This window comes from Schistocerca nitens, chromosome 9 (assembly GCF_023898315.1).
Source record: "Schistocerca nitens isolate TAMUIC-IGC-003100 chromosome 9, iqSchNite1.1, whole genome shotgun sequence".
In the NCBI taxonomy this organism is placed as follows: Eukaryota; Metazoa; Arthropoda; class Insecta; order Orthoptera; family Acrididae; genus Schistocerca; species Schistocerca nitens.
This window is the reverse complement of record NC_064622.1, coordinates 345,370,342-345,514,520: the sequence shown is the minus strand read 5'-3', so window position 1 is coordinate 345,514,520 and position 144,179 is coordinate 345,370,342.

Sequence of the window (144,179 nt, the reverse complement as noted above, 5' to 3'; positions counted from 1 at the left end):
CGTCAATTTTCTGCTGCCATACCTAACAATTGTCCCTGAAGTTTACAGTAGAAGAGATCTGGTGGTACTGGGCAGCACCCAGCTCAGGATACCCTGTGTCGTCACACCTGTATACAATCACTGCTGGCAGAGCAACCTAGGAAAACACAGTCCAAAACACACAATCCTTCCTTCCCTAATTCATCAGTTGAGCAACAAGTGCTTGCCAGTAGTAAGAGATAAATACATCCACTGTGCACCAGCAAGCTCCTCAAAGATTAATGTTCACAGGAAACCATTGTGAAATACATGGTCATACTTCAGAGCTGCACAGAAACTAAAAAATGACTTCAAGTTTCAGGATATTTTAGTTGAAGTCCAGTGCATGAGTGTACTCAGGATTTTACTACAAGTGATTTTCAAACTTCTGTAATCATTATTTTGAGCTTTAAAAGCCATCTTTTTATGTATCTATACATAATGTCATTTATTATAGGATGTTTTTCATTAACAAAAAAAATATTTTTTGGAACATAGTTTCAAAAAACAAAAAGATCTTAATGATATTAAGTGGTTATAAATAAACAAAAGACATTTCCTCGAAAGTATTCAGGCTTAAACATCAATGTGCTCATATTCTGGTGAAGAAGCAGACAGTGTCTACGAAGAGCTACAGGAGATAATAACCCACAAAATTCCAAACTGTGACAATGGGGGATTTTAATGCGAAAGGCAGAGGAAAACTCAAGGAATCTTGGAATATGATTCCAGACATGGCAGAGCTCATACATTATTAGAATTTGCCAAGGAGAATAGAATAGCATGTTTGTCCTCAACATATTCTTCCAGAAGAAAAATAGAATGTGCCTGGCAAAGATCAAATGGAACAAATAATAAAACTGAGTATATTTTATGAGATAATACAGATATTGTGCAGGATGTGAATAGCCAAAACCACTTTATGATTTGAAGTGATCATAGAACAAAAAAACAGGAAACTACAATAGACAGGAAACTGCAAAGAAACAGGCTTGCTAGGCAGGTAATCAAAGTTAGCTTATGATAACATTGGTAAGAATACAGAAATATAGCAAATTAAATTAGGCACAACGTTCAGGATCTCAGAAAATGCCACACATAGATGGCAGGGCTGATTACACTGATGGAAATGGAAACTGTTATACTGTGAACACGTGCTGAACACTACCAAACTGGTGTTCCAATGTTTTCTTGATGGTAGGACACGCTGATTAAAATTTCAATCTTATGCCAGCTTATTTATAATATGGAAGAAAGCCATTCCTACAAATGATGTGAGTACACTGTGGCTGTTGGGTGTGTCTAACGTTGCCACATGTTGTTTGAAGATGACACCATACCGCTGACAAGAGACTTGCATGAGGTAGAGGCAGAGGAAACTGGGTCACCGAGTGACATTCACGACGTTCAGTGCGAGTATCACTTCTGTTTGCAGCAGTGTCTCTAAACAATTTGGTGGAATGTCTCAGAAAGCAGATATTTTTGAGACCTGTACCTTTCCACTTCTGGGATCTTTGTACAGGGAGCAATTGGATATGAGAAAATTACTGATTTGGTAATTTTTGAACGGAGGGCAATATATGGTAAGAATGGTATACTCGAAGGTACCAAATGCGATGAAATGCAAGATCCTGCACTGCAGTTCGCAGCGTAAAAGCCTCAATGAATGTATGGATCCTTAAATGCTCTGCCCAGTTTCCCAATTTCTCACCCATAGAGCATGCCTGAGATGAGGTAGGAAAGTGTGTACTTTCACACTAGCCTCCAGCCAACAATCTACATGAACTGACACAGCACATATTTCAAACTAGTGAGAAATGCAAGATGAAATTCGGAAACTATTTGCTTTTGTAACATAACTAATACCAGAGAGTATTCATGCCTGAGGGTAACACCTCAACTGATGTTAATGATATACATCAGTTTAACTCAAGTGAAAGTTTTGTCAGTTGCTATATGGTGAACACCCCCACAGAATTTTATAAATATAGGTCTAATGCTTCAATCTGCATCAGCATACTTAACAAAGGTACTGGGACAACCAGCAAAATAGGTAGTAGGATAGGTAAAAAATCTACTCACCAAGCAGCAGCAGAACACACATATAAAAGGAGGTTATAATTCGGCAAGTTTTCGGAGCCAGTGGCTCCTCCTTCAGGAAGAGAGGTTGAAGGGGAAGGAAGAGCAGTGAAGGAAAAGTGCTGGAGACATATAGGCAAATGGGTAGCTTTAGAAAAGATCACCCAGAACTGTGGGTCAGGGGAGACTTAGCAGAAGGGATGAGAAGGGGAGCACTGTACTGGTCGTGATTTGAGCATGTGAGAGCTTAAGGTGAAAGACAGGGTAATATCCAAGAGAGAAATTACTGATAAAACATCTTGCATGAGTTATTAAGAGGTCCAGGCCTGCCTCATTTCCTACCTACCAAACTCCACCAGTTCTCAGGGCACGATTTGTGAATTTTTGACTTTTCATAGACAATTTTCTTCAAAGTTGTTCTACCAAGATTCAGAAATTCCAATACTGAAGCTGAAATTATGAATCACTGGTCTTCATGAATATTTTCATCCGTGGCTTCAACCAAATCATCTGAGTTCACTAACAGTCAGCATGATTACTGTTCATCGTGTACATTTTCCCATTCCTCCTTGAAAGGTCTCATCCACTTATGCACTTTGCTGTCACTCATTGAGTTGGGGGCCATAATCTAACTTATCTGTTGATGAATCTCCACTGGTGCAACATTCCTTACTGTCAGAAACTGAACATGTTTCACAGTCAATGAGCTGATCCAATCTGAAACTGGCACTGTGGCAATACCAATGCAAATGGCATCATTTTATGGGCATGGCATGCTGGGAGTCAGTGCGTATGCACATTTTAGCAGTCATGCATAGTTGATTAGCTACAGCAATTTAGACTTTACTTTCCAAAAATTCCTTATATAAGCTGCTTACTATCTCGAAGCAGGTTAGTATGTAACATCATGTCAAAACACAACATGGGGTTGTAGAGGCATCAGAAACTACATTTACTAAAATGGAAGAAGAAGAGGTGGGGGATGAAGAATAAGAAGCAAGCGTTTTTTCCAATTGAGATCTATACCTCAGTTGATACATTAAAAGACAGATTTTTCTGCATACCAAGCAGCTAAGGTAGGTGCTGTATACCAAATTGCAAGGGGAAGATATTATTTCCTGAGAAGCATAGATGACTTATCACCTACACTTAATCAGCAGCATAGGCATCATATGTGGTTAAATTAAATAGCTGTCTTTAATAACTGTCCACTACTTGTTTTAGTTTTAAAAAAAACCTCAGTATGCAACTAGCCTATGAGTAAAAACTGTGAAAGTACATAAACAAAAATGTGTAAGGAGCACTGCACTACAGGTGTACATTATTTGATAATGATACCTTATCACCTATAATACAATGACTTGAAATAAACATAAGTGAATTCGAAAGTTTATGTGACTGTAATAGTAGTACTGATGGACCAGAGAGATACATGTACCCCCCTTCCCCCCTCCCACTTGTAATGTGAAAATGACCTGCATCCCTAGTAAGCGATATTCATTGCGGCAAGATGTGGTTTAGTACAGGAATGTTTGCATTCACTCAGTCAGAATGTTGTTGTGTATGACTGAGACACATACTAATAATAAAAATGTTTAATGGATATGTAACATGACAAAGTTTGTGTAGGATTTTGAACTGAATGTAGCTGTGTGTCTTAAATTTGCTACAAAAGATATTTATAGCATTATATTTTCCATGGTTAACAGAAACAAATGTAATATTGACATATACATATCAGATTGTAAACTTAGATTGTATATTTTGGAGCTTATGTGCTGCAAATACAAAACAAATTGTTTCCCAACATTATCTCAATTACATCAAAAAAATACTCATTGTGGTTGCTATAACCTTCCAACACATAACACATGAAGAAATTTAGAGTGCACATTTAATATAAGTTGAGATGTTTCCACATGGATGGAGTATCACATCCACTTTATACTGGAAGAAGACTTGAGACAGACAAGATCTCTCAACCACGTGCTGTCCAGGTCTTTACATGGATGAGGAAAATGCACTTTGAGAACCACAGAGCATGTGCTTTCCTTGGATCATACATTTCATGCCAATGTTTCAAACCTACACTGCAATCAAAACACACTTTTTCATCACTATCGCCAGTATTAACATATCCTACTTCACTTAGCCTAACCAGTTGCTGTTTAACAGTAACAGCCACTCATCAAAGAATGCTAACCTTGACCCCTGCATGCTGTATTTAGATCACGCTGGTCTCAGCATGATTTCAGCTTAACTGTATGGAAGTGTTGGTTATGGAAAGTACTTCCATTCTGCATAGGTGTGGGGAGGTGGAGGGAAGAGAGAGAGAGAGAGAGAGAGAGAGAGAGAGAGAGAGAGAGAATACATACTGTTGTCATCTTTGTAGATATCCAGGATAGTCTTCTGCATGCCACCCCTCTGAACCCACGAAAAGTGATCCTGGATCATAAGGAATGGATTCTGAAAGAGCAAGAAAAGACATTGGCTAAGTAAGACAGATGCACACTCTCACACATGTATAGGGTGATATTTTTAATGCATCCCTGCACATAAGCAATCTCTTTTGAAGCAAAATTTTTTGTACACAACTTTGTAAAATTAAGTTTATTGTTAGTGATAAAATGCATATCTGCTTATACAAGCAATATTTTACTTGCATGATAAATAACTTTGAAAAACATATTGTTAATGATAATGAACTATAAGGTAATTTGTTACATATCAGTGTTGTTATTCATAAAAGACCCTGATCCTTTCTTCATTATGAAAGTTACTGTTGAATTGTTGAGAGGGTAGTATAGAAAAGTAAGTAATTTTTTTTAACATGTATAATCAGTCACAGTCATTCAGTTTATTTTTTTTTCTCCCCCCCTTCCTCCTCCTGTACTGCCCAAATAATAGCTGTCTATATGCCTTGAATTCAGCCTGAATTGCATTCAGACCTATAGGTGCAATTAAAAACATAGCCATTCCTACAGCACATTCAGCTTCCCCTGAGTTTATGCTTATAACATTTTCAGATGCAGATTTGGTGTTGGATGAACATAGGCATTTATACACTATTTTAATTGTTTTGTATTCACATTCTGGGGCCCTAATATAAGAATGCCAGCAGCTTAGTTTGTTGGCATGATCATTAAAGCATTGTCCAGTTTGTTTAAATTCTCCATACTGGAATGTTTAATGTATGTGAATGTGCCCACAGATTTTAACTTGAGCACTGCCTCTCCATAAAAATCAACAATTTATGCCCCACTCTGTAACATACTGATGTTAACAGGAGTATGCAATGGGTTGTATCCAGTCTTCACCTTTCTCTGTATTAACTCTATCATACTACACAAATTGTCCCATTTGTACCATACATACTGCAGTCTAGTACCAAGACGTGAATATTCTCTATTTCAATGGCAACACCAAAGTCACTGTGGCATGCTAGGTCGAAATTCTCACGTTTAGACACAGTTGCAGTCAGATTGTATGTATTAGCGAATAACAGTGTTCTGCTAGCTTAGGTAAGACTCAAGTTCCAGCTGTGGCTGTGCTACAGCAAGGCTGAACAACAACAGGTGCAACAGGTGGAAAAGATGTCCAGTGGACAGTACTGCTGTTCCTGCTGCTTTGGTGGTGCAGGTAAAAGCACATCAAGGAACACCTTACTGACAGTTGTATTCTGTGGGAAGAGGAGGAGGAGTTGGGCACCAATAAAACCTTTACACTGTCTTAAACTGAACTTCGTAAGTATTTAAACTTTCTATGGTTGGTGGCAAGTTACTGAAAATGTGCATTTCTATGGACACATTTTTGGACCAAAGTAAATGACTTTAAATTTTCATGAAGATTATTTTTATTTCTAGTACTGATTTGAGGAACTGAGATGATGATCTGGGAAACAGATACATTATTTACGACAAATTTGTTAAGGAATAGATACACTGGGAAACAGTAAACAGTATTCTCAGTTTACTAATCAAGTGTCTGCAGAACGTCCTTGAGTTCACACAACAAATAATTCACGAAATGCTTTCTGAAACCTTAGACCCAAAAAATAAAAAAAGATCTGATATGGTATGGTATGACTTTATGAATGTACACAAAGTAAGCCAGCTTTTTATATCACCCTTGTCTGACAACATTTGCATTATAAATAATGGTTTGTTTAGGCTCTTAAGTGACTCGGTGGTATGCTACTCCCAACTGAATTTATTATCTAACTGTAATGCCAAGAATTTAACTATGTCAACCTCTTCCATCTTCTTATCATATTTTACATATATAGGCTACCATGAGCAAACATCTCTAAGTTCTGTACCACATATACTGTGTCATTTAGAAGTTTAGTGGCAAATAACTGGTACAGAATTGTTTATTAATGTCAACAAAAATTTAATTAAGGAACCTTCCAAAAATTATACTTTATTTCCTGTTCACTGCAGTGTTTCTACAGTGTTTTGAATATGGATCACAAGGAGAAGATACGGGAATCTCCCACTGTAAGGCATGAAACATGATGGCACTGACACAGGAAAATTCCTACTCATCATCACTGGTTTTGTTCAAATTTGTGGTATGTGCACATCTTGGCCAGAAATTAAAGTGATAGAAGTGGACCAAGAACTTAGAAAAAAATACTGTTTTTGGTGATTATCCGGTCAAGCATGAGCCATTTATGTTAATGTAGTTTCCAAGAGGCAGTTGGCACAGCGGAAAGAGTGCAGAATGGTAAACCGAGGGTCATGGGTTCAAGTTCCTGTGTTGAAACTTATTTTTATTTTAAATTTTTATGTCACTTACAGTGCAAATAAACCCAAATCGTTCCTAATATACTATGTCTATTAACATTTTTCTTATTTCCAGGGACATATTGCAAGGTGTACACAAGAACTTCGAATATAAAATTAGATACTTTTATTAGGTTATAGATGATTATGTATACATGCTGGGCTGATATTCACCAGAAAAACAGGGGAAGCAGTAAGTTTTTTGTGGCATCTTGCACACATTATAAATGCCACATTTTTACAATTATATGGTCACTTTAAAGTTTATCTAGAAAAACAAACTTGGTTTACATTCATAAAAAGTTTCTCTCTCATCACATAGTTTAGCAGTAAACTATGTGTAATGAACCATTTTGCAGCGTTTATCTCAGTAGGCTGTTGTCTGTCGTGTCTGCTTACATAGCACAGCAGTGGCGTGAGAGGCAGCAGATGGCAGGCATAAGCTCATACAGTGGCACTGACCGTCAGGTAGTGGACACCAAAGTTGTGTGCCCGAGTAAACTCCAGCTGCTCTGCATAGGATGTAGACAGTAGTGCAGAGTTACGGCACGGTCTCACCGTCAGAGGTAGGCTGTAGATGCCAGTGTCCACTCACAGATTCATGTTGGGGGGAGCATCCTTTAGCGTGTGTCCCGGGTACAGCAAAGGTTGACAGTGTGCCGAACAGCTCAGCTCTCGGCAAGCTGGAGGTAGAAGTCCCCGAGACTTCACATCAGGGAGAGAACCACTGGCAGCTCACAGCAACCGGGTTCGGCAGACCAGGAGGGCAGCAATCTCAAAGTTAAAAGTCATCTGGCAAATAATAGGCAGCACATCACAGTATCTGCATCATAGCTGCCTCATGGTAACTGGGTTGTGTATGGGCTCGGAAACACGAGTATTTATAGCTGTCTGTCTTATACAGTAATGTCATGTTTTGCTGAGGATGAGGCCACATGTCCTCATTTTCTGGGCTCATCGGCATCCTTCGCTGAACCTCTGTGTCACAACAGTGGTTTTCAGTGCACGTTATTGCAGCATCATGGTACGCTTTTAGAATGATGATGTGATCCATCCTCAGTGAGGTCATGTTGCTCAATTAACAATTCAGACTCGAGCTTGAGCAAAGTGAAGCAATAGCTTCCAGGGTGTGCCATATTATTTGTTGTACCAGCTTTTTGCCTGTTTTTCATTGTCATTGCTACACAGTGCACTGGCCTTGTTTGACTTTATGTAAGCTGGAGAGAACTTAAAGAAAATTTTGCATTTGTCCATTATATCTTTTGTTGTTCAGACACTAGTTTAGTATACAATAGTATGTTGACAAAATGTAAAGTTATTGAGACACAGAAGGCTATAAGTTATGGCTACTAAAATTAGGCCAGTTGCAACAATATCATTCTCTCTCAGAAATACTTAAACGTTGACAAAGTCTATAAAGACTCTCACGCTGTATGGATGGGGGTAGAAGAGGTGCAGAAGATGAAGAAGAGAGAAGGGTACACTATTACCAGTTTCATCACCGATCGTAGTGATAGTGGGTCATACAGAACATACAGTATCAGCCAGGACAAAAAATACCCTAGATAAGCACCCTGTAAGTTTAACCATGCATGCAATCTGAAAGAAGACCAGTTTTCTTGGATCTAATATGCTCAATAATTTTTAACCCAGGCAAGTGGCATCTGAAAGGGACACAAACATACGCTGAAATATTACATATGACCAACATACACTGCCAAAACACCACCCCAAATGGATGGATAAAAAGCCTGGAAAGTTCGAAACAGAAGAATACTATTCAATTGGCTTTAGCTATTAAAGGTAGCGTGGGAAAGGTATTGATATTCAGCATTAAAAAAAAATTATCTCTGGAGTATATATACTGCCAGAACCTCTACAAAATAAAAGAACTGCTATGATCATGGCCTCAGCCACAGCAGGGAATACAGCTCACACAAATGAAATGACACTAATCATTTCAAAGCTTCAAAAAAGACGTATCATTGGGTAAGTATTGAGACATGTGATCCTGAGCTCCAAAAAACCCACACACAAAACATTCCCACATGGGGGTGTTATAACACAAAGTTTGGACAATTTATGGTAGGCTGATCTCTCAGATTGAAACATTATTCATGATTTATAAAGGTTTCAAATTATTTTATGATCATGTATATTTTTATACCAAATTCGCCTAAGCCCTAAATTAAAAGGTAAAGAAGGGAAGGAAGTTGTGCAGGTGTTTGAGCAATTATTGCAGGTGGAGATGAATCGTTGTCCTGACAACCATGGAGGTAGGTTTTACAATAGGCATTAGAAATCAGTAATGGAATGATATGGAATAAATTACTGCTTGAAATTTTTCCACATGAAAGCAAGTACTGCTGTAGTATTAGAACAGCATAATAAAAAAACCAAATGAAGATGAGATTTAGTCTTCGAGGGTGTAAAACTGCTGTACATTCTCCCATAAATTATTGGGGAATATAATCGAACTAAATGTCACAGGATTAAAATGAGACCAACTGATGTTCATGATGATGAGTTTCTAAATACAATATACAATCGTATTAAGATGGTGGAGCCACTTAAGCAGAAATTCAATGTACGTGGTTGGGTGCCTATTTCATAATACAAAACTGCGGCTTTGCCACAGTGTTAACACCAGTTCCCATCAGGTCACTGAAGTTGGACACTGTTGGGCTGGGCTGGGCTAGCAACTGGCTGGGTTACCGCCTGGGTCTGCCAACTGCTGTTGGCAAACGGGGTGCACTCAGCCCTTGTGAGGCCAATTGAGGAGCTGCTCGATTGAGAAGTATCAGCACTGGTCACAAAAACTGACAACAGCCGTAATTTAGTTTCGAGCTTACAGCGCCTTATGGTCACAGTTTTATTTTGCAATATGTCAAACACTATACGTGTATGCTGGGAAATCGATCTGTACCGCTGCAGTAGAAAACGAAAAGTCTGATGATCCAGTATACTATTAAGCCCAATTTCTTTATGTAAAGAGTTATCATCTCACACTTCATCATTTATCACATCATTAAATGCTGTCTCAGGTCTATACAGTGAAAAATAATAGTTTTATGAGAGCTTGGTAGTTTAAATTCCATTTCCCTCAGAACATTTGTGTACTGGAACGGCTAAAAATGCGTGAAATGTTTAAGAATTTTTATTACTTGCGTAATTTTTATTACAGGCACAGAGCAGGGTTAGGTTTAACAGATGTGCGTAGCAGTGGATGAAGAGAGCATGAGGATATACTTGCTTCAAAATAGAATGGTCACTGTAATTTTTCCCTGCCATTGCATTGCATTGCATTGCATTGCATTGCATCGCATTGCATTGCAGCCGTTCGCAATGCTAATTTGTTTTTACCAGCATTCCAACTGCTTAGCACTTGCAATAAAACAGTGGCTACGGCTTGCGCACTCCGGTCTTTGGGCACGTCATAAAACCTTTCGAATCTCTCTTGTATTTCTCCCGGTTCGTTATTTACAAAACGAAAAATTACAATCATTTGACTTCCAGTTGAGACATCCGTCGTTCCATCGCCTTGTACTGATATGAGAGGACTGTTTTTAACTTCACTTGAAATTCGTCCTTCAACAACATCCGTAATACAAGATATTATTTCATTCTGTGTGTCGGAGGAAGTGCCCTTAAATATTCAATCGGATGTTAAACGATCTTTCGCGGATCGTGTTTCTTCTGCCAAGAGACCCAATAGTTCTAAATAATTTCCTTTATTTATCGATAGCTCAGATTCGTCATGATTTCGAGAGCTAACGCTTGCCGTGATAAAAAAAACAGATAATCGAAATAACTCTCATTAGATTTCTGTTTCGATTAATCCTTTTAATGTTTCAGATCTTCCGGCCTGTTGCTTCTGAAAGAGTATAGGTAGTTCTTAATGTTTCTTGAAATTACTGCAACAGTCGCAATGTTCCTCATCCACTTACTAATTTCCCGTTAAGACTTAATAGACAGACTTGGCGTCGGCTTTCCTTCTTTCATCCAGATTTTACCTTCCAAAAACAAACATGAGAAGAATGCAGGGTTTATAACTAAAAAGTTCATTGGATCTTGTGATGAAATAAATGAGTCCATGGCAGCATGAGCTAGTAAGCAATATCGTGCGTTACGAGATAATGATTTAAAATTTACAAAACTTAGTTTTCCTTTCGACAATACAATGACAAAAAAAAAAAAAAAAAAAAAAAAAAAAAAAAATAGACGATGAGACCTGACTACACTGACTACAATATTCTAGTTCCAGGTTTCACAACGAGCACGCCCGGTACTGTTCACATGAAACCGTATAGACATGCTATGGAACTCTCAACATTTGAAATAAATAAGGCTATTATTTTTTTAATCCGAGGCACAATAAAAGTACATAGGCTGTTTCCTGTCATCTTGCAGCAACATCCAATGATACACTTACATTTATTTTCTATGACTTATGAATGTCTTTTCGTTCTTTGTGTTTATTTTACAGACTTAAATTAAGAGTTATTGGTTTCACAGTCTGTCTTGCTTGCTGCTAGCATGCTAGACGATGCGATGTAGCGCTATGTGTAAGGGAAACCAGTTCCAGAATGAGATTTTCACTCTGCAGCGGAGTGTGCGTTGATATGAAACTTCCTGGCAGATTAAAACTGTGTGCCCGACCGAGACTCGAACTCGGGACCTTTGCCTTTCGCGGGCAAGTGCTCTACCAACTGAGCAACCGAAGCACGACTCACGCCCGGTACTCACAGCTTTACTTCTGCCAGTACCTCGTCTCCTACCTTCCAAACTTTACAGAAGCTCTCCTGCGAACCATGCAGAACTAGCACTCCTGAAAGAAAGGATATTGCGGAGACATGGCTTAGCCACAGCCTGGGGGATGTTTCCAGAATGAGATTTTCACTCTGCAGCGGAGTGTGCGCTGATATGAAACTTCCTGGCAGATTAAAACTGTGTGCCCGACCGAGACTCGAACTCGGGACCTTTGCCTTTCGCGGGCAAGTGCTCTACCAACTGAGCTACCGAAGTAAAGCTGTGAATACCGGGCGTGAGTCGTGCTTCGGTAGCTCAGTTGGTGGAGCACTTGCCCGCGAAAGGCAAAGGTCCCGAGTTCGAGTCTCGGTCGGGCAAACAGTTTTAATCTGCCAGGAAGTTTCGAAACACCAGTTTACTGCTGCGCATGCCCTTCACAAACACGGAATTCCGATCTGCTATTGGTAACAAAGCTGGAGGAGTGAGGCATTATGCTGGCGGGTGCACACAATACACGAAGTTCAGAGGTAAAATATTTGTAAACATTTACGAGGGACGCGATCAGATGGGATTAAATTCAGTTTGGACGAATTATTTTGGAATTTTTTGGGTAGGTTCAGCCTTTTTAGCCTTAATGGACGCTTCGCCACCCATTTTACCGTACCGTACTGAAACCACTGAAGGTACTGTATTAATCACAGTCAGTTGTCTGGTAATCTCTTAGTTCCTTCCATATCCGAATTCGAGAAATACAGTTCAGTCCTGGAACTGTCATATGCTATGTCGATAATGACTTTATCAACAACAGAATCCACGAAGCCACTCAGGCGCCGCATTTTCTCCTCATCCTTTATGATGTGCCGTTCTATATCCCGCCAGTGTTAGGCAGTGACATACGAGAAAGCTAGTTGCAGTACGGCTGGAAGCTCAACAATCTTGTTATTTCTCGGACCAAATCCCTTAACTTGGCTCCAGGTTAGTTCTGTTGGGTTCATATTGCAATGGTAAAGCGGAAAATGTAAAAATGCAGCATTTGTATGCTGTGCTCGATGCTGTGTAAATTATTCTTTTTCATGTTCTTACGACACTTATCAGTCTGGTTCGTATGAAACTGCAAACTGTGGTATAAAACAATGGACATAGTCCAAATAAGGAGTATTTCATTTTTGTCTTAAGAATTAAATTGTTGCGTTTTCTTAATGTAAGCGACCCTTGTTAACAATCTTTCATAAAATATCGATAATAACGAATTTATATTTGAAATGAAAACAGGAATTTCGCGTGCAGTATGTACTTATAAACAAGAAGATGTGCATTATTCACGAAAATGATGGATTTCACAATTACGAAATATAGATATTTCAAATTGAACGAAAAAAGGGTGATCAAGGCGAGACTCAAACCAGTATCCCAAGAACTGCAGATGATTTTCAGTCTACTACGCTCGACATCTTTGTCAATACTTGGCTCAACTGTATCAAATTCAGTACTACATTGCGTCAGTCAGAGCACAACAGTACAGAGACTGACTGTACACGATTTTTGAAATAAAAGTTTCATAGCTGAAGCGTGATTAAGTAAAACATTGATGGCTGTTAATACATTATAATATATTAAAGTTCATTTAACGTAACTTAGAAATATTATATCTAATACACAAGTAGGACCTACTTCCAAGGGCGTACCAACACCAGTGTACTTGTGTTACGGTTTCTGACCGACCATAACGTCTGTGTTTGTTTACATCAGGTTTATTCTTATTACGAACAGCATAGCTTTACCACATGTGTGAAATCAGCCGCCACCTGTATCAGAGCTGGCCGGCCACCTGTAGGAAGTGTGCTGTGCACACGGCACGGTTTCCGCCACACTTACCGGCCATTCTCGCCCACACACGCGCGCAGCAGCGCTGACTCACAGTATGTTCTTTTAGTTCGTACCGCTCACATCATTTGTTCTGTGTACTGCTCATACTGTATCTTCTGTATGATTCTTTTGTCTTGTTATACGAGGATTCGCGAGAGGCTTATTTCTGTTATTGTTCAGAGGTTTATGAATAACGCCATATTTGTGTTAGTTAGACCGGTTTTGTGTATTACTTTGTTACTTCACGATTGGTAGCGAGTTTGGAACGGTTTCCAAGTATGCTGTCTATAACTGCTGTTTCATCAGGTTTAGTCATTATGGATACCACGCAAACAACCCTGATTTTACAGCTTACTTCGGCAGTGACCACTTTGTTGGCTTCCAGTAACAGATAGGGTACCGTTCCACCACCGACTTTTCCTCCGTATGAAGATTTAGCCGAGGATTGGGAAGCTTACGAAAAACAGACAGCATTTTTTGGCTTTCGGTGTGACAGCCTCTAATTTGTACGAGGCCTTATTTCTCTCGTGGATTCCATCTAACGAGGGGACTTTCTGGGAGGTGCATCGAGTTATGAGCTCCCACTTCGCCTGCTTATAGTGTGGGTAGGCACCTATCACACCCTAAAATTGTATGTGCCAATGAGGCTTCGTTTTTGAAATTGCAGCGCCGTTTCCTGCGGACTTGAGAAAATACAAATGCGATTGCGACGAAAATGAATGTGCATTCGTACAATGTGCGTGGAGTCGAAAAAACATATGTTTTGATTGTTTTTATACCAAGTATCATCTGTCGGAATGTACTCGTCAAAATATAGGAAATATTAAATGAAACATTTGTAATCCCTCAGTCGTTGGTATTTTTTTAATATTCCCTACCTCAATGCAACAAAATTAAAAGTACAACGAAAAAACTGAACAATAAAATATTTCAAGAAACTACATTATGGTTAATTTCCTGTCAAAATAAAGAAAACGCAAAAGATTGAAACAAAATTTGACATTCAATGTGTAATTTTGATTTATAGAGGCTTGTAATTCTTTTTAATCAATGCCTTGCGGAATTTTCATGATTAACTATAAATTAAAACAGACATTTAAAAAAAAAAGGAAACAAAAGTAGCGTAGACGGGTCTCGAACCAGGATCGCCTGGACGGGAGTCTCGCTCGCTTGCCACTTCTTTTTCTTTTTTATTTCATTTTGTACGTTTCTGTTCGTTGCGTTTGCTTGGGGCGGACGTCGCGAGACATCCGTTGAAGTTCGTCGTTGACCATTTAACTCAGTTTTTTAACCCTCTGACCGAACACGCCGAGCTACTGTGCCAGCAACCACCCGTCTACTCGCTCACTTGCCAGAACTGTGAAACTTTTCTGTATATTAAGAGCTGCCCAAACTTTAACAGGCAATATATCAAAAACGAGGCCGCATTGGCACCTACAATTTTATGGTGTGATAGACACCTACCTATCCACACTACAAGCAGGGGAAGTGGGAGCTCATAACTCTATGTACCTCCCAGAAGGTCCCCTCGTACGGTGTATCAACTACTGTTGGCTCGCCCCTGTACAAGAACCGGCAGCCCTTACTTTGATAACGCGTGCAGTTTATTGTCCAGTTACCGACGCGAAAGAATACAGGTCGTAGCAGCGTATGTTTAATTCTACTACTGCCGAACGAAACCAAACCAGTCATATCACGGCCTGCCCAGCCTAACTTCACGGCCCTAGCCGTAAGTGTCAACTGAAATAAAATAAAATTAATATTAAATAAACTGGTGCCCGTAATCTCTTACGCACACATTATGGTGTGCGACGCAATTATCTGTTTAGCTCCACACAAGGAAATGCGCCAGAAAGCCTTACACTGTGAAACCTTGAAACCTCTGTCCCCGCTCCCGCCAGAATGCAAGTAGCTCACAATCTTTCAAAATTTCTCGGCAGCGGGTGACCAAATTAAAGTGAAGGGCGATGTGGCAGTAGTGTCACAAAATGTGTCCACAAGGATGACAGATAGCTTGCAAGAGGAAGCGGCAGTTGCGGCGGTAAACATGCAGGCCCAGCAACTGTCACCGCCACAACGCCAGAGTGAGCGTTCTCTGTTTCGTCTTGTCCTTTCTGTTCTGCCCAGCGCTGAACGTTCGGCGCTCTAAGTCTAAGCACTTGGCTACTTTTAATGCTTGCGAAAAGAAAGGCCAGATCACCGCCGTGTGTCATTTGCTGAATATTGCTGTGGTTACGGACGTGGACATAAACTGTGCGGCTCCAAAGTTTGAGACTTCTCCCAAGTCGTTTACCAAGTTAAGTTTTTTTCGTCAACTGCTCTGCTACAGGACGACACAGGTGCTGCAGTGACGTTATTGAATTCTAAAACCTATGTGAGTTTCCATCACCGACGCAGTTCACATTGTGTCCATTCCGGTACTGTATTCTTAACTGGAAACACTGTTTAAGGAACTTCCTGGCAGATTAAAACTGTGTGCCCGACCGAGACTCGAACTCGGGACCTTTACCTTTCGCGGGCAAGTGCTCTACCAACTGAGCTACCGAAGCACTACTCACGCCCGGTACTCACAGCTTTACTTCTGCCAGTACCTCGTCTCCTACCTTCCAAACTGTACAGAAGCTCTCCTGCGAACCTTGCAGAACTAGCACTCCTGAAAGAAAGGATATAGCGGAGACATGGCTTAGCCACAGCCTGGGGGATGTTTCCAGAATGAGATTTTCACTCTGCAGCGGAGTGTGCTTCGGTAGCTCAGTTGGTAGAGCACTTGCCCGCGAAAGGCAAAGGTCCCGTGTTCGAATCTCGGTCAGGCACACAGTTTTAATCTGCCAGGAAGTTTCATATCAGCGCACACTCCGCTGCAGAGTGAAAATCTCATTCTGGAAACTGTTTAAGGAGTTTTCAGATTTTTTTCTGAAAGTATAGGCCGTGCTACGAATTTTTCTGCTCTTATTTCTTTGAAATTCATGTCTTTGCCTTGTTTTTGTTGTCTGCATCCGATTCCTGACACCCTGCAAAATGACGTGAAAGCAGAATTTGACAGACTTAAATCTCTAGAGGAGGTGAAACCTGTCATGGCTAGTGGATGGTCTCCTATGCTAGTTGCAATTCGGAAGCCGTGGGGGAAACTTCACCTCTGTGGCGACTTCAGTGCTGCAGTAAACGAGCAGTCGCTGGTGAACACACATCCTCTGCCACGCCAGGAGGAACTGTTGGCGAAAATATTGTATGGCCAGTGCTTTTCTAAAATTAATTTGTCTGAAGCATATCTGTAGGTTCCTGTGGACAAAGTGTCTCGGCGAATTCTGAATACTACTTTTGGTCTCCCAATATTGGCGCATTCCTTTTGGTGTAGCTAGCCACCTGCTATTTTCCAACGATTTTTACAGAAACTGACTATGCCTGTCCCTAGCTACATTAATTATTTGGATAGTATTGTTGCCAAGTGCTCCTCCACGGCCGATCACTTGAAGAATTTGCGCACTTTGTTTTCTGTGCTACAGTCTGCAGGCTTATGGTGCAACCTTGTGAAATCTCAGATTTTTCAACCTTCTATTGGTTGAGGTTCGAGGTCTCTCTCTTCGCCCTCTGCCAGACGACATCTCCGCTGTTACATGTATGCCTCGCCCCTTGTCCGCAAAGGAGCTTCAGGCCTTCCTAGCGAAGATAGCCTACTACCACAGATTCCTGCCGAGGGGCGGCCTCATTGGCCCACCCGCTGCACACCTTGTTACGCAAGAACGTACCTTTCTGCTGGAGCCCGGATTGCGAACATGCCACTCTCGGCACCTTGTTCTCTCTGGATCAGCACATAGTTTTCGCAGCTGATGCCTCACAGTACGATCTCGGCATGCTCCTAGTGCACCGATATGCCGAAGCCTCTGAACAATCTGTTGCTTTCGCCTCTAAATCTCTTACTCCAACCCAGCAGCGATACTTTCAGACGGAAAGAGAGGCCATAGTTTAGGCCCTCCAGAAATTTCACGTTTCTTTTATGGGTCCGAGTTTCCCCTTATTACTGACCATAAGCTCTCGGTTTCCTTGTTTAGCCCTCACACTTCCTTGCCTGACAAGGCAGCATACCGCCTACAACGCTGGATGCTGGTCTCGTCTTGCTACAATTATGAAATCCATATTCGACCTATGTCTAAACATGCCAATGCTGATGCCCTGTCGTGACTTCCTGTGGGTCCTATCCCCGACTTTGATCATGAAGATCTGCTTTGCTTCCATTTTGATATTGGAATGTAGGCCACAGTTGAAGGTTTCCCAAGCAGCTGCCGTTGCTGGCGTCCTGATCCCCCGCCAGGTGGTTCGATTTGTTCGACAGGGCTGGCCAGAAAACCACCAGGTCGAACTTCGGACACACTGTGCAGAATTTTTTCTTGTGGTACCACCTCTTTGTTTTTGACGGTGTTTTCGTGCTGTCCACAGAAGACTTCTCCTCCAGAGTAGACTTTCCCATTGTGTTATGGCGCTAAGTTCTACACTTTCTTTACCAGGGGCATGGGGAGTTTTGCAAACTAAACTATTAGCTAGGAGACATGCTTTTTGGCCAGGTCCTTCTCACTTTTTTGGGTGCCTATCACTTCATGCTTATGGGGGAACGGAGCCTGGCCGCGTTGCTTTCTGACCGGCAGCCACGCATGGTCTTCCACATACTGCTGCCTGTGCCACACCTGCTGCAATTGACTTCGTCTGGCCGCTCTGCGCCGGGATTATCAGTGTGGGTGTGAAAGTCACAAACACAAGTGGATAGTGGTCACTGTTGTCCATTGCTGGGGATGCCGCCTTTGTGATGTCCGTACCTATGGTACAGCTTATAATGTATCAAAGTCTGCTGTCTTTCCCCACCAAATTAACGCTGCATAGGCCCACCACCCTCAGGTATGCCCATGTGTCTGCACGTTTCTACCACATCCTCCGGTGCCCGCTAAGCACACCGTCCCGCCCTCGCCACTGGCACTGGCCGCCACTCCACATCCGATGTCAGGCCGCTGGTGTCTCTCCATCGTGGGGGAAGTTTCAATTTTGGTGGGAAGGTAGGTCAGTTGAGCTACCGCCACTAACCCAATCCCTTACCCCAGAAAATGACAGGAAGTTCAAATTCCATCAGAATAAAGCAGCCTCTACTAACATATGCAAAATGGCTGGAAGGAAAGGCCAGTTTGGCTACCTCCACTAACACAAGTCATCTGACTACCACCTCTTCCTGGGGATTGGCAAAAAGCTTGAATTTTGGCGGTAAAGAAAGGTCACTTGGGCTATCTCTACTAACCTAAGTCACTCGACTGCCACCTCATCCTAGGCATTGGTGGGGGAGGACTCAAACTGTGCTGCACTAGTCTTTATTTAAACAATAGGTCCGGACTCCAGCTCACCTAGTACACAGTACTGCCACCAGGGTGCTTTCATCCATGACGTAATCAGAGATAATGTCACGATGTCAGCTGATGACCCAAGTACTGTTATCCAATATTGCAGGAAACAGTGCGCTCGCCATGAAGTCAGGGTCTAGTACACAGTACCACCACCAGAGAATGCCAGCGTCCATTCTGTGACGTAATCGAAGATGGTGGGGGGAAATGACAGGAACCAATAAGAGTCCTTAATCCAGTCATGGATTTCCGCCAGTAAGATGGCAGCATCTAGTGACATCATTGGAAGGGGTATAGGGGAGGCTCAGCAGCTCTGGGAACTCAGTCTTGCTTAGTCTGTCAACAGCAGCAGCAGCAGCAGCAGCAGCAGCACCATGAAGTGTCAGCAGCAGTCACAATACAACATGGCCACGCGTAACATGAGGAAACTGAAAAATATGTATCCCATATCACATCATTCTCTGTGGTTAGCGTTATTATTATTATTATTATTATTATTATTATTATTTCTTTCTTTTCTCAGATGTTATGTCTGGTCAAAAATGGAAAGTGACACGGATCTTGACAAGCATGACTTCCTTTTAACTGTATGGTATATGTTATATTGCATTTAGGAACTCTCGGGCAATTGAACATGTATCAATAATTACGGATTTCTGTAGTTGTATATATAAGTTTGGATGTAGCTGTATTGCATTGATGTACTGGTGGATACTGTGTGGTAGGACTCCTGTAGTTGATAGTATAATTGGTATAATGTCAACTTTATCCTGATGCCACATGTCCTTGACTTCCTCAGCCAGTTGGATGTATTTTTCAATTTTTTCTCCTGTTTTCTTCTGTATATTTGTTGTATTGGGTATGGATATTTCGATTAGTTGTGTTAATTTCTTCTTTTTATTGGTGAGTATGATGTCAGGTTTGTTATGTGGCGTTGTTTTATCTGTTATAATGGTTCTGTTCCAGTATAATTTGAATTCATCATTCTCCAGTACATTTTGTGGTGCATACTTGTATGTGGGAACGTGTTGTTTTATAAGTTTATGTTGTAAGGCAAGCTGTTGATGTATTATTTTTGCTACATTGTCATGTCTTCTGGGGTATTCTGTATTTGCTAGTATTGTACATCCGCTTGTGATGTGATCTACTGTTTCTATTTGTTGTTTACAAAGTCTGCATTTATCTGTTGTGGTATTGGGATCTTTAATAATATGCTTTCTGTAATATCTGGTGTTTATTGTTTGATCCTGTATTGCAATCATGAATCCTGTCTCACTGTATGTATTACCTTTTCTTAGCCATGTGTTGGATGCGTCTTGCTCGATGTGTGGCTGTGTTAGATGATACGGGTGCTTGCCATGTAGTGTTTTCTTTTTCCAATTAACTTTCTTCGTATCTGTTGATGTTATGTGACCTAAAGGGTTGTAGAAGTGGTTATGAAATTGCAGTGGTGTAGCCGATGTATTTATATGAGTGATTGCCTTGTGTATTTTGCTAGTTTCTGCTCGTTCTATAAAGAATTTTCTTAAATTGTCTACCTGTCCATAATGTAGGTTTTTTATGTCGATAAATCCCCTTCCTCCTTCCTTTCTGCTTAATGTGAATCTTCCTGTTGCTGAATGTATGTGATGTATTCTATATTTGTGGCATTGTGATCGTGTAAGTGTATTGAGTCCTTCTAGGTCTGTGTTACTCCATTTTACTACTCCAAATGAGTAGGTCAATATTGGTATAGCATAAGTATTTATAGCTTTTGTCTTGTTTCTTGCTGTCAATTCTGTTTTCATTATTTTTGTTAGTCTTTGTCTATATTTTTCTTTTAGTAGTTCTTTAATATTTGTATTATCTATTCCTATTTTTTGTCTGTATCCTAGATATTTATAGGTATCTGTTTTTTCCATCGCTTCTATGCAGTCGCTGTGGTTATCCAATATGTAATCTTCTTGTTTAGTGTGTTTTCCCTTGACTATGCTATGTTTCTTACATTTGTCTGTTCCAAAAGTCATACTTATATCATTGCTGAATACTTCTGTTATCTTTAGTAATTGGTTGAGTTGTTGATTTGTTGCTGCCAGTAGTTTTTAGATCATCCATGTATAGCAAATGTGTGATTTTGTGTGGGTATGTTCCAGTAATATTGTATCCATAATTTGTATTATTTAGCATGTTGGATAGTGGGTTCAGAGCAAGGCAGAACCAGAAAGGACTTAATGAGTCTCCTTGGTATATTCCACGCTTAATCTGTATTGGCTGTGATGTGATATTATTTGAATTTGTTTGGATATTAAGTGTGGTTTTCCAATTTTTCATTACTATGTTTAGGAACTGTATCAATTTAGGATCTACTTTGTATATTTCCAATATTTGTAGTAACCATGAGTGGGGTACACTATCAAAAACTTTTTGGTAATCAATGTATGCGTAGTGTAGGGACCTTTGTTTAGTTTTAGCTTGATATGTCACCTCTGCATCTATTATCAGTTGCTCTTTACATCCTCGTGCTCCTTTGCAACAGCCTTTTTTGTTCTTCATTTATAATTTTGTTCTGTGTCGTATGTGTCATTAATTTCTGTGTAATGACTGAAGTTAATATTTTGTATATTGTTGGTAGGCATGTTATGGGGCGATATTTAGCTGGGTTCACTGTTTCTGCTTGATCTTTAGGTTTCAGATAAGTTATTCCTTGTGTAAGTGTATCAGGGAATGTGTATGGGTCTGCAATGTAACTGTTAAATAATTTAGTTAGATGTGAATGTGTTGAGGTGAACTACTTCAGCCAGAAATTTGCTATTTTATCATTTCCAGGGGCTTTCCAATTGAGTAGAATTAATTGCTTGGGTGACTTCATGTTGCAAAATTATCACTTCAGGCATTTGTGGTATCATTTTGTATGTGTGTTTCTGCTTGTATCCACCGTGCATGCCTGTTATGTTGTACCGGGTTGGATCATATGTTGCTCCAGAAGTGTTCCATGTCTATTATGTTTGGTGGATTGTTTATTTTAATGTGTGTGTTATTTATTGTCTGGTAAAATTTCTTTTGGTTTGTGTTGAATGTTTGGTTCTGTTTCCTTTTATTTTCACTTTTTTTGGATCTTCTAAGTCGTTTGGTGCATGCTTGTAATTTCTGCTTCTTTTCATCTAATTGCTCTATCGCTTCTTGTGAGATTTTACCTAACCTTTTTCGTTTTTTTCTGGCATTTCATTTCTTAAAAATTGTGTTAGCTGTCCGATGTCTTTTCTCAGTCTTTTTATTCTGATCTATAGCCTGTGTTGCCATGCTGGTTTTGTGGGTTTCTTCTGTGTGTTGGTTGGTTCTGATCTCTGCCTGGTGTGTATATTTAGTGTAGTGAGTGCTCCTATATAAACGAGTAGTTGTAACTCTTCCATAATTTTCATTTATTTTGTTGTGTATGACTGTGTTGATAGTTTTTATTGTTGTTTCGACTTGTGGGTTATTTGGCGGTCTATGCAAGAATGGTCTAATGTCTGTATTTGTGTCTTTGTATTCTATATATGTCAGCTGAAATTTTTCTTCTATATCTAACATGTGTGTCACTTCGTGTTCTATTTGTGCTTCTTCTGGTGGCTGTCTTAAGATTTAGTTTTCCTCTGATTGTTTAATTGATGCGTGTTGTTCTTTGTTTGCTCTGGATGTTTGAGTCCATTACTATATTTTTTTTTCTTCTTCTTCTTCTTCTTATTGCACATTATTTTGTTCCAGTATTTGTTATACTTGTTGTTTGATGTTTTCTAATTCTGACTGGGGTATCCTGTTATTTTTGATTATTACACGGATCTGATCAGCTAGTCGTTGTTCTGTTAAAAATTTTAATGCTGGGTATCTGGTAATGAATGTTGTGTATACTTGTAATCTGTATCCAGTTGTGTTGGTTCCTAGGTTTGTTGCTTGGTAATAACAGAACATGAGGTGTCGATTAACTTCATCTGACCATCTCATCCTCTGTCTTTGTTTTCCTTCTAGGGTGGTTGCAGGAAGCATATCCTGCAAAACACCTCTATTTGGATTTGAATCATTTTCCAGCTGGCTAGCAGTGTCGTTACCATTGTGGGCGGGCATAGGGTTCAAGTGTCGTCCCCAACCATGACTGCGCTTGTCTGAGGCTTCTTTAGTTCTGTCCCGAACCAACTAATCACACTAGAAGGGGGGGTTAGCCCTATTAGTGGTTTGTTCTTTTCGTCGCCTTTTACGACTGGCAGAACATACCGGAGGCCTATTCTTTTCCCGGGCCTCCACGGGGATTATTATTATTATTATTTATTATTATTATTAATTGTTTCCACATGTTGGTCCATGTCTAATGCTTCCTTGTCTTTGTTCAGCAGCAGCCTTCGACACGTCCAAGCCAGCAGGGTCGAGTGCCAATGTGCCAATGTGCCAATGTGCCAATTCTGCCAAGTCTGGACCTGTAGCAACCTCGGCAGCCATCCTGTCGAGACTTGTAGCTGCCTCTAGACCTGTGGCGGCAACAACCTCCAGCACATCTGAACCAGTAGTGGCCATGTGGGATCCTGTAGTGCACATAGCCCACTTGCTGGAGCAGGACACGGAGCTGCTGTTGTCTGTGTCATAGTGCAACCAGAGAGTGCAGATAATGTGGATAAGAAGGCATCGAGGGTGCCCATGCTTTTCACTTCCACGTCCAATTTAACTCACAGAGGAATGAAATGTGTAAATGTTGGTATAGAAGCAGATCATGTGTGGGGCTTGCATGCGAGAATGGAAATGGAAAATGAATCGAGGGGTGTTAAAGTGTCAATTCCAGACTTCGACTGGGATGAAATATGTCGTGCAGAGCACTACATCAATCAGCAGATGACTACAGAGTATTAGCCAACTCGTTCTCCCGCAGTCATTTGCCTTACTGGTGTGACAATTTATATTACAACAGTGTACGATGACTGTGCATTATGCGTGAAATTGGATGACAACTGTGTTTATCTAAACATGCCTCAGTTATGAAGTTATACGATCTGGATAGTGTGGTATGTCTTGCATTGGAGAGACTGAATCACTGGTTGCCAAGCATAGACTCCGCAAACAAAGATGTTGTAAACTCCCTAAATGTGCATAGTGTACATGTTGGTGATTTGAAGCAGCATCTTTGTTTGAACATGAATGCTGAACCTAAAGAGAAACAGATTAAATGTGTGTGTGAAAAAACCTGAGTACTGTGAGGCATCTATTGGCTTGAGGTAGATACGCGTGGAATTTATTGCATGTAGCAAAGCTTTATTTGGCAAGTACTGCACAGGTGCAAGGAAGAAGATACATAAAGATTGTAATGATATTCCTGAAATACTACACCCTGTGTATGATATTTAAATAAATGAATAGATAATGTTTATATATATGATCTCGAACCGTGTTTGTGTTTTATTTCGCACCTCTCTCATTATAGTCAAAGTATTACAATTATTTTTTTTTTCAATGTTGTACCAGTTATTGCGATAATGATGATCAAGTTACTCTTCATGGGTAAAATATATATAGCTCAGTCGGTTAAGTGATTGAGCTATAGTGGCTACACATACTATTACTGTTCCTTCCAGTGTGTGTATTTATATATGTCAACTACTTGTCAGTACCTGGCATGATTAGTATCATGGCAGGGTGAGTGAAACATCATCACAAGGACTTTGTTGTCGGTGACTGGTCCTGTGAAGATGCAAAAGAAGACCTTGAGAAGGAAAAGAAGAGCAGAAGAAGAAAAATAACGGAATTCTCCTTCCTGATAATATACGAGCAATTATTATAGGTCCATCCAATTGTCGGAAGACTAATGTCCTCATGACGGTGCCAACAAATGTAGGTGGAGTCTGATTTGAATATGTTTGTGTATGCTCAAAAACACACCCAAGTGTAGCTATTACAGGAGATATTGCACGGTGTAGATGGTGTTACACACACGACATTCTGTGAACGCAGTGATATCCCTCCACCTGAAAAAGCAAAGCCAAACACTGTCTTCATATCTGGCGATGTTGCTGTGGAAAACGAAGACCAAATTCGAAAGTATTTTTGTTTCGGTCGTCATATGAGTGCTGATATATTTTACCTAAGCCAAACATATTCCAGAATCCCAAAACAGTTGGTTAGGGATAATGCAAACCTCATTATAGACTTCAAACAAGACAATCTGAATTTAACACACATTTACCGGGCACATGTCGGAACAGATATGTCGTTCAATGATTTTGTAAAGGTATGTGCCGATTGCTGGAATCATTCACAATACGGGTTTCTCGTTATTGATAAAACAAGAAAACAGTGATGGTAGGCACAGGCGAAACTTTCAAGAGGTTGTGTATATATAGCACGGTAAGAGAGGTTGTAGATCAGTCTACGCTACACCATGGACAAATTCGCGCACATGTCTAGCTCTCAACCCGAGTAAATGGGTGTACACAGAACATTCGCGAAAATTCAGGCTATTGTGCATCAAGTTGGAGGTATGCGCAGGGAACTAGAGACTTATTACCAGACTCTTCTGAGAACGGTGAATGCGTTAAGTGAGTTAATGGAGTCTGTAAGAAAGTAGCCGTATTAACTGAAAAGATCCAGGCTATTGAGGGGAAAATAGATGTAGAGTTCTTTGTTGTTGAGAAGGGGGAGCAGGTACATAGTAGGAGGAAGAGGAAAATGAGCGGATTTATAAAGCCTGACGTTGCGGAGAGTCTCACTTGGATACACCGAGATGTCGACGAAGCAGAAAGTGACTCAAGCGCGGAAAGCAGTTCGTGAGAAATTATGGTTGCTGAGGTTAGGGCATACGGATCGACAGCAAACACTAAGGAAGACCTTTACGCTGGTTACTGAATCTCTCCTACAGCTCTCAGAAAAAAAAAAGAAAAACACACGATAACCATGGTGTTGCCATTAACGAATTCATCATCCGTCACGCCCCTGGTCAAACAGAACATTCGGCGTTAGCAGGGGGAAGATCGTACATGATGACGCAATACAGACTGGTGATAGGCGGTTTGTGAGAACACCCAGATTAACGAATCTTATTTTCCTAAGACCTACCAAAAATCTATAAATTATTTAATTAATTGTAGTGAAACGTAACGTAAAATACGGCACATGACTGGTGTACAAAAGATCACGAAAAGCCTGAGCAACAAGAAGTATAAAACCATTATAAATCCAGTACTTGAAGGCGAAAACAACAGCAGCAGTAGTATTAGTAGCAGTAATGGTATTGACATTGAGCATAAAGCAGTGAACAATCAAATCCGACAACATAATATATATATTATGACGACCTCAAAGAGCTAATAGATCGACTACGGCTGCTCATGGCATCAGTTGCTGCAGGTAATACAGCTCATTCGAATGAGGCTGCTTCAATAATCTCTGAGCTTAGAGAGAGAGAGAGAGAGAGAGAGAGAGGTATCATCGATCAAGTATGGAGACAGTAGTTCGGGAATTACACAGACGAGCATGCAAAACATACCCTCGAAGGCATGTTATGATTAAAAGTTTGGATTACTTGTGGCAAGCTGATCTTTTAGATATGAGGGAATGTTCACGTGAGAATAATGGATTGCCGGCCGAAGTGGCCGTGCGGTTAAAGGCGCTGCAGTCTGGAACCGCAAGACCGCTACGGTCGCAGGTTCGAATCCTGCCTCGGGCATGGATGTTTGTGATGTCCTTAGGTTAGTTAGGTTTAACTAGTTCTAAGTTCTAGGGGACTAATGACCTCAGCAGTTGAGACCCATAGTGCTCAGAGCCATTTGAATAATGGATTCAATACATACTCCAAATTTGCCTGGGCATTACCTGTCAAAACAAAAACGGGGAGAAATGTCGCGGATGTTTCTGAGCGTTTGCTAAAGATAGGGACGAATAGATTCACATACAACCTCCAAACCGACCACGGCGGAGATTTTTTTGTTTGGGGTTTAAGGGCGCTCAGCTACTGAGGTCATCAGCGCCCAGTCACAACGGTTAGAGCACATAGAATCTAGTAAAACTCAAGGGGGGGGGGGGGGGGGGGAGGGAGACACCAGAAAGTTCTTACAAAGAGGCAGATAAAATAAGTGAAAGAGTTAGATGTCTGTTGACAAGCCAGTCAAAGTAATAAAACGAAGAACACGAGCAGCTGCTCGAGCGTCATCAGCTAAAATATCCTGTAAAGTAGATGGTAGGGACAGGACAACACGAGATTGACTAAAACGGGGACACGACAATAAAACATGGCGCACGGTCAATGCATGACCACAATGGCACTGCGGGGCTACGGCGGAGAGTTTTACAATAGGTATTTGAAGACCGTGATGCAGCGGTACGGAATACATCACTACTCAACATCCACTCACCTGAAGGCGAGTATCGCGGAGCGTCTGAACAGAACAATAAAAGGCCGAATGTGGATGCGTTTTAACCTTCGCGGCTCATACAAATGGACAGTTATCCTCCCAGAAATAATTGCTCAGTATAATCGAACCAAACATACCACAATAAAAATGAGACCAATCGATGTTCGTGATAATGGATTCATGTATACGGTGTATCATCGCATTAAGATGCTGGATTCACGCAGACAGAAATTTAATGTGGGTGGTTTGGTACGCGTCTCAAAACACAAGACCACATTTGAGAAATCATACTTCCGAACTGGTAAACAGAGATATTTATAGTTTCAAAGGTGCAAAGAACGAATCCTAGAACTTATATATTGAAGGATGGTAAAGCTGAAGAAATTGCAGGCTCCTTCTACACCGAGGAGTTGCAGAAAAGCTCAGAACCGGATTATTTTCTCGTGGAGATAGTCATAAGGCATCGTGGAAATAAAGCACTAGTCAAATGGCTTGGTTTTCCTGCTACACAAAACAGTCGGATTGACGCCGACGATTGGCTACATAATGCGGGTGCGTAGTCCACAACCACTGCAGTAGCACAACATGCGTGCTATGAGACGCATTAGAGGAGGTGGTGGTTGTGGTATTCTAGACAAGCTGCCAGTGGAATTACATATCCGTGGGTATAACTACTGTGGAGCTAGGACAAAGCTTCAGAAACGCTAGGCACGAGGTAACAAGGGGCTTAATTTGCTCGACGATGCGTGTATGGAACATGACACTGCATACGCTGCAAATAAACATCTATCAAGTCGTCACATTGCAGATAGTATTTTAGCTGATAAGGCTAAGGCGATACGGAGAAGAAGTAATATTGGTGTAGCATTTGGAGTTGATAAAACCACGTGAGGAAAAATTAAGTTGGGTTTAGGGGTGATGAATTTCAAGCGAGTTATGAATGCTGCACTTTGTGCACTAAACAAGGAGCACAAGGACGGGAAGCAGAGCTGTTTAAAGAACTGTATCCAGACAGCGATGTATGCAGCTAAAACGCACTGAAGCAGAAAGATACGGGAAGAAGAGGAGTTTGGTTAAAGCTCCTCGAGTTCTACCAATACCCAAGAAATCTGGCGGTTTTATTCCATTTCTCATCCCAGCCCTCTCCGCGCTCTCGGCGGTAGATTCCCTCGCTGGTGGTCCTGCAGCTATCGCTCGAACTGTCAAGAACGCACAAAACTCCCAAGCACACTTAGAAGAGGCGAGAAGACATAACCGCATGATGGAAGCCGCATCCATCGGAAAAGGACTATACTTGAAACCTAACAGGAAAGTGCTTGGTCTATTCATAAACAAAAAAAGCCCATTAGCAGTCCTACCAGATCGGCCACTCATAAATACTGATCATCTTAAGTTTGTTAGAAACAAATTAAACATACCAAGATTCCATGATGTGTTTATGCGGGACACATTACCGAAGGCTATGTGGAAAACTGGTGACTGTGGCATTGTGAATTTAGATGTTGCTGGAGGCCCAAGCACCCACTGGGTATAATATGTTATGAAAAAGGCGGATACCGTGTACTATTTCGACTCATTCGGTGACCTGCAACCGCCAGAAGAATTACAACGGTACTTCACTCACAGAAGACCTGTGTTCTACAATTACCAGCGCTCTCAGGACTTTAATACACATCTCTGTGGACATCTATGCATCCTGTTTCTCTTTACGTTTGCAAATAAGAAGATGCATGCTATATAAGGAGGAGCTTTAAGCATTCCTTCATCAGTTGAGGTTCAGATGCAATGCCGTACACTTTGACGTTAAACGAACGATCATTTGTACTGCGTGCAAATTACTTCCCGCCAATTGATTTGAGCGTAGGTGAATGGAGTATTGCATTGATTGGACTGGAGACGTACAACAGCATCCCAAAAATCACTGAGACTAACATCAAACTGCATCTGGATATTAATGGCGCAAAAGATGTTGTGGAAATACAACCGGTTGCATAGGATATCGACGATTTAAATGAAGTCTTAAAACAGTCTGGAAAAGGTATTGAACTACGTGCAAACATCAATACACTTAAATTTGAAATAAGGACTGTAAATGCAACGATTGACTTTAACCAGAAAGGTTCAATAGGGCGCCTGCTGGGTTTCAGAAAAGGGCAGGTTTTGAAGAAGAATCCAAGTAAATTTTACAAGACAGATCAGACTGTGGACATACTTCCCGTCAGCACAATCCGAGTCGAGTGTAACATTGCAACGAACTCCTATCTCAAACGATAGTCTGATTCATACTATTTACGGATTCTTCCCCTCAGTTGCAACGGGTTATAAGATTGTTGAGACCCCTGCAATGCAATATACCTTCCAGTGACAGCTCAGACATTGGACTATTTGCAGCTGCGTATTGTGGAGTGGTGAGGAAATCATTGTACGATTACATCTAAGGCAGGATCGGCGTACGGTATAAAACAAGTGCACGCAATCCACAGCATGCCACTTCACTACCGAACAGCAAAGTGATACCACGTGCGAACTACGAGTTTTTTAAATCAGTTGGCCTCAAACCGCGCAATGACATCCTCACTCAATATAACCAGTCCAGTAGAGTATGATGAGAGAATTATACGTCAGGAATACTTCTCCCATAAACCTTACGCTTCAGCCACATTTAACAAGAACGATGAAATTAGGATTGTCATCCAGCACCAAGACACACTCGTGCCTCCATGCAAGACTTGGATATATCTAGAGGGGTCATTCAAGAAAACAGACGGCAGCGATACAGTTGGATCCAAGATTACACGTAACGCTTTAGCATTCCAAGAGATACGCTATGAACTCAATGGGTCTGAGATCGACCGTACACGCAATGTCAACATAATATCAACCCTTGAAATATATGTGTCTGCATCATCCACAGATTTGAATAGTTTAGAAGATGCGGGATGGTTCATAGACGATCCAGAGGATACAACAGTTGCAGAGTACAAGCGATTTACTGCATGCATACCTCAGAAATGCTTATGGAATACTTTGAGGACATGAGGCAGATTATTATGAACGCTAAACAGGAATTCATTCCGGTGTGGAGTGCAACGGACAGTAACTCATACATTCAAGGAGCTCAAGAGGAGAATATAATCACAATCAGCAAGATAATATCGAAAATGCCTCACATCAATGTATCACACGAGGAGCGTTTGAAGCTCTTAGAAGTCCTGAATTCCGCTACATTTCTGTCACTGACATTTCGCTCGAGGTAGGTTTTCGAGTACCCAGTGTTACTGACTGCTAGCAGACAAACATGGGCTATTAAAACCTCTTCGCAGCTAGACACCTAGATTAATCATACTTGCGTTTGAGACTGATAGAAGAGGTAATATAGCAAATGATTCCGCCGTGTTCTACAAGTGCTAGTTAACTAATGCCAAAGTCTACTTCAGTTCAGAATCCGACCCATATGACAATTTACATCTGCAGAGGAATCAAAATGTGTACAGTCCAGCGTATGACATGTATGTAAGGTTTCGTGCTTCTTACTATGAAATGGCCAAAGTAGAGCGAGTAGGGTGTTCACTCAGTCTGCGCAAGTTCAAGGAGCTTACACCGATCATCGTAATAGACTGCTCGAAGCAGAATGAGATAATTAAGTCTTGACCAATAGATGTGCGAATTGAGCTTTAATCATTAACAAATTTCCCAGAACACACTGCCGCATTTGCTCTAGTTCTACATGACCGTGTGATCAACTACTGCCCGCTCACCGGTGTTGTGCAACGAGCTGTATAAATGAATAGGTGCTGCTTCATACCTAGAACATTTCACAGTGACGTCTCAAGGTGTGAACATCATTGCGGGCGCTCAGGATTTCTATGATGGTGAGCATAGACAGTTTATATTTAAAGATATTGCGTTTGTAGCGTACACACAGGAAGCTGGGATAAGAGAGACATTCTCAGCGAACATTTATCACCAAGCTCTTTCAAGTACACTACTGGCCATTAAAATTGCTACACCAAGAAGAAATGCAGGTGATAAACAGATATTCATTGGACAAATATATTATACTAGAACTGACATGTGATTACATTTTCACGCAATTTGGGGGCATAGATCCTGAGAAATCATTATCCAGAACAACCACCTCTGGCCGTAATAACGGCCTTAACACGCCTGGGCATTGAGTCAAACAGAGCTTGGATGGCGTGTACAGGTACAGGTGCCCATGCAGCTCTAACACGATACCACAGTTCATCAAGACTAGTGACTGGCGTATTGTGACGAGCCAGTTGCTCGGCCACCATTGACCAGACGTTTTCAATTGGTTAGAGATCTGGACAATGTGCTGGCAAGGGCAGCAGTCTAACGTTTCTGTACCCAGAAAGGCCCGCACAGGACCTGCAACATGCGGTCGTGCACTGTCCTGCTGAAATGTAGGGTTTCGCAGGGATCGAATGAAGAGTAGAGCCACGGGTCGTAACAAATCTGAAATGTAACGTCCAGAGTGCCATCAATACGAACAAGAGGTAACCGAGACGTGTAACCAATGGCACCCCATACCATCACGCCGAGTGATACGCCAGTATGGTGATGACGAATACAACACACTTCCAATGTGCGTTCACCGCGATGTCGCCAAACACGGATGCGATCATCACGATGCTGTAAACAGAACCTGGATTCATCCGAAAAAAATGACGTTTTGCCATTCATGCACCCAGGTTCGTCGTTGAGTGCACCATCGCAGGCGTTCCTGTCTGTGATGCAGCGTCAAGGGTAACCGCAGCCATTGTCTCCGAGCTGATAGTCCATGCTGCTGCAAACGACGTCTAACTGTTCGTGCAGATGGTTGGTTCAAATGGTTGAAATGGCTCTGAGCACTATGGGACTCAACTGCTGAGGTCATTAGTCCCCTAGAACTTAGAACTAGTTAAACCTAACTAACCTAAGGACAAACATCCATGCCCGAGGCAGGATTCGAACCTGCGACCGTAGCGGTCTTGCGGTTCCAGACTGCAGCGCCTTTAACCGCACGGCCACTTCGGGCGGCCTGCAGATGGTTGTTGTCTTGCAAACGTCCCCATCTGTTGACTCAGGGATCGAGACGTGGCTGCACGATGCGTTACAGCCATGCGGATAAGATGCCTGTCATCTCGACTGCTAGTGATACGAGGCCGTTGGGATCCAGAACGGCGTTCCTTATTACCCTCTTGAACCCACCGATTCCATATTCTGCTAACAGTCATTGGATCTCGACCAACGGAGCAGCAGTGTTGCGATACGATAAACCGCAATCGCAATAGGCTACAATCCGACCTTGATCAAAGTCGGAAACGTGATGGTACGCATTTCTCCTCCTTACGCGAGGCATCACAACAAAGTTTCACCAGGCAACGCCGGTCAACTGCTGTTTGTGTATGAGAAATCGCTTGGAAACTTTCCTCATGTCAGCACGTTGTAGGTGTCGCCACCGGCGCCAACCTTGCGTGAACGCTCTGAAAAGCTAATCATTTGCATATCACAGCATCTTGTTCCTGTTGGTTAAATTTCGCGTCTGTAGCACGTCATCTTCGTGGTGTAGCAATTTTAATGGCCAGTAGTGTATGTGAAGTGTGCTAAGTCACGGAAGAGTACAAAGTGGTTAACACATTTCTACCGTAGAATTCACTGGGATGGTCCTGGCATACCCTATAAAGATGATGATGACTGCGCTTAAATTATTCGATCACACGGATACTATCATCTATGTGAAGGGGAATGAGAAGATCTCATGGATGTGTCGAATCTAAGTTTGCTGCTATTGAAGACCTGGAATTCTAAAGGTGTCCTCTCCATCGACTCAAGAACATGTATCAAAAACGTTTTGCTGTATCTGCTTATGAAAATGCAAAATTACTTTTAAGTTGGATTAATGTAATCAAATAACGTTTTCCTAACAAACTGTGTATACTTTGACACCTACGTCCTTAGCACGCAAGTTTAACCATGATACTATACCTGCTGTCCACTGGAAGTGTGCAACCTATTTACCACACCGTCGTGTGCAGTCAACAAGGGACTAGCAGCACCTGTGCTATTAATAGGTAGGCTTCCGCATTCCTGTGACGTTGCCAGCAGTGAATTCTCTGACATTGTGTGTTAATGGCGCTACATCTTTTCGATGTGCGCGTACAATGCAGATGCGACTGCAGAATGTTCAGAGATATGTTTTAGCAAAAAATAATGATTAGTTTTTTAAAAAATAACAACAGTGATGTACGGTAACGAATTCTTTTCATTTATTCAATTCAGTTCTTGAGATTACAATTTAGTTAGTGATGTGCAATATATATAGTTCTTGAGATACAGTCCAGGTCTTGATGTGGTTAAATGCTGAGATACTTTTAACTTATTACTAGAATCCAACACATATTGGAGATTCCTCAAAGGAGCTTTTTTTTCCCTTATGGTGCCATACTCAAAACTAAAGCAGAAGTATAGACTAACTTACACGATAAATACTATTACTAATGAAATTCCACCCAAACAGAATATATTGAACGGAGCTGCTCTGTGAATTAACGTTCTCCTATTTAACTAGATAGCTCTAGATATCTTTTTTTAACTAGACATTTTCGGTGAAATCCTTAATAGGCTGGCTCAGACTTAGAGACAAGTTCTATATGTTTGAACTAGACATTTCCCATGAAATATAATTGGATGGTCCCAACTTAACAGAGCAGCTTTAAATATTTTTTGAACTGGGTGGCTCTAGACATTTTCAACCAGACACAGCTGAAATACTTAAATAATAATTAATTGGGTGGCTCTAAAGTGTCCAACCCAAACAGCCGTACTAAAAGAAATGATCTGGATGGAATTCAAACTACTTTGACTGGAAGGCTAGCGCTAGGTGAAGCTTAAACACTACTCTACGAGGGTCAGTCAAAAAGTAATGCCTCCTATGTTTTTTTCTGCGTTTAATTGTCAGGAAATTTAAATGCAATTACATAGGTTGAAAACCACAACATTGAGGATCATTTTGTCATTTTTCAATGTAATCTCCGCCCATCTCTACAGTTTTGGTCCATCTTTGAACAAGGGCATGTATCCCAGCACGGTAAAAATCACAGCTCTGCTTCCTAAGCCATTGTCGCACGGATGTTTTGACGGCCTCCTCATCTTCAAAATGAATCCCACGATGAGCTTCTTTTAGTGGCCCGAACAGATGGAAGTCTGATGGTGCCAGGTCAGGGCTGTATGGGGGATGAGGCAAAACTTCCCATCCAATTTTGACAATCTCGTCAGAGGTGTGACGACTGGTGTGTGGTCTTGCATTGTCATGCAAAAGAAGAACATCTGCCATTGATTTTGTTGGGCGAACTCGCTGAAGACGTGCTTTAAGTTTTTTGAGGGTTGTGACGTATTGAACAGAATTTATTGTGCATCCCTGCTCCAAAAAATCAACCAGAATCACACCCTCTGTATCCCAGAAAACTGTTGCCATAACTTTCCCTGCCGATCGCACAGTTTTGAATTTTTTCTTCCTCGGCGAGCTTGTGTGACGCCACTCCATTGACTGCCTCTTTGATTCGGGTTCAAAAAAATGCACCCATGTTTCGTCCCCGGTCACAATTTTTTTCAGAAACTCATCTCCCTCCAAACGGAAGCGCTGCAAGTGTTGGGAGGCTATTGTTTTCCTTGCCTCTTTATTCTGATCGGTTAACATTCTTGGAACCCACCGTGCACAAACTTTTGAGTACCCCAATTGTTTAATAATCGTGATCACACTGCCTTTACTAAGAGAAATAATGCGACACACTTCATCTGCAGTCACCCGACGGTCACCACGAATGATGTCATCAACTTGCTGAATGTTGTGTGGAGTCACTGCACTCACCGGCCTGCCGCTCCGCTTTTCGTCAGTCAACGGTGTTTGCCCTTCAGCTTCCTTACAACGACGAACCCATCGTCTAACAGTGCTGACATCCACTGTCACAACACCATACACCTTCTTCAGTCTTTCATGAATGCGTATGGGCGTTTCACCTTCTGCATTCAAGAATTCAATCACACAACGCTGTCTCAAACGAACATCGATGTCGGCCATCTTACAAACTTCTGCTGTGCTGCCACCTGTTGACACAGAAAGTTACTACTGCAGTGGATTGCAGAAGAAGGTTTGAGGAATGGCGCCAAATTCAAATTTTTCACTTAACTTAATTTCTTTAAGTAGAAAAAAAATGGGAGGCATTACTTTTTGACCGACCCTCGTATTTTGGCCGGCCGGTGTGTCCGTGCGGTTCTAGGCGCTTCAGTTTGGAACCGCGTGACCCCTACGGTCGCAGGTTCGAATCCTGCCTCGGGCATGGATGTGTGTGATGTCCTTAGGTTAGTTAGGTTTAAGTAATTCTAAGTTCTAGGGGACTGATGACCACAGATGTTAAGTCCCATAGTGCTCAGAGCCATTTGAACTACTCTATTTACGCACACACATGAATCATGAAAGAGAGAAAATAATTTTTTTTGCAGCACATGATGCTTATATATGAGGAAATAATTTCTTGTATTTATTTTTAATTTTTTTTCAGCTCGTGGTGCTTATATAAACTAAATGTATTTACACACACATTCATACCTACCTACCAGAGTCTCCCCCTCCCTCCCCCAATTTTCGCTTCAACCAAATAGTGTTTCATAGTTGCAAGTTCGAAGTTCGCCTTATCAGGAAATGCAGATCGAGTGTTATGCATATCATTCTGAGGTAGAGCTTCAACGAGTTTCTGAAGTCTGCATAAATCGTGAAGAGTCAAGGAAGCAGAGCGTAATTTTTGGCGTCATTCGTTTTGAGAAAGAAATGTACTTCAACACTTTCAGGCAGGACACTGACCTGACTGATCTTTCTTGATACCGAAATTAGCCAAATGCTCTATCAGAAAATGAGCGTCATACCCACTCAAATTATGAAGAGACAGGTATGTGCCGTGGTAACTTAAATTTCAAATTGCATGCGTTATGAGCTGCACCATGGAACATTCCCGTAAGATGCCAATGATCTCTAGAGGGAGTTTCCGATTTTCTATCTAACGGCACCCCACAAATTGACAATTAACCGCCTTCTCATACAATTCATCATCTTTCTTTGATTTGGCCATGGGAGTGTTGGTGCTGTAGAGCTTGTCAACTTCCCCTGAAAGTTTCTCAATCTCAGTGAGAAGCCAAACCGCAGGATCATCCTCGACATAAGACTCGTAGCGGTTCAGTTTAGAATCATATCCAGATACAACTTGGAATGCTGCCACATAAGGTACGTGTTTGTGTGAATGTTGTATGTGAGGCTAAGGGGGCTCCCTTCACAGTGAGTAATAGGAGCCAGCAGGCATTCAAAGTCGGTGTACACAACAAATGGACTTCGCTGCTGGTGGTGAGCATTTTCAAATTTAATAAAGTTATTTTCCTCTGAGGGCATAATAAAACGCACCGGATCCTTGGAAGCACAATCTAATAGACGTATCACTAATAACTAAACCACGGATTTTTAGGTGGTAAAAAAGTGTGTTTGAGGCATCTAAAATAGGCTCCTTCAGTAGTTCATTTAGGCTGTATAAAACTTAAAATAGGCTCTAGTAAGAAAGATGCAGAGAAAATAAAAATAAATTAAAATACACAGTGTTAATAGTATGAACATTTTATTAGTCATTAAAACAAGGAGAATGAATATTTACACAGTTACAGAGCACAGCAATCTACAACAATAATGTTGAACATAACTCCAAATGTTTGAGTTCTTGCAAGATAAAGATCTCCGTAAAAAAGATGTGGCAATGGTTTAATTAATACATTCGTAGTTTCACATATTCTGACCATAGTTGAGTTCACAATAAATAACGAAAATCTTTTCTAAGTTTTCTAGCGAAAAACTGTGGCGCTTATCAGTCAGAATCAGTTTATACGCTGAAAAAGAACGTTCTACATCAACAGATGTGACAGGGGCGTACTTCATTTTCGGCACATGTTGGACAGGAATGCTGCAGTCAGGAGTACTGGATTTTCCACTAAGTATGTCGGCAGCTGCACACAACTCCTTCAGGCCAGTGTTCTTCTGCAAAACCGTCTGCATTTTTGCCCGTACTTTTTCCCCTGCTTCACCTGGCGCTTCATTAATTTTCATTTAGACTTCTTCAAGCAAAGAAATATTGTCGTAGGTAGGTCTCCCTGAGCCTTCTAATTGTGAAATTATTCTTGCCATAAATGTGTAGTGGGCCCTAATGTAAGATAAGTCCCGTTTTGAAGAAGAATGTTTGAGTAACTCCATTGCTGCAGTTACGGATGCAGCATGCTCCGGTATATTTTCAACCACCTTCTGAACAGCTGAGAGATGCGTACTATAGTATTCTGCTGCTATCAGCCACGTGCCCCAGAGGGTGACAACAGGCTTTGGCGGCAATGGGACATCTGGAAGCTGTTCTTTGAATGCCTGTATTCTTGATGGTGCCTTAACAAAAATTTTCGTCACCATAGATATTAATTTATTTACTGTAGGAAATTGTAGCCTTACTTGCTCTGCTATACGGTTGATTCCATGCACTACACAAGTTACGTGCGGCGTCAATGGGTAGAATACTTTTAATAGTTGAAACGCTGCTATCATGTATGCAGCAGCATCATTGACGGCCAGAAGCACCTTATTCTCATCCACTCCGTTTGGATATAGCACCTTAAGCCCATTGTTCACAAACTGTGCTATTGTTTGTTGGTTAGTTTTTGCAAGCTGTTTTGAGTAAATCAAATGAGCCCTGTATGGAGCATCTGGATCTAGCTTGCCAATAATCAGGTTTGCAATGTAACGGCCAAGACTGTCAGTAGTTTCATCCATCTCCAACATCTCGGATTCTGTGCAATGCAGCATTGTAAGCTGAATCCACATTATTCTTACGTAAAGTTGACTCTGCAGGAGTAGACTGATGGCAGTACTTCTCAAGAAAACCTCTGAAAATAGGGTTTTCTAGTTTGCGAAAGGGGATGTTTGCTGCCACAAGTGCATGACACGAATCACTGCAAAACTTTTTTTTTTTTTTTTTTTTTTTTCGTAGGATTCACCAGATTTGTTGGTTAAAGAGTTTGCTTTTGACTTTCGTTCAACATTAGCTTTATGTGCGATTCCGTCTGCATACTGAGTTAAGTGGGATTTCTTAACACTCGAAACCTAATACGAGAGAAAAGGGAAATGCAGTTTAAAATCGCATATAAAGAGTATTTCGCATTACTCAAGGATAGCGATAAAAAAGAATCCTAAGTGACAGGAAAATAAGAAGTCTAAGAAAAACATCAACTAACCTCCTTGTTGCATGCTTGGCAGAAAATAATTTTCCCATCTGTTGTATAATGCGGAAAACCTTGCAGCCACTGCCTTATATGAGTCGACTTTGAACTAGCTGTTTTCGGCATGGCGTAGTATTCTCATACAGAAACTAGCATTTATTTTGCACTTAGAACGTCAGTAAGACTTAACACATCGGTCGCTATACAATGTACTGATTTGTTTTCGCTGGGAAAAAGTGAACGATGACCTGGTTTTTTTTCTCTCTCTCCTTTTACTGCGGTGCATAGGAGCGGTAGGGGAAGTACCGTACTCGTTGCTGGACATATGGCACCTGACAGATGGCCGCCCCCTTCTGAACAAGCGAATGGAATCTACCGGTGCTTCAGATGAAAGCATCTCGCTACTGGAAAATTATTTTTCGAACCGGAAAATTCACGTATAATACTTTTCACGAAACAGAGTAGTTTGATAGGACTGCCTGTAGACTGCAGCGAGAAAATGCGCGAAGGGCAGTAATTTAGCTGTAGAGGGCGTCTACGATTAACAGTGTGATTTTTTAATCCGTGCTCAGCTTAAGGCCTATGAAACCGTTTCTTTGCGAAAATACACAGCTGGCTAGAATCCTACGAACGAAATATTTTCAAATATAACATTTAGTACTCCCACGTTCGATTCTAACGTGTAACTCAAATCTTTGACCGGTTCCCATTCACTCACCGAAGTTAAGCACTGTCGCGCTCGGCGCGTACTTGGATGGATGACCTTTCAACCGTGCCGAGTGCTGTTGGTAGTAAGGCAAGCAAAGGAATTGTAAACAGTCTAACGACCTTCGCCTTCGACGAGACGTAAAGCCCTAAGTTTACTTCCTGTTTCTAATCTTTGAAAACACAAGAACTATGTCAGATTAACGAAATAGGTACTTCTTAGGATTTTGATGCCGAAATAGACAAAATTAGGCGTCACCGTCGAAATACGCAATTTTGGGTCCTATAGAACAAACGGTATTCAGTTTAGTTTGTCATTAAACGCATAAGTACCAACTTGTATGCAAATTGGAGCATAGGAAAACAATAGGTTTTAACCTAAAGATCCGTGATCTATTTTTTACATATGAATAATAAAACACCTACAAAGAGTATTTGTTATTAACAGGGATAGCGATACAAAAAAAAAGACCGAAGTGTTAGGCAAATACGAAGCATGAGCGCATATCAACTAGCCACCTTGCTGCACGCTGGGCAGAAAATATTTTTTTCCATCTCTCGTATAGTGTGGAAAAACTTGGAGCCACTGTCTTATATGATTAAATAGGCACTTTTTAGGATATTAAAGCCGAAGTAGGCAAAAATAGGCACTAATGTCGAAATAGGCTTTTTTAGGTCATATAGAATTAACGCTATTAAGTATAAATAGCCATGAAATCCATAATTACACATTTTAATGCAAATAGGAACTTAGGAACAAAATAGGTTTTTACCTAAAATCCGCGGTCTACTAATAACTCGTCTGATGACAAATAACTGAGGCACCTTAAACATATGTTGTTGATGTTCATGTTTATTTATCTGGGATGAAAGGAGTCGGGACATGTCTTTGATCCAAACAGTGGTATTTTTCACCTTCGAAGAAGAGTAGCAAGTTTACATGCTGATTATGTTCACCTGCAAATTTTTTGAAATGGAGGAGTTCAACTACCGTATGCTTGTCTTGGCCATCTGACTTCTTGTTATTCTTCTTCAGGCCATAAACGTGAACCAATATTCCGGTATTCTGCACTTCAAATTTAGGTACGTCCTGAATCTTGACGGGGAACTCGATACCAATGAAGTTATGTCTTAATATCACGGACTTTGTAACTGTTCGGACGCTCAGGATGATCTCTGTAATTGTACTTTCTTTTGCAAGCCAGGATTGACCATGCAAAACAAGCATTATCATATCGATTTTCGATATTAATGCATGCCTTCTTGTTACCTCTATCTTTAGGAAGTTTGATATAACTGGACCCTCCTTTTACTGGACCATAGGCATGGATATGGATGTCACGGTGTGGTATATGGGCGAGTGCCTTAGCTGACCCTGTAACTTCCATCTCAGGAAACCGGACCATAATAGCACTCAAGGTGGATTCATGATACTACTCAACAATGGATGTGTTCTGAGAAATAATGCCATTATCACCCCACATGTAGTGCAGAGTAGTAGCCTCTGCATCACCAGGATGATTAGATGGGTGATTCAGCACCCAGCAGAGTACTGCACTGCATTTAATGGCATTAAATCTCGGATCGTCTAGGACTGGGCAGCTCGGTCTCAAAGACAGGGAGGCACGCTTTCCCAAAAATCCGACAAGGTCGCGATACCTCCCTCCTGAATTCTCAGTCCTTGTGTGGAGGACAAGAGGTTATTTTTAGGAAATATGGTGCGAAATTGTGATTTAGTGTGTTTCACGGCAGACGGCGGACAAAGGCTGGCCGGTGCGTTTTGCAGGTGACAGTTTTGCAACGAGCGTCGGTATGTGTGTACGTGCGCGGCAGCCATCAGAACGCAGCATTAGCAGAATAATGCAGGTGCGGGCCGCGTGTGGTGCGGTTTCATTAGCCAACTCATCGAGAACCTTCTAATAAACACGCCGCCGCGTAACCGGCGGATTCAGCAGCGGTCTGCACTATTTAAGGGCATCGGAGGTGGGCATCAGCATTCGGTTCTAACGATTGGGCGTTCGGTCGCTGTTACGTTTTCGTCATCAGTGATCTGTCCCCGAGGACCGGCCGGCAGAGGGCGTTGTCAGCTGCTGCACCAGCGACTCCCGGCGTCGTCACGAGCCGCCACGTCTGCAGGAGGCAGGCGAGCTAGGCCGGGCCTCGTGCCGCTAACCTCCTACCGCCTGCGCAGCTGCTGACCGAGCACGGCGTCGCGTTCCCCGCACTGCATACATCAGCACGTCTCCACCACGACATGAGCGGTGGGGCTGTGCTGCCGGAAAATGTATTGGCAGAACTAACAATAAAGAGGAAGACTGCTAAAAACAGCCACCTTCTACCCAGCCACGCCCTACAACCCGGACCACGTCAACCACTCCGGTTATCCTGTTACACTTGTGAATGAGATACGCCTCTCAAAAGCCCTAGAAACTGCTGGTATCCTAGAGGGGTCATTATACCATTATCCTGATGCCCTTCACTATCATTAGCGTAAGAGAGAGCACTACCACCAGCCATAGATTAATCACTATTACTACAACTAGGGGTCCACCCCGTCGATGATGGGGCTGGTGAGTGTGCGTCTGCTGCAGGGAGGGGTATGCGCCGAAGTACGTATACCTTTTGCTAACGGCAGGAGGGAACTGTCCGAGGAGGCAGAGGCAGTGATGGCCGGTGGGAGAAACTGGGCAGTGACGATGGTTCCCGGGGTCTGGTGTTCCCATTACTGACCTGATAGATGGTAGACAGATGCCCTTCTTCTGTCGGCTGAGTTGTCCGTGGACGCCAGAGGTTTGCACCGGTGCGCTGGCGGGTGTTGCAGGGGCAGCTGCCACCTCTCACGCAGCCGTGAGCGGTGCTATACAAGGTGCTGCGCATCTTTGCAGAGTGTGACCAATTCCCATCCCCGCAACCATTCCTCTAGGTATCCGCTGTACTTTGTGTGATACCCCTGTAACATACAAAAAAAGAAAAAATAGGTTAAATGATCTAGATTTTCAAAATAATAATAAATGGTGGTAATTTTTTGTTGTAATGATGAAGTTAGAAAATATTCACCTTCTCCACTCTGGCTCCATGGCTTGAACAACTCAACAGCACATTCATTCAGGTCTCCCACCCACTCTGGTATCTCCACCGCCTCATCTAAAAAAGGGTCAGATGGCTGCACTTTTGGATTCTGCCTCCGCAGCGGCCGCTATCACATGAGCCCAATGAGGGATTTCACATCTACATCTATATTCTGAAAGAGACATTCAGGTGCCTGGCAGAGGGTTCATCGAAGCACCTTCACAATTCTCTATTATTCCAATCTCGTATAACGCATGGAAAGTGTAGTGTTGGCAGAAGAGCCAACACCGTGTTGCTAGAGGAGGCCGAAATGCACGTTTTTAAGCTCACGCAGATTGGCGTGAGGTCTGGAACAGTTAATGGGATTAATAGTAGCAAATAAAGTACGTAGTTGATGTAATACTTAACTTTAATCCATAATTGGTGAACATTGGTCTGACGGTACAGGCATCACAATATATATAGCAAAGGATTATGGCGCCTTGCTAGGTCGTAGCAAATGACGTAGCTGAAGGCTATGCTAACTATCGTCTCGGCTAATGAGAGCTTATTTGGCAGTGAAACTTTCCTAGCAAAGTCGGCTGCACAACTGGGGCGAGTGCAAGGACGTCTCTCTAGACCTGCCGTGAGGTGGCGCTCGGTCTGCAATCACTGACAGTGGCGACACGCGGGTCCGACGTAAACTAGCGGACCGCTGCCGATTTAAGGGCTACCACCTAGCAAGTGTGGTGTCTGGCAGTGACACCACAGAAAGAATGAACACCTACATCTTTCTGTATGAGCTCTGATTTCCCTTATTTTATCGTAGTGATCGCTCCTCCCTATGTAGGTCGGTGTCAACAAAATATTTTCGCATTTGAAGGAGAAGGTTGGTGACTGGAATTTCGTGAGAAGATCCGTCGCAACGGAAACGCCTTTCTTTTAATGATGTCCAGACCAAATTCTGTATCATTTCTGTGACAGACTCTCCCATATTTCGCGATAATACAAAACGTGCTGCCTTTCTTTGAACTTTTTCGATGTACTGAGTCAGTCCTATCTGGTAAGGAACCCACATCGTGCACCAGTATTCTAAAAAGAGGACGGACAAGCAATAGAACGCAGTCTTTGGTTAGCCTTCCCCACAACATTTTCTATGTTTTCCTTCCAATTTAAGTGGTTCGTAAGTGTAATACCTAGGTATTTAGTTGAATTTACGGCTTTTAGATTAGACATTTATCGTGTTACCGAAGTTTAACTAATTCCTTTTAGCACTCATGTGGAGGACCTCGCACTTTTCGCACCATTCAGATATCTTTTCTAAAGCGTTTTGAAGTTTGTTTTGATCTTCTGATGACTTTATTAGTCGATAAACGACAGCGTCATCTGCAAACAACCGAAGACGGGTCATCTGCAAACAACCGAAGACGGGTCATCTGCAAACAACCGAAGACGGGTCATCTGCAAACAACCGAAGACGGGTCATCTGCAAACAACCGAAGACGGGTCATCTGCAAACAACCGAAGACGGCTGCTTAGATTGTCTCCAAAAGCGTTTATATAGATAAGGAACATCAAAGGGCCCGTAACACTACGTTGGGGAACGCCAGAAATCACTTCTGTTTTACTCGATGACTTTCCGTCATTTACTACGAACTGTGTCCTCTGACAGGAAATCACAAATCCAGTCACATAACTGAGACGATACTCCATAAGCACGCAATTTCACTACGAGCCACTTGTGTGGTACGATGTCAAAAGCCTTCCGGAAACCAAGAAAAACGGAAACAATCTGAAATCCCTTGTCAGTAGCACTCAACACTTCTTGTGAATAAAGAGCTAGTTGTGTTTCACAGGAACGATGCTTTCTAAATCCATGTTGACTGTGTGACAATAGACCGTTTTCTTCAGCCCCACCTTGGTCAGAATGCTTCACACCCTCGGCGGATCCGCCCCTATCCATAGAATCATCTAGAAATAAAAGAAAAAATGTTTCAGACAACTCAACGTAGGCACTTAGAACAACACTATATATTACACGACATTATTTTATCTAAAACTACATTTTACAAATGTACTTACATTTGCGCCGTGTTTCAGCCTTCTCAACCTCTAGCTGATGAGCCAGTTCCGCCAGCATGCGAGGGATGAATCCTACAAAGACGGAAAAGACTGACTATAACATCCAGTATGGAAAAAAAAAAGATTTCTATAGCGCACACGTACACACACACACACACACACACACACACACACACACACACACACACACACACAGTTAAAGGACGCAACAGTCTGTGGACTGTGACCCCAACACATATATGAACACATTCAACATTTGTCACAAGGAAAAAAAATACATCAGCACCCATATGGCGGCCGAAACAGGAATATTTTCGAATTTGGTCTTGGTTTTCCACAGCAACATCGTCAAATATGAAGACAGTGTTTGGCTTTGCTTTTTCAGGTGGAGGAATATCAAATGGCTCTGAGTACTATGGGACTCAACTGCTGAGGTCATTAGTCCCCTAGAACTTAGAACTAGTTAAACCTAACTAACCTAAGGACATCACAAACATCCATGCCCGAGGCAGGATTCGAACCTGCGACCGTAGCGGTCTTGCGGTTCCAGACTGCAGCGCCTTTAACCGCACGGCCACTTCGGCCGGCGGAGGAATATCACTGCCTTTCACTGAATGTCGTGTATGTAACACCACCTACACCGCGCAATATCTGCTGTAATAGCTACATTTGGGTTGAAACAGAGTTTTTGAGAATACACAAACATATTCAAATCGGACTCCATCTACATGTGTTAGCAGCGTCATGAGGACATTAGTCTTCCGACAATTGGATAGACCTACAGTAATTGCTTGTATATTGTCAGGAGGGGATTTCCGTTCTTTTTCTTCTTGAGGTCTTCTTTTGCAGCTTCACTGGACCAGCCACCCACAACAAAGTCCTTGTGATGAGGATGTTTCACCCACCATGACATGATACTAACTATGCCAGCTACTGACAAGTAGTGACGACACAGAGAAAACAGCTATATATTTTACCCATGAAGAGTAACTATCATTATTATCTCAATAACTGGTATAACATTGAAAAAAATATTAATAATTGTAATACTTTGACTATAATGAGAGAGGTGCGAAATAAAACACAAACACGGTTTGAGATCATATATATAAACATTATCTATTCATTTATTTAAATATCATACACAGGGTGTAGTATTTCAGGAATATCATTACAACCTTTATGTATCTTCTTCCTTGCACCTGTGCAGTACTTGCCAAATAAAGCTTTGCTACATGCAATAAATTCCACGCGTATCTACCTCAAGCCAATAGATGCCTCACAGTACTCAGGTTTTTTCACACACATTTAATCTGTTTCTCTTTAGGTTCAGCATTCATGTTCAAACAAAGGTGCTGCTTCAAATCATCAACATGTACACTATGCACATTTAGGGAGTTTACAACATCTTTGTTTGCGGAGTCTATGCTTGGCAACCAGTGATTCAGTCTCTCCAATGCAAGACGTACCACACTATCCAGATCGTACAACTTCATAACTGAGGCATGTTTAGATAAACACAGTTGTCATCCAATTTCAGGCATAATGCACAGTCATTGTACACTGTTGTAATATAAATTGTCACACCAGTAAGGCAAATGTCTGGGGGAGAACGAGTTGGATAATACTCTGTAGTCATCTGCTGATTGATGTAGTGCTCTGCACGACATATTTCATCCCAGTCGAAGTCGGGAATTGACACTTTAACACCCCTCGATACATTTTCCATTTCCATTCTCGCATGCAATCCCCACACATGATGTGCTTCTATACAAACATTTACACATTTCATTCCTCTGTGAGTTAAATTGGACGTGGAAGTGAAAAGCATGGGCACACTTGATGCCTTCTTATCCACATCATCTGCATTCTCTGGTTTCACGATGACTGGGATGTTCTGGTGGGATGTGTCATATGCTGATGACCAGTATTGTCCTCTATCTTTAAGTTGTTTAGGGCCACCAGTAGCATTCGATGTGTCAGGGGTAGATCGCGTATCCTCATCTCACAAATTGATGAATGGGATGGATGACAGCAGCTCTTTGTCCTGTGGGCTACGTACACTACAGCATCCCACATGGCCACTACTGGTTCATAGCCATATCGGCTAGCGTCATCGCCGCCATCTTGGGTAACGGTACTTTGGGGTGGAAATGGCTTTGTCCCAATACTGCAGTATATCATGGTGTACGGATCTAACCTTGGTCATTTCGAATCATAATCCAGTGTGACGTTGCCTTCTGAGCTCGAAAAACGAACTTGCAATGAGTGTTGATGAGCTTTATCGCACCAACATATGCATGACCAACTCGCAGGAGAACGATACCTTATGCAAGCTGGCAGTTGATTGTCACATTTGTGGACTGCCATTGGATAGAGGAGCTGAAACTCCACATTAAAACGACTGTCTTCTAATGGGTAAGTTCTGCAGCACAGCTCGCAAGGCATGCAACTTGAAACACTAACTGCCATCACACAAAATTTTCTTCTTCCATAATTTGAGTGAGTATCTTGCTCACTTCCTTGTTGAACACCTGGGTGATTTTAGGTTGAAAGGTGATAAGGTCAGAGTCATACCTGAGAATGTAGGAAACTATATTTCATTTTCCAAGCGTATCACACCAAGAATAATGCTCCATTTCCTGGATTCACTATGTTTCAAGTACGCGTTTTTTCAGAATGTGAAGAGAGAAATCGTTAGGAGGGTATACATATCACCAGAGCTGCATGTCCTGATGATGTACAGTTTCAGCTTGTGACAAAGAAGTGAGGTCTTTCCTTAGGAATATCCAGATTTGATGGAGAGACTTGAAGAAAGCACATTTCCCAACATAATCGCATTTACCAATAATCTCTCAGCCACTGCCATAATGGATACAGAGTATGGGAATGTAGTGAACGTTAGGAAGGAGTTCAGTACATCTAACTTAGGGGAACACGCTAGATTGTCAAATGGTTCAAATGGCTCTGAGCACTATGGGACTTAACATCTGAGGTCATCAGTCCCCTAGACTTAGAACTACTTAAACCTAACTAATCTAAGGACATCACAATCATCCATGGCCAAGGCAGGATTCGAACCTGCGACCATGGCAGCAGCGCAGTTCTGGACTGAAGCGCCTAGAACCGCTCGGCCACAGCGGCCGGCGATAGATTGTCCATGGACATTAACGTACAATTGCTCACAGACTTCGAGAAATACCAGAGTTAATGCTTGGATACATACACTGTGGATCCTTCCTCCTTCTGCTCTACTGCACCATGTCTTTCTTGAGATGCACTGTTAAAAAATTTGTATCTACAGTGAACTGTTGGCTAACATTGGGTTATTGCTCTTTTCAAATGCAATATTCACAAGCTATTTTGCCAGTGCTTACACAGATACACCAAGGCAAATAACCCACGGATGAGCAAGGAGTAGCATAGGCCATTTGAAATATTTGTGCTACATGCTTTACTCCAAGGATACATCATGCAACTACTCTACTGTTTGAAGGTTTGTGGCTTCCTGAAGGGAAAATCGTGAGATTTATTTATTTATTGATTGATTGATTAATAAAGTGTGGTCATGGAGCTAAACGGCGAGATCATCAGTCCCGTGATTCTTAAGTTACTCGTGGAAGGGACAGGGTCCATTAAAAGTGGAGGGATCCCGTCTGAGGAGTCAAACTATAAAAGTAGGAAGTTAACGTATACACACAGTAGAACGCATGAATGGGTAGACCAACTTTAAAAACTGGAAAAAACAAATGGGTTAAAGAGCAGTCTTTCCATGGGGGTCCCCAACCAAGAAAACATGGAGAAAGGTCCCAACCACAACCACCCTGCCCCTGCTCCAGGAGTAAAGCAAAACCTTTTATGTCAAAATAAAAACCGCTTTCATGGACGAAACTGAGGAACAGTTCAACCTTCCATGAATCGTCTGCTAATATTGAAATTAAGGACTGTGGAAGACTATACTTATTATGAAGGGCCAAAAGCAGGGGCATTTCACCAATATGAAGGATACTGTCAGTCTGGATCCGCAACCACATTCGTTGGGGTGGAGGTTTGTTACGCAAGAGAAAACAATGGGTGAGCCTGGTATGACAAATGTGTAGGCAATGGAAGACAGTGGACTCCTTCCGAGAGGAGCAGTAGGAAGAGCGCCAAACGACAGCAGTCTCCTTGATTGTGCGCAGTTTGTTACTGGGAGTAGTAGTGCACCAGATGTCATTCCACTTTTGGGCAAAGAGAGATACTACGTAGATCAGCATAATTGCAGTTGTCATCACGAAAAGGAATGGGGGTAAATATCTGCTTCTATAGCCAAATGGTCAGCCAGTTCATTCCTTGGGGTGCCCACATGATTTGGGACTCCGAGAAAGACAAGTGAGCAGACAGCACAGCTAAGGGCAGAGTGGTCATGGATAGCAGAGACCAAATGATGGAGAAAGTAGCATTGCTCGATAGCACACATGCTGCACATTGAATCGTTACATATTAAAACACTGTGGAGGTAACTCTGAGTAACAAACTGAAGAGCCCTGTTAATGACTAGCAGCTCTGCTGTGAACACACTACATGAGCCCAGCAATAAATGGTGTTGTAAGCCAGTAGCAGACGTGAAAGCATATCCCACCTAATCTATCGTCTGAGAAGCATCATTGTAGACGATGGTGGCAATGTGGAACTCTGCAAGGATGGAACGTACAAGACATCAGAAGACGATATGGGCGACAGAGACGTTAGGATCCTGGAATATGTCAGTCCTGATGCATGGGCTAGGCAATATCCAAGGGGGGATGTGCAAGGAAATAAACGGGGTGCATTCCACTGAATGGATATGAAGATCCTGAGAGAGGGAAGTGAGAAGTATTCCCACCCACGATCCTATCTGTGGGTGGTTATCAGGAGGGAGACATCCCTCGTTTGCGAAGAGGACAGGGTTCACAGGATGGTCAAGGAATCGGCGAATGACGATTGCGTCAGAAACCAGGAGTTGGTTCCGTCGTATTTGTAGAGGGGAATCCCCATTTCTGTGAGGAGAGTGGCAATGGCATAGTGTGAAAGGAACTAATACTCAGACATACCCCACAATGGTAAAAAGGGTTATTTTGAGAGTGAGCCATAAACCTGCCTACCGTAGTCTGGTCTGGACAAGACTAGAGCATGGTAAAGATGGTGTAGAGTATCACAGTCTGCACCTCAAGATGTGTGAACCTGGAGGTGGAAAGCATTAAGCTTCCGCATGCATGTAGTCTTTAGGTGGCGAATATGAGGCACACTCATCACATTTTTATCAAAAATTAGGCCCAAGAAACTGAGCTGTGCTACAGCATCTATGAGTTGAAGCCATGCGAGACGATCCGCGCAGGGATCCTTTGGATGGCGGCTTGGAGCTGGCGCTCAGATGTTGCTACTGAGTGGGAACGCAGATCACTGACATAAAACGCCGGGATAACAAGAGGCCCAACACAGGTTACTAGCCCATTGATGGCTGTGGGGAACTGTAACTCTTAACACAGGACCCAGTGGGATAGCGTTCTCCTGAATTCGAGGGGTGCTGAGTGAAGTGCCAACTCGAACCTGGAAGAACCGGGGGGATAAAAACTCGCAGATAAAAATCGGAAATGGGCCACGAAATCCTGAGTCATTGAGGGTAACTAAAATGTGATTATGCCAAGCCATGTCATATGCCTTATGTAGGTCAAAGAAGATCGCAACAAGATGCCGGCAGTTAGTAAAAGCCTGTCAGATTGTTGTTTCCAATCTGAGTAAATGGTCAGTTGGGGATCGTCCTTCCCAGAAGCCAAAAGATACGGGGACAAAAGGCCCAGAGATTCGGGTACCGAACATAATCGGAAGCTAATCATCATCTAAAGCAGTTTACAAAGAACGTTTGTCAGTCTTAATGTTTCTTTTTTTTTTGTTTTAGGGCGCAAAACTGCTGTGGTCATTAGCACCCGGTCTGTGACATAGGAAAAGGTAAAAAACGAAAATGGAAACCAGCAGCAATGGGAACGAAACTCAAAAAATTGGAGAAACTAAAAGCAGAAGGAAAGCTTAAAAAACCACGACAGAAAGGGGTTGGTTGTCCCCAAAAAGAACTTCAAATGACTGTCGTCATCTCACTGGCACTAATAAACTCGAGAACGCGATCGGCTGAGCGCGTGTCATCTGCTAAAATGGACGATATTTCAGGCGACAGCTGTAGACGGGCGCGTAACGGAGTAAAATAGGGGCACTCAAGTAAAAGATGTCTTACCGTCCACAGCTGAGAGCAGTGGGGACAGAGTGGGGGAGGATCGCCGCTTAAAAGATGTCGATGGCTAAAAAGACAGTGCCCTATCCGGAGTCTAGTTAAAATTACCTCCTCCCGACGACGCGTTCGGGAGGAAGAGGTCCAAGCACAGAGAAGAGCTTTCACGTCCCGCAATTTATTATGGGAAAGTGTCGACCAATGTGCATGTCATAAACGAACAACACAACGACATAAAACACTCCGTAGATCGGCGAAGGGAATCGTGCGAATAGCTGGCCGAAGATGAGAGACTGCAGCCTTGGCCGCTATATCGGCCGCCTCATTTCCACAGATACCAACGTGTCCTGGGATCCAGAGGAACGCCACCGAGACGCCCCCCCCCCCCCCCAAGTGGAGCAAGCGTAGGCAGTCCTGAATCCGGTGGACCAGAGGGTGGACAGGGTAGAGAGCTTGGAGACTGAGGAGAGAGCTGAGAGAATATGAACAGATAACATACTGTATCCGCTGATGGCGACGGATGTATTGGACAGCCTGGAGAACAGCGTAAAGCTCCGCAGTATAAACCGAAAACTGGTCGGGAAGCCGAAATCGATTTGGGGTGTCGCCAACAATATAGGCACTCCCTACACCAAACGATATTACTGAGCCATCAGTGTAAATAAATGTGGCTTCCTTCATTAGTGCACATAGACCTGTGGTCTAGGGGTTGCGTCTTTGATTCATAATCAAAACGTCTTCGGTCCCGGGTTCGATCCCCGCCACTGCCTAAATTTTGATAAATAATCAGCATTGGCGGCCGAAGACTTCCGGCGTAAGAAGTCAGCCTCATTCTGCCAACGGCCTTGTCAAAGAGGGTGGAGGAGCGGATAGAGGTTCAGGGCACTCTCTTGTCCTAGGGGTGGGAAATTGCCCCTAAAGGCGGAAGAATCAGCAATGATCAACGACATGAGGATGCAGAAGGCAATGGAAACCACTGCATTAAAGACACGTAACGTGTACCCACAGGGCATGTGGCCTGTAATTGAAGAAGTGTCATGATGATCTCTCCATTGGCAAAAGATTCCGTAATAGTCCCCCATTCGGATCTCCAGGAGGGGACTGCCAAGGGTGAGGTTACCATGAGAAAAAGATTGAATAATCAACGAAAGGATAACGTTCTACGAGTCGGAGCGTGGAATGTCAGAACCTTGAACGTGGTAGGGAAACTAGAAAATCTGAAAAGGGAAATGCAAAGGCTCAATCTAGATATAGTAGGGGTCAGTGAAGTGAAGTGGAAGGAAGACAAGGATTTCTGGGCAGATGAGTATCGGGTAATATCAACAGCAGCAGAAAATGGTATAACAGGTGTAGGATTCGTTATGAATAGGAAGGTAGGGCAGAGGGTGTGTTACTGTGAACAGTTCAGTGACCGGGTTCTTCTAATCAGAATCGACAGCAGACCAACACCGACAACGATAGTTCAGGTATACATGCCGACGTCGCAAGCTGAAGATGAACAGATAGAGAAAATGTATGAGGATATTGAAAGGGTAATGCAGTATGTAAAGGGGAACGAAAATCTAATAGTCATGGGCGACTGGAATGCAGCTGTAGGGGAAGGAGTAGAAGAAAAGGTTACAGGAGAATATGGGCTTGGGACGAGGAATGAAAGAGGAGAAAGACTAATTGAGTTCTGTAACAAGTTTCAGCTAGTAATAGCGAATACCCTGTTCAAGAATCACAAGAGGAGCAAAAGGCCGGGAGATACGGGGAGATTTCAATTAGATTACATCATGGTCAGACAGAGATTCCGAAATCAGATACTGGATTGTAAGGCGTACCCAGGAGCAGATATAGACTCAGATCACAATATAGTAGTGATGAAGAGTAGGCTGAAGTTCAAGACATTAGTCAGGAAGAATCTATACGCAAAGAAGTGGGATACGGAAGTACTAAGGAATGACAAGATACTTTTGAAGTTCTCTAACGCTATAGATACAACAATAAGGAATAGCGCAGTAGGCAGTGCAGTTGAAGAGGAATGGACATCTCTAAAAAGGGCCATCACAGAAGTTGGGAAGGAAAACATAGGTACAAAGAAGGTAGCTGCGAAGAAACCATGGGTAACAGAAGAAATACTTCAGTTGATTGATGAAAGGAGGAAGTACAAACATGTTCCGGGAAAATCAGGAATACAGAAATACAAGTCGCTGAGGAATGAAATAAATAGGAAGTGCAGGGAAGCTGCAGGAAAAATGTGAAGACATCGAAAAAGATATGATTGTCGGAAGGACAGACTCAGCATACAGGAAAGTCAAAACAACCTTTGGTGACATTAAAAGCAACGGTGGTAACATTAAGAGTGCACCGGGAATTCCACTGTTAAATGCAGAGGAGAGAGCAGACAGGTGGAAAGAATACATTGAAAGCCTCTATGAGGGTGAAGATTTGTCTGATGTGATAGAAGAAGAAACAGGAGTCGATTTAGAAGAGATAGGGGATCCAGTATTAGAATCGGAATTTAAAAGAGCGTTGGAGGACTTACGGTCAAATAAGGCAGAAGGGATACATAACATTCCATCAGAATTTCTAAAATCATTGGGGGAAGTGGCAACAAAACGACTATTCACGTTGGTGTGTAGAATATATGAGTCTGGCGACATACCATCTGACTTTCGGAAAAGCATCATCCACACAATTCCGAAGACGGCAAGAGCTGACAAGTGCGAGAATTATCGCACAATCAGCTTAACAGCGCATGCATCGAAGCTGCTTGCAAGAAATACAGAAGAATGGAAAAGAAAATTGAGAATGCGCTAGGTGACGATCAGTTTGGCTTTAGGAAAAGTAAAGGGACGAGAGAGGCAATTCTGACGTTACGGCTAATAATGGAAGCAAGGCTAAAGAAAAATCAAGACACTTTCATAGGATTTGTCGACCTGGAAAAAGCGTTCGACAATATAAAATGGTACAAGCTGTTCGAGATTCTGAAAAAAGTAGGGGTAAGCTATAGGGAGAGACGGGTCATATACAATATGTACAACAACCAAGAGGGAATAATAAGAGTGGACGATCAAGAACGAAGTGCTCGTATTAAGAAGGGTGTAAGACAAGGCTGTAGCCTTTCGCCCCTATTCTTCAATCTGTACATCGAGGAAGCAATGATGGAAATAAAAGAAAGGTTCAGGAGTGGAATTAAAATACAAGGTGAAAGGATATCAATGATACGATTCGCTGATGACATTGCTATCCTGAGTGAAAGTGAAGAAGAATTAAATGATCTGCTGAACGGAATGAACAGTCTAATGAGTACACAGTATGGTTTGAGAGTAAATCGGAGAAAGACGAAGGTAATGAGAAGTAGTAGAAATGAGAACAGCGGGAAACATAACATCAGGATTGATGGTCACGAAGTCAATGAAGTTAAGGAATTCTGCTACCTAGGCAGTAAAATAACAAATGACGGACGGAGCAAGGAGGACATCAAAAGCAGACTCGCTATGGCAACAAAGGCATTTCTGGCCAAGAGAAGTCTACTAATATCAAATACCGGCCTTAATTTGAGGAAGGAATTTCTGAGGATGTACGTCTGGAGTACAGCATTGTATGGTAGTGAAACATGGACTGTGAAAAAACCGGAACAGAAGAGAATCGAAGCATTTGAGATGTGGTGCTATAGAAGAATGTTGAAAATTAGATGGACTGATATGGTAAGGAATGAGGAGGTTCTACACAGAATCGGAGAGGAAAGGAATATGTGTAAAACACTGATAAGGAGAAGGGACAGGATGATAGGACATCTGCTAAGACACGAGGGAATGACTTCCGTGGTACTAGAGGGAACTGTGAAGGGCAAAAACTGTAGAGGAAGACAGAGATTGGTACTAGAGGGAGCTGTAGAGGGCAAAAACTGTAAAAAACAGGTAGAAGCCGACATCGGGGAGGATCAGTTTGTAGACGGAGCCAAGGCGGTGCTGTACCCCAAGTTGTCAACAACGTTTTAGGAAAGCGGAAGGAAAGAGAATGGAGCAGTTGACGGAAGCGGACTCCCGGTGGTAGTGGGTGGAAGGGCGGCCTGCATACCCTGAATCCAAGGAGGCGTCGAAAAAATGTCATGGGGCGGATTAGCAGGCATGGAAGACAAATGGCTAGCATAACGACTTAGAAGGACAGCTCGCCGATTGGACAGCGGAGGTTCAGCAGTCTCACCATAAAGGCTTTCCACAGGGCTGGTGTAAAAAGCTCCAGACACTAAACGTAATCCACGGTGGTGGATAGAGTCGAGACCACTCGGTCCGCTCCCCAGGAGGTACCATTCAGGACACGGAGGGTGTTGAGGGATCGCAGACAACAAGCCGAAAGATAGGAAACGTGGGAGGACCAGCACAGTTTTCTGTCAAACATAAGACCCAAGAATTTAGCGACGTCCGAAAACGGAAGGTTGACAGGTCCTAGATGTAAGGAAGGTGGAAGAAACTCCGTACGACGCCAAAAATTAACACAAACGGTCTTACTGGGAGAAAAGCGGAAGCCTGTTTCGATGCTCCAAGAGTGGAGGCGATCGAGACAGCCTTGAAGACGTCGTTCAAGAAGGCTGGTCCGTTGAGAGCTGTAGTAGATCGCAAAATCGTCCACAAAGAGGGGGCCCGAGACATCAGGAAGGAGACAATCCATAATTGGATTTATGGCAACGGCAAATAGTACAACACTTAGCACGGAGCCCTGGGGTACGCCGTTTTCTTGGGAGAAAGTACGGGAGAGAGTAATGTTCACCCGCACTTTAAATGTGCGCTCTGCCATAAATTCGCGAAGAAAAAGGGGCAACCGACCGCGAAAGCCCCAAGAGAACAGTGTGCGGAGGATGCCTGTCCTCCAACAGGTATCGTATGCTCTCTCCAGATCAAAAAATATTGCTACTGTTTGACGTTTCCGGAGAAAATTGTTCATGATATAAGTGGAGCGAGCAACATGATGGTCAACTGCAGAACGATGCTTTCGGAAACCGCATTGGGCAGGTGTTAAAAGACTGCGGGACTCCAGCCACCAAGCTAAACGGCCTTTCAACATTCGCTCCAAAACCTTACATACACTACTCGTGAGAGAAATGGGGCGATAGCTAGAGGGGAGATGTTTGTCCTTTCCAGGTTTCGGAACAGGAACGACGATAGCTTCCCGCCATTGTCTGGGAAAAGTACTGTCGGTCCAAATTCGATTATGAAGGCGAAGGAGGTAACGCAGACTATGGTATGATAAATGCAGCAACATTTGGATGTGGATACCATCCGGTCCTTGGCCGGAGGAGCGAGAAGAAGAGAGTGCATGTTGGAGTTCCCGCATGGAGAAAACAGTATTGTAGCTTTCGCGATTTTGAGAGGAGAAAGCAAGAATTCGCACTTCCGTTGCACGTTTCTTCGGGAGAAACGCTGGCGGGTAATTTGAAGAGCTCGAAATCTCAGCAAAGTGTTGACCCAATGAGAAATTGCGACGGGGTCCACTAATGTATCATGCACAACAGTGAGCCCAGAGACCGGGGAGAAACTAGGCGCGCCTGATAACCGTCGAATCCGACTCCAAACTTCCGAGGAGGGAGTGAAGGTGTTAAATGAGCTAGTAAAGAAGTCCCAGCTTCCCTTCTTGCTATCGCGGATGACGCGACGGCACCGCGCACGGAACTGCTTACAGCGGATACAGTTGGCCAAAGTAGGATGGTGTCTGAAAACGCGAAGGGCACGTCGCCGCTCACGTATTGCGTCACGGCATGCCTCGTTCCACCAAGGAATTGGGGGGGGGGGGGGGGGGGGCGCCGGGGCAATTCGGAGGTGCGAGGTATTGAACGTTCCGCAGCTGTAAGAATAACGTCTGTAATATGAGTGACCTCATCGTCGACGCTAGGGAAATGACGGTCATCAAATGTCGCTTGAGACGAAAAAAGTGTCCAATCGGCTTGGGCAAACTTCCAGCGTCTCGGCCGCATATATGGCAGTTGTGGCTGCAATCGAAGGACACATGGAAAGTGGTCACTCGAGTGTGTATCAGCAAGGGCGAACCATTCGAAGCGCCGAGCTAGCACAACAGTACCGACCGAAAGGTCCAAATGAGAGAAATTTGTCATGGAGGCAGACAAAAATGTAGGGTCCCCAGTGTTGAGGCAAACAAGATCCGCTTGGTGGAAGACGTCTAGCAATAGTGAGCCACGCGGACAAGGATGTGGAGATCCTCAAAGTGGGTGGTGGGCATTGAAGTCCCCAACCAGCAAATAGGGGGGGGGGGGGGTGGAAGCTGACCAAGAAGATGAAGGAGATCAGCTCATGCCATTGATGTGGACGATGGAATGTATACAGTACAAAGAGAGAAGGTGTATCCAGAAAAGGAATGACGGACAGCGACTGCTTGGAAGGAAGTATTTAAGGGGATTTGGTGATAATGGAGACTATTATGGAGAAGAATCATGAGTCCTCCATGTGCTGGAGTGACTTCAACAGAGGGGAGATCAAATCGGACTGACTGAAAATGGGGGAAGACAAAGCAGTCGTGGGGACGCAGCTTTGTTTCCTGAAGACAGAAGATGACCGGCGAGTAGGATCGTAAGAGGATCGTCAATTCATCCCGACTGGCTCGAATGACGCGGATATTCCAATGGATAATGGACATAGGGTGGACAGAAAATGGAAGAATGTGACCAAGGTTGCCGTCAACTTAACGACTGCTCAGAGCTTGCGACCGACAGCGTGGAACGGCACTCAGACGAAGGCAGAAAATCCTGATCCATAGGTTGTTCAGGAGCAGCTCCTGCCACCAGCGATCGGCCGGTTGATCGGCCACCAGCAGTGCTCCTCGACGACACAGAAGACGGCCGAGGGCGGTTACCGCCAGGTGGTGCTGTAGATGAGACACGCCGTGGCGGAGGAGGAGAGGAACTGGGTTTCTTATTAGCCTTCTTGGAAACATGATGTTTAGATGAAGGAGGAACCGATGGTTGTGAAGTTGGGGTATGTAAAAAATCTTCACGAGTATGCTCTTTTTTGGAAGTCCGGGTGTCTGACTTTTGGGATAGAGATTTAGCAGAACCCGATGAAGGGTGAGCCATAGAGTGGGCAGGCGAAAGTGGTGAGGTTGAACGGGCGATCTTTGCGCTGGCCGATCTGACGATCGTGGTACTAAAGGTGAGGTCGCAAGTCTGCGTGGCCGCCTCCTTTGTTGGCCGAGGAGAAGCAAGGACAGTGCTGTATTTTCCTGTCTGAGGCACGGTGGGCTGTCGACTCGCGAATAATTTTCGAGCAGCAAAGGTCGACACCTTTTCCTTCACTGATTTCCTGGATGAGCTTTTCGTCCTTAAAAACGGGGCAATCACGAGAGGAAGCTGCATGGTCACCCATACAGTTGATGCAATGAGGGGATGAAGGTGGACAAGCACCCTCATGGGCATCCTTGCCACACGTAACACATTTGGCCGGGTTGGAACAGGACTGGCTGGTATGATTGAACCACTGACACCGATAGCAACGCGTAGGGTTTGGGACGTAGGGGCGAATGGAAATTATCTCATAGCCCGCTTTTATTTTCGATGGGAGTTGAACTCTGTCAAATGTCAAGAAGACAGTACGGGTTGGAACGATGTTCGTGTCAACCCTTTTCATAACTCTATGAACAGCCGTTACGCCCTGGTCAGACAGGTAGTGTTTAATTTCCTCGTCGGACAATCCGTCGACGGAGCATGTATAAACGACTCTACGTGAGGAATTTAAAGTGCGGTGCGCTTCCACCCAGACAGGGAAGGTGTGGAGCAGTGAAGTACGCAGCAATTTTTGTGCCTGGAGGGCACTGTTTATAACAACAAGGTGCCATTCCATAATCTGAAACAAGACTTTACAGGACCTGCAATTGCGTCGACACCTTTCTGAATAATGAAAGGGTCGACCGTGGAGAAGTCGTGACCTTCGTCAGACTAAGAAACAACAAGGAACTCTGGCAACGATGGAAGAACTGTCTGTGGCTGAGACTCAGTGAACGTACGCTTGTGAGCAGACATAGTGGAAGATGAGGAAACCATTGCGGAAGAATCCCCCACGATTACCGGCGTCTCCGATGGCGCGCTCCTCCCTTGTGGGGGCCCTCTCTGAGGGCACTCCCGCCTTAGGTGATTGTTCACACCTCAGGTCACACCTCCCGACAAACGGACGGAAGGACCAATCGGCACTTTCGGAAGGTATCAGCTCGGGTAATCACCCCTCCCTGGGCCTGGCCGTTACCAAGGGGTACGTACGTGTCCTACCTGTCTACCCGGGGCGGGGAATTACGCGTTACCCCGTCACCGGCTACGCACGAAAATGCGTAGGACGGCCTTCAGACACGCACAGGGAGGAAAAAAGAGAAAGGGAAAAACAAAGAAAGGGAAAGGAAAGAAGAGAGGTCTCAAACGCCGCAGCGGAGAAAAGGTTAAAGAGAAGAGGTAAGGAAAAGAGAAGGACAAAGGAAGGATGAAGACGTGCAAGCAGAGAAAGCGAAGAATGTGTTACATTTTCGAGCATCCGTCTCCGGACGTAGGCACAGAACATACTCCCAGAGGGGGAGAAAGGGCAGGAAAGAGCCAGAGGTGAGGGGAGGGGGGGCGAAGATGGGGGATAGGAAAGGATGTGGAAAAGGAAGGTATGCAGCCCGGAAAGGAAGGAGGGCCACATTAGCTCGGGGTCCCGTGCTTGCTAGGCACGTATCCGCAAGAGTTGTGGACCCCCTGGGGGAGTCTAATGAGGTGGTAGCTGTGAAGAAACGTCGAGCTCTTCCTGGGCTTAAGGACGGGGATAACTATGCTAACTCGCCATTGGGAACGGAAGGCACCCGAGGGCCATATGCAGTCGAAGACCCCGAGCAGATGTTGCGTCTCGGTAATGTCCAAGTGTTGAGCCATCTGGTTGTGGATAAAATCTGGTCCTAGGGCTGTGTCATGTGAAGAGATGAGAGCGTGCAACAATCGCCATTCATTGAAGGGTTCATTACAGGGTTCAGCTTAGTGGAGGTTGAAATACAGGGGGTCTGTTCAACTTGCTGTTTCTGCCAGAGAAAGATAGCAGGATAGGAGGAGGACGTCAGTGCAGTCACTAAGTGTGTCGTGAGGTTCTGCAAGGACCAGTGGATGAGGTGGATGAGTACACAGAGCACCTTTGAGAGTAAGACCCTGGACAGCTGACTGTCGCTGGTGGCCCAGAAGGATACAGAGCACGGACCAAATCGTACTTTTGGTGAGTGTCAGCATAAGATAGGCAATCCAGCCACACCGAGGCTGCCTGGCACAGGAGCCAGTGCCGGGAGTTCCGAGGCTCTGGGAAGACGAGCGACCACTCCTCGGCATACCTGGGGAGAGAACAGCTGTTTTGTCAGGTAGCTCAGCCGGATGGTAAGTAACAGTCCCGCCACACGGACTGGCTATGCGTGCTGGGGACTTAGCAGGGAAGGAAGGGGACAGAGGAATCCACGCCGTAGACGCTAGGGAGGGAGTTCTTCCCCAAATGGCTCATACTAAAAACAGCAAATTTAGAAGTGAAGGCCAAACCTCAAGTGGGGACCTAAACACCAAAAGGACGAAAGAACAGGTAGGAGGAAGAAAATTACAAGTCATATAGTGAACTAGGTGGATGGCCAGGCCGACACGAATCAGAACACTGAGGGAGGGGAAGGAGGAGGCAGCAGGGATAGGGACAGAGGGGCACAGTGAAGGAAGTGCAGCCGTGGCAGGAAAAATGGGCTGCAGTAGCTCTGAGTCCCGTGTGCACCACGCACCACGAGCCCACTGAGGGGCTCGTCACGCTGAAGGAGAACATCGGTGATGTGGCTGCTGATGCTGGCGAGAGGTATGTCCAGCAGGTACGACTGACATAAGCTGCCCATTTGGATGACGGACACAGTGACTCGCCTCTGTGTTAAGAGCACCTAGCCCGAGTAGATTGATGTAAATACTGAAAAGAGGGCTCTCGCGACATGCGATTTTAAAAACGGCTTCGATAAATTAATGAATAATTCTGTCTAAGGCAAAACTACGGAAAATGTTAGAAATCACCACGAAATTGATTTAGTTTACTACAGGGATGGGCTTTACAGCACAAGAGATTACACCAGGCCAATTTTAAGCAGGCCACGATCTACAATAGAGGCCTCGTCATTGTCGAGATGAGTAAGATTTTAATGCAGTTCACGAAGCCTGTGTATATCAATGTGTGTTTTCTGGACCTGTCCAAATTGAACCTGAACCAATTCCACTATGAGTTTGTGATGCCTAACTTCGCTGATCCCAAATTACTCTACATGAATATAGAAAGTTCCATCTACTGAGCAGATAGCTGTAGTCCATATGAAATAATTAGGTACAATCCTACCTGGATTTGCGGATGACAATCCTTACGACGTAACACCTCAGAACAAGAAAGTTACTGATCTGATGAAAGACGTGGCGGTGGCTTGCGGATTGTGGAGGTCAGATCTTAAATGTATACATTTCGTATAGGTGCATATGCCACCTAAAGGCGTAAGGGTGTGCATCATACGGCCACACAGGCACTCACAATCAAAGATTAAATTGAGCGCTGGTGCAGATGCTTCCCCACATACGGTGCACGAAGTGGTCCTATTATAGCAAGGTCACCAGGTATGTACTGTACTGCAGCTGCAGCGCGAAGTTTGCCTTCTGTGTCATGATGACAAGCAGTCATCTGTGAGGATGAGATCGGGACCATGCAGTTCTCGCACTATTCACTTTAATGACTGAGTGTATGGATGTGTTTTCATCTGTAAGTAGCGGCGGTGTATGTGGAATAGGTGGATGAACCGTTTGCCATTGTCGTGTGTTCACTGCTTTTACTGTGTAAACTGCCCGTTTACAAAAAAAGTAATGGTTCACTGGGAGACATAGTGTATAGGTTCTGTAACACCTTGTAGTTGCTTCTTGTGACGTTAGTGGGGTGGAGAGAGCGGGTAATTACCCGCTCGCTGTACAGTTTGCAGATCTATGGAGGAGGGAAGTGCATGACCACAATCTGCCGAACTTACTTCCCTCAAGCTGCTTCAAACCCTCCTCCCCAACCATCTCCACCCCCAACCCTCCACACTCTTAACCGAGTTCGTTTAACAAACATTAATTTTATACCATTTAAACACTATTTTTAATAATCTGCGAGTTATCCATCACCTAAAACATGGACACTATTAGTCATGGAGAAAAAAATCGATGGGATCTTTTTTGTAGGAAATGTAATCTTGTTTAATTTTGTATTGCGAAACATTTTCTCTAGAACTAGCCGTTTTCGATTTGTTCAGAACAAAAAAGTGAACTTTAAACCTTTCTCCAACCCCACGCTCACACCCCACGAGGATGGATTTTTAGTACAGGGCGTCCAGAATTGAAGTTCCAGTTTCAAAACGCTCTGCAAAGAGAACCACTGCTCAGAATGCCGTCAAATTTGAACATGTTATTGATTCAAGAGGAAACGTCATGGCACAAGAAATTTAGCGAACAGTTTATCAATAGATGTTTCTGTAACGGTTTTAACGTAAGTGGGGTCGGCTACAAATGACAAATCAATCGCAATTCGACGACTGACTTGAGTTTCCCATTCCACCATCCGTACTGTTCAATTTGCAAGATTGCACTAGTTTCGCAGTGGGCAGTTGTGGCATTATTAGGCAAACCCATCCACCTCGGCAATGGCTTACCACATCGGACTTGAAAAATTGTTTTTAATTGTCTAAAGGCCAAAAATCGCGTTACAAGCAAAATGACATAGGTCTCTACTTATCGTGCGACTGGCGCAAGGCGTGTTCATTAGGTTGTCCACCGTTTTCTTCCCGAGGTTTAAATAGAGGAACAGCACGTTCCTCAACAGGTCGGAGTGTCTCCGGGGTCGCGTTCAGAATGCGTTGCGCAGTGCGTGCCTTCAATTCAGCTACTTCTGTAATCAGAGCACTGAGCACATCAGCTTTCAAATAACTCCACGGCCATAAGATAAGGTGACCTGGACGGCCAGGCTATAGGGAAATGACGGCTGATAATTCTACCATAGCCGAAATGCCCCTGCAACAGCCGAGTCATTGGCTGCGCAATGCGCGGACGAGCGCCAGCTTGCATAAAAATGATCTATCTACGCTGTTGAAGGGTTGGAATGACGTTAGTGCGCAGAAGACACTCATAGCGTTTACCAGTGACGGTACGGCTGACAGGATCCGCCGGACTCCTCTCCGCGAAAAAATACGGCCCTACGATAAAAGATGCCGTCAATCCGCATCACACAGCCACCTTTACAGAATGATGTACCTGAGGATGTGCGTGCGGATTTTCCGCTGCTCATATTCGCCAGTTCTGCATACTGGCATATCCTTGGAGATGTAAATGAACTTCATCTGCCCAGAGAATGTTCCATGACCATTCACTGAGCACTTCCGTGGGTGCAAGAAATGCCAGGGCGAGCGTCTGTCTTGCTGGCGGGTCAGCGCGAAGAAACTCCTAACCAATTTTTTACGGATAGCAATGCCTGATGTTTCGTAGGGTATTATGCAATGCGCTCGCTGGCACGTCCAACGTTCGGGCAATTCCCCGTGCTCTGCAATGCTGTGGCCACGTCTTTCCTCCTCCCTTTGCCACATTGAACTACGAAGTACTTATTTCGAAATTTGTTATTGTCTCCAGACCCTTAGCAGACATCGGACCAACGCCTTTCTTCAGGCCCTTCAGTGTTCGGAACTTCTGCAAGGCTTCTGGCGCAGTCACAGAGCTTTACCGCCGGCTGCAGTGACCGAGAGGTTCTAGGCGCTTCAGTCTGGAACTGCGCGACCGCTACGGTCGAAGGTTCGAATCCTGCCTCGGGCATGGATGTGTGAGATGTCCTTAGATTAGTTAGGTTTAAGTAGTTCTAAGTTCTAGGAGACTGATGACCTCAGATGTTAAGTCCCGTAATGCTGAGAGCCATTTGAACAGAGCTTTACCAGCAGCGCGCGATCCTTCATGGAGGCAGTCGTGTTGGGCGTCTCGGACACACACTAAGAAACAACTGTGTGGCACGCATCTGTTGGTGTGGCTTCTAGCGCCATCTAGTGGTAAAATTTTTCCTACTTTTTTTTTATAGCATGACGTTTCCTCCTGCGTCAGTGGTGCGCTGTGCAAAATCTGACATCATTCTGAGCAGTGACCCTATTTCTACAGCGTTTTGAAGCTGGAACTTTAATTACCGATATCCAGTATATTGTTCACGGCACTCCCTCCTTACACTGTAAAAGAAATTGCGACTAAACGATTATTTTCCGCTACTTGAATGTTTTCAGGCTTCGTTTAATAGTTCCAATATGCAGTAAACTGGTTTATCATTATCGTCATGTTTTAGTCCTCGCAGGATTGTTAGGAGCCAAAAGTCTCTCTCTCTGTGTGTGTCTGTCTGTCTGTCTCTGTCTTACTGGACGGTCAAGACTGTTTCTCGTAATTTCGTGTAGGGCATACAGTTGACATGCTGTCGCCATTTTCCTTGGTACTGATAAAGAAGCACCTCTTACATGTAGTTGCAGGGAGTGAGAACTAGACTCTCACCTTATTTGGTACCATGTGAAATTATAGGGCACGTTGCTTAAGAGCAGCCTCTTAAGCCAGCCATCTACTAATAAATCTATAGATCTCTATTTGGTACAGCGGTGAGAGTTTGGAACGCTATATACGTCAACTGTACATATTTGATTACAAGATACGTACGCTTTTTCGAAGCTGTATAATAGTGATAGTCGTTTTCGCAGGTAATGTGAGTGTTTGTATTAAGAAGAACTAATGTTTAGTTTTTTTTGTCGCTGTTAGGTTGTCTCCGCCCACGAATGTTGTTTTTAACACAACCGAGCTTTACTAGACATGGTCTGTTGGAGATGGTATACCCTTCATTCCTCTAACCTTTGAACCGACTAACTCAGTCAACCACAGGGGGCCATCTGGTTTAAAGTAGACTCGGGACAACAGTGTAAATTCGAATTTCCCACGGCATCAACTCATTGCGACAGGTGCAACAGTTGCTAATATCCTAGTTGTTGGATTTTGTTCACGTGTGACAATATGAACGGGCTCGTTTTAAATTGTGTTCAATTGTTCTGAGCCTGTGCTTACTTTTCCTTCATAGCTTAGTAACTGTGCTTGTAAATCATACAGCCTGTACTGACGGCTGACGAGCATTATGTATGTCATGGCTTGTGGCCGCTTGTTACCGCTGCGTGTAATTATTCCGTCACCTGACGCCAGTAAATATGCTCGCTGTTTCTGGGCGTTACGCCAAAGTATGCGAGTACTGTAATTCTGGAGACAACGTGCAGCCTTACTTATGTGTAAAATTACAATTTCCTTACTTTTTCAAGGTGAAAGACTTTTCTTTCCTCTGAGACCAGTGGCACGTAAACGTTTCCAAAGATATACATCAATAACAGGTGATTCCAATGAAAGTGAAGTAACAGTGAACCAGAAAAAAACGCTCACTGAACCCCAGTTTATGTAGTGATGATTAGTGAGTTACATTTAGATTCTCAGAAAACCAGTAGCGCGTATATTGTTAATTCGTATAATATGAAAATTAGAACCACACTACATCCGACATAATGGCTACTGGACCGACAATTTCGTCATAAACCTTACTGAGCGACCATCTACAGTAAGTGTAACACTGATCTTTATTGGAGACTGCCAAGAAGGAAGCAAGCTTAAAGGCGTTACCGATAGAGCACGAGCGCTTTCTTGTCAAGAGATTGTTCCAGGAATCATGTAGGCACTTGCACAAAGTGTCGCATTAAAACCTCGGTAAACTGAATCAGGGCGTTACGTAACTGTACGTTACTAAGCCGCCGAAGTTGTGGTGAGCTGTAATAGTGTAATAAAGGAGCAGAGTGGCGATAGGTGCATTCAAGTTACACCACCTCCGATTTTTTTCCTCTGGGCTGGTGGCAGATAGAAACATGCCGTTTTAAAACAAATGAGCACTCGTTGCGACTGCGTGACAGATGGCGACACTGTGTGACACATTGAATTCTTGTGACAACGGCGAGAATAAGGCCTTTTGATACTTATAATGGCGACGTTCTCATTGAAAGAACAGCGCGTCATCATTCACTTTATTCATTTACGTAGGCTGACACCAGTTGAAATTCATGGCCAGTTAAGTGAGACGGTCACAGATGTGTTTAATGCACATTCGTAGGTGCGACAGTTCAAAGAAGGCAGAAATTTTGACAAATCAAGATCATCTCAGCACCTGGTTTGGATACATGATCGAGCGAGTGGAGGAAGTTGCTTTAGTAGTAGTAGTAGTAGTAACAGCAACTTCACTCATCCGTATATCTCCTTTTACAGGGATATAGGACATGTCAAAGTATTTACAAATTTAGACCAATTTAAAATAATCTAATTCGTATACACATACATTTACAGACTTCTAGTTAGAGAATCATTAGATTGACTCCTGGTATACAATACTTGTTTTTTACAAATAACTTATTAAATAATGTAATGCCACACTGTTCACTCACATCCCACTATCAGTCACTGCACACGCTATCCACGCATTGTTTCGTAACACTTAACTCACTACACACACACACACACACACACACACACACACACACACACACACACACACACACACACACACACGTGATCTCTGGGCCATTTTCTGTACCACAAATTTCCATTTGATATTCACAAAAACTGAGTCAGCATCCCTCTATAATGAGTGAGATGTGAGCTCAGACAGAGGAAGAAGTGTTAGTATTGTGCAATGACTAGCTTGGGGGTAAGTAATTCTAGAAAAAGAATAATAATAATAATAATAATAATAATAATAAAGCCTTTTGATACTTATCTGCCAGTATGTTCTGCCAGTCGTAAAAGGCGACGAAAAGAACAAACCACTAATAGGCTAACCCCCCTTTTAGTGTGATTAGTTGGTTCAGGACAGAACTAAAGAAGCCTCGGACAAGCGCAGTCATGGTCGGGGACGACGCTTGAACCCTATGCCCGCCCACAATGGTAACGACACTGCTAGCCAACTGGAAAATGATTCAAATCCAAATAGAGGTGTTTTGCAGGATATGCTTCCCGCAACCACTCTAGAAGGAAAACAAAGACAGAGGATGAGATGGTCAGATGATGTTAACCAACACCTCATGTTCTGTTATTACCAAGCAACAAATCTAGGAACCAACACAACTGGATACAGATCACAAGTATACACAACATTTATTACCAGATACCCAGAATTAAAATTTTTAACAGAACAACGACTAGCTGATCAGATCCGTGTAATAATCAAAAATAACAGGATACCCCAGTCTGAATTAGAAAACATCAAACAACAAGTACAACAAATACTGGAACAAAATAATGTGCAATCAGAAGAAGAAGAAAATACAGTAAAGGACTCAAACATCCCAGAGCAAACAAACAAAGAACAACACGCATCAATTAAACAGTCAGAGGAAAACGAAATCTTAAGACAGCCACCAGAACAAGCACAAATAGAACACGAAGTGACACAGATGTTAGATATAGAAGAAAAATTTCAGCTGACATATATAGAATACAAAGACACAAATACAGACATTAGACCATTCTTGCATAGACCGCCAAATAACCCACAAGTCGAAACAACAATAAAAACTATCAACACAATCATACACAACAAAATAATAACACAACAAACATAACAATACATAACAAAATAATAACACAACTATGGAAGAGTTACAACTACTGGTTTATATAGGAGCACTCAACACTAAATATACACACTAGGCAGAGATCAGAACCAACCAACACACAGAAGAAACCCACAAAACCAGCATGGCAACACAGGCTACAGATCAAAATAGAAAAACTGAGAAAAGACATCGGACAGCTAACACAATTTATAAGAAATGAAATCTCGGAAAAAAACGAAAAAGGTTAGGTAAAATCTCACAACAAGAAGCGACAGAGCAATTAGACGAAAAGAAGCAGAAATTACAAGCATTAGCCAAACGACTCAGAAGATACAAAAAAAACAGAAAATAGAAGGAAACAAAACCAAACATTCAACACAAACCAAAAGAAATTTTACCAGACAATAGATAACACACACTTTAAAATAAACAATCCACCAAACATAACAGACATGGAACACTTCTGGAGCAACATATGGTCAAACCCGGTACAACGTAACAGGCATCCACAGTGGATACAAGCAGAAACAGACACATACAAGATGATACCACAAATGCCTGAAGTGATAATTTTGCAACATGAAGTCACCCAAGCAATTAATTCTACTCACAATTGGAAAGCCCCTGGAAATGATAAAATAGCAAATTTCTGGTTAAAGAAGTTCACCTCAACACATTCACATCTAACTAAATTATTTAACACTTACATTGCAGACCCTTACACATTCCCTGATACACTTACACATGGAATAACTTATCTGAAACCTAAAGATCAAGCAGACACAGCGAACGCAGCTAAATATCGCCCCATAACATGCCTACCAACAATATACAAAATATTAACTTCAGTCATTAAACAGAAATTAATGACACATACAACACAGAACAAAATTATAAATGAAGAACAAAAAGGCTGTTGCAAAGGAGCACGAGGATGTAAAGAGCAACTGATAATAGATGCAGAGGTGACATATCAAGCTAAAACTAAACAAAGGTCGCTACACTACGCATACATTGATTACCAAAAAGTTTTTATAGTGTACCCCACTCATGGTTACTACAAATATTGGAAATATACAAAGTAGATCCTAAACTGATACAGTTCCTAAATATAGTAATGAAAAATTGGAAAACCACACTTAATATCCAAACAAATTCAAATAATATCACATCACAGCCAATACAGATTAAGCGTGGAATGTACCAAGGAGACTCATTAAGTCCTTTCTGGTTCTGCCTTGCTCTGAACCCACTATGCAACATGCTAAATAATACAAATTATGGATACAATATTACTGGAACATACCCACACAAAATCACACATCTGCTATACATGGATGATCTAAAACTACTGGCAGCAACAAATCAACAACTCAACCAATTACTAAAGATAACAGAAGTATTCAGCAATGACATAAATATGGCTTTTGGAACAGACAAATGTAAGAAAAATAGCATAGTCAAGGGAAAACACACTAAACAAGAAGATTACATATTGGATAACCACAGCGATTGCATAGAAGCGATGGAAAAAACAGATGCCTATAAATATCTAGGATACAGACAAAAAATAGGAATAGATAATACAAATATTAAAGAAGAACTGAAAGAAAAATATAGACAAAGACTAACAAAAATACTGAAAACAGAATTGACAGCAAGAAACAAGACAAAAGCTATAAATACTTATGCTATGCCAATATTGACCTACTCATTTGGAGTAGTGAAATGGAGTAACACAGACCTAGAAGCACTCAATACACTTACACGATCACAATGCCACAAATATAGAATACATCACATACATTCAGCAACAGAAAGATTCACATTAAGCAGAAAAGGAAGGAGGAAGGGGATTTATCGACATAAAAAACCTACATTATGGACAGGTAGACAATTTAAGAAAATTCTTTATAGAACGAGCAGAAACTAGCAAAATACACAAAGCAATCACTCATATAAATACATCGGTTACACCACTGCAATTTCATAACCACTTCTACAACCCTTTAGATCACATAACATCAACAGATACGAAGAAAGTAAATTGGAAAAAGAAAACACTACATGGCAAGCACCCATATCATCTAACACAGCCACACATCGATCAAGATGCATCCAACACATGGCTAAGAAAAGGCAATATATACAGTGAGATGGGAGGATTCATGATTGCAATACAGGATCAAACAATAAACACCAGATATTACAGCAAGCATATTATTAAAGATCCGAATACCACAACAGATAAATGCAGACTTTGCAAACAACAAATAGAAACAGTAGATCACATCACAAGTGGATGTACAATACTAGCAAATACAGAATACCCCAGAAGACATGACAATGTAGCAAAAATAATACATCAACAGCTTGCCTTACAACATAAACTTATAAAACAACATGTTCCCACATACAAGTATGCACTACAAAATGTACTGGAGAATGATGAATACAAATTATACTGTAACAGAACCATTATAGCAGATAAAACAACACCACATAACAAACCTGACATCATACACACCAATAAAAAGAAGAAATTAACACAACTAATCGAAATATCCATACCCAATACAACAAATATACAAAAGAAAACAGGAGAAAAAATTGAAAAATACATCCAACTGGCTGAGGAAGTCAAGGACATGTGGCATCAGGATAAAGTTGACATTATACCAATTATACTATCAACTACAGGAGTCATACCACACAATATCCACCAGTGCATCAATGCAATACAGTTACATCCAAACTTATATATACAACTACAGAAATCTGTAATTATTGACACTTGTTCAATTACCCGAAAGTTCCTAAATGCAATGTAACATATACCGTACAGTTAAAAGGAAGTCACGCTTGATCAAGGTCCGCGTCACCTTCCATTTTTAACCAGACATAACGTCTGAGACAAGAAAGAAATAATAATAATAATTATTATTATTATTGTAATAATGGTTCAAATGGCTCTGAGCGCTATGGGACTTAACATCTGAGGTCATCAGTCCCCTAGACTTAGAACTACTTAAACCTAACTAACCTAAGGACGTCACACACATCCATGCCCGAGGCAGGATTCCAACCTGCAGTCGCGCGCTTCCGGACTGAAGTGCCTAGAACCTCTCGGCCACAGCGTCCGGCCATCTAAGTAATCCTTCAATATATAAAATATGTTGCATAACAGATACTTTTTAGCTTCCTTTTTGAGTAAGTGTATTTTCGCAATTTCTTTTATATCTTGGCAATTTATTGTACAGTTTTGTTCCCTTGTTAGAAAATGCTGTTTTGAGATTTATGTTTATTTTTTCTTGGCAAATGTAAGTTGAGAATAGCTCTTGTTCCATGGTCATGGACAGAACTGTTTGTGCAGTAATTACCAATGTTATTTTTTTTTTGTGTACAACTGACTGGTAAATGTATTCACACGGAGCAGTTAAAATCCTCAGTGTTTTGAACAGATCTTTACAATCGACTACCATTTTTGGTTATGATTCTTATGGCTCTTTTCTGGAGATTGAAAATTGTGTTCATATTTTGTGCATTTGTTCCCCAAAAAAGAATGCCGTAGCTAAGAATTGAGTGCAGATATGAATAGTATGTAAATGAAAGGATTCATGCTGATGACATTCTGTTTGCAAGTACCTTTGTGTGTTCACACCACTTCAACCAAGAATCAATATTCATTCCTAGATATTTTGCATTTGTTACACGGTCTATTGTTTGTTGTTGTTGTGGTCTTCAGTCCTGAGACTGGTTTGATGCAGCTCTCCATGCTACTCTATCCTGTGCAAGCTTCATCATCTCCCAGTACCTACTGCAACCTACATCCTTCTTAATCTGTTTAGTGTATTCATCTCTTGGTCTCCCCCTACGATTTTTACCCTCCACGCTGCCCTCCAATACTAAATTGGTGATCCCTTGATGCCTCAGAACATGTCCTACCAACCGATCCCTTCTTCTGGTCAAGTTGTGCCACAAACTCCTCTTCTCCCCAATCCTATTCAGTACCTCCTCATTAGTTATGTGATCTACCCATCTAATCTTCAGCATTCTTCTGTAGCACCACATTTCGAAAGCTTCTATTCTCTTCTTGTCCAAACTATTTACCGTCCATGTTTCACTTCCATACATGGCTACACTCCATACAAATACTTTCAGAAACGACTTCCCGACACTTAAATCTATATTCGATGTTAACAAATTTCTCTTCTTCAGAAACGCTTTCCTTGCCATTGCCAGTCTACATTTTACATCCTCTCTACTTCTACCATCATCAGTTATTTTGCTCCCTAAATAGCAAAACTCCTTTACTAATTTAAGTGTCTCATTTCCTAATCTAATACCCTCAACATCACCCGACTTAATTCGACTACATTCCATTATCCTCGTTTTGCTTTTGTTGATGTTCATCTTATATCCTCCCTTCAAAACACCATCCATTCCGTTCAACTGCTCTTCCAAGTCCTTTGCTGTCTCTGACAGAATTACAATGTCATCGGTGAACCTCAAGGTTTTTATTTCTTCTCCCTGGATTTTAATACCTATTCCGAATTTTTCTTTTGTTTCCTTTACTGCTTGCTCAATATACAGATTGAATAACATCGGGGAGAGGCTACAACCCTGTCTTACTCCCTTCCCAACCACTGCTTCCCTTTCATGTCCCTCGACTCTTATAACTGCCATCTGGTTTCTGTACAAATTGTAAATAGCCTTTCGCTCCCTGTATTTTACCCCTGCCACCTTTAGAATTTGAAAGAGAGTGTTCCAGTCAACATTGTCAAAAGCTTTCTCTAAATCTACAAATGCTAGAAACGTAGGTTTGCCTTTCCTTAATCTTTCTTCCAAGATAAGCCGTAGGGTCAGTATTGCGTCACGTGTTCCAATATTTCTACGGAATCCAAACTGATCTTCCCCGAGGTCGGCTTCTACTAGTTTTTCCATTCGTCTGTAAAGAATTCGTGTTAGTATTTTGCAGCTGTGGCTTATTAAACTGATTGTTCGGTAATTCTCACATCTGTCAACACCTGCTTTCTTTGGGATTGGAATTATCATATTCTTTTTGAAGTCTGAGGGTATTTCGCCTGTTTCATGCATCTTGCTCACCAGATAGTAGAGTTTTGTCAGGACTGGCTCTCCCAAGGCCGTCAGTAGTTCCAATGGAATGTTGTCTACTCCGGGGGCCTTGTTTCGACTCAGGTCTTTCAGTGCTATGTCAAACTCTTCACGCATTATCATATCTCTCCTTTCATCTTCATCTACATCCTCTTCCATTTCCATAATATTGTCCTCAAGTACATCGCCCTTGTATAGACCCTCTATATACTCCTTCCACCTTTCTGCTTTCCCTTCTTTGCTTAAAACTGAGTTTCCATCTAGCTCTTGATATTCATGCAAGTGGTTCTCTTATCTCCAAAGGTCTCTTTAATTTGCCTGTAGGCAGTATCTATCTTACCCCTAGTGCGATAAGCCTGTACATCCTTACATTTGTCCTCTAGCCATCCCTGCTTAGCAATTTTGCACTTCCTGTCGATCTCATTTTTGAGACGTTTGTATTCCTTTTTGCCTGCTTCATTTACTGCATTTTTATATTTTCTCCTTTCATCAATTAAATTCAATATTTCTTCTGTTACCCAAGGATTTCTACTAGCCCTCGTCTTTTTACCTACTTGATCCTCTGCTGCCTTCACTACTTCATCCCTCAAAGCTACCCATTCTTCCTCTACTGTATTTCTTTCCCCCAATTCCTGTCAATTGTTCCCTTATACTCTCCCTGAAACTCTGTACAACCTCTGGTTCTTTCAGTTTATCCAGGTCCCATCCCCTTAAATTCCCACCTGTTTGCAGTTTCTTCAGTTTTAATCTACAGTTCATAACCAATAGATTGTGGTCAGAGTCCACATCTGCCCCTGGAAATGTCTTACAATTTAAAACCTGGTTCCTAAATCTCTGTCTTACCATTATATAATCTATCTGATACCTTTTAGTATCTCCAGGGTTCTTCCATGTATACAACCTTCTATCATGATTCTTAAACCAAGTGTTAGCTATGATTAATATTGCTGTCATCAGCGAAGAGAATTTTTTCACCATGAGTAACACTACTAGAAAAGTCATTGATGTATATCAGGAACAGTATTGGTCCTAATATGCTACCTTGTGGAACCCCTGTATTAAAGTATTTTGGTGCTGGTAAGTGTTTAGAGGATCGCCGAATGAATGTGGAACACATCTTCTGCAAAGCTGGCATTTCTGTGGGAACTGTGCACAAAATCCGGTACCAAGATCTGAAAACGCGAGAAATATTCTCCAGGTGGGTGCCACGAATGCTGACGGACGACAAGGTTTTGCGTGTGGCATGGCGCCGAGCAATGACGACGCGTGATGACGGCGAGAATGGGTCTTTCTTTTCATCGATTGTGGCAATAGGTGAGACATGGATATAATTATTTCAGTCTTGAAACTAACCGCCAGTCAGCCCAATGAAAACACACACCTCCCCACCACCAAAAAAATTTCGAATAAGTAACCAAGTGCTGAAAAAAATGTCACGACGATGGCGTAATCCTTACTTATTGCGTGCAAAGGGCAACATTGTGATAGGTGCATCTTACTAAGATACTTTGAAGAAGCTCCTCCTCATATTGCTTGAAAGACGGCCGAGAAGGGCTATGGGAGTAGTCTCAACAAGGCAACGCGCCAGCGCAGCGGTCGAACGCGACGCTGCAGTTTCTTCATGCTAACAACTCTGAAGTGATTCCTCTTGCTCCCTATTCACGTGACCTAGCTCCTAGCGACTCGTGTGGTCTCACGTTCCCCGGTCGTGCTGCAATAGCATCACCGATTTTCCAGTCGTCAAACCAGACACTCACTCAAACAAGCGTTGGCAGCAGCCATTGAGTCATGGCGTCTACGTTGTGGAAAATGTGTACAGGAGGCAAACGACGTCCAGAAGTGATACAAGTTTTACAGTTTTCGTGCGACTAGTTCCTGAGAAGACAAATCGGAGCTGTTATAACCTAAAGTACCTCGTAATACGAGGGTTGAATGAAAAGTAACGCCTCCAACTTCGTTAATTGAGTTTGGATGGGAATTTTTTAATAAATCAAACGCAGAAATAATCCTTAGAATCTGATCTTTAGTCAGCCATATTCACTTTTCCACATAACCACTAGCCAATTGGATACTTTTCTGCCACCGATGAACAAGTTATCTGAAGTCGTCACGGAAGAAGTTGACACTGTTCCCGCAACCACAGTCTCACAGTTCTCTCAACGTCTTCATCAGAAGCATAGTGATGTTCCCGCAGATTATCTTTCACTACCGGGAACAGATGAAAGTCAGACGGTGCTAAATCTAGACCCTATGGAGGATGCCGTACGGTGGTGAGATTGAGTCTCTGAAGTTCTGCTGTGGTGGCACGTGGAGCGTGTGGTCTGGCATTGCCATGCCAAGCAAAGCAATAATGTGAACTACACGTTCTTGTGAAATGCCGATTGTGCTTGCAATTTCTCTGAGTGATACGATTATCGTCGTAAATCAATCTGTCAACATTTTTATTGTGAAACTGTGTGGCTGCTGCCACAGACGTCCAACTTTTTGTTTGTCACGCAGGCCAGATGTTCCCGCCTCAACAAAACTTACTCACCCAACGACGCGCAGTACTCGCACACATCATCAACACAATCACCATGAACTGCTTTCATTCTATGATGAATCTCCTTTGGGGTGACTCCTGTTATGAATTCAATGACTGCACGTTGCTTAAAGCGCATTGACCGACCGACCGTCATACTTTACACTGTAATAACACAACCGTTCAATGCTAAGACTTCCCGCCAACTGGAGCTGTAGAGAAGAGACTACGGAACAAGTCAGTACCTGCTGCATACCAATGCTGCCAACTGTTGAAGAGTTACGAAGGTGGAGGCATTACATTTCAGTCGTACTTAACTGGGACACAGCATTAAGTTTTAGTGAAACGTGGTGTCTGCAGTTCAGTTTGCTAAAATCAGATCGAACAAAATACGAATGCTCTCTTATCGAAGGATACTGTGTGCTTATCTCTTAACTTTTTTTTTACAGTTGCTATTGTCTTTTAAGTACCTTAAATTTCAGTAAGACTATTGTAATCTCTGATGACGCATGGGGTTTTCCTTCACCTTTCGTTTTGAGTAGAAACAGTGAGTAATGAAATCAGTTCCTGACGCTTGATAAGGAAGCTGTAGAAAATTCGTGGAGAGAATATGATGATGTTATCTCGGTTGCAAAACTTAGAAGCCTAGATGTGGTAAGTAAAACCAGTAAATTTTTATTCGCAGAAACTTTTTCGGGCATTCACGTGTTGTCCGTGGTACACATCCAAACTTACGCATAGCGAATTTTGGATGCATATGGAAAGTCAGCGCAGACCAAGATTCCTCTCTTTTTTTTCCCCTGCAGTTTAGATAACAGTGTGAAAGTTTTTGTTTGTTGTACCGGCCTTCAGAAACTGAAGAGCCAGGCGCGCCAGACACTTCCTGGCTCGTGGTGACAACACGTGGCTGGTGCGTGCAAGCAGCAGCGTGCCACAGTCGATAGACAAATGCGTACGGTCAAGCTCAGATCGAGTATGGTGTTGAAAATATCTATAATATGATCATTTTACATACTAATTAGTTCTACGTTCTTCCGACTTGGCACCTGAAAGCTACAGAAAAAGAGCAGTAGTTCTGTGAAAATGGTACACCACTTTTCGATTGCTTCCAGCATTACCTGTACTTTGGTTGATTTTCATTACACAATGAGAAGTCACTGTGTGTCTGAAGGTGGTTCGTAATCTGTCACCGAATGTGGGAGACAACTTTATGCGTCAGACCTAGTATGAGTCTGGCATTCGCCACTTAACGACGGAATAAGTTTCTCGCCATTTCTTAGCAGTGCTGTTTTTCTTTTCTTTAGGGACACTTGACCTTAAGTCTTTTGTTTCTTTTCTTAATTAATCCGCTTGGGATATATCCTTCAGTTATCACTACTCCTTCGTTAGTAGCGAGAACAGCTGCTTTCTTGCGCTACTATTTGGCATCCAGACAAACGGCTTCTGAAATAAACGCGCAAGCTCTTTAAGAGACAATGCTCTTTCGTGAGACGGTGTACTTGTAAGCTGACCGTCCAGCACAATACATCACCATCATTTGCATCTGAGCGTGTACATTGAACTACAGTGATGTGGATTACTGATCATGACACGGGTGATTGTTTAGCGGATTCTGTGTCCAGCGTCCTCGCTCTGTCACCGTGCCATCTTTTAAGTTAATAATGTTTACATAACATAGTTTCTTATGACATCAAGATAAGTGGGACGCAAGAAGAGTACAAAACGCGGAACACGTTCTTTGACGAGACGACGTCACACGAGAGTTTAAAAACATATTACAACAATCTTTAATTTATCCACATTCAACACACTCTTATTTCTCGTTGCCTGTGGGGAGGGATATGAATCAAAGTACCAATCCAAAGGTTCCTGATTCAGTCTTCAGTGGCTTCCAGGATATACATGGTTCTCAGAAACTGTCTGGAACGTTTGGAAATGTGTTGCAGGGTAGGTTGTTCTGGGAAATAACTTAAGAAAATAATCCGATACCTTGCACCGTTTTCGAGATGATCAGCACTCAAGTTAACCAATCAGGCCGTTTCCCGCACAAGTTCAAGTGGCCTGCCAGTTACAATTGGTGTCAAAGCGCAGGCGATAGCGCACGAGACTGCTTAGCTGTTGGCTCCGAGGGAAGGGGAGATTGTATTTAACGTCCCGTCGACATCGAGGACATCAGACACGGAGCAAAAGGTGTCAAGGATGGGAAAGGAAATAGGCCTTGCCCTTTCAAAGGAAACATCCCGGCATTTGCCTGAAGCAATTTATGGAAATCAGGGAAAACCTAAATCTGGATGGCTAGACGTAGGTTTGGACCGCCATCCTCCCGAATGGGAGTTCAGTGTGCTAACCACTGCGCAACATCGATCGGTGCCGTTGGCTCGGGTTCGATCCTTAGGACCGTCCCATGTTCAATTTTTGCAGCGTTCTCTTCTTCGGTTTTAGGAATGCAAACGAAGCACGTGTTTGGTGAGAATGTCTCTGACGGGACGCTTAAATCGCGTGCTGAACGATCTGCTAATTAACTTCAGTGCTGGTGAACTGGGAAACTGCTCTACGTATGTAATTTATTTCTTAGCAGTTGTTTCTCTGTACGGCCCTGCGGCATCCTGAGAAGATTTTCAGACTTTTCTGACCGCCCTGTGTTCTGTCGCTTCTCACCTCCCGCAATGATTTAATATTTAAAAATTCGCAGCTACACTGTGGCTCCGAGTCTACGTTAAACCGTAGGTCTCCCTGTGACTCAAAATAACCATTTAAATGTACAAACGACCCCGACCAGTGTCTTACACAACTGAGTAATTATTTAAGCACTGCGACAATCTCACTCATCAAACCTGACCGCGATCGGCACACCTCAGTTACTTCGCAAGTATCAGGACAAATTTTATCACAGCCCTGATGACTACACTCAATTAGTTCACAGACACTATTTCCTAAAACCTCACGGTGACAGACAATGGCAGTGCGATAAGGCTGTTATGTTTCCCCATGAGAGTAACATTTCCCAACGGAATTTACCAGAGCTCACTACTAAACAAAGAAAGTCTCTGCAACAAGGGGACAAGTCCCGCAGGATGTTCAGGATCCGGGTGAGAAGTGAACGTCCCACAGCCGCATCACAACAGCCACGGTTCCTCCTAAGTAGTCCAGAAGTAGTTTCCGTCCGCTACACCCGAGACCAGCCAACCCTCTCGCTGTGACGCGCTTCAAAACACCAGCCTGCTTCATCCGTTCGCCACTCAGTAGCGAGTGCCTATCTATCACTACGAGCGCACAAGAGGTCAAACCATCTCAAAGAAAGCAATCCTACCTGTTTATCTGGCGGCCAGTGCCCAAGAGGGCTGTATTGAGCGCCCGCCCCCTTGCATCGTACCCTCTGGTTGCAACAAGGAGTTGACCACAATCGATCTACATTGAAGTGTCAAAAGTAGTGCGATAGCGGTGTGCACATACAAAGATGGCGACAGTATCGCGTTCACAAGGCATAAAAAGTCAGTATAATGATGGATCTGTCATTTGCATCCAGGTGGTTCATGTGGTAAAGTTCCCGACGCGATCATGGCCCCATGACGAAGTGACTGACTTTTAACGCGGAATGGCAGTTGGAACTAGATGCATGGGATATTCCATTGTGGAGACCGTTAGGAAATTCACTATTCCGAGATCCACAGTGTCGAGAGTGTGCCGAGAATACCAAATTTCAGGCATTACCGCTAACCGTGGACAACGCAGTGGCCGATGGCCTCACTTAACCAATGTGATCAGCGGCGTTTGCGTGAAATTGTCAATGCTAACAGACAAGCAGCACTGCTTGAACAACCACAGCTATCAATGTGGGAAACATGGCGTTAATGGGCTACGGCAGCAGACGACTGACACGAGTGTCTTTGCTAACAACACGACATCGCCTCCAGCGCTCTTCCTGGGCTCGTTACCGTACCTTCTGGACCCCAGACGACTGGAAAACCTTGACATGGGCATCGTCAGATGAGTTCTTGTTTCAGCTGGTAAGAACTGATGGTAGGGTTGGACAGTGGCGCAGACCCCACGAAGCCATGGATCCAAGTTGTCAACAAGGCACTGTGCAAGATGGTGGTGGCTCCCACAATGGCGTGGGCTGTTTTTCCATGGAATGGGCTGGGACTTCTGATGCCACTGAACCGATCATTGACTGGAAACGGTTACGTGCGGCTTCTTGGAGACCATCTGCAGCCATTCATAGAGCTCATGTTCGCAAACAACAATGGAATTTTTATGGATGACAATGCGCCATGTCACTGGGCCACAGTTGCTCGCGTCTTGTTTGAAGAAACGTTCCGAACAATTCCAGCGAATAATTTGGCCACCCAGATGGTCCGTCATGAACCGAAAATTTGTGGAACATAGCCAAGAGGTCATGTCCGTGCACAAAATCCGGCACCGGCAACACTTTCCCAATTATCAATACAGAGGCATCACGGCTTCATATTTCTGCTGGGGACTTCCAATGAGTTTTTCAGTCCAGTTCACGTCGAGTTGCTGCACTACGCTGGCAAAGGGAGGTCCGGCACGATATTACGAGGTATCACATGACCTTTATCGTCTCAGTATACACGGCCAAGAGGATATTTGCGTCAAGGTAAACCGAACTGGCGCGCAATGACTCAACAGTATTACACACTACCCTTGCAGATTTTTCACAAGATTTTGGTTAGAGCACTGAACAGTGGTCAAGGCGCTGTTGTCACACACCATATCCCGCAATGGAGGGAAGAAGGGAAGATTGAACATCCAGTCGCCGACGAGGTGATTAGCGATGGAGCACAAACTCTGACTAGGGAAGGAAATCGGCCGTGTCCTTTTGAAAGGGACCATCCTGCATTCACCTTATGAAATTTAGGGAATCCATGGGAAACTAAATCTGGCTGGCGGGTTAGGGAAATGAGACCCTGGATTTGTGTGAAGTAGGCAAGACAGGACTGTAAATGGAGACAAATACACACTTTCCAAATGAGCTGAACAAATCATTGCCAGCATTTTTATAAGATTCATTCTTAAAGCATTATACAGGTCATATAATTCTGACTCAGTACTATTCCTATGCTTGTTATCTAAAGTTAGTTAGTGTAAAAGAGGGGGGGAGGGGGAGGGAGGGACCAACCTCTAGGTCATCGGTCCCTTATTCCGATTAAAATAATTCCACAACGGTGGGAGTGAAATAATCGAGACATAAAATACACAGCTGGAGGAAAGGAGAAACGCACAAGAATTACAAAAGGGCAACAAACACTAAAATGGACAAAATCGGACAAGAAAACCACAGAGGGACGCAAGAAACATGTAGAAGAGATCAAAAGAAGAGAGCAGATTACCATGACTGGCTGACCATGAGAATAAAAAAGGAGAAGCCAGCCACTCTGCAACACATTAAAACATCCACCCTAAAAGCCCTACAGTGGAGGACACAGAAGGACAAAGAGCATGCGCTAAAACTTAGATCAAATGATAAAACCCACACTCACGAATCAAACTTAAAACTAAAGCTGCAGTTGAGGCACTGACAGCCAACACCGAAGGTAGGGTGCTGGGAAAGTTAGAAGTCCGCCACACAGCGGCTAAAAGTGGGCAGTCCACCAAGAGGTGGACGACCATCGCTTGTGAGCCACAGCGACACTGAGGTGGGTCCTCGGGACAGGAAGGGGTAACCATGCGTTAGCCACGTATGGCCAATGCGGTGCCGGCAGAGGACAACTGATTCCCTCTGAGAGGACCGCATGGAAGACTTCCACACGTTCGTAGTCTCCTTAATGGCACGCAGTTTGTTGTGCATACTGTTATGCCACTCCATCTCCCAAAGACAGAGAACTTTGTGGCGTAAGACAGAATGCAGGTCAGTTTCGGAGATGCCCATCTCCAGAAGCGGTTTCCACGTAGCCTGTTTTTTTGTTGTTGCCTGGGATTCCGACGTCTCCTGGGGTCCACACAAACTCCACTGAATGACTGGACCATTCCAGGGCATAGAGGGACTCCTGAATGGACGCTACTAATGGGTGGCGAGAGTAGCACTGGTCGATAGCTTGCAGGCTGCTCACGGAGTTAGTCCACAGGAAAAATGACCCACAAGGCCATGAGCGGATGTGCTCAAGAGCACGTCGTATGGCCGACAGCTTTGCAGTGAAAACCCTGCAGCAATCTGGCAAGGAGTGCTGAATAATATTTCCTCCATGAACATACGCAAAGCCTAAGTGACCATCAGCCATCGAGCCGACGGTGTAAACAACCTCATGGGCTTGGTACATGTCGAGAATCTAGAGGAAGTGACAGCAGAGCACTGCAGGCTTAATGGGGTGCTTAGGGCCATGCGGAAGGTCCAGAAGAATCTGCTACCTAGGTGTACACCATAGAGGTCTACATGAATGAACCTCGAGGAGAGGTAGTAACGGGAAGGATTCCAGTTCACATAGAAGGGACCGGACGCGAAACGCAATCATAAGCCGTGACCTGGGCCGCCGATGCCGGAGATGAACCGCCATGGTTGGGAAAAGGAGACGGTAATTCGGGTGTGCAGGAGAACATGAACGTGTGCAACGTAACTGGATAGCAGCTGGGCACACCTAACCTTCAATGGAGGGATTGCAGCCTCCACCAGGACACTGGTCACTGGACTTTTTCTAAAAGATCCCATCGCTAGGCAAACGCCACAGTGGTGCATAGCGTAAACCAGACTCCCATAGTCAGGGCGGGATTGAACAAGCGCTCTGTAGAGCTTCAGCAGCGTAGAGCAGAGGTGATCTGCACCCCGATTGGTGTTGCTCAGGCAGCGGAGGGCATTGAGGTACTGCCATCACTTCCGCTCAAACTGACAGTGAGGTAGCAAAGTCAATCGGGTGTCCAAAACCAGTCCTAAGAATCGATGTGTCTCCACTACATTGAGTGGATCGTCATTAAAGTAAAGTTCCTGTTCTGAATGACATGTGCGCGCCGACAAATGGATGACACAAGACTTCGCGTCTGAAAACTGGGAGCGCCTTGTGAATGGCTCCCTGTAGGCGCCACTCAGCAACACCAGTACTGGAGGAGCAATACGAAATGCAGAAGTCATCTGCATACAGAGAAGGTGATACTAATGGTCCTACAGCTGCTGCTAGACCGTTAATAGCCAATAGAAATAGGGAGCCACTCAATACAGAGCCCTGTGGAACGCCATTCTCCTAAATACGGGGGTAACTATGGGATGTACCGACATGGAAACGGAAAGTACGGGAAGTACGGGAAGTTTTGGATAAAAATCGGGAGTGGTCCCCGGAGAACCCACTCATACAATGTGGCAAGGATATTATGTTGCCAGATCGGGTCGTAAGCTTTTTATAAGTCAAAAAAGACGGCAACCAGATGCCGGCGTCTGGAAAAGGTTGTTCGGATGGCAGACTCGAGAGACACAAGATTATCAGTGGTAGAGCGACCCTGGCGGAGGCCGCTCTGACATGGAAGCAGTAGGCCACGTGACTCCAGGACCCAACCCAATAGCCGACACACCATACGTTCCAGCAGCTTACGAAGAAAGCTGGTGAGGTTGATGGGCCGGTAGTTATGCACATCAAGTGGGTTTTGACCGGGTTTGAGCACTGGAATGATGGTGCTCTCCCGCCACTGCGATGGAAAGACGCCATTGCACCAGATCTGGTTGAAAATGACGAGGAGATGTCGCTTGTAGTCAGACGAGAGATGTTTAATCATCTGACTGTGGGTCCGATACGGCCCAGGAGCTGTTTTGGGGCAATGTGCAAGGGCGCTAAGGAGCTCCCATTCTGTAAATGGGGCGTTAAGGGTTCACTGTGGTGTGTAGTGAACGAGAGGACTCTTTTCCAACCGCCATTTGAGGGTTTGAAAGGCTGGGGGTAGTTCTCTGATGCAGAGGCTGGAGCATAGTGATCAGCAAAGCGCTTGGCAATCGCGTTTGCTTCGGTAGATAACACGCCATTGATGTTAACGCCAGGGACATCTGTTGGGGTCTGGTACCCAAAAAGACGTCTGATCTTCGTCCAGACTTGGGAAGGTGACGTATGGCACCCAATGGTCGACACGTACCTCTCCCAACACTCCTCTTTCTGTCGTTTCATAAACAGGCGAACACCGGCATGGAGTCGCTTAAAGGCTATTACGTGCTCTAGGGAAGGGTGCCGCTTATGTCGCTGTAGAGCTCGCCCACGCTCTTTGCCTCAGCGACTTCCGGTGACCACCAAGGGCCTGTCTTTCGCCAGGGGCGCATTAAAGAATGGGGTATCGCGTTTTCTGCCGCAGAAACTATCGTTTTAGTGACCTGCTCAATGAGAACATCGATGACACCATGGGGGGGGGGGGGGGGGGGGGGAGCGGTGACAGCAGAGGTGGAGGAGGCTTTCTCGTCTGCCTTGTTTAAAGCCCATCTGGGTTGGCGTCCATGGGCATGACGGGGGGAGTAACAGGAAGTGGTCACTACCACACACATCGTCAAGTGCTCTCCAGTGGATAAATGGGAGAAGGCCAGGACTGCATACCGAGATATCAATGGCCGAATATGTGCCACATTCCACACTCCTTGGCATGTGTGGCGCAGGCATCAGCAGAGCGATCCCTGTGGGGTCAGGGGGCTACAGCCAACAGGGTACATGGCCGCCCCACCACAACGGACTGGCTACTGTGCTGGATATCAGGTGCAAACGAGCTAGGAAGTCCATTATCGTTTGTCGTCAACAGCGCAGAAAGCGATGCTGCACAGGGTATGTAGGAAAACGCACCCAGGAGCGTGACCTCCCACAACAGCTGGAGAATGAGCGGAAGTGCAGATCCACGTCAACGAAGAATGCGAGAGGTCTCAGCGCATGTAAGGCGCCCTGCCCAAATTGGCTCGCTCTTCGAGAAAATTTTGAACAATGGAGGTCAAACAGTACAGGGGACCACCACATAAAGGCTGAAACGCGTGAGACTCCTTTTAGTGGCCTATTACGACAGACAGGAATACCTAGGGTCTATTCTAACCCCTGGAGCCGCAGGGGGGAAGGATCTAGGTACAATGTGTGACTGTATAGAGAGTTTCTTGCTAGGAAAGACGCAGTATGGTTTGGATGTGGAGACATCGAAAGATGTAGAAGTAACTTCGAGTGTATTCCAGTGAATTGCGTTGGGATCCTTGGTATTCATGTTCTACATTAATGACTTACATACAATACTAATGGTAACGTCAGAGTTTTCACAGATGATGTAGTTATCTATAATGAAGTACTGTCTGAATAAAAAGCTGCATAAACGTTAAATCGATTCATGAACTCAAAGTGATGCAATGGCCGTCAACCTACTTTAAATGTTCAGGAATCTAAAATTTTGCACTTCACAAAACGAAAAAATTTTGTGTCCTATGACTAACATCAATGAGTCACAGTTGAAATCGGTCAGCTCGTGCCACTAACTGGATGTAATATTTTGTGGGGATGTGAAACGGAGTGGTGACAGACTCAGTCGTGGGTAAAGCAGATGGTGGACTGTTTCGTTCGGAGAATATTAGGAGAAATGCAGCCAGTCTACAAAGGAAATTGTTTACTAAACCCTCGTGCAACCAGTCCTACAACATTGCTGAAGTCTTTGGGGCTCGTACTAAATACGATTAAAAGGAGAAATTCAGTGTATGGAGAGAAGGGAAGCACGAATAGTCACAGGTTTCTTGAACAGGTGAGAGAGCGTCACCTAAATGCTGAAGAAACTGAACTTTTAGTCACTTGAAGGTATAAGCAACTATTCAGATAGAGTCCAATTACAAAGTTTGAAAAGCCAGTTTTAAATGACCAAGCTAAGAACATACAAACCGCGGCGTATCGCTCCCGTAGGGATCGCAAGGACAAGATCAGGTTAATTAAAGGCCGCACGGATGCGTCTGATGGTCACCAACTCCAAATGACAAAAATGACGATATGTAAACTCAAATAGCAACAGTGAGTTACTAATAAAAAATGACAAACGATAAATAAACCCAGAGCAACAGGAATATCAACATGCAAAACAAAAATGCTCTGAAGTTATGCACCAACCTAATATACTCTTAGAACGGTATTCATTCGTGAAAATGGTTTGGCAATTATAAGCCAAAATTGTTTGATTTTTATGAACATAGTCTTCGTTGTTTCTTTCGTTTTACTGATTATTTCTGTTGTTAATGCTATTATCAACAACGTCTTAAATAGTTTACACCGTCCAGTGTTTCTCTGGTACATCATCCTAAATGTAAGTACAAGTAGCTTCACTTATTTCCTTGTAATCGATACCTGTCCTCTAATACTCAGCCATCGTCTGGGGAAATACTGCCAACACAAATCTACAGCGTCTACAAAAAATTCGGAACAATTCGCTAAAAAGGGTGTTATACCTATCCTGGGACTTCGAAACACGACATCGAGGATGTCCCAACAAAGAAACTGCAAGAATATTTTATACAAAAGCCGAGGACTCGCAGAAACCATTAATTTGCGAGCTCGGTGCAAGACCACATTAGCACGTGTCACTACGCTGCTACCACAGAAGGCCGAAGCAAGAATAGTCCTCACATCCCCAACAGGCAAGAATGAGACAACCATACCTATTTCCCTAAAAAGCATCAAACAAAAGATTACTGAAGGAAAAATTAATTTTGGACTTATTAGAACTTCAACGAACACAGAAACCGACAATCAGGCAAAGGTTTCAACATCTGCTTCATTGTTGTCGAGGAACCACCTTTGCAATTGCCAGGAGCGATTTAGGAAAGCCGCAGGAAACCTGTGCTCGGCTATCTGAAGCGCCATCCTCTCGAACGCGAGTCCAGCTGTGATATTCCTGCGCCATCTCGCAAGGTTTGAAATGATAATGGCTCCCGTGTTGTTCATTACTAACAACAGTCTAATCGATAAAGTTTCAAAAATTCGAGAAGCCGTTCTCTCCTTTCCGTCAACACTCATAGCGCGAACGACAGTTTTCCATTTATCACCAGACACCGAAGTCTGGCTGCATCAAACCATAACGGCCAGTTAATGTAGGCGATGAGACTATTAATCGTTGAGAATAATACTTCAAATTAGTGATTTAGATACTAACTCACGGCAGGTGCTCAGACTGAAACAACATAGTCAAACTCGTGTCCAAACAAACCTATTTCGGCAGCAATTACTATTTTGTACCCGTCCGTGTACTTGGGTCCCTGTTAGGCGGCAAGGTAAGGTAAGAAACCAGTTAACTGTCAGACCAGCTTACACCCAGAATTTACCAGTAAGGAACATTAACAATGACTATCTGAACTTTTGCAGTCGTCGTCCGCACATTATTCACCTGCCAAACGGAATACTACCAGCCCATTCCAAACGACTGGAACTTTATTCCAGAGAGAATTGAAGATACTTTTCGGGAAGTTTCTTACATAGATTATCCAACATATACGAACCCCGTATATAGTTACTTTATCTATAGAAGTTGGCAGAACAGAAAAGTCTGTATTTACCATTTTGTTGGGACGCTGCCTCAGTAGTTCGAATGTCATCTTCAATTATCCTGTAAGGAAAAAACGGAAATTAATATGCTGACAACTTAATGATACCAGCAGTCAGAAAAAAGTATTCAAAGGCGTTATGTACAGTTAGTCTGCAGCAAGAGTAACTTTTAGTTTTACACCAAAGAAAGGCAGTGGACAGGTACTAATATCATGTAAGATCAGTTCCATCTTTACGTGCCATAGACTGTGAAGGTGATTTAACAGCTTTACAGAAATACTGACTTAGGCTTATAACGTTTTAAGAATTGCCCAACGCTCCACAATACACTCGACGTTACGTAAATGTATAAAACAATTTCAACCAGGCTCTGCATATTGAGTGTCAGATCCTCTATCAGTCATCCATTACATTGGAAAGTGCCTCGATTACTACATCTGATAGAGAAAGTCATACTCGTCGAAGAAACCCAAATGTCAATGAATGATGAAACCCAAAACCCCTCCTACAAGTATCATATAGTACGGTGATATCCTGGAACATGCGAAAGCACAATTTTAACATCAATTTCGCAGAGGGCATGCTGTGTCAAGCAAACGGTACCTCTTCGAAAATTCGCAAAGCTGTACATGGTGGTCATATTTCCCTAACACCTATAACCCCGAGTGAATTTAGAGCCTCTACAGCGTCAAAAATGGATCGTAACTGCCATGACTGGTATAAATTATACACGGGAGGTTCGTAAATGTATGTGTCTGCGGGAACCGTAATTTTTGATGATCTAATTGGGCGTGGACAATCTTTCCTGTTACCTACTGAAGCATCGATGTCAACAGTGCAATTGTACGCCATTTATGAGGCTGTTCTCTACTTTTCGACTTAAAAGTCGACAAGGTCCTGGTCTGTCCTGACTGAGTGCCCTGGAGTCTCATACGCAGGCAGCCGAAGAAAAAAAACAAAAACAAAAAACTTTGGAACACGTTATAGCCCGAAGTCTCAATCGAGCATAGGAGCTGTGTCAACAGATTCATCTACAATGATTTTTTTAATGAATACATCGCCATTTGACTATTGTTTATTTAATTAGGACCCAGGTTTCGGCCTTTTATGCCATTTTCAAGTCATTGAGTTTATGTCATTAACATATACTGCAGGACATCAAGCTCAAAATTGGCCATAAATTAAGAAAAATATTTGTTCCCCACGAAATGACCAATTTTGAGCTTTATGTCCTGCAATATATGTTAATGACAAACTCAATCACTTGAAAACGGCATAAAAGGCCGAAACCTGCTCGTAATTAAATAAACAATACAGCCAAACGGCGATGTGTTCATTTAAAATTATATGACTATTGCTCACAAACATCAAAAACTATTGATCTACAATGGATACAGGGACATGTTTGAATTAGGGGCAACCATCATTTAGACCAACTGGCCAAAATGACGCATTATCTACTTACCATCGACGCACCCCTACCAGACGGTGATTTTCGTAGTAGACTCTCCAGACAAGCAAAAACAAAATGTACGGAGTTAATGGGCAAAGACCATAACATTATGGTACATGGCGTGGGCGATTCAACGACACATTCCACATCACTGTTGGTTTCTCAAATTGGTGTCCACAAGAAGAGAAATTGTTACTCTTAACAGACCAAGAGCAGGTCATGTGAATACTAATAAAACGAAACGTTTGTTAAAATTCATTTCTTCATCAGACTGTGATTTCTGCCTCACTGATGAACACATTTCACTTATATTCGTAGAATGTAAAATACCATCAATTCAAGAACAATTGCATTGTACAGTATTTTTAAAAATTAAGGACTACTTCTCTGTTAGAGCAGCGCTTAGATCCAGTAATGGGTCCGTTTCCATATGTATTTGCCTCTTCATTCGTCTTTGTAGAAGGCAAGTCTAAATTTTAAGCATATCTCTTACGTTTCAGTATGTATGGAATTGGATTTTATGTTAAAGTTTCGTGGCTTTTATTATAATGGTGCAGCAGACTAATGTACTTTGTTAATTCCTTATCTTTCTCAGTTACGTTTTATATTTTGTACTGAAATCAGACAAATGACCTTTTTGTATTATTATGTGCAGCACTTTATCTGCTAAAATGGACTATCGGGTGAGGGGGGGGGGAGGGGGGGGGGAGAATTAAAACCGTGGCGCTGAGCTGTACATGAGTGTCCGCAGACTTCTGACAGTCCAGTGCTGCTGAAAATTAGAGCAGTCATCAACACAAGTTACACTTTTAACAAGCATGTTTTAGGTCCATGATATCAATTCGGTGGTTTGCTTTAGCGTTCCTCTGACGTGAGAAACACCTCGTAAACGATTCACTCTCGTTTTCATATGAGGTCCTACTTTTCCTTGCACAGGCCTGCTTTCAGCGTCATTTTCTTGGCAACAGACATCAGGAACACCCGATAATCACGCAGAAGGATTAGCAGCTTCTTATACTACTTAACTTGAAATTTTAGACATCTGCCTCCTCACCCCAAGTAGCTCCTGCAAAATATATTTTTTTCTTTTATTTGCTTTTCACTCCCCTTTTCTTCAGCGTGGTATAGATGTCTCTCACAATTTCTATCCTTGGTTTAAGTTAAAATGTTAGTAATCACAGTATTAAATAAAAATCCATTTACTATTTTTTCCTTTGCTTATGTATTGCCTGATTGTATTTCAGTTGTCCAGCACTAATTTACAATCGATTCGGCCACTTCCAAATTCTTGGAATTTATTCTTTTTTCAAGCTGTATCTTTGACTTCGGCGTTATTATCAGCTTCACTTCTTGGTAAACACGAGATTTTAGGCAGAAAATTTAACAAAAACTCTATTGGAGAAAAGCCATTTTAGAAAAACTTAAATCAACCTTGCAAATTGAAAAATATACCTGTATTCACGCATGTCTTCGAGATTCCTTTCCTCAGACATGTTTAAATGATATACGAGGCGGCACTAGCAGGTTTGGAACATTCGCTTCGAATCACTGAGAAATAAAACTAGCCGCTATTCATGCCACAATGACTTTAATTTTTCTTGGACAGAAACATGGTACCGTGTGCGAGTGTTGCTCAGCCAGACAGCCATTACTTAGACAGTTGTATTTGATAGGATCCTCTCCTCTACCTCAGCAACATATCTACAGACAGAATCTGCCGCATTCAGCAGGTTTGAAGAGAGTGTAGCTTCCGCAGTCGATGCTTGTGCAGCACTCTCCACATGGTAAGAGACAATCACCCTTTACTGAACACGAGCTGTTACGCCGAGACTCATCAGCTGAAGCCAGCATTACATCAGCTGAAAATAAGTGTATACATTTGCTGTCAGTACTTTTTACAATGTCGCTGTGTCCCTCCTGGAACGCATCTCGTGGTCGTGCGGTAGCGTTCTCGCTTCCCACGCCCGGGTTCGATTCCCGGCGGGGTCAGGGATTTTCTCTGCCTCGTGATGGCTGGGTGTTGTGTGCTGTCCTTAGGTTAGTTAGGTTTAAGTAGTTCTAAGTTCTAGGGGACTGATGACCATAGATGTTAAGTCCCATAGTGCTCAGAGCCATTTGAACCAACCCTCCTGGTACATGTGACTGCTTGTTGTGAAATTTTCAGAGCGATTGAATCTAAAGGCATCAGTATTCACTTTGTAATTTATTTGTGAAATTATTTCTGTTTTTCCGATGCAGAAAACAGTAACGGTTGAAATTTATCTACTCTCGTATGTTCTTTTAGGATGGGAGTATGTGTTTACTGTCCGAGGAAAGTGACCACATCTGTTGCTTGAAATGAAGTCACTACTGACCAAATCAATAAACTGCTTATCAGAAGGACGTCACATATTTCACTCAAACAGTTCATCTGAAGAGAGTGAAGTGGAGAAAATATTACACCTGCAATTCGAAAGAATCTAGTTTACATACGAAATTCACTTGCAGTTGAGCCGCTCACGTCACGCGATAGGAGAAAAATCTACTACACTGGAGGTATGAATTAAAAAACGCCTTCAGTCAAAACTTCTCGTGTTTTATTAAATGTGTGTGCAAATGTGCCTCTTGATTGAAGTGACTTGTACGAAAACGACGGAGAAAAAGATGTTTGCTGTTGCTAAAATGTTAAAAATGGTTTTCTTGGATTATGTGGAATACGCATTTCACCTCATTCAAGAGAAGAAATAAAACATGTATTAAGACAAATTACACCTGATGATTGACCCACAGGGTCCGAAATGGATGAAAGTTGTGACTGAAGGCGTTTTTTAATTCATACCTCCAGTCACCTTCGAAAATGCGAAATATGGATAAAATTAAAAAGAAAAATCTACTGCTATGCGACCCAACTAGGTGAAAATTCAGAAAGGGCATTACATAGTCGACATATAAAGAGACATCTCTTCCTAATCCAATGCGCAAATTTCAACCAATTTTGTATACACATCACTTATTGTCTGGAAAGAAAAGCTGTGGGGTGTGGGGTAAGAACCACCTGCCTATAAAGGGGGAAGATACAAAGTAAGTGCAGACCACTACGCAAAAAATCCCTATTTCATTAATGCAGTATTTGAAAATGAGAGCAATTAGTGACATACAACGAATTTTACACATTATTTCAAACCTTTACAAAACTTTCTCTCGCTAACAACCCTCACAAAATGATTAACCAGACACAGAGGAGGATGACGAAAACTGACAGACGGGGGGGGGGGGGGGGACAAGTTGAAATGGACATGGTCGGGGTAGGGGGCAGGGTGAAATAGTGGGGGGGGGGAGGGGGGCCAGGTGAAATGGACGTGGTGGGGGTGGGGGGCAGGGTGAAATAGTGGGGGTGAAATGGACATGGTGAGGGTGGGGGGCAAGGTGAAATAGTGGGGGTGAAATGTACATGGTGGGGGTGGGGGGCAGGGGGAAATGGACATGCTGAGGGTGGGACGCAGGGGGAAATGGATATGTTGAGGGAGGGGGGCAGGGAGTTGGTTGATTGTTTTGGGGAAGGAGACCAGACAGCGAGGTCATCAGTCTCATCGGATTAGGGAAGGACGTGGAAGGAAGTCGGCTGTGCCCTTTGAAAGGAACCATCCCGGCATTTGCCTGGAGCGATTTAGGGACATCACGGAAAACCTAAATCAGGATGTCTGGACGCGGGATTGAACCGGGGGCAGGGGGAAATGGACGTGGGGGAGAGCAGGGGGAAATGGACGTGGGGGAGAGCAGGGGGAAATGGACGTGGGGGAGAGCAGGGGGAAATGGACATAGGTGGGGTTAGAAGCAGATGGACTAATAGGAGTATATACATACTGGGAAATGCCTGGTAATCAGCTAATAAAATCTCTAATAAGGACATGAAATGAGCGTAAGAGTTACCCTAGAAATTTCAAAAAAATGAAAGTTTTAACTTCTCTATATTGCGGAGGTCACCTTTTAGAACTGGCATATTTAAATCACCTTCCTCTCGGCTATTCCTGTTCGCCTGTCAGCGAAGATCCTAAGGTAGGTACCAAATTTGGAATTCCTCGATCAGAACTATAGCACATCTTCGACAAACTGCCTTTTATTTTATTTTATTTATTTATTTTTTGAGCAGCTTTGTGATTACTAGGGCCCTAGGGCCTGCCATCCTATCAGTACACAGACCTCTTAGACATCACACCCCAGCAAAATTATGCTGTACAGTTGAGGCCAGACACACACACACACACACACACACACACACACACACACACACACACACACACGTGTGTGTAGCAGCACGTGGAGGTGATGCTGCAGGGAGTACTTTTGTCTGCTCTTTGGTATTATCTTAGTTAATAACAGCAATTACGCTCATCGTTTAAAGATTGAGACCACAATTTGGCAGTAGCAAGTCACAAATTTATGGTATAATTTAAGAAGAGAATAAAAAGAGGCCAGGAAATAGTAGATATAGATGTTCCTTCACCAACACCACTCTCAAAGGGAACTTTGCATTGAACTTCATGGCCAGTGTCCTCTGTGGCGCTATCAGTTTTAGTATTATTCGCACTAACATCTTTCGTTAATGTTTGTTAGGTTACATAACCACCACCACCACCACCACCACCACCACCACCACCACCACCACCACTATGTTAGTTAGCAAACAAATTTTCCATGGCTTTGGAACAATATCCGGCCTTTATGTACTCTGAGTTATATACCGATCTTACGTGGCTGCAGAAAGAATAACATGCCACAACTAACCTGATTATTAATCTTGTAAAAGCATATTTTTAAAATAAAATTAGTATATTCTAGTAGTGTACTTGTTAATCTTTTACATATTGCGTAATATGCATGATGTTTCACTGTTTTAATTATATTAACGATATTTTAAAGAAACACACCACCATTTGAGTGTTTTATTGTTTATTTAAGTACAACGCAGGTTTCGACCTTTTATGCCATTTTCAAGTATTTGATTTTGTGCCTAGCATATATTGCAGGACACTTAATCTAAGCCTGTTTTTACTAAATATGAAGTTCTCCCACGATTATTTACTCATTTGTTACACGATGGTGACTTTACATCAAGCGTTTCGTGAGGGTCAATATTTCTCTTAATTTATGGCCAAGTTTGAGCAAGACATCGTGTTAAGTGTCATGCAATATATGTTACAAAAACAGAACCAAATACTTGAAAATGGCATAAAAGGCCGAAACCTGGGTTGTTCTTGAACAACAGAACAGTTAAATGGCGGTCTGTTCCTTAAAAAAATATTGTATGACTGTTGCTCAGCAACATCAAAAACTGTACATTAACACTGTTGGAATTACAGCTTGCTTACTTTATATTACATTCATATTACATTTACAATGATACGTTCATTTATATTACTAATTCTTCGAGAGACCACATCTGAAGATGTTTCCATGGAACTGACAACAATTCGGAGCCAGGAAGGCAGTTGCACACCGGGCAGCCGATGTCGGGAGGCGAAACCGGCTGCACTTACTCATTAGCTGATCATTTGTACTCACAACGCTAATCACTACTTCATGTTAGTATTTGAACCCCGCAAGAGTTACTGTGAGTGCCACACGATGTTCACCGGCTATCTTCAGCGCGAGACTATTATTTTCACTTGTTACAGAAAACTACTGAAATTAATGCAGATGTGTCATTCGGAGCGACAATATGTAATTAAGGGCGGTAAACAGAAAACTCGGTTTTAACATATAAGATACTTCAGCAGTTTTTAAACTGCATTTAATAATAACGTAATTGGCTAAATAGCTGGGCTCTCAGGCGTCATGTGAAAATGAATAGCCGGCCGAAGTGGGCGTGCGGTTAAAGGCGCTGCAGTCTGGAACCGCAAGACCGCTACGGTCGCAGGTTCGAATCCTGCCTCGGGCATGGATGTTTGTGATGTCCTTAGGTTAGTTAGGTTTAACTAGTTCTAAGTTCTAGGGGACTAATAACCTCAGCAGTTGAGTCCCATAGTGCTCAGAGCCATTTGAACCATTTTTGAAAATGAATAAATAAGAACGTGGCTTTGAATGCCTCAAGGCAAGGTACGTGGCCACTCCCAGAAGTCATAGGAACTTAGCTTAATATTTTATGAGAATCGGGAAAAAAATTCTGCCACGGACTTTTTTCAGCTACCACAACTATAGTCAGTTATCTAAATTGGGAAGTTTCTCCAAGTGTGAATCCAATTCTGCTTTTTGAGTTGCACCGAGCATTAAACAGTTGCATGGCACACAGTATCAACCGTAGCTGTTCGCAGTCTTGGTGAAGATTGATGGTATGCGTTCGTTAGATACCAAATCTCTTAGGCACTGGCCAGAGAAACATCGTGGATGGAACTCATCCAATAGACCCGTGGGCTAGTCTACTTCCTTTTCGTTCTCATGAACCGTGGTTTGTTGCAGAGTCAAACAAACTACGCGTTTACATCTGGAGATGCAAGAAGAAAGCGAAAGGACCTCCCGTCTCCATTTATTCATGAAATTTCTCAGAGTAGCGGCAGTTTCCTTACAGATCACACCAAATAAATTCGTGTACAGGAAGACAGATGTCTTTTCTATTTTGCTTTCTTTATACATACATGTCCTACCAAAGTAACAGTAACTGTGTCCGAAATGTGTTAAGCATCAGCAACTAACAGTTGTGACGAAAATAAGTACTCCATCGTGATCGGCAAAGCTGAATATCGGAAAAGGTTTGCAAACGAGTCGTCGAGTTAACAGGGAACAAATGTCGTCAGAATTCATAAGAAATTCTAACAAGTTTTGTCTGCCCGTAGAAACCGACATGAGCAACAGGAACTGAAAATCTCTGACCAAGTGATGTCTCCAAGTGTCTGAATACGATCGGCCGCAGGTAAGCACGACGCCTGAGGTGCGCTTGCGTATAAGCCTGAACCGACGCTAACTGACCAGTGTAATAGCGCTCAGTGTTGGTGAAGTCGTGGCTGCGTGATGATTATCTGATTTTACTTTCGTTTCTCTCTAACGACGAAGGTGTAGCAGCGTCATGGGGGTCTGACAAGAGCTGCATGTTGCAGTCCAGCAGTGCCGCCGTTCATGACGACGACGCTTCTCAGCCGTGGTCTGATCGACATTGGCATCAACTGCAACGCCTGTGCCACGCTACGTGGAACCAATACATCACAGAATTTTGTAAACACGATGTATAAACTGATGGTTCATCTCATCCGGCGTGGTTTTTCCACGGAAGACTGCGCGATCGGAAAACTGAGTGTAGCAGCCAGAGTAAGATCTGGAGGCGGCTGTGTTGCTCCACCGTCTTGCCTCTACTCCACAGCGGAAGGCCCAGGAGTAAAAAGCGATACATAATCACAGGTTGTAAGTCTTCTCTTTCCCTTACGATTGTAAGAACTTTTCCAGGTAAAAACAACACTTATTAGTCTTATGCATGTTGACCAAACTGTTGCTCAAGAACGCAATAAGGAATTTGGATTATTAACAGTTATCAATCCATCCAATCATGTTCACTTACGCTAAAGAGATTTACAAATCATGTCGCGCATACATTCTTGTTAGGTTAAATTTTTATCATGACTCGTTACGTCAGATCAGCCGATGAAGATAAATTAAGCAGAAAAAACTGGCCAATTGCGAGGAGAGGGTTCCATACGAACTTAGTTACAGAGACAGTTCATCCATGCCGGGAATCTAGAATCTCTACGATTTTTGCCTGTTATTAAAATCTATGCTGGAAAGATATTGGTGCAGCAATTCCAAGACTTTCGAGAATGTTTTAACTTCAAGTCTAAAAATTTGTGTAATTTCGCATTCGCTATTTTATTTTTTCATTTACTGCATTAATTCTACATACTATGCTACTTAGCAAAACCAATTACTTAAACGTTTTTTAAAATTCGTTATTGAATAATTTTCTGAGTTAGCTGAATCAAAGTTCAAAGATCAGTGAGTAATTTTTTTGGCATCAGATCATTTAAGTCTTTTAATTATAATAATTAAGTTAATATAATTATGGTAGAGATTTAGTAATAGATACCGAAGCCCTTCTCTTTAAACCACAGGGAAATTCGAAATTTAGTCCAGACACTTTAATACCGCCGAATCTACAAAAGAATATTTTACCAATAAATATGTCAAATAAATAAGGAAAATAAAAAAGTTTTCGAAATATGCAACTAAAGCATTGGTATTTTTAAGGTGAGAGTGATTACGTACTTACAAGGCCGGAGAGTCTTCGGTGTTTTCTCCACTCATAATGAGGTGAGACTGCCATCAAACGGGGATTTAGTAGTTCGTATGAGAATAAATTATAATTATTTAAGTATTAAATTTGAACCACATTCGTAATTAATCACTGAACAAACAATGAATACATTGCGGTACTAGTCAGAGTTAGAACAAAACGTCGACAATTTTATTAGTTCTTTTAGTGCCTTTTGTTTATTAACAGTGACATGCATTCGGAGGAGAAAAATAGTAAAACTGCATTTTGGGGTTTGGTTTTAAAATTTATGTTGAAATTTCCTGTAACAATCAGATGAGAAATACAACAACAGAATAAAATCGCAACACCACAAAATAAATAATGTGGAGTAATGAAATTTCGGGAATAGGTTTGTCGAGGTAACATGTGTAAGTGATTAACATTATAAGACCACAGATCAATGTAAGCGGAAGACCAACCATTGCAAATGTGAAATGCTGGTACATGACTAACGAGTGCAAACGTCAGAATGTTGAATGCAAGCATGCAAACGTGCATGCATCGTGTCGTTCAGTTGCCGGATCTCAGTTTGTGGGATGGCCAATACAGAGACTGTTGAGGCTGTTTGTGGATGACGCTGGTGTTGTCCAATGATGTGGCTACATTCCTGCAAGTCTCTTTGTAGTATCGCAGGAGGAGCATCTAGCTCGTCGTAGCCCTGTTACACGACCTTGTTCAAACCTAGTGCAAAAGGCGTCTTTATCGTCTTCAGGACATTCTGCACTAACATCAACTTACTATGTTCATTCTCAACGGTAACTAACACTCACGATCGTTACAGCGTGTATTTAAGGCAAACCTGATTTTGTCCTCGTAGTGGGCGCCAAAGTTAAATAGACATCGTCTTTCAGATGTCGAAACGCACCTACAAACTTTCGTTTGTGTCGCGGAACTATTCCTACGCACTCCAATTTTTTTCTATCAGTGTATACTCGTTGCCGCTGTTATTTCGGTGCCTAAGCATTCTATAGCAACACTGGTTAGACATCGTCGTGATCTCTAAACAGCAATCAACCCACCGCCAACATTTCAAAATGCAGACACAATGGCCGTCTACAGCGATGTGAGGTACATACGGAATAGACACTTAACCTGGATTGCATTGGCTACTGACGGACCGTCTCCTCTGGATACCTCATCAAAACGAAGTTTTGAAGTGTCGCTACGACATCCCCTGGCTCCGACAGCGTAGCATGGGAAGAACGCAGGATAGGGTCTGCAATGATATCTGGCAAAGGGACTGTAGACCGTAGTATGCGACAAATTTCAAATTGATACGTGTATCAGTTCCTGAGAAAAAGCAGTCGACAAAGGCGGACGGACGGACAAAGTGATCCTGTAAGGGTTCCGTTTTTACCGATAGGGACACGAAACCCTAAAAAGCAACCTACTAGAAAGACATTCCGACACGTTTGGACAGCAACTGTCTTCAGATTCATTATGGGCTGTGGTCATTTGACAAACCGTCACAAAGAAGTCTGAAGATGACTTACGTAAGTTGTATCCTATAATGGGCTGTGCGTGCATGTATCTGTCCAGTTTACATTGCACGCCAAAGCTTGTTAATAGTATCAACACCGGCCGGTGTGGCCGAGCGGTTCTAGGCGCTTCAGTCTGGAACCGCGCGACCGCTACGGTCGCAGGTTCGAATCCTGCCTCGGGCATGGATGTGTGTGATGTCCTTAGGTTAGTTAGCTTTAAGTAGTTCTAAGTTCTGGGGGACTGATGACCTCAGCAGGTAAGTCCCATAGTGCTCAGAGCCACTTGAACCATTTGAATAGTATAAACTATCAGTCACCGCTTCATTTGTCATTTCGTGTACAGTTACAAGAAACTACCTCATTTGCAAGTGCGTAAGGAAACCCATACAAAATTCACATGAAGTGAAAAGGGTTTCAGGTTTACACTTATCAGCCAAAACATTATGATGACTGCCCACCGCAACGTTGGATGCCGCCTGGTGGCGCTGCAGGCACGCGACGCAGTAACAGAATTATGTAGGCGGAGCAGACACGGACAGGGTATCACCCTAGCGAAGATATGGGCTGCAAATGGGGAAATCCACTGAGATAGGCAACTTCGACAAAGGGTAGATTGTTATTACGCAGAGCCTAGACAACGGGGAAGCTGGTGGAATATTTACGCGCTAGCAAGCATCTACGGAAAGAGGTAGGACATTGAGAAGCCACTAGCCGCTAAATGGTTGGACGTCCACGACCCTTCACAAACGTGGGGTTAGGAAGCTTGTCTGCTCTGTAAAGTAGAATAAATGGTGATTTATAGCGTCACTGCCGAAAGAGTACGAAGCTGGTGGTCGCGAAAGTGTTTCGGAGCACACCGTTAATCGTACATCGTTGAACATGGAGTTCCGCAGCAGACCACCCCCCTACATGTTCACATGTTGACCCAACGACATCGCCAGTTAAGGTTGCAGTGTGCACGGGGCCACCGGGATTTCACCGTCGATCAACGGAAACCTTTCGGCTCCTCGGGTGAACCACATTTTTGCTATACTAGGTCGCTGGTCGTCTCCACAAACGCCATCATAGAGGTGAATGGCGGCTCGGAAAGTGCAGCGCGCCACGGACACGGGCTGGTGAGAACAGTATCATGTTACGGGAGATATTCTGCTGCGCTTGCTTGGGACTTGCGAACCGGCTGCATCACTTCGTGCTTCATGTCTTCCCCGGCAGCGATGTCTTCTTTCAGAACTATAATTGTCCGTGTTTCGGACCAGAACCGTCCTACAGTGGTTTCAGGAGCATTGTAGTAAACTCACGCAGAAGTCTCGGCGAGCAAATTCGCCCTATGTAAAACCTATGGAACACATCTGGGTCGCTGTCGGACGTCATTATGCGTACGAAAATCAACGGCCCGTTATTTACGCGAATTACATGATCTGCGTGTAAACATCTAATGCCACGTACCGTGCCTCCACAAACCTAACAATAAATTATCAGATCCCTGATATGCAGATGTATTTCGTTCCAAAGATGGGCAAACAAGGTATTAATCAGGCGGTGATAACATTTTGGCTCATCAGTGTAAATAAGCCAGCAAATATCAATATAAGTAAACTGATTTTATCGGTTAAAAATTTACTTCCTCTTGCGAAATTTTTCTACTAGCTTTCCTGTTCGGAGATTTGACTTTATACTTCAGTAGTTCGAAATAAAGATCTGCGGTAAGGTCTACACTATTGTTAGTCCGATAATTAGGCAATGGAGAGCTAGTTTTTACTGTGAACGAGATGCTCAGTTGTACTGAAAATCTCCTTTAGACTGCGGCTCCGCGCTGATATGTGCTGCCTCTAGCGGCATCTGCTTCAACTCACTCGATTTCCCTGTGAGGGGCTCCCACGACCATTCAGTGCTGCCTCTACAGCAAATTTTAAGCTTCACGTGATCCGATTAACCACCCACATACTCCCAAAACTTAATCACAATTATCACATTCATCCCCTCAAAATTGTGCCACAATGTAAGTGCCATTGTACCCTCTGTTTCTTCTTACAACGTATACATTTTAATATTTTTTTCTCTATGCACTCTTATTTAATACTACGTATCATTGGGGCTCTGATTTTAATGGCAAGTCATTTTTTCCTGAATTTCTGGGTAAAATTTAACAATTTATGGCTCAATCCAGATGTTGCAATGTAGAAAAATTTATTTTATTGTGCTTATTAAGTCATACACCTACTTTGTATTAGGTCGTGCTTTGGCCAATTATTTGTCATGCTAAGTCATATTTCGTCAAACTTCTGCCAAAACTGCATATATTTTTGTCTTACATTTAAGGACGCAAGAAATCAAAATGCGCAGACGTTGCACACATGGCAATGTTTCAAGTGATATCACAAACACAGCTATTACTACGAAGCTTTGTTTATGAGGACTATGGTACACAAGCAGCGTTAGCATAGAAGTCAGTTCGCTGGCTTAAGACGTTTTTGCGTGGGGTCGACGAAAAGCTCTCTAAGCCAACAAAGGCGGCTTCTGACGTATAAACATCGCACACGTAGTGAACTATATTCAGTTTGAATACAAACTAAGTCTGGTTCAACAAGCCCAAAGGAAGGTGTTCCAACAGCATGAAGTCGCAAAGTTTTACTTAGGATTTTGGAGAGAAGTTCTTCACCACTGACGGGGAAACAGTATTTAACACTATGTGAAGTTGAAAGCTAGTGCAGGAGTAGCGCTTTAATGTGCAACAACACTGCAATACCGCCAGCCACAGCAGCTGTGTGAACAAAGGTGTTTAAATTCACACCAGACAAACGCTGTTCAACTGCGCCTTCATTCTTGAAGCACTTTATGACATGACGATGTCTTGCAATATCCCACTGGAGAAGCCAAAGAATCCACGCTGTAGACAATTCTTGGAGAAGTACGTAACATATCCATCTCCAGATGAATCTACAATGAGAAAGAACACACTATCCGTGTGCTACGAGGAAGTGCTCACCGAAGTACGAATTCGTGTTTCTGACCAGAAGGTCTGGATGCTCATAGATGAAACTAGCAATGAGGCTGGGCGTTATGTTACACATGATGTTTGTGTTCTAAGAGTTATCGCGCCTCGACAAATGCTCTTGCCAACTTGTGAACTCTCGAAAGATGGTAAACAGTTCGGCAATAATAGCCATCTCTATGAAGCTACTGTGGTCGGATGGTGTGAACAAAGAGAACGTTTTGCTGCTAGTAACAGGTAGCTAAAGCAGAAGAGGGGCTTCATATTCTCTGCCTAGTACGGTGTATGTCACATGCCTTGCACATGCGTTACACGTTAGCTGCAGAAGAGATGCTATCAAATTACCCCGATGAGGAAAAATTCATTTTTTGTGGTAAGAAAAGGTACTTGAAAGCCCCGCTATGTGTGTAGAAATTCAAGAAAGGAACACTTTCACCATCCACCCTTCTCAGCCTGTTCTTACACGTTGGGGTTCCTGGCTTAATGCTGCTGAGTATTACTGCACCAAACACACTAAAATAAAGACAATCCGTTGTGAGCTTGATTGTCATGAATCAAGTGCTATCAAACCTGTGAAAGGGGCCTACACATACCTTGTTTGGAAACTTGGATGGCATCAACACCAACTTTTCAGTGGCAGCAAAAGCGCCATCACACGACTGGACGCTACTAAGACTGAACTATGTGACGCTCTACATATTGTGTAGCATGTGCACATTGAAATGGGTCGAGCTCGTGGTCATGTACTGACAAAGAGTACAAAAAATTACACAGTGTTCTCCAGCAGAACCCAGGATATTCTACAACGTGCAACATTAGTGTCAATCTTTCGAGAGACGCCACAACATTTGAAGACAATAATCAAAGCTGGCCTGCAGTGACCTCGCCACCTTCAGGTACGCCCTGTGGCGCCATATGATGCCATCTGACAGAGGAGCTTTTCCAGGCACAAAACTATCCTTAGCGACAACCAAAGCTCTTTGGAAAAGTAAAACCTCAAATGCACCTCCTGATCTAGTGCAACTCTGCAGAAATTTAAGATTGACAGGACATGTTAACTAACTGGGAGTACTTTAAATAAGTGGTGCGCAGTAGTATAAACATGGTCGTATGGTTTGGATAGGTGTTATCACAGCTCTTAGTTCTTTTCCCTAGACACATGCAGACATTTCAAAAATAAGTGCCAGTTTCAAACACCGCAAAAGTGCAATACGTGAATTTTGTATTACATGTATATTAAAAATTAATTTTTTTTATATAAAGTCTATTTTTTACGATCATGTTTATGTACGTTTCAGGGCATAAATGATGCATATATCGCCGTTTTTCGGGTCATTAAAATACGGGCCTTTGTTATTACCAGCAGAAACTTTTTCTGCCTGCCGTTTGCTCCGCAGATTTCTGCGTTATAATGTCATAACGAGAAACAAATGAGAATACACCAATGAAACCAAAATCGCAAATAACATTTAGAAACTGATTATTGTAATATATTACACAGTCCTTTTGGCATTTGAAATGTGCTTACATAACAAGAACACCCCCATTTATCGTAGGTTTACTGAGAATTGTGATTAACGATATATTTCTTGCTACATATTCAACCAACGCAGAGAACTCGTGGGCAGTTTCCAACCAACTATACGAAACTGTATTAATTGGCACGGCTTTCTCTGAGTAAACTACGCCTTCTCCGTGCTTTAGTTGCTAACATTGATGGCTCTGCGTTCTGCAAAATGTAGGTTGCACCAAAAACTACAAAAACAGAGCTCTGATAACTCACTGATTTACAGTTTGCCAAACCAGAAGAGTACAAAAAGAAAATACGTCAACAACGATTATTGAAAGCCCAGGATTAGTAAGCACTGACGCCTTACTACCTTGCGCACGAGTAGTAAGGACCGCGAGGCAGGCGCTGCCTGGAACGGTTGGCTTGAACATCACACACGCCGAGCGAGGTAGCCCAGTGGTAAACCTTCAGGAAGACGGCGGTTCAAACCCCAGTCCTAGCACCCGTGCACAGTTTTCCGTCGTTTCGCTAAACCTAAGGATTTCCTTCCCTGTCCGTCTTTCACTAACTTGTCGTCGATAGGTCGCCAAAAGAAAGTAAAGTGTACTCTCAACCATGAGAAGACTAACTTCATTAATTCATGCGAAGAATGGACAGAGTGATGGAAAGCAAGATAAGATCATGTCGAAAATGGAGGCATCGAAAACTGAGAAGCAAATCAATTTGGACAAATCTAGAAGCTTGAGATGTATAGCTGTTTACGGAATACTTTTTCAATATCGGGAGAAACAGTACCAGTTCTGCGTTTTTATAGGGTTGCGCAGATGGTCTCAGGAAGTCTTACTGACTTTTGAATCGCTCTGTATTCTTCTAGGAAAAATATTGCTTTGCATTGACGATTTGCGTGACGTTCAAGAAATTACGAGGAAACGTTAGAATAATTTCTTCAGCGTCTTCTTGGAGCTGCTGAAGAGAGACGTGCGTGTGCTATGTTGTAAAAATTGCTGATCGTTTACTGGTACCTTGGAAGTTGTGACTTTTTCTAGTTTCAGAGGATTGAATAAGGCAGCTGTTATAAATGGTAGAAAGAATATCGGTGCTGTTTTGCGGCAGACACTTCAGTTGCATCGACGTGCCCACAGGTACTGTGACACGGTTAGCGGAAAAGCTGAAAGCTGAAAGCTGTTGAACCCGTTCTGATATTCACCTCCTTGCAGTCTTCGTTCTCATGGTCCCTCAGCTGTGATCTCTAGGAGGGGGGGGGGGGGAGGGGGGTAGTGCTATGTTCTTTTCGTGACACTCAGTGTACAGAGTGTGTGTCCGCTTATGAAAAGACGAACGCCGAGAGGTTGGTCTGTTAAACGGTATGTACAGTAACTACACATAAAGCAAGGATTTGCTACAGATGCGCTGTTTCTCATACTCTGCACATTCCCAACATAATATCCTCAAGCATCCAGTTGTTCGGAACACAAACGGACCATTCTCCACTTACTACCAAGTGATGGCTCAAAGTGATGAAGTGGGATATATGCAGAACGCCATAAAAAAAATGGAAAATGTGATTGGACGACAGGGAGAATGCTTGAAGTACAGGGGACCGATTTCCAAAAACAAATGGTTTAGCAACGCAGTGGTATGGTCTCGCTTTCCAGGAGTTGAACAAAACTATGGAAAAACAGCGAGAAATGCACAGCTGAATATAAATGCAGACGTTAACCGAGCCTGCCTGTGGTACTTTGGATTTGACCACGAACAGACCCTGTGCAATGTTCTCAACACGTTTCAGTCCTGGTCTGAATAGTCTCCTGTGCAGTACTGAAAGCTTTACGTCGAAGCTAAGTCAAATGTAACACGGCAAAATTGTTGGTGCTCGTATGGTGGGTGTTCCCGTAACCAAGCTAGCAGAAGCCTTTAGTATGCCACGAGGCACCACATCACAGATTTATGTCTCTTACAGGGAAAGCAGTAAGTAAGTATGCGCAAAGTGACAACGTGAACGAAAGTGTGTGTTGAGTGGTCGTGGCGGGCGGCTGTTGAAGAGGATTGTGGCGAAAAATAACAGAACGTGTCAACACCAAATCAACACGAGGGGAGCTCCATAAGGTGGGGATTGCACGGCGGGCTGGAATTCCAGAACCACATCAGTGATGCAAATGTCCGTAACAGGAAAATGTGGTGCACAAGCCAGAAAAGCTGTAGACAATCCGAAAAAAGTAATTTGGTCGGATGAGTCTTGTTGCACAGTATTTACCACTTCTAGCCGAATTTACATCCCCAGAGTTAAACATGGCAGGAGACCGGTGATCTGGGCAGACCATTAAGGCCGCATTCTACCAAAGAATTACGTGCCCATTTCAGGTGATCATGTTCATCGCATGGCACCATGTTTGGTCCCCAATTGTGAATACGGTCGCAGGTTCGAATCCTGCCTCGGGCATGGATGTGTGTGATGTCCTTAGGTTAGTTAGGTTTAAGTAATTCTAAGTTATAGGGGACTGATGACCACATATATTAAGTCCCATAGTGCTCAGAACCATTTGAACCTAATTGTGAAGTTATGTTCCAAGACGACAGAAGCCGCTTTGACACAGCTCGCATCGTTCAGGAGTTGGTGTTTTTTTTTTCCTCCACGAGACGAATTGTCCCATCTCCCCTGGCCACCCGTCTCCAGACCTCAGTATTATTGAGCCTTAATGGTCTACTTTGGAGAGAAGGGAGCGTGGTCGTTATCCAATTACATCATAATTATTTGAACTTGCCACTACTTTTCAGAAAGAACAGTATAAACGTCGTTCGAAAACCGTAAGGTGCCTGTATTTATTTACTGCGAGACAACTGGAAGCTGTTTTGAATCCCAAAGATTTTCTTACACCGAATTGGGAATGGTATTGTGTTGCGCCTGTGCTGTTTCCATATTTCTGTTCGTCCTTAGCATCCACCCCGGAATTTACTGTTGGATATACTTGAATAAACCCATCGATGACGGACTAGATTGCCGTCGGCAAGTGTACGGGGTTCCCATGACTGCACCTCGTGTGAGACTGTATTATTCTGGCCGTTTACCGGTGCAGGGACTCACTTCTGTGAGCGTCTGGAATACAAAGCTTTACTGGAGGTTATTTATGTAAAGGTGCGCTATACAAGATGCAACCGTTGGGAAACCTGTAATGTTTAAACTCTCTCTCTCTGATTTCACTCTGTTGATTTTCTGGAAAATCGGCCTTTGTAGCTTCCAATGAGAGAGAACAGCAAGTCCTGTTTATTTAGTACATCCGTGGTGATGATGATGATGATTTGGATTGAGGGGGCGCTCGACATCATGGTCATCAGCATCCTGACGAAAAGTCAGCAAGAACACCCAAGAGAACAATCGCAATTCAACTAAAGTTGCCTACAGCTGTTGCATCTAACGTCTTAAAAATAAGACATGCGTCCGGGAGAAACAGAGTCCTAGAAAATTTAATCAGACTGACAGAGAGAGGAGGGAATTAAAAATGAATGTTGCTTCTAATACCATTATCATGAAAGAACCTAAAGAGCTTAATGTTGTAAGTATACAGTGTGAACAAGAAGAACGCAATAGATTCTGCAAAAACAAAACGTTCATGGAGGAAGCGCTATTGTGAAACCTGTAGTAAGCCACGTGAAGAGACTTCAGTGATGTTAGACGTGTAAGACCAGGAATACCGATCTATGTTTAGTGTAGCCGTGCAACTCTTTTACGCTGTTCCGTATTTCCTAAAGGAAAATACTAGGGAAGCGTGTAGCCGAGACTGTCCACATGCAGCAGTGAAGACAATACTTTTTCTGATGGTAACTTTCATAACATGAAATTTAAGTGTAGATTAATATTCTGTGAAAGTATTTGCCCGGGGTGTAGCCTTGCACGGAAATGCAAGGTGGATGATAAGCAGAACGTGGGAAGAGTGGACGTTTCTGAAATGTAGTGCTACACAATGACGCACCACCACCACATACGAAACTATTTTATGTACGCCATATCAGTTCAATGAGTAGACACTGTTTCTAGCAAAAGATTCCATCTTCCACGGTAATTTCAATTGTTTTCCAAGGTCTTGAATTTGTTAATGACGACGAGAATGAAATGACACCTCTTTCCTGGACTCCTTAGTAACGAGATTTTACTGTTATGGTAGACCGGACTGAGTATAACAATTATGGGCACTTTATCGTACCCCAGAAAATCTCAAGGTATTTTAACATATTTTCACTACGTTCCCACCATTTCATACAGATTTGGAACCTCCTAGGAATTGGTAAAACTATTGAAATAAACTTTACTAAAATTACAAATCTGAAAACTGCAGTTCTTAATATAGTAAGTAGAATTGTGTGTGGACATCTGGATACGGCTGGATAAGTTTACAGTAAAGGAGACAAGAGGTGAGTGCTCCTTCGTGTTAAGCGCCGCGCACACCGCGGAAGACGAAACATCCAGCAGTGTGGTCACGACGGCATAGCGGCGGCGGCGGCGGCAGCAGCAGCAACAGCAGCGTCCCATGCGCTGGCAGGGCTGTCAGCGGTGCGGTGCGGCGAGTGCAGCGGCCGCCCATACCTGAGATTCTAGCCTGTGAGAGTTCGACAAGCACATCACAAGTTAGGGTCTCAGGGAACGGGAGGGCGCCGAGTCCACGCTGCCTGCCGCCTGGGTCCTCTTCCTCCACGGCGACGCCGGCCTCGTCTCGTTCCGCCTACCACTCTCCTCACACAGCGGCTCTCCGTCCCGTGCTACAGCCGCACAGCCGCACAGTCGCTCGTAGCGGCTGTAATGCGGCCAGTGTACGGACAAGCGAGAGTAACAGGGAAGTTTCGAACGTCAAAAACGTCAGGGATTAGCTGGAACTTTTAGACTTCTTACAACACAGCTTCAATTAACCTATCAGCCACTTCTCTTTTATTTTCAATTACCCCTTTATTCACTGTTGTGAAAGGTATATTTTCCCAATAGCGGTATGTTCTCTTGTTAGATTTCAACTCTTCCGTTTAGCCGAGCGGCAATTAATCCGAGCAACTGTACTGATTCGTCTCATAAGTTATGCTCTCTTAAAATCGGAGTGTGGATCAGTGGCTAAATGGTTATGTCGGACTACGAATCTTAACTTCCAGAGTTCAATTCTCAATGAGTTGTTGTATTTATATAACTAATTATTTCTTTCATTCGTGCAGTGATTTATCAATGTCGAAAATGGAAAGATGCCCTCGGTTTGGAGTCCATCACATAAAACTAATCATAAGAAAGATTCATTCGAAGAATCGTTAGAAAGTTTAGTCCAGTCACGAGCGTCGTAGCTTGCAAATGGCCGTTCGACCGATAATCTATACTGCCTTTCAGACGAGATCACTTAAGAGGTGAGACTGATAGAAGAAACACACACGAGATGCAAGAAAGAGAAGCTCGTTTAGTCCCAGGTTCTTTCAGTAAGATCGCGGAGACGGTCATTCGATTCCAGTCCTCAGCAGGTATCCACTTACGGCCAACGGTGGTGCGCGCGGAGATGAATGCCACGGGTCGCACATGTGTTACGTCTGGTTCACATCGCCTGTATTTGTTGGCCAAGACACCAAAGCGAAATCACTATGAGGCTCCTCAAAACAATTTTAGTACGATTCTGGCCTTGTCAGACGGACAGCTGTCCCGCTAGAAGGTGCCACTGCCGTCGAGAAAAGTGTTAAGTGGCCCGTAATAATATTCACGTAGTCCACAGTGTCATAGTGCATTCCAATGATACCACAAATCCCATGTAAGACTAGATGAATTTCCCGAGTAGCACCTCACCGGCTAGCATCCGTAGCGACTGTTTCGACGAGCCGTGAGTGCGGATGATGGTGTATCGACGTAACAAGGAACATAACTCATTCGATAAGGCAACACACTTCCATTGATCCGTGATCCTGATTGGATGGTCGCGTCGCCACTTCAAACGTAACTGATGATGTCGTCGGCTCAACATGAGAACACGGAGGTTAGCTTGCTGCGGAGCTCCGTGTGCTCTAAAACACTTGACCCTGCACTAGCATTGTACTCTGCCTTCAGATCTGCCACAGGTCGCCGCCTATCCTGCTTTACCGAGCGGGCAAGCCTGCGACCTCCACGTTCTGTGATCAGACGTGGACGTCCAGCTTCTTGTCTCTACATGTCGTTTCGCCGCCTTTCAACCACTTACCACAAATGCTTACGAAAGTAGCAACCGATCAGCTGAACTTCCCAGTTTCCGAGATGCTCATGCCCAGTCGCCGGGCCACAAACTGGCCTTTGTCAAAGTCGGTTATGCTAGTGGAATCCCCCAGTTGTTCGTATCGACGTATGATCCCCGATTCGTCTCCACTTATACATGGTGTTCCAAAAATACACGACAATGTTTTGGGGGCGAGATTCAACGGGTCCAGAAATGGATATTTTGTGAAATATCGGACATGGACGTCTGTTACCAAGTACATTACTACACTAAGGCTCCCTACGAATTAGCCCTAGCCGTCTCGCAGTCCTGTGTGACGATACTATGGTGTGACAGCGGCCTCTACAGACCATACCCAGGCTGCAACCATTGTACCTGGTGGCGGGCCGTCCAGACTGCTCTGGCGGACAACATGGTACAACCCCGTCAGCACGTACAGCGTTGATGCTGCTGCCGTAAGATGGGTTTCTCCAGCTACAGGGAATGTGCTGCTGTAATGTTTTACCGTCAGCACTAATTCTCCTATACGCAATGTTAGACAACGGTGTATTCAAATTCTGAGTATACATCCAGGCATTTCATGTATGGGCTGACTAACAGCAGTGCTGTAAAAGTTCGTCGGTTGTACTACGAACGATATCCAGACTGCCGGTACTCTGCCAGGAAGAAATTGCAAAAAGTCCACCGCCGCTTATGTGAGCACGGTAGTTTCACACCTTCACGTGGACCAAGAGGACGGCTAAGACATACCACGCCTATAAATGACGCCGCTATTGTTGTTGCTGCAGAACAAAATCCACATATCAGCACTCGGCACCTAAGTCATTACCAGGACCTCCCTCACGAAACTGTGCGGCGACGTTTGCGTGGACAACAGCTGTATCCGTGGCACCTGCAGCGGATTCAGGCATTGGCCCCTGTCGTTTACTCAGCAATGCGACGTGAGTCCTGTTTTTCCAGCAACGGTGTCACGGGCAGATGAAGCAACATTCAGGCGTGACGGCGTCTAAGATTTACATAATCGTCATGAGTGGGCTTACTGCAATCCGCATACAATTGAAGTGGCTCATAAGAAAAGATTCGCCATCTGTGTATGAGCAGGGATTGTCGAGGTTCACTTGATAGAATCCTATGTACTTCTCTGCCGCCTGAATGGGCGGGAGCACAGACGGTTCTTGTGCAGAAGGTCATGTTGGAAGATCTTTCGCTAAATTCCGGCTACAGATATACGGGGTGTTCGAAAAGTCTCTCCGCAGTGCCAGATGATTGTTAGCTGCGCGTGCCGTACGCCGCAGTGAATATACCGAAATGAAACTCAGTGAAATACAAATTATTAATTTATTGAATATTCATTTTTACTTACATTTTACTTACAAATTTTCGCCCACTTGAAGGAAGTTACCCAGGCATGCAGCACGATGGTGGTCCTGCCCATTTTAGTGTTCTTGTCCACCATCACCTGACTCTCCGTTACACTAATCGCTGCATACAGCTGGACCAATTGCTTGATTCCTCCCCCCCCCCCCCAATGCTGCCCTGACTTAAACCCGTTGGACTTTCCTGTTCCTGTGAGGCCACAAAGCAGTTTGTGTATGCCACATCTGTGGAGGATGAAACATCACTTCCTGCAATAATTCAGGCCGGTGTTGAAAGAATGCGTACAATCCCGGGAAGTTTTGAACGTGATCGTGCCTTACTGCGATGTCGGACATGCTCCGTACAGGCAGAGGATGGGCATTTCGAATACATATTATAATGTGCTGAACTGGGTGCATCATTGTGAAAATTAATTTGTGTTTGTGATGTGCTAGGTAACCGTTTCATTTCCGATATCTCAATAAATATCTATTTGTGCAGCCATGTTCACATGACCCTGCATTTCCTGCACACGCTGAACCTGCCCTAAAATATTGCTGCGTGTTTCTGGAACAGCCTCTGTGCTTCCCTTACCGCATCTCTCACTGGCAGCACCACAACTCTCGCGGAGGGCGTCATAATTATTTGGCTCATCTGTGCCTCGGGAAAGGCCAGGAATATAAAATTGGGAAAAATTGAGATCACGTTAGATTTACCAACAGTGGCTCTTCATGCAACAAGGAGAGGCGGGAGGAAATAAAAGTGGTGCACCAAGTACCCTCTGCTACATACCTCGTGGCGGCTCTAGAAGTATAGATGCAAGAAAAATCACGGAAGAGGCAGCAAGTGTGAGAAGGAAAGCTGAGAGAGTTACAAGAGGATGCAGAGTTAAGGAGAAGCAGCGGATGAGGAGGAGAGGGAGTGATGTGAGCCGGGGAGACGGCGGCGTGAGGCAGGTCGCGCAAGGTCAACGACCGCAGCTCAGCTCAGCTCAGCCGCCCGCCGCCTTCCTGCCCGGCTACGTGCGCGGAGCAGCGCTAGACAAACAGCCGCCAGTAATTACGCCGCGCAGCGCCTCAATTAGCGACACACCAGCTGTCGTGCCAGGCACACGGCGCCCCTGGCAAGCAGTCCGCCGTGATACGTGACCGCCGCAGGGAAAGTGCGAGGCACGGCCTTAATTGATGCCGGATGGATGGTGCACACCAATTCGTGCAGGCCGTGGGCATTTCACACGCCACAGTGTCGAACTCCCACCTACACATTCTCATTTTACCTAAAATTGCGAACGTCGGGATCAACCCGTCCCACCCAATTGGGCTCAGATCTCACTCTACATCTCCTCGACAACTTTCCTTTTCACTCTTGCTATATCTTAAGTCATTATTCTTACAGTTTTATACCTGCATCTGTATATATACATTACTGTGACAGCTCCATGACATTTCCTTTAGAATTAGAGGAAAATGAAACACTTCGTTTATCAAATTTATCTAACTACAAAGAAATCTTTGTAACGGCAGAAAAACGCAGGAAACAGCGCTGCTCACTTCTCCAGTAGCAAGCACTGTTTATTACTGTTGGCTTCTTGTTTTCTGTTTAGTAAGACCAACTGTGTGTAGTGGTGTCTTCAAGAAAATGCAAATCATTTGCTTGAGGCTGTAGCACTTCTTGTAGCCACTGCTTCTGTCTTGACTTTATGTTCCATTTTATTAAAGTGTGTTGAGGAATACGGAAGTACAGAATAGTTTCTTATGTTTATCTACAAATCAACTATATTTATCAGACAGAATCATTGTGGGTCATGATTTTATTCTTTATATCTCAATGTCGTCTTCTGTGTGACACATTTTAGTCCCAAGCTGTTACCTTTATAAGCTTTACGTGGACGCACAAATTCAGACAGACATTTTATTAAGTACATGGCTCTGATGACTTATTTCTTACTGTAGTGTTTTGTTATCGGAAGTTGGAAGTTAAGAGAGTGAAATCCGACTTGCCATAAAATCATTTCTCTCAAATAAGGCTAACGAGGTTGCCGGTTTAAAGACCCTCCCAACTCCATCACCATCGAGAATGCCTTACGCACTAAAATATAAACTTCTATGACTCTCTTGGCTAGGATACACAACCGGATCTTAGGTCAGATTGGCACCTTTCCTTTGCTAAACGTGAATATTGTGCATCACTGAAATTGTTTTAGTGTAGGTGAAAATGAAAAGGGCGTGTAGGGAGCAGTGTTGTGCATCTGCAGAGACTGATTTTCCAGAATACCCTAAAGCAGTACAATGAGATTAAGTTCTTTACGTATCGATGGATCACCAATACTGAGTCAGTCCAGTCCAGTGCAGCAGACAATCTGTGAAGATCAGGAACTGCTCATCACGTCCCCACCAGAAACACTGATGATAAATTCTTTCGCCACAAGCACTGGAATTCCGGTTGCGACGGTGTCGATGACCACTGTTACTGATCTCTGCATTACCAAACAATCCAGAAAAGTGTACAATGTAAGCCATGGCAGTGGCGTGGAGTATAGTAATAAGTGAATCTACACCATCGCCCTTCTTCCCGAAACCGTCAGAAATCGAGTAACGAATATTCGCTTCCGCTATCAGCATTCGAACTATTCAGCTTTGGACAATGTGTCGCCGAGATTTAGTCACCACGTTGCTCGGAGGAGTACATCTCATGCAGGTTTCTAAACCGGTATCTTCGCTGACGACACCATTCTGACATGGTCATCATCCTGCAGCTGCAGCCTCTCCAGTAGTCACCCCCCCCCCCCCCAATTGGTTTTTTTCTCTACTGCAGTCCCCTACTTTCAACTCGTCACTTGGTCAGCACTTTGACACTCCCAGTTTATGGCTGCAGCATATAATGTCCATTCTTCCTTCGCCGTACCGGTGCTAACCCCACGCCCAATTTCGACACCGCGAGCCCGTATCTGATGCCGGGAGGTTCGCTTTGATCGCTACCCGACGGTGTTGCGAACTCTGCTTCCTTGCAGAAACCTGTCCGGTTTGCAGACGCGCGATCTTTTGCAAGGGAAGGGTGCCGGTTTGTCTGAATCTGCAGCCGTTGGCGCCCTCTTTCCTCTCCATTTAGCGCCCCGTCGTCTGACGGGTCATTACGGAAGGGGACCTCGGCCATCTCGAACGAGTTGGCGCAACGGTAAAACTCTAGACTCGTTATCACGAGTTCGACGGTTTCTGTGTCATTCCATGGTCTGCGGTTCTCGTTTCTTTCCACGATTTTTCAAGTCACACAAAGCGAAAAGCTAAATATATCACCAAAACGAGACACTTGACATTTCTTGGCAAGTCCGAATGCTGGTTTCTACAAGTCAGCTTGTAGACCAGACAACACGATCTTTCTCTTGCTCATGTGATACTGCTGTTCTCGTTTTTCTTGTATAGAATATTTTCCTAAAACTATTACCATGGGAGCTGCTACTACGAACTGAGTGTGCATTGTATTTAGGTTCTCTCTTGGTTTTTTATTTCCCATTTTCAAAGAGGCTGCGACTGTCACCTACTGCCTCCCACAACCAATCCCTTTATATTTTTTCTACTTTGCGTATCATAGTCGTTTGTTTGTCAGCACATTACTTTTATTTCTGAACGTTTACGACTCTTTCCTTACATTCGATTAACAGTCATGTTGTTCGTTGCTGTGCTGCCCATATTACAGAATTCTTTTACTCGAGCCTCATGTGCTTTTCTTCTGACTCAATGTGTCTGTGAATGGGACTTTAGTTTTTTTTTTGTCCTTGCTCTTGACTCAATCACTGCTCTTGCAGAATGACGCACACAACCAATAAAAGAAAATGAACTTCAAAAACATGGAAAAACCATCAGCGCCACTAAGTACGCATCAGAATAAGCATTCTTATCTGCGTCTGTCATTTGACTATGTGAGGCAAACACGCGGATCGTTATTAAGCCTGGGATAGGCGACAGCAACTAAAGTCTTCAGTCGATTCCTAGTTCCATAAGGACAGAAAGCGAATAAATGTGTGACCAGAAATGTGCAGTTTTCGAGTCATTATTGGTTTTGTTATCGATACAAACCAAATTTTGACAAAAATGGTTCAAATGGCTCTGAGCACTATGGGACTCAACATCTTAGGTCATAAGTCCCCTAGAACTTAGAACTACTTAAACCTAACTAACCTAAGGACATCACACACACCCATGCCCGAGGCAGGATTCGAACCTGCGACCGTAGCAGTCCCGCGGTTCCGGACTGCAGCGCCAGAACCGCTAGACCACCGCGGCCGGCCAAATTTTGACAGCCATTGAGCTTAAGCACCAGCAACAATATAAGAACTACGTGTGCCAGTTCCATATTTCACACATCAACATGTTTCGCAAAATATCTCACAATCAACGTCTACATGGAACTGTTGAAACATCCTTGCATAGCTTCCACAGATTATGCCACATCAGGTTCGAATAATCTTGCGGTTTGTACATGATGGGGCTGCAGCACACACTATTCCTATTGTTTGATACGTGCACAGCTTTATGAGAAGCTGTTCCGTGCTCATTTGCGTAATGTGCATTCGAAATTTGGGGAAGTTTCTGCCATATAATCTTGAAATCATTCGATCAGATCAGGGGTCTTCAAACGTCCACGAATCAATTAATTCGTACGTGCGCAGAAGCAACAGAATAGAATTTTGAAAACGAGGTTACTTCGTCTTGCGGTGAGTAACGAATGCAGAGAGGGAACTGGACACTTGAGAGGTGTCAGGAACAGTGTGGGGAGAGTGCATACAACTAGGGCCTCAAACGTCGCTGTCAACACCGAGCAGAAACAGCGGGGCTCACGAAACCGTGAAAGCCGGTGGCGGTATGTGCCTTTTTGGCGCGACTTCTTTTCAGCGAGGAATGCTCACTTTGGCAGTGCTAGTCTGATTCTTCCTTCGAACGCTATTTTGCCACCATAGTGGTAGAATTCGTTCACTTCGTCTACTATGTGGCCCCTAATTTTGATGCTAAATTTGTCGCTAACCTCGTAGCTGAGGCTTCATAATTCTTTAGCATTTCTCTAATTTGCACTCTTTCACTTTCTGTAGAACGTCCCACTCTGAAGATCCAGCACTTCTTCCTAGCATTCAAAGTGGATAGCAATGTCATCGAGCTGATATTATCCTTGATATTCTTTCACCCTGAATGTTAATCCCAGTTGTGAATTTTTTCTGTATTACTTTCCTCAGTTTTTCGAAATACATTTTGAACTGTAGTGGAGATATGCTGTGTCCCTGCCTTATGCCGTGCTCGTAGGTGCAATATCAGTACATTAGTGAGTCCACATGCGGCACAGTAGTGAACTGAGTTGTGCGAGAACATACAGCGTAGTACAGAGGCTTTTACACAGTGGATAGGAAAAGGACGTACGTAGCGACTAGCCAACACTGCTCCGTGCAATGAGAGCAGTGAGCGCGGGCAGTGCCTTCGTACCTGTGTGACGGTGACGCTTTGTCCAGTGCTGGACCGGAGTTGTGCACGTGCCTGTGCAGGCGGCTGGAGGCGCGTGCTGCTGGTTGAGATTGCCTCTGGGTCGGCTTTCATTGCCCGGAAACCACAAGCCCATCATCAGACTGTAGCTGTCAACTGAACCTCGACCGCTGGCGCTGTATTTCTGAGTGCGAATGGCAGAGAAAATGTCTATTCAAACAAGTGCGACGGAACACGCAATATTTTTTTGTTTAGAAGTGAATCGTGTGTTAAGACTCGTATTTTAGGACGAGTTTTAGACACCGTATGCAACAGAAACAAATACAGCGAAGAGGCAGAAACAAATACAGCGAAGAGGAGTAAAAACTCTATGACCTGTTCCCTGTCCGTCGTGTGACACGTTTCATGCAGTTCAAAGAGAGCGAGAGAGAGAGAGGAGAGAGGAGAGAGAGAGAGAGAGAGAGAGAGAGAGAGAGAGAGAGAGAGAGAGAGAGAGAATCAACGCGGCGCAGGAAATAAGGGTTCGATTCGGAATAACGGAAAGTTGAGTCGTGGATAAGTTGGACATTACTTATGTTATATGCTTACAGCATGACACGACCCACACAGCACTGTAGAAACAACACATAATGGCGTCCCTAATGAGAATACAGCACCATCATTGTAGGAATGGGAACAATAATTACATATGTTCTGTATGTAGTTCGGAGGACAGTACGATCCCTAAAGCAAAGAGGGACAGAATATGGTAATCTCAAATATAATAAAAGGAGCGTTCATTTTACAAAAAGCGTCTCACAGAATACTTATTGAAATAAATTATAACGACTGTGGGACCAAGCATAAAAAAGAATACAGCTCTTCACACAATTTATTGTGATTTTAAAATAAGTCATCTATAGTCTTATTTTAAACTAGTTTAACCGCATAAACTGCGCATATCAACTTCGTTAGATATACCAGTGTTTCAACTAGGAGCGCCGCGGAAATTTACTGAGGGATGTGGCAACCGTTGCTACAGAAAATAAAAATCAAATGCGATTGCTTATAACGCCATTGGATATAGCGGATGATCTCGACGACTATGTTGTAATGGTAGCCCGAACAGCAGTTTTAAGTCAGTAAGGTTTTAGAGTTCCTCCACCAGGCATCCTTACAGGAAATATTTCAGCAGGATAACGCCGATCGCTTGTTAGGAAGTATGTGTAAATTTTCTTCTTAGAGCGGTGGGTACCACTACTTCCACGGCCTGTGTATTTTACATATCGTTCGCCGCCACACCACATTGCGCTGGCGATCTTTATTACACAGGTAGATGGTGAGGCTACAGTAATGATTTTGTAAGCCTACTATGCGGAGGATTTCGATTCAGTCATTATGAAAATGACTTTCGCATTATCATCGCGAACGCACTCTACGAACAGAATTTGGACGAAATTATTTGAAGCTTCGTCTAGGGTAGGTTCGAGGTACTAAGCGACATGCGATTTACGCATATAAATTCTGAATAGCAGTGAATAATATTATACACCATTCTTAAAATCTCTAACTCAATACCTGGAGAGATCATAGAGGATCATACTGGAATCACATTTTACTAATGGAGAGCAACCGAAGGAACAACGTTTTACGTAGTTGCATAGAGAGAAGTTACACGCTAAGAATTTAATAAATTTCACAGCTAAGGTGCAACACAAGATATATAAGCCGGTGATACAGCAAAATAGCTCAGCTGTGCTTAAACTATTTCATATGCTAAGTAGTTCAGTTTACTCTCGTGATCATCAAGCCAATCTCAGACATCTGTAACTGTGTGATCGACCTTTCTCACCTTTTTGAAAGATGCAGTCTCCTAATGGGAACAGTACTTGTGCCTCCAAGTGAACACAGTAACTCTAAACTGATTCACTGGTGTTATCTGTCCTAAGTGCCGCGTAGGATTAGCCGAGCGGTCTTAGGCGCTGCAGTCATGGACTGTGCGGCTGATCCCAGCAGAGGTTCGAATCCTCGTGCGTGTTTGTCCTTAGGATAATTTAGGTTAAGTAGTGTGTAAGCTTAGGGACTGATGACCTTAGCAGTTAAGTCCCATAAGATTTCACACACATTTTTTTGTCCTCTAAGCTTCTGTGTCTAACAACCCGAATCATTGCGGAGCTACTGTCAAGCGTCATAAGTGGAGAGAAGTACCACACGGGTCTTACTCTTCCCTTGGCCTTCTCCATACGTAAACACAGCTGTTATGTGCAACAAGATGTCTGGAAGTAGCAGCTCTTTCACTAATATTTTGTTTTTGTTGTTCCAGACCCATAGTGGCCTGTTTACTGTCCTGAGTCTACGAGTAACACTAGGTTTTCCTTCCCTATTGTACGAGTATAGCTACAACCACGTGCAGTAACTCTGGATACGCCTTGTAGCTTTGGCGCAGTGGTCATGGATGTAGCGACGGCAGAACCACAACTGTCAGACAGACTGACAGTTCAAAAAATTTCTAAGGACCTAATACGAAAGGAATGCTGGGAAGTTATGCCTCCGAATTTTTTAAGTGAAAACTCTTAAAGCTTTTTAGCTAAAACTTTATTAATGTTCCTTATCTCTATTGCTCATGTATACATATTTATTTCTCAACATAGTCACCCTGGCGAGGAACACATTTCTTCGAACGAGAAATCAATTTGTTGACACCGTAACTTTAGAATGTTTGACTTTGTTGACGGAGCCAGCTACTCACCTCCACCTGCATGGCTTCGTCACTATCAAAACGAAGTCGTCCAGGGTATTCTGTAAGGTTCGGATACACATGAAAATCGGATGGGGGAAAGTTGGGGCTGTATGAAGGACGATCGGCGACAGTGAACCCTAGGCGGTGGATCGTTGTGGATGTCGCAGCGCTCGTGTGGGGTGTAGGGGTGTAGCACTGCCACGCTAAGCCAAGGGGTGCTCCAGGTGCGGGCGAACTCTCAACTCGACTGCCGCAAGCAGTTTCCCACACACCGACATATTTACGATACACAACGTCATGTTACACGGTGCATTCTGGAACCCCTAGCGCCAGACAGTTGCGTCTTGCGTTTAGCGAAGCAGGAAACTTGACTAATATGCGTGACAAGTAACACTTCAACCAATACCGAGAACGGGATAAAAAATTCTGAGGCATTAGTTTCCAGCATGCCTTCGTAATGTAATGTCAGGAAGTAAGCTCTTTCCTAGAGATTTTATACCAAGATGACGGTATTATTTCAGCCGACACTTTTACACATGTAGAGCTACGCTCCGAATAATCAAAAGATCAATGTGAAAAATCAGACTGAAAAAAAAAAAACAGACGGAGTTTGCAGGCCGGTCAGAGGTGTACCGCAGTGTGCGTGGCAGTGGTTGAGATTAGGGCCGACAGCGGCGGTACAGGAGAGGCGATCGATGCCGTCGGGTACCACAGCCACCGTGTCCTCTCAGACCCTGCACATGGAGCTGGTACTTTCCTGTGCTGGTGCTCTGTCCAAGCGTCCAGTTGATGCATTGTTGGTCAGTGCAGGGCTGGCTAGCAATTGGTCTCATGACGGCGTCACAACTCAACCGCACGTGTGTGAGGCTTCTTGCCAAACGGCATTTCAGTCTTGCACAGAGGACTGCTGGCAATGTTTAGGTTTGTAGCCGAGATCAAGACAGTGTCCAGACCGATTTAGATAAGACCTTGGGCAGATTAGTCGATTGTCGACACAATGACGCGCGCGCGCGAAGTTAGTATCAGTAGTGTGTAAGTCTAGGGACCGATGACCTCAGCAGTTTGAATTCACACACATTTGAACATTTCGTACGTTGTGTCAGTTTGATAAACACAAATCCCTCGTTTGGTTTTCACTGATATGCCACAGTTACACTGAGAATATGCTTCTGACCACCCACAGAGGTACTTCCATCAACAGAAAAAATTGGCCAGGTGCGAGCAGGATTAGCGCACTGAGCGGAGCGTAGCAAATTTTATGTGCAGGCAGTTCATCCCTTTCGGGAATCGAGCGTCTCTATGATTTTGCGCGTTATCGACATTGATACTGGGAAGATATCTGTCCTGTGTATTAAAAGAGTTTGGAGAAGGTTTTAATTTCGACTCAAAGTCGGAAAAAATACAAAAGAAATTTTTTTCGTGCGACAATTATAAATTAACAGTTTTCTAATTTTTTACCTTTACTTGTACTACGTAACATTTCTTCTCGCCAAGTTTAACTGTTCTAAATCAAGGGAAAATACGCTATACTTTTCAAGGAGTGAGTTTGCGAATGTAAAAATATGCGAATAATGCGTTAATTTAGAAGCTGGAAGGTTTTAGACCACCGAAGGACTACAGACGTCAGTGGGTGACAAATTTCAGTTAGATACGTCTACCCATTCCTGAGAAAAAGCGTTTTGAACAGTCGGACAGACACAAAAATAGACAAAGTTATCCTGTAATGGTTCCTTTTTTGGCGATTGGTGTGCGAAACCCAATAAAAGGACTCCATATCTCTCGAGAATAAACAGGATCATACAGCAACTCACCCTACTCTTCAACAATCAGTGACAGTGTAAACTTCGTCGGAAATGACTATTGCCCATCAGCCACTGCGGGAGTTGGGACAGAGCGGAAATATTCAACCTGCCGCTGACGTACGCGCCATAAAACGCGCTACTGTTATCCCAGCGAGATCACATTCTTCGGCAATTCAACAAAACAGTCACCTTCCGATGCAATCCAAACCCCGAGTTGTTGCAGATCAGCCTGTCACCACAACCTACACTTCAACAAAAATATAAGAGATTGCAAGCAAAACATGTATCGTCAATTAGATGACTGCGTTGTATCTTTTCCTTCGGAGATGTCCGAAAAAACAGACACCAAGAATTCATAAAACTGATTCGCCTCGACGGGCAATGAATCAACTACGTTCGTATGGATACGATTTTATCTTCGACCTCTAGTGGAAACCTATAATTAGGGAACAGGGAAGACGACTGTGGACAGGTGGAAATTCTGTTGGCACGGGAGTGTGCCGGGATAGTCCGCGTGTACACGACAAGCATTGTGTGTGTAGCGCAGGAGATCCTGCGTTCGAGTTCCGGTCCGGCACATATTTTCACTTTTCGCCCTGATTCCGCATAAAGATCTGATGCGGCCGATGTAGTTAGTTCCTTTCCTTTCATCTCCTTCCGTCTTCAATTTACATAATACATATTGTCAATATTCTGTTCTATCTCTGCGCATGTCTGACGTCAAGCGCCACTTTATTTTGCCACAGGTGAAAGCCCATCGTTCACGAGAAGGGGAATCAAAATTCCCGTCCGATCATGGCGATTTAGACGTTTCAGCAGTCGCGTGGATTAGCTAAAGCGATTACCGAGGCGGTGCTGAGCTAAAGACCCCGTCATCGGCGGAAGGTGAAGCGGTCAGATTGCTTCAATCCCTTCGCCACCGCAGCAGTGGTGCGCCTTCGCTACACGGCTGCCGGGCGTGGCGGCGGCGCGGCAGGAAGAGGTGCGTCCAGCGCAGCGGCGTTCCCACAGACGCAGAGGCCGGTGCGGGGGCGGGCATTCACGGCCGCTAATAATGGCGGGGTAGGCGCATTGTGAACACACAGGGGCCGCCGCCGCCGCCGCCGCACATTCATAGCGCCGGCTCAGCCGGCACACGTGGACGCGGCCGCGGACCTGGCCCCCACACGTGGGGCCCGCCTATCAGCTAGGCCGCTTTCACGTGACGTCAGCTGGACACTCCCCAAGGCCAACATATGGTTCTTGTCCGCAGTAGAATGACGAGCGCACATCCTCACACGGGGCCAGGCGCGTCATGTAGGCCCGCAGGAGGAACTCCGTCTTTGAGAGCACGCTTCGCATGGAACTCGTTTTATATACTGTATTATTTTCTGTTTATTTGTTTACTAAGTGGTGGTCGCGTCTAAGCTCGCACATCACTACTTTTGTTATGATGAGTAATGAGTAAGGTATTGTACGTGCAACAACGTCTGCTGTCCTCACGTGTCTGCTCGTTGGTAGGGACGTGGGCAGGAACGCGCATCTATGCATCTTGAAGTAGCTATACATTATACAAAGTATGCGTTATGCAACAATTTAAATAATTTGTAATGTGGTTCACGTTCACTGACGTAAAAAGAATGTGTTCCATTTCCTACTTCTCATTCTTAGGGGTAGATTATTTTCCTTTTTTTACTTTCTAAAGTAGCCTACGTTCTTCCTCACTGTTCATTCTATCGTCGACAGAATTCCATCGAAATTGGTTCAGACGGTTAGTGGTGAAAACTTAACAGACTGTTACTTTCCAATTTAGTAATACTAGTCTGAATTTATTCTCACAGGATTAGGATCTTCAAACACCCTCTTGTATCGGATAAGACTAATCGATGTAGACATACTTCTACGTAATAGCTAACGGCAATGTTCGAGAGTACGCTATCGCCTTATATTGTAGTAACTGCAATAACAAACAAAAAATAACTTAGGGCAAAAATGAGAAAGATAGCAAAGGAGAGTAAGGAGAGAGTTAGCACCCGACTTATGAGGCTAATGCAGGGCGCGATCAAAAGGTTTCCCTTCGAACGTAGTCCAGAATCGGAATGCCAATCAAGCAAAATCGGCGTGAGGATTGAGGCAAGCATCCCACCAACGCACAAGACGAAGACAAACGCTTGGTAAGACGATACGTCCTCCTCCGAGAAGAGGTCGATAATTGCCTGCTGCATTTCCTCGTGCGGCAGGACTCGTCGGCTCTTCCATCCTTTTTTTAACGGACCGAAGGCGTGAAAATCGCCTAGAAAGAGGGACGATAAGTGGGGGGGGGGGGGGGGGGAGGGGGCGGCACTCTAGCACCCGCCCTGAGTTGTCTTCGTGGGTGAGGCTGGTCTCCCAGATCGACCGGCGTCTTGTATTGAATCACCACGAGCACGAAACTTGCCGCACATTTCCACAACCGTGGATTTCGATGGATAGATGCCCACTTACATTCTCCCCCATACACATTCTTCATTCTCCAATGGGTGTCTGGCCTCCGGCAGCGAAGAGAAAACAACGCCACCTCGGTCCTGTTTGGACGCCTTAAGATAATAATGTTGTCATAATTAACGTTACCACATTTACCGCACGCACGTCTGCAAGACACGAATGCCATACTAATTACTTGTCTATATGTCTGTGCTTACATACCCATATCAGAGTCGTACTAAGTTGCATATACTCTGCAGCTACGCCATCAAACGGAAACTTTTTGATCGCCCTTATATTTACATAACACAGAAACCTCTTATGATTACATTTGTTGTCTGGCATCCCGAAGAAACCTGGGTACTTATCATTCTGAAGCTCTTTCATAAAATACATATCCATGGATATCCTTCAACAATGGTAATACCTCTCTTTTAATGACGCAAAGCATGATTACGAAGTTAGATCTCCACAAGACTTCAAGAGTACATGAACGAACATACTTCCAACAATGTACGACAGCTGTGAGGAAAATATACCTAAATTATTAACAATTACAGATGTTTCTTTTGGCCAACCCCTTCTACTATAAGCAAGTGAATTTCCTCGGGAATTGTTGAAACTAACAGGAATTGAAGTGGGATTTTTTCCTAATGTTTTAACCATACGACGAATCTAATTGTAGCTTTTATATGTTGTTGTTTCTTAACTTTCAATCACTGTAAATGTGTTAGACCTGCATAAGATGTGTAAATTTTTACTGCTTTCCACATCCCCGATATTCTCCTGGATGCTGACGAAAGAGGGCAGAGACTTCGCATTTCTTCCCAACAGTTTATCGTAGGTTATTGGTAGCTCACTGTTTTCACATTTTGCGCTGTGACATGTATGTGGAAGCGAGAAGAGAAATTTGACAGACAATAAGTAATGAATGGCTCAAATGGTTCAAATGGCTCTGAGCGCTATGGGACTTAACATCTGAGGTCATCAGTCCCCTAGAACTTAGAACTACTTAAACCTAACTAACCTAAGGACATCACACACATCAATGCCCGAGGCAGGATTCGAACCTGCGACCGTAGCAGTCGCGCGGTTCCGGACTGAAGCGCCTAGAACCGCTCGGCCACCACGGCCGGCCAATAAGTAATGAATATTTGATGAATTCTGTTCCTGTACGAGTAATTTATTGTTGTCTGAAAACTACTCAGTAATGAATTATCTGTGGTCAGTAAGGTATGAGGTATGTAATGTTCTACTAATGCAAGGCGGCGGTAAAACGTCCTTGGGACGAAGTTTCGTGGTTATCGGAGGACAATAGTGGCGACAAGCGTTTCTTACTGCACGCATACGGAATTACCTGTGGCGTCGTACCGCAGCCGCCGCTGCCGTCTGTATTTCCTTTAAAGGAGACGGCATTCAGGCTCAGGAAGGAGTTTTCATGATCTCTTAACGATGATACGCATGAAGTGTACAACAGCAATTTTTCGAGAAGCCAGCTTTTTATTCTAGTCTGATATTTTTTTAACTTCAACGAAAACTACTCTGCAGTTCAGACGAGGGCCAAATAACGAGCAAAAGAAAATTTATGTAAAGGAAAAGTAGTAGTTTCGATAAAGAAGCGTAGACGTAAGACTAGTGGGCGCCAGAGATTATCCAATATGTTGATTCGCGCTGTTTGTCGTAACAGAATTTCGGGATACAGAGCGTAAATAACACTGCTTTAATACACACATTTTTCTCGAAATTACTAAATAAAGCAGAAGGTTTCACGAGGATCAATTTTTGCATGTGCAAAGCAACCGTGTCCAAGTGGATCAAGCTTAATTCGCGAAATGTGTGTTGCGCCAGCACCAGTCGCCGCTTTGCAGGACCGTCGTGCACCAAAAGGAGTTTTAAGAAGACTGACGCAGTAATATCGGTGAGCAATTTACTGTTCTGATCTGAGGCACCCGACTTTTACTACGAACCGCGTCCACTCACTCTTATGTTATTCGCCACTGACTGGAACGACATTGAGATCTGTGGATGGAGAGCTCTCCTCAAACAGTAGAAATGACACTGAGTGGAGGTTATTCACGCTATCGCAGTAATTTGTAGGGCTTACAAACCTAGGATGTATGAACACACTAAGGCAACTCTCGATGCTTCATGTGGAACTGCGACTTCCTCAGTACTTACCAGTATCACAAACAATATCTTTTTTTTCTGTCGTTCGGTGGATAAACACTGCCGTCAGACTTCCAGCATTAATTTCACTCAGTAAACCAACCGACACTTGCTATTTATAGAAAATTCGAGGCATTTTCGTCAGTGAGCAGGGTAAAAACACTTATGAAGTGGATACACAAAACAGAAATGCTTGTAGTATTGTTGCTGTGGCCTTCAGTTCGAAGACTGTCTGAAGCATTTGTCCGGGTAGACTATCCTGTGCAAGCCTTTTCATCTTCGTCTATCTACAGCTAGCTACGTCCATTTGAATTGCTTACTGTATTCATGCCTAACTCTCCCTCTACAATTTTTAATTCCTACACGTTCGTCCGTTCCAGAACGAACATTTCCCTGATGCTTCAGGATATGTCCTGTAAAGATATCCCTTCCATCAGTCTAGTCGTGACAAATTTATTTTCTCCCTGGTTCAATACCTCTACGTTTGTTGTCTGACCTACCCATCTTATCTTCAGCACAACATTCAAAAGGCTCGATTCTCTTCTTGGCTGAACTGTTTATTGACTATGTTCCATTTCCGTACTCCTTACATATATGTTTAGAAAAGATATTTGAGTCGCTATGCTCACATATTTTAAATGCGGCATACGAGAACAATGTTAGCCATAAAATTTTTCCCATTATATGTCCACTCCTCCTCTCTGTGTCTCATTTATATTTCAGCTATGGGAGTACACCACCTGTAACCGAGATCATTATAAATTTAATGATAGTGAAGAAGTGTCGCCAGTTCCGCGAACTTCTTAATCGTCTCTTTCCGCTTTTTGAATAATAGTCTTCATGTGTTTACTGCGAAGCAAGATTATTCATTTATTGAAAACAATCGTGTTAGTAAACTAACTGTGCAACTGAGTTCTTGACTAGTGACATTTCTTCAGCCATATAACAATCAGTGACAAGGAATTCGTTGCGTGTTTCTTCTAGCTGTTGTTACTTGGCAAGATAGATGACTTCGACCCGTAGGCAGTCAATCCATCCATTCTGTTTGGAGGATATGCAAGTAGTTCTTTGAACAGCACAGTGAAATGAGTTAACAGTGTCGTACCACAAAAATATGCTGTGACGGCCTCGTGGACTGTGCCGTGATGTTTTACGTAGCTGCGTCCAATTGTTCGTACTACTGGTATTCGTTAACGGAAAAGTGGGTCCCTTGTAGCCCGTCGTCAACAGTGCACAGTACCGAACACAGCGCGGCCTCGATGGAGTGTGAATCATTTATCAGGTTAAGGTATGCGACACGCCCGCTGCTCGTTTTGCTTTGCGTCCTGTAGGCAGCGAGGTCATTAGGGTGGAACACTGGCCGGAGCTCCTCCCGCCGGTAGTACCTGGGCATACAACTTGGGAGGCCGAACGACACACGAGCCCTAACGCTGCTCTGCCACTTCAAGACGGAAAGAGAATCACTCAGTTCGGTCCGACGCTGCGACCTGCGCTGTGCCGCCGGAGACGAGCAAGTGAGCGGGACGTTTGAGTGAGTGGCTCGTCCGTCGCCATGCTACGCACGAGGCCCTCCGTTGCACAGCAACCGTTAGGGACTTCCGATGAGAGCTGCTCGATCATAGTTTGTGCAGCCCAGACTTGTCCCCACGCAGCTGGCAAACTGAAAAGTGGTCTCCGAGGGCCGAAACATCGTCGAGAGGGAGAGGAACGAGTGCGTCGAACAGCCGAGGAGTTTTACGAACAAAGACGTGAGTGGGCAGGTGGCGTCGTTGCCTAAGCTGCGTCGGCGACTAGTACTCTGCTCGTCTTCACTGGAGTGGGGCTGGAACACGCGCAAGTGACTAGACGGCAGACAGTAATTAGGAGTCCAGGGCTGCGGGCGGTGTGTGGCGGGCACAAAGCGCGCGGCGTGGCCACAATGCGCCGGCGTTTATAATGAGCGGCATCGCTCACAGGCGTGCGGCGGCTTGTGAGCACAAGCAAAACACTCAGCCTGCCTGATGGCGCCTTTGGGATGCATTAAGCTGGGTAACTTTTGCAAATGTTAAATGTAATCTGAATGCTAGAAGGTCCTTTACCACGTTTAGATGCTTAATTTTGTGCGTGTGCGTGTCCAGCATCTCCTCCTAAACCACTGGATCAATTTCAGTCAAATCAGGTACACACATTTCTTGCAGTAAGATAGTCAGCACTGAGTGGATAGAGCTGCCTAGCTTCCACAGGAGCTGAGATATGGGCAAAAAGAGAGAAAAAAAAAGTTTGTCCCATGACATGTAGGGTACCTGGCAGCTGTGTTGTGCGGGTAGTATTGGCATGCCTTGCAGGGACTACACATGCAGATTGGCACAGATGAGCAGAGGGGCAGGGGGGAGGAGACACATTGTGAGAGAGGGAGATGATGAGGTGGACAAAGGGGGAGGAGGAGAGGGACAGAAAGAGACAGGACGACAGGATGAGGTGGCAGGGAAATGAGGGGCAGGGGAAGAGGTGGACACTGGGGGGGGGGGGAGGGGAGGAGGGGGAGGAGGAGGAGGAGGAGGAGGAGGAGGAGGAGGAGGAGGAGGAGACGTGAGCAATATATGCAACAAATGCACATGCAACCTGCAACCTAAGCCATGAGGAAAGGTCTAGTTGATATATACATCTTTTCAATCTTTAGTCAGAGGTTTCATATTTTATGTTATTGATTTTCTGCAGTCGTTTAAACTTTCTTCTTCGTTTTATCCTGAACCCGCTCCTCTTTACAGCACATGCGTCTGAAAATATTGTCATTCCTAAAAAATCGGCCAACTTAATAATATTCTTTCTTCAAACTCAAAATTCAACAGATGCAATGAAAGTCTCTGTGCGATTCAAAGGTCAAAAGAAGAGCCAAACAAGGCAATTCACAAATTGTGGTTTTATTTGAAATTATAATTGACAAGCTAATTGGAAAAAGTGAAATTGTTACCAAACAGATCACAATTAAAGAGGAAAATTGATATTCTCGCTTATCCTGACGATATTGATCTATTATATTACAATGAAAATAAAGTAAAAGCCCCTACAACACAATTAGTAAATGATACAGAACCACAGGCCTTAACATGCATATAGATAAAATAATACACTTCATCTTAACGCGCTATCCAGCAGATAATAATGTACTGCTAATTAACAATAACTTTCACAAACATCAATGATAGTAATTATCTTGTCATCCTGACAAACTCTGACGAACCCATGAAATCGAATCACGAATTCATTACTACGACCTTGCGACAGTTTTCAAATGCATATACGAATTTAATTGCAGCAGTTTTAAGTGTGTATCTAAAACCTGGACTTTCACAAAAATAGGAGGCAAATTAAGGATATGCAAACACAAAATCAAGGTAAATATTTAAAACCCTGTGATACAGCAATAATCACTGAAGAACAGTATTATGCTTCAATATATGGTTTATTACATAAATTATGAACTTTACCATTATGAAGTCCATAATATATACAACAGACCAAATACAGAAGCAGATTTAAGAACAAGAGATTGCATGGACTGGGCATTTCATTAAAGCACCAGCAAATAAACTAGCAAGAGAGTGACAAGAGATTTTCCCCCTCGGTCAGGAACTCTGAGGCTCATGTAAACTATATCGTGGCAATATTTAAAGTGGTTTGCAAAAAAGTAACAAATACTGAGAAATTATTTGTGAAGACGTAGCAAAGTGACTCAATATTGTTCATTCTGCAGCAAAGGGTCTTCATGGCTTTCAATATCTGAAGTAATGAGTACAGACCATACAATCCTCGGTAACAAATGTAATAAACTAGGCGTTCGCATAAGAGACGTTTCCAGAGTATTTAAAACGGGCAAGAGTTGTGCCTCAACTACATAAAGGAAACTCAGAATATCTAGAAAACTGTAAGCCCATTTCCCGTGGTAAAAGTGCAGAATCGGTTACAACAGAATTCACAAAATTAATATTTGATGCTCTTGACAAAGCTAAGAGTGGAACAGGTTTATTTTGAGATCTTTCTAAGGTATCTGACGTTGTTGACCATAAGGTTGTACTAAATAAGGGAGAATCATTACTAGTAAGAGATGTATATAATGACTGGCTCTAATTATTCTAAACAGATATGGTGCAAAGAGTAGACCCAACATAAACCTAAAATACAGCTATACGTTTAGTGAATCGCTAATTCGAGCTTAAATGCAGTAATATAGCAGTTTGTTTCCTCAGGGTAGCATATTAGGATCAATACCTTTCCTGATATATGACCTTCCCAACTGTGATAAGTTATGGGGAAGAAAGTCTGTTTCTAATGACAGCAATATTATAGTCGCCAAAAAAACAAGAGAAACATTGCGCAGAGATCAAATGAAGCCTTAAAATACGTGCCATTACTTTTATTTTCATGAGGAGACGTTAAGGGTGTAACTGTGTAACGAAAGCAAAATCAGTTGTCAGTTGAAGTCATGTGACTACACATAGATACAAACAGAAAGAAATTAGCACGTTAGTCTATTAGTGTCCTCTCAAGAGGATGAACAACTGTCTTTTAGTTACCTACTATTCATATGTACTCTCGAAATGTAGGTATGGAATTCTTTTCTTGGGAACAAATACACAAAATATGATCACAGTTTTCAAGCTACCGGGAAAGACCATAAGAATAAAAACTAAAAATAGTTACTGGGCTCACTATAAAAATTTGTTCAAAATATTGGGCATTTTAACTGAACTACGAGTATGCATATACTAATCTGGAATGGACATCAATAATAACATAATTACTGCACAAACAGCTCTGTCCATGACCGTGGAACAAGATATAAACTGAACTTTTACAAGAATACATATAAAAGTCAAAATAGTATTTTCTACCAAGGAATAAAATTGTGCAATAAATTGATCAATGTGATTAAAGACGTTAGTAGATTGAAATTATTTAAAAAGGCTGTTAAGCAATAAATTCTACACAGTGAACGACTTTTCTGATAACACAGTTGGGGGGGATTGTTACATATATAACAAAGAGAACAACAATGATAATATAACAATAGTAATTATAAAACATCTTTCCTTTCACAACACACTTCCTCACTATACGGTTTTTATTCAGGGAAATACTATTCCGAAGCCTCTGCAATGAAAATATTAACATCTTATCCCGTTTCTGTGCCCAGTATCTCATTATAGAGGTAACAGTAAACTCGTGTGTGTAAAACGGCCTCAAACTTCCGATTTACATATGAGTTAATGGTTACGTGTTTCGCATTAAAAACAGAAGGGCAAAAAAAGTTTTGTAACGGGTTGAAGTTGTGTGTAAAGTCAGTTGCAAGTCACTAAGCGCTCTCATCCTCAAATACTGGATGAATATAGTCCGGATAAGTTGCCTCTACAATTTCCTACAGTTTCTAACTGTAACGATTTCAGTCACAGACAAACTTCACGGATTATCTCCAAGGATAGAAAAAAATGTACTATACAGAAAATGTTACAAATTCTTTCCAAGGAAGTGCAACATATACATGAATAATTACAGGGTTAAAATATTTTAAGCCTCAACATCACATCTGTCATTACTTAAATAATGGTCACGTCTCATTTGTAGAGCACGTCATGAATTCCAGTAAACCACACAGGACTCTTAAAGGCAAACATACTAATGACATGCGAAACAAGGCAGTACTGAAGAGAAGATCAGAGGTATAAGTGTTACAATTTTACAAAATACTGAGAAGTTGGTCAGAGATCTTTAGAAAGTATTTTCGTGATTGGGTACAAAAATAGCTCGATATGTTGGACAACTGTAACACTTATACCCCTTTTTTGCCTTGTTTCGCAGTTCATAATTATGTTTACCTTTAAACGTCCTGTGTGGTATACTGTAATTCGTGACACGCTCTACACATGAGACGTGGCTATTGTTTAAGTAATGACATATGATGATGTGGCTTAAACTGTTTTAGCCCTGCAAATCTTCAATGTACATTTTGCACTTCCTTAGAAAGAATCTAACATTTCCTGCATATATATATATATATATATATATATATATATATATATATATATATATATATATATATATATATATAATCTGTGAATATGGTCTGTGATTGAAACCGGTCGATATTTGGGTTTTAAATAAAAAAGCAACTGATCGTCAAACATGCATTTTATACCTCACTTGACGGCTGTGAATAGGCACCTTCCAAAAATGTAATACTTGTCTTGCTGTGTTAAACCCTTGGCATAAGATTGTAGCTCTTAATGAGTACAGTATGCTTGTTTTAAATTCGATCAATAATTATACTATCCCGGGTTCGATTCCCGGCGGGGTCCGGGATTTTCTCTGTCTCGTGATGACTGGGTGTTGCGTGCTGTCCTTAGGTTAGTTAGGTTTCAAAATGGTTCAAATGGCTCTGAGCACTATGGGACTCAATTGCTGAGGTCATTAGTCCCCTAGAACTTAGAACTAGTTAAACCTAACTAACCTAAAGACATCACAAACATCCATGCCCGAGGCAGGATTCGAACCTGCGACCGTAGCGGTCTCGCGGTTCCAGACTGCAGCGCCTTTAACCGCACGGCCACTTCGGCCGGCTAGTTAGGTTTAAGTTGTTCTAAGTTCTAGGGGACTGATGACCATTGATGTTAAGTCCCATAGTGCTCAGAGCCAAAATAGCCAAAATAATTATACGAAATACTGAAAATCAAATTTTTGTTGCCCCTGGAACCCATTAAACGAAACTTGCAACTGCGATTGTGCACCACGACCGTGAACAGGGTTAGCCGTTTAGTGGTACAGCTACTCGTTTTCGAGGCAAGCAGATGGGAAGTTGCGGGAAACAAATGGGTACCAAACATTGTCGGTATAGTCGTGAGAGTATGAACTACCGTTCGTACAGTGACTGGTAGTGAGGAATTAATGAACAGTGCAGCGCTAGCATTTACATCATTAACCAACTTCTTTATAAAATAGTTGGGTACTGTAGGGATAAACCCATGAAGTAGTTCTATGCGAAACAGAACGGCCTTCCATTCGGGTGAGTGGAGGTTCCCATCCCCTTCCCTGGGATAAACCGAATGAAGTAGTTCTATCCAAAACAGAACGGCCTTCTATTCGGGACAGTGGAGGTTCCCATCCCCATCCATCCTTCCTTCCTTATTTATTTAGGTTTTCGTTGGCTTCCCTAAATTACTTGAGATACATGCCAGGATGGTTCCAACTTTAAAGCCGCGGCCGACTACTTGTCCTATCCCTGTGCAACTAGATCTATATATTAATGCCATGACATATCCAATATCCCTGTACAAGTGATCAGCCGCTTTCTTCTTCTTCTTCTTCTTCTTCTTCTTCTTCTTCTTCTTCTACTACTACTACTACTACTACTACTACTACTACTACTACTAACAATAACAATAATAGTTTCACATGAAGGGCCTGGAACGATTATTTGTATTTGGCCTGGCAGCGTTGGACGAGGTCATCGGCGCTGCCGTGTGGCAGCCTTGGCTATCTCAGCTAACAACCTGCTTCTCAGCAGAACGTACACGATACCTCAACAAAACAAATACTCTCTTCCCATTTGTCTACTAATACCATCAAAAACACCTTACGGTTTCTTCCGAACTGAACCAGGATAGAAGAAAAACTTGTGCAACCCTCTTCATTGGTGTGCCTTTATCCGAAAAATTTAGAAACCTTCTGATATATCTTAAGTGATTATTGTTTTAGTTACTGTGTTTTACTGAGAGTGTCCAAGGCACATATCTACAGCCTAAAATAGTTATCTCTGTTCCGTGACACAGAGCGAAATAAACGATTTGTATCTAACTATAAACATTCTCTTCGATTGGCACAGTTTCAAAAAGATCTGAACTAACAGCCCCCGAGAAGACAAGCATCTACACAAGCCACGTTAGTGTAGAGAAGGATGTGTGCGTCAGTGCTACGGTTTGCATTAGACATACTCAGGACAGTGGCAAATTTAGAATGAAAAGAGGAACCAGACATGAAGATTCTATATCACTGAAACTATTCTCAGCAGTACTAGAGGAAATTTCCAGATGCTATAAATGGGAAAATGACTAAGCAATATGTGTTAGTGGACATTTAACTGCGACACCTTCGTTTTTCGGACGAATGAACTCTAGCAGCAAATAAAATCGTGGAGCCAGTTACTGATCATAGCTCAGATCCAAAAACAGCACATCAAACAGAAAATTCTACAAATTAAAGTCAAGCCAGAAGACGAGATTTTTATATTTAGCACGGTGAAACACATCGGCTGGACAGACAGCAAAATACGTTATCAGAAGATCAAAAATGGCCTCGTGCACGCTTTGTGAACTGAACAGTTTTCAAAATAACCTGATTTGCCCCAGAGGTAAAGTTTACGGTAATTGTGTACTATCCGTTTTTACTTGGCTGTGAGACTTTGCATTTAAGCAAACTTCACTAAAAAATTGAGGGCACCGTAAGTAATGGTGAGCTGTGTCACTGAAAGTAGTGGAAGAAACATAAAAACAAGCAAACCGGCCACGGAATGGAAAAACCAAGAAGACGAAGTAATGGAAGGCGGTTAGACTGGATTATGTCGAAGAAATAATACAGAAGCAATGTGGATGCGTACAGTTAAACCCGTGATTAATGGGCAAGTTTGAAGGAGTCCGCCCTCCAGTAGTGGATATCAAATTGTAGGTGATGATGTGCCCTCAAAAAATGGTTCAAATGGCTCTGAGCACTATGCGACTTAACTTCTGAGGCCATCAGTCGCCTAGAACTTAGAACTACTGAAACCTAACTAACCTAAGGACATCACACACATCCATGCCCGAGGCAGGATTCGAACCTGCGACCGGAGCGGTCGCTCGGTTCCAGACTGTAGCGCCTAGAACCGCACGGCCACTCCGGCCGGCTGATGTACCCTCAGTTTACTTATGCATTGAAATAAGCGTCACTTACGCACATGTTTCTTCAGTTCGCAGGAGTACAATTAATCATTAACTGATGCAAGAAGTATTAGAGTGTTTATTTCCATGCTTAAAGGGATTATCTGTAAGCGTATATTGCTTATAATTCGCATTAGACAGTTTAATTATATGATACGTGAAAAGCTCTCTCAAACAGAAATAAAGACCAAGTACCGCGAGAAACCGCTGATACACATATTTTGGCGCGGTTTACACAAGGCAGTGGCTAAGGCAGTTAACCACCAAACATGGCACACATGGTTCAGGAAAAAATACAATGATTATCTCTTGCAAAACGCAACAAAAAAGTGAAGAGATACATGCCAGGATGGTTCCAACTTTATATTTTGTTGTAAACTTTATATTTTGTTGTAAATCGGCTTTCGGCTTTTTAGGGTGTCACCAAACAACTGAAGACTGCGCGGACGATCCACACAACGCCGGCGAGAACATTGATTCTAGAGGTACTTGGGGTTTTAATGTGTGTTTCTCAAAGAACCTATGGAATATTCCATAAATGATTTCACTATCTTTGCCAGTTTTACTTTCATGCAAAATAAGGAGGATAACGAGTTCGTTATGGACAGTCATGACACGGTAAGTTTCAAAAGCTTGCTTAATACGTCACGATCTATTTATCTTTGAGCATTATAATGACGCCGCTGTTAATGTCATGAAACTTTTATACTTTACGACCAAGAACCAACCAGAAACGAACCAAAAATAAATGGTGAGCTTTTGGAAAGACGTAGCCTTCCGTGACAATGGCCAGCCACGGTTTGTGGTCATGACTCTTAGAGTGAAACAGTTATTTCCCTCTACGCTAAACGTACAGGTTGACTTTTGGGCATTTATCTTTCTCTATACAGACGGTACCGTATTTTTAATTTTTGCGTCCGTTTGCGATACATGATAGGAAAAATGCGTTCTGCCGATAACTTTTAGCCCTACAGCTATTTTCCACGTACTTCACAGGAACTTTATTTTCTTGGCTAGAAACACACACACACACACACACACACACACACACACACACACACACACACACACACTTTGCATTTAGCTGTGAATGTCTTCGACAGGTGGCAAGTTAATATGGGTTGAAAATAATCGAATGTGTCGCAGCATGAGAGATTTTCACAGTAATTCGTCTTTTGGACGCCACGACAAAAAGAACTTGACAACTGTACCCCTTCGCTACGAAATCTGTAAGGATGAGGTGAGGTAATAAAGTCATAAATGGTTCCCGAAATTGAAGTTTCTCTGCGTGAAGAGAGAAGGGGAGGGGAGACGGCAGAACGTGGCAGAAAAGTACGGAGTTATCGTGTATGGCTGCCGGACAGAGCAGACACTGCTCAATGATTGCAATTGTGCTTCCCATCGCTGTAAAAGAAATTAAAATGTCACCAACTCTTATCGTAAGTGATCATCAATGAAGTTAACACAAACTGTGGATTCGCTACAGTAAATATCCTAACATTCGAGACGTCTACATAGAAATTAAAGTGACGGGGGATCTACATTACTAAGCGGCTAATCAGGCACAGGGTGCACGATCAGTTGCAGGTTGCCTATTAACGCCATTCAGCGACAACAAAGAACTATTTTTAATATAATTATCGATAAAACTGAACAATTTAAAATGCTGTCATAAGCTACCGATTAAGAGGTATAGTCTTATCTTAAAACATTAAGGCCTAGTGCCTTGAAAGATCATTTGGGCTATAGTGTCTACGAGGCACAGGGGGAAAGAAGCGAACAAGGAGTGAATTCGCAGCGCGCTCCGGTGGCGGTGTTTTGGCAGGGCAGGGCGTTCGGGAGGTTGAGCCGAACACATGACCCACAGCCGGACGGCAATCTGCAGACAATTTGCCCATGACGTAAGCTGAACCGAAGCGAGAACGAGTGAGCCGAGAGGCAGCCTTTAACTGGTTTAAATTTTTGAAAATAACGTCTGCGACTATCACGCGGGCGGAACGAGAGTCAGTTATTTTAATCCGTGGAAGCGGAGGCCGTGGCAGCGGACAGGCGGTTCGCTGTGCCGCCACCAGATGTCGGACGCTGCGCACTCGGTAGGCCGCAGATGGGCGAATATTCGCAATCGCGGCGCGCTGTCACCGGCAGTGGCAGCGACGGGCCGCAGCCGTGCTACAAACTCGCCGTGGAATTCCGCAGCCGCCACTTCCTTCCCTGTGGTGTGGTGTGAGCCTCGTAGGCGATAGCGCATGTATGACCTACGCCGCTCGGCTGGCTGCCTCGCCAGCGGCCAGACACAACACCCGCTTATCTGCAAGGCCTTATCGCTGACCTTGCCACCTGCCAGTACCACACCGAGTCGCACTCCGCCGTATTTGTTTACGGACTCCCACACGCTTTGAGGGAAGTTGCGCGAGGAGCACAGTGCACCATCGCGCCAGTCGTAGATTCAGTGAAATCGGAGTCGGTCACTACACGAACAGACACACACGCAGAGCCATCATTGTTTTGCTCTTGTTAAACTTGGAAAAACATGCAGAGAGAGTGCTCCTTTTCATACAAGAACATCGTACATAACAGCAATATTTTCCTCGCTTTGCCTCAGTCAACAGAGCTTCGACTTCATGGCCCACCTTTTTAGTGCATCATTCTCGTACAGGTTCCAAAAATCTGTAGGCCGTAATAATCAGTCCCAAAAATTGTTACGATCGGTTGTTATTCGGTTATTTTTCGTTGGTGGAATTTCAATATACGTTCAGTTCGTGTGGAATTGTGCTGTTAACATATAGCCTTACCTGAATGTTTTAAAACTGTTTCACTGTATTTGGTTCCTTACTGATATCTGCTATTGCGCCGGAGTTGCTTAAATTTTGGGATACACCGCCTATCCCAGTGTTTTATTGGAAAACTCGAGGAGCATACTGCATATCAAAATTTACGGCGCGAAAACTTACCTCCTATACTGACACCGCACTATGTTAAAGAAAACCACAAATCGTATTCAGCAGTGTGAATCGCCAGTAATCCTTTTTGTTAACAAATGTATCAAATTCGTCATGCGTTGTCAAAGAGATTCAAGAAAACCTTTTGTTGGTTTTACCCCCTCATGTTAGGCCGGATCGGAATAACATTTTCGGAATTATACGGTCGCAAAGCAATCTACAGCAGAGCATGAAGAAATTTCCCTCCCAGCCCATTATCCTCCGTTTCTATTTCTCTCTTAAATTGCAATAATATTGACTCGTACCTGTAAATCATCTCTTCCGGTTAGGTAGAAAAGCCTATGTGCTTTGATCTTGGTTTCTCCTCTGTCTTTGTAATTAGAATTATACGTGGAAACATTTCAAACGTTTCTTTCACTAAATTACTATGTATAAATATTTGACTTCACAGTGATTCTAGCGAAACAGAACGGTTTTCTAAATTTATGTTATTTATTCAGTGACTTAAGATATTAATTCAGAAATGTATGGTGCAAAATATCACCAGGTATTCACAATGCGGCCAGTGGGTACAAAAAGAGTGCCGAACCGTGATATAAAAGAGTTATCATACAGTCACTGTCAGACTGCAATACGTTACCTACAATATGGCGTGTCAGACAGTATCACAGGAGATATACTTGAACTGTTCAAATAGTAAAGCCGTTATTTCATTTTCTTTGATTTTCGAGATAAATTTAGTTGACAATTTCCCGCGTGTATGTACATTCCACGTTGCTAAGCTGAATAATAGCTTCATTATGAGACGATAAGAAAACAGGTCGATATCATCACATTTACTATACTGCAGTGCCTGTGTTGGTAAGAAGAAGAAGAACGATGCAACGTTCGTTCGGACATGCAACTGTCGGTACTATGCAGCGACTTGCAATTGAAGTGTCCTCCCCTGCAGGGAACTTACATAATGTGTGTGTACTTGTACGATTTGTAACGCAGGAACTACATTTTAAAGTTTGGGTCTGGCTGTGGTCGTGCGTGCGGTGATAGCCAGATAGCCGGCACGGTATCTCGGCATGTTCGGTCAGAGGGTTAGCTGCCCTCTGCAGTAAATACAAAACAGATCGCAGATTAACTTTAACAGGTGTCGTGGGACGTCCACCCTGATCAAATACAACGAGCAATAACGAACAAAATAAGGTTAAAAAAAGCGGTTAAAGCAGCCGCTCGCGTCGTAAAGTGGAAAATCCGGGTTCGACTCTTGTCCCGTTATGGTAGAAATTTTCATTGTCAAGCCCTTACACGGTAAATTTCATGTCACAACATTCGCTCCCGTCAGTGAAGGATAATCAGTTCGTGTTTCCGAATGCTCTTGCGCATATGCACTTTTAAAGTCAGACGAGCTGTTTTGTGCCGTCATAGCCGCCCCAATTCATCCAGCTGAGCTCCAGTTTTTCAGGAGGTAAGAATGGTGAACATATAAGCGTAAATCATTAACATTAACAGTTGTAAGTATGTGGATTGTCAAAAAAAATACTGGTATTACCCACGCGCTCTGGTCTTCTCTTGTAACAGAATGTTACAAACCCTTACTTTCGTTCTTAAATTGTCCAATAAAATGTCACAAAACAATGCCAAACATAGAAGACGTAAAACAAAAATTCGGAGTATTTCAAATAAATGTGATAAAAAGGAGAGCGTATGCAACTGAAGACGAAACAGCAGAAATGTGGAAGAAAAGAAGCAAGACATCGAATGTATTTCGGAGGCTCAATTACTGTAAAGCATCAACTAACTGAAGATACCTTTCTTGCATCTGACAATTACATTAAAATAAACTATGGGCATTAAAACAAGCAGCGACGTATTTTAGCGTGTAATCTTTTAAATGATGTTATCTGTGCCACAAAATCATGTAACCAAAAACTATAAAAAAGCTATGTGCTACTCTCAACAACCCATCATTCTCACAGCTCACACCCCGACGTTAAAGGGTACAATAGGTCGTAAGGCGGTACGTGCATAACAAGAATTATATAAAGAAGGCCTACAAGACTACAAGAATACTTTACTAATAATAACTTTTAACAAACACTACAAAAATTAATATAAAAGGTTAGCCTCTGACCCCACATCATTACAGCCATTCTCAACACTGTGAATAATGACCTTTACTAGTGAAATCTAAGGAGCGTGATCATACTGCTAATTTGTACTTTGGAAATTTGGCGAGCATCTTCGTTGCTTGTATAATAAAATTAAAGTGATGAGCGAGAGACCATTATGTCCACAGTTGTAGTGCCAATGATCTGCTCTCCTTCGCAAGGAGAGGGGTATTGGTAGAACTGAAATTGTAAAGGAAAGTTTTGAGTCGTGCATAGATAGCTGAGCTGCCCCCTCGAGCCATTGGTCTGATTTGCAATTACGGCTCAGCACTCAGGTCTAATATATAAGGCTGTTTCACAAAAAGAAAATATTTTGCCTAATGTCATACTGTACCGTCACACTAACTGCAGCCCTGAAATAATCTCCAGTTTAGTAACCTTCTACCTCTTATTATAGCGTTTTGATGTACTGGCGATTTATGTGGAAAAGATCGTCGAGTTAAATGTTTCGTAAACATTTCGTTAGCTAAATTTCCGCCGGCGCGGCGCCACGGCCCTAGCATTTAATCGCACTTAGTCCAGATACTGTTCTTGCAACACCTCCGACCAATAATGAGCCTGCAGGAGCCTGTAAACTAGTTAATAGTACAGAAAACTAATCGTCTCAAATTATAAAACGGAAACTGTTGAATCACAGAGCAGTCACGTAGATGTAGACTGGTTACATACTATACCCTCACAAATCGCCAGTTTGCATCACAGTTGCAGTTCTTCATCCACAATGCGTACAGCGAATTTTCTGTATTCTTGTCTCTCTTGTACTATGCATTTGGGCACATCATTGCAGGCGCTACTTTTTCTGGGCCCCGTGAAAACAGCCAAATGTGACCAGGGAGGGTGTTATATATAAGGCACAAACGAACAGGCCAACAAGCATCTAAGCGAGGTGATGCATTCAGGTTGAGGGCAGCGAAACAGTCCATTCCCACCATTCTGAGTGAGATTTTCTGTGGTTTTCCTGAATCACTTGAGGCGAATGCCGCAACGGTTCCTCTGGAAAGGGCGCGCTCTGTTTCTCCCACTTCCTTCAACTATCGTTCACAAGTGTAATGATGCGACGTTGTAGGGAAATTCAGCAAGCAACAATTAATACAACAATATGAATTGTTGACTGCTTTGATTTTAACTTCAAAGGAATTAGGTAAGACAATTTTTCTCATTAAACAACGTTTGATAGTAATTTTCACAAAGCTGCGTGTAACAAAATCCGTATAGGGGTCGCACTACTTCTGCCGTAACAAACTTCATACCTTGAGGGGGGTTGTGTTCCTACCTAATGTTCTAGTGCTAAACTCATATCGTAAGGATGACGAAGTTGAATATTGCTTTAAAATACTGAGAGCCATGTAGGCCTACGCAACTTTATTTATACAGGTACGTCTTAAGAGCCAAAAAGCAGAAGTGGTGCTCGCATGAAAGACCTATGTACAGGTCCGTGTGTATTTTAAAGAAATATCAGTCGTTCTTTCAAGTCGTGCGTTATAATTTTGCGTTCGAGACAATGTGTGTGCTATAACGCTTACTCACTTCGTTGGTTCTAACAGTTTTCGTAATTCACTAGTTAGCAGCCAGCAGCACAGTAGTATGTGAAAATTTGAAATGTTATTTTTGTCCCCTACAATGGTGATTTTCTCAGGCATCTGATCTTGTGTCCTCGTTCTATATGGACGGTCAGTATGTTGTGACGAGATTTATATCGTCTTATTTGATACTTCTTTATGTGAAATACATTTAATACTAAATGTGAGCTAAATTCAATAATAGGAAAGAAGGAATTATATCAAAATGTTAGAAGTAGTCACAATCAAGCCACAGTAGCCCATTATAAACAGTATTGTAAGGTGCTTAAAAATGTTATTAGGAAGGCAAAGAGTATGTCGTATGCAAACAGAATAACTAATTCACAGGATAAAATTAAAACCATATGGTCATATGTGAAGGAAGTGTCTGGTCAGCAGCACAAGGTCGACGATACAAAGTCGGTTCGTAGTAAAAATATTTCTGTTACTAATAAATCAGATATATGTACAGTATTTAACAATCATTTTCTGAGCATTGCTGGTGAGTTAAATAAAAATTTAGTTTCTACAGAGAATCATAACTTTTTTGGCAAATGCCTTTCCGAGACTGAAGTCTGAAATACTCCTCTGCGATAGAGACAAGAGGTAGATTGAGTCAATAATTAAATCACTGAAGACTAAGGACTCTCATGGTTATGGTGGAGTGTGTAGCAGGATATGAAAGTACTGTGCTGCGCATGTTAGCCTTGTATTTAGCCGTATTTGGAATTTTTCCTTTAGGAATGGTTAGTTTCCTGAACGATTAAAGTACTCAGTAGTAAAGCCGCTTTATAAAAAGGGAGAAAGGGATAGGGAATGAAGTAGACAATTTTATACCTATTTCTATGCCATCAGTGTTTGCTAAAGTTATTGAAAAGGCGGTGTATTTAAGGATAATTTATCATTTTAGATCACACGATTGGTATCAAACGTAGAGTTCGAAGTTAGAAGTCGTTTAACAACTGAAAATTCTGTATTCTCTTTTCTCTGTGAAGCACTGGATGGGTTGAACAAAAGGTTTTGAACGTTAGGCATATTTTTTGATTTAACTGAGGCGTTTGATTGTCTTTATCACAAAATGTTGCTCCAGAAGTTATACCTTTACGGAATACGGGGAGTATCTCACAATTGGTTCACCTCTTACTTTAACAACAGACAGTAAAAGGTCATTATTCACAGTGTTGAGAATGGCTGTGATGTGGGGTGTGAGTGGGGTACGGTCAAGTGGGTGGTGCCCCAGCGATCAGGGTTGGTGCCACTCCTGTTCCTTATTTATATAAATGATATGCCCTCTAGTATTACAGGTAACTCCAAAATATTTCTGTTTGCTGATGACACTACTAGCTTGGTAGTGAAGGATGTTGTGTGCAACAACGGCTCGGTTTCAAATAGCACAGTTCATGACCTAAGTTCATGGCTTGTAGAAAATAAACTAACGCTAAATCACAGTAAGACTCAGTTTCTAACACACAATTCAACAAAAACTGACGTTTTAATTTCACAGAATGGGCGTATGGTTAGTGAAACTGAATAGTTAAAATTTCTAGGTGTTCAGATAATAAAATGTCGTGGAAAGCCCACGCTCAGGATTTGTTCTAAGACTTAATGCTGCCATTTTTACTATTCGAACGGTATCTGAAGTGAGTGATCGTTCGACACGAGAATTAGTCTACCTTGCTTATTTTCATTCGCTTATGTCTTATAATATTATATTTTGGGGTAACTCTTCCCTTTCTAAAAGGATATTTTTGGCTCAGAAACTGGCGGTTCGGGCAATAAGTGGTGTCTCTTCTTGTTGACAAGAATAAGGTGGTTTCACTCAGTTAATACTCGGCGGAAATCAAACCAGCATATTTGATCGGACTTCCTTAACACTTGTGCAGAAAAGTGTGCAGTATCCTGTGCATCCATTTTCAATAAACTACTATTCGAATTCAAAAATCTTAGCAGTAATCCACGAGCTTTCAAATCGAAACTGAAGAGTTGCCTCATGCGTCACTCCTTCTATTCTGTCGAGGAGTTCCATGAAAAATTAAGCCGATTCTTGTTGTATTGTTGATTGCGTTTACTTAAACTTATGATTTGACTTTTTCGGGTTCATAAACCTTTTATTTTTGTCTGTTATTACTTTTATGTTGTAATTTCATATACTGACACGTTCCATGAGCTTTGAGATTTGCTCCTCAATTTGGTTCTACGGAACTTTACGTGCAAATAAAATAAATAAAAGGAAGAAAGTTGGGATATAACGTCCCGTCGACGTCGATGTCATTAGAGACGGAGTACAGGCTCGGATTGTGGGCAAGGAAATCGACAGTGTCCTTTCAAAGAAACCATCCTGGCATTCGCCTGGAGCCATCCGAGGAATTCATGGAGAATGGCCGGGCAGGGATTTGAACCGTCGTTCTCACGAATACGAGTGTAGTGTGCTAGCCACTGCACCACCTCGCTCGGTTTCAATAATAGGTCAATTAGGCGACGTTGAAGATATCTGCGTCACAATTAAGAAAGGAGATTGCCAAAATATGTCATAAAGGAGTCTGCCAAAATATGTCCTCACCGTAGCTTTTCATCGTTGTGATGGACGACAGAACAATGAACGTTACAAGCAAAACACGTGGTGATGGGAACGACGTCTTTTGATGTTGGGAGGTGGAAAAAAATTATAATCAGACCAATTTATGAAGGTTGCCTTAAAAACGCTGCCCACACTAAAATTGACAATGGACTATATAAACGCCAAACTGAAGAAAATCAACTACAAAATGTAATAGACGTTGGCTTCATGAAAAATTTTATCTGTGTCTGAAAGTTTGTTTACCTGAAAGAAAGAGACATATTGTGGTGGAGAACCATCGTCACTCATATTTTTGAAGACGTGATAAGCACTAAGATGTCGGGTCTGACGGCAAGCAATGTGCCGTCGATTTCTGCACTGTTAACAGCCCCTCACCCTTTCAGATACGTAGACCACGTCCAGAGGATGTCACAGGAAAGTGATTTATATGAAGAACCGTATCACTTTAATTTGAAGACTTCTCGGTTGCTTAACAAGAGAAGCACGTTACCAATAGGTTTATTTCTATAAACTTTTTTTCGTTACAGAATTCCACATGTACGGCTGAACAGGTGCGAAAATCAAGGCAACTCCCGTACGAATATTTACATGAAGCACGCTGCTGAGAGTGATTTAACATTGATCAATAGCGTACCAGGCCAAGACAACTAATTACTTCTTACATTATTGATACAAATGAATACACTCTTCTGCGACTGTGCTGTATTACTACTATAGAGATTAATCCGAGTAGAAAAATCGGTTCAGGCAAATGCCGCGATGGTTCGTTCGAAAGGGCTCGGCCAATTTCGTTCGCTATCCTTCGCCAATCTAAGCTGGTGCTCCGTCTCTAATGACCTCATCGACGGGACGTTAAACAATGATACCCTTTTCCCTCCAGAATGGGTAAATGTGGCACCACGAAATGGCCTATCTATAGAAAATGCAACGTATTTCATTTTTTGGTCTAGTAGATATAAAGCTACTAGTGACAGCAAGCCAGAACGCCTTTCAGCAAATGAATTTGTTTTCTCAAAATCATGAACAATTAAGATTTTTAAAAATCTTTGGTCCATCGTTTGAATGTATTATAAAAAATTTAAATCCATCGAAGCTGTGTTAGAGGTTTATTATTTTCTCGCATGATGTAGTCGTAGACGACATCATGTAGAACAGAATCACAAGGGCATTCCAAGCACAGAACTGATCGGGAAAATAAGTGGTTAAAACTAGCTGCGGTGCAATATAAAATGTTTACAGCGCGCTTGTGGATTTAAAGATGCCTTTCTTTACAAGCTAAAAATGGGAAGTGGGCTGAATGTATTGAATGTCTAGCTGTTGGTTGCAGAAAGGGCACCTTCTACTTCCTCTTAATCCTCCTGTCCCAACACTGGTTGATTCAGCTCTTCACACTGGTCTATCCCGTGCAAGCTCGTCCGTTATTGCGTTAACTACTGCAACCTAAATCCATGTGAACCTGCTGACTATAGTGAACCCCTTGTCTCCAGCTTTTACCCCCTACCCTTCGCTCCATCATCAAAACAACCTGTTCATTCCAATTGTACCTCATATTATTAACATCTGCAGCAGCCACTCTTCTTCAGTTGCCACTTCAATTATGTTTATCACGTATGTAGGAAAACTGAACGTTAATTTTGTTTTTAATAGTTTCAGAACCTCTAGCTCCAATTGTGTACATTATATTTTACTGTACCTTAGCTGCGGAAATACTATTTTTTCCCCAATGTAAACATGAGATACAGATTTGTGAATATTCAACCT